The sequence below is a fragment of the Stenella coeruleoalba genome, assembly GCF_951394435.1.
Source record: "Stenella coeruleoalba genome assembly, chromosome: 7".
In the NCBI taxonomy this organism is placed as follows: Eukaryota; Metazoa; Chordata; class Mammalia; order Artiodactyla; family Delphinidae; genus Stenella; species Stenella coeruleoalba.
In genome coordinates, this window is record NC_137153.1 from 118,892,136 (window position 1) to 119,007,359 (window position 115,224).

The 115,224-nt window shown below is 48.9% G+C and overlaps 3 protein-coding genes across 6 annotated transcripts; 2 read left to right on the top strand and 1 right to left on the bottom strand.

Annotated features, from left to right (window-relative positions):
- Nucleotides 1–5,557: 5,557 nt before the first annotated feature.
- Nucleotides 5,558–12,220, top strand: BARHL1 (BarH like homeobox 1; the record flags this gene model as incomplete). The annotated part of the gene is made up of 3 exons (XM_079926978.1): nucleotides 5,558–6,023; nucleotides 9,926–10,148; nucleotides 11,726–12,220. 3 exons carry the CDS (start codon nucleotides 5,558–5,560, stop codon nucleotides 12,018–12,020), a joined length of 984 nt encoding a protein of 327 aa, XP_079783104.1. The 3' UTR covers nucleotides 12,021–12,220.
- A 3,551-nt stretch (nucleotides 12,221–15,771) lies between these two features.
- DDX31 (DEAD-box helicase 31) lies at nucleotides 15,772–89,781 on the bottom strand. Of its 3 annotated transcripts, XM_079927725.1 has the most exons (20): nucleotides 89,216–89,779; nucleotides 84,048–84,304; nucleotides 83,865–83,940; nucleotides 82,811–82,854; nucleotides 81,436–81,506; nucleotides 80,453–80,517; nucleotides 74,618–74,662; nucleotides 73,240–73,281; nucleotides 72,375–72,439; nucleotides 70,702–70,821; nucleotides 70,479–70,585; nucleotides 68,746–68,978; nucleotides 67,828–68,004; nucleotides 64,032–64,091; nucleotides 52,873–52,923; nucleotides 51,195–51,334; nucleotides 46,137–46,218; nucleotides 39,067–39,178; nucleotides 33,413–33,581; nucleotides 15,772–17,515 (listed from the first exon to the last, which is right to left on the bottom strand). In XM_079927725.1, exons 1-20 carry the CDS (start codon nucleotides 89,324–89,326, stop codon nucleotides 17,329–17,331), a joined length of 2,214 nt encoding a protein of 737 aa, XP_079783851.1. In that variant the 5' UTR covers nucleotides 89,327–89,779; the 3' UTR covers nucleotides 15,772–17,328. The 3 variants fall into 3 exon arrangements, 2 of the variants coding, with proteins under 2 accessions (XP_079783851.1, XP_079783852.1); XR_013829204.1 differs by lacking the exon at nucleotides 46,137–46,218 and having other exon boundaries at nucleotides 17,382–17,515; nucleotides 89,216–89,780; XM_079927726.1 differs by lacking the exons at nucleotides 15,772–17,515; nucleotides 33,413–33,581; nucleotides 39,067–39,178; nucleotides 46,137–46,218 and adding an exon at nucleotides 49,926–50,962 and having other exon boundaries at nucleotides 89,216–89,781.
- Nucleotides 89,782–89,932: 151 nt separating this feature from the next.
- Nucleotides 89,933–114,555, top strand: GTF3C4 (general transcription factor IIIC subunit 4). 2 transcript variants are annotated; one of them, XM_079927722.1, is made up of 5 exons: nucleotides 89,933–90,390; nucleotides 98,056–99,882; nucleotides 103,193–103,323; nucleotides 106,643–106,731; nucleotides 108,510–114,555. In XM_079927722.1, the coding sequence occupies exons 1-5, from the start codon at nucleotides 90,049–90,051 to the stop codon at nucleotides 108,572–108,574; spliced, it is 2,454 nt and encodes an 817-aa protein (XP_079783848.1). In that variant the 5' UTR covers nucleotides 89,933–90,048; the 3' UTR covers nucleotides 108,575–114,555. The 2 variants fall into 2 exon arrangements, with proteins under 2 accessions (XP_079783848.1, XP_079783849.1); XM_079927723.1 differs by having other exon boundaries at nucleotides 109,282–114,555.
- Nucleotides 114,556–115,224: the final 669 nt, after the last annotated feature.

Sequence of the window (115,224 nt, forward strand, 5' to 3'; positions counted from 1 at the left end):
CATCCAAGCTCCCCAACTAGCAATGGTTTAGAACCGCAGATCTGGGGGTCTAGAGCAAGCACACATGCATGACAGCAAGCAGACCAGAAGCTCAGGCGCCAATGTGGGCCTGCGTGACAGTCACACAGGTCTGTGTTTCCAATCAAAAACATTCTCTGGCATTTATCCTTCTTGACCAAAACAGTCTTTCCGCTGCATTTCTTTTTACTTGGGAAACCCTTTGATGCTTGAAATCATTAAAAGAAAAAAAAAAAAACCACGAGGTTGGCTTTTTAGACAGGCTCCTAGAACTGAATGAGGGCAAACATAAACTTGAATTCACAAATGGGAACTAATCCCGGAAGGGGAATTTAGGTTGGTGGGCGTTGCTGCACTCTGTGAGATCCACGCATGCAGGTCCATCCTGTCATACCCCCCGTGACATCACAGCCTCTAGCCCAGGGAACACTGTGCAGGACAGACTGCCTGTTTACAGGGGAGGAAGGAAGGGAGGGAGGGAGCGAGGGAAGAATAGAGGAAAAGAAAGAATATCTTCTCTTTCTGGTTTCAGGAGCTCCATGGGGTTTTGAGCTAAACCAACAAAAATGACTGAGAACAGCATGACCTTGAAACCCACAAACTGTCCAAATCCTTGTCTGGCCCATCTGTTTGCATTAGCACCCAAGCTTGGCCCGCAACAGCCGAATCCCTTGTCCCCTCCATGTCACAAACCGGTTTTGTAGGAAGGCCCAGAGCAAAGCACAGGGCGGGGTGGGGGGATGGGGACCTGACTTCCTCAGTGGGGGCCCTAACCTGCCACAGGGAGAGCTCTGCCTGTTGTTCTCCATAGTCGTGATTTGAGATGCATAACTGGTATTCTCCAGGACCCCGGCCACGTGCAGAGTCCTCCCAGTGACCATGTGAAGTGGGCGACATCACCCCCATCTTACAGCCGAAGAACACGTGGCCCAGGAAGCGTCTGCTCAAGGTCACAGAGCAGGGCTGGGACTGTGGTGAGGCAGACAAGGCCCTGGCCTAAGGTACAAACCTTCTGACCTTCCCCCAAACTCAGGAACCAAGACAAACAATATTTTAATGTAATATTTTAACATCAAAATTGAAAAATCCGTGATGGAGCAAACAGCAACAGGTGCAATAGGGACTTGCATGCCTCACCTCACCTGCCTCACCTTAGCCCCAGCCCTGGATTCTAGGGCCAGGAGTCGACTTCAAGCCTAGCGGATTCTGGAGTCCATACCCTTGGCCACCCCACCCCACCGGCGTTACACTGCCCCGGTCCCAGCTGCTCAGAACCGTGATGACAGCACTCACGCTACAATCCTCCAGGAGCAGAGAAGAAGACCTCAGGACCATTCTCGAAAAGCTTTGAGCACATCTGCTCATGTGGCTCTGCCTGCTAAGCCAGGGAGCAAAACCGGCCCAAAGAAGGCCTTTCCCACGCTCGGGGCAGTGGGGTAAGAAAGTCGCTAAGAACCACCTATCAGCCATTGGCCCAGGCACTGACCCAAAGTCAAACCCAAGCCGAGAAGCCCAGGTAGAGCATGAAGGACGTGGATTCTATAGGCAGAGGCCACATCACAGCCGGCATGGGCCTCTCCTATCCTTGCCTCTCACTACAAACCTCTGATGTTAATGTCTTTGGACCAAAGGGAAAGCTGAGGTCCAGGCAAGAGAGATGAGCTGCCCAGAGTGGAAGCGGGGCCAGAGCCCAGGCCTTCTGAGGGTCAGTCCGTGCAGCCGCTTCCCTGCCCTGGAGAAGAGCGAAGCTTCCTCCTTCGTTGCCGTCGCTCTGTGAATGCTTGGCTTGAGCCCTTCTAGGGCTCTGGGTTCATTGAGAGACTGAAGATTTAAAAGGAATTTCAAAGGACTGGATGGGCAGGGGCTGGCGTCGGAAGCTAGAGAACCCAAGAGAAGTGGGAAGCTGGGGAGGAGGTGTTTGAGCCAACAGGGGTCTGGGTGCTGGTGTCCTGGGAGCCCGGTCCTGGACGTGACCTCATCTCACTCATTCCCTTTCCCTCCCCTGAGTCCTCCAAGCCTCTTCTCTCCCTGGGGGGAGGGGGGTGGGCAAGACCCCTAAGGTAGAGGGCTGGGCTCAGTGGGGACAGAGGGGGAGAGAGGTCTGTCTCCTGCCTTGTCAGTGGAGTTCTCAGAGGTTGAGTAACTTGCCATGGGTCACACCCTGCTTTGTTGAAACTTCTACCCCTCCAGGACCAACCAGACTCCTTTCTCAAAGGGAGGGGTGGGTCACCCACCCAGGATCCCTGGACGCTTAGTAAAAGGCCAATTCCTGGGCACCCTCCCAGCTAAACAAGAGCCCAGGTGAGTACACACACGGACCTCTCAGGCTGTGGACAGGCTGAGGGGCAAGAACCACCCCTGTGATGGAGAAAAGAGAAGGAGGAGGAACAATAGTGGAGTTGGAAACCCCCAAACAGGAATAAAACAATGTTAGCGAGAGAGGTCTGGATCTGAATCCACATGGAATGAGTGGCACAGCGTGGTTTATATCACAGTAGACTATGATAATTCGATACTAATGATAGCACACTAACAACCTGTTAAATATTCTCGGGCTCTAAGAGGCGCCGAGAAGCCGGCTAGGGCTGCAGGAGGTTGGGGTTCTTGCCTTTTTTTTTTTTTTCCACCGTAGAGGGTTCCCTCCCCAGCCCTTACTCGTCCCCACGCCGCTCCCCGCTCCAGCTCTGATACCCGCGCACTGCCCTGCGCCGCCAGAGGCCTTGTTTTCGCTGGGCCCGGGATCCAAACCCCCGCCTAAGACCCCGAGGCCAGAAAAAGTCCGTGCTTCGACAGATGCAAGTCCGCCCAGGGCCGGGGCGGGCGGCTCGGACCGCCGGCGGGCAGAGCAGGACGAGACCTGCTTGCGGCTTAGCCGATTCCGCGGATCCTGGCCCCGGGGCGTCAGGCTCTCTAACAGGCCCAGGATGACAGGCCCGTTGACCCAAGTTGGGGCCTTGGGGTCTGGGGGAGATGAGGTTCTTCCTGAGATGCGGGCGCAGGCCGGGAGCAGGGGTGGGGTGAGAGAGTGGAGAGGGGAGCGGAGTCTCCAGAGGCGACCAGAGCAGAAACGGGGCCCAAGTTGAGGGCTGGCCGGGAAGGGCGAGGGCAGCCCAGGTCCTCGTGATTTACGCTCCCCTCCCCCATCAGCCAAACGAAAATGAACGGACCGGCCGGCTCGGCCCCGCCACGGGAGGCGCCCACTGACTCGGCCGCCGGGCCAGGACGGGGGCCCCTCGGCGCCCGCCCTCCCGCTTCCCCGACAGCTTGCAGCCGAGCCGGGCCCGCCGTCCCCGGGGAGCCGCCCGTCCTCGGCCCCAGCCCGGCGAGGCCGCTTCCAATCTGCCGGCAGGCTCAGGGGGAGAGGGCGGGGAGCCGGGCCGGAGGCCACCGCCGACCTCGCCCGAGGGAGAAGTTTGCGCTCCTCCCGGCTGTCCGGGGCTTCCCCGGGCCGGGGCTCGGGTTTGGGGGATTCGGGCGCCTCACTGTTCCGCTGAGATCTCAGAGCTGAGCCAGACGCGGGGCCGGGGTATTTTCTGGGGGCCCGTGGGGAGGGCGCCCCGAGCGCGCGGGCCGCCTGGAGAGGCCTGGGCTCCGGGCGCTGGGCGAGCGAAGGGCGCCTTGGGCCCATGGGGCCCGGCTGCAGGTGCGCGGGCTCGGCTCCCTGCGCCCTTTGACTGCAGACAAGGGTCGCCATCCCTGGGGTAGTGTCGAGAGGATCCAGGCCCCGGACGTGCTTCAGATCTGCCCGCCGCCCTGCGCCCCGGCACCGGAGGCCGAACCCTGAAAGGCACAGAACTAGAGCATCGTGGAGGAGTCGGGGAGGGTGCGGGGAGAGTTATTCACAGTGAAAAGACCGTGTTTCCAGCGCTGCTTTGAAAATAAATCCTCGGGCGAGCTCCGGCTCCGTGCGAAATGAGAAGCCGTTTGCAGATGTCTACACTCGCGCTCAGAAGCTCTCGCGTGTTCCTGTTCAGAGGTACAAAAACACCCGAACCCGGGACACGCGCCACAGGAGAGGCTATCGGCTGGGTTGGGGTCCGTTGCGCTGTCTCTCTCGGGCCACGGGGATTTCTCAGGGTCCCCCTAACGTCCCAGACACGACATGCCCACGTTTTCCACCCTCGCCCCACAGCGAAGCCATCGTTCTGGCTCCTTCTAGGTGCAGACACCGAGCTTTCCCCACCCCTGCCAGGTCCGCGGGGTCCAAAGAGGTCAGAGAGAGGGCTGCAAATTTTCCTGCACGAAAGACATGTAGACCCCGACGGAAACGCCCTAAAACAACATAACAAATTAAACTATCTTCTCCACACACACAGGTCTTTTTCTGCTGGATTTAGTCCCTTTCTGTTGCTGAAGGAAGAGAAAACGGCGGGGTGGAGGGGTGGGTGGAGGTAGAAAAGGGATCTTTGACAGCCTGGAGGACGAATGATTTGAATAACTGTAGGAAAGTGTAGGGGAAAACTTAAAAAAAACCTCACATTCCAACCCAACGGTAGCGGCAGCCGGGCTCTGGACCCCTCCCCGCCAGCCTGTCCCCCCCTTGAGCTAATCACCCTCATTAGGAGCCTCATCACCGACCTAATGAAAGCAAACCGTGTGGAAATCGCCGGTAAACAGTTGGGTCCGTGCTGTAATTAATTCAGTGTCTCTTTTAATCAAACCGAAAGGAATCGGGCAGCGGCTTGTGGAGCCGTGACATCACCCCCAAAATCGGCCGGAGCCAATCAGCGTCATCACTCCGGGGACACGTGGGCGAGTCCCCTTTAAAAAAAAAAAAACAACGAAAAAAAAGAAACGAAAAAAAAAAAAACCCTAGCCCCAAAGTAAAAGTGACACAAGTTCATTTTTTAAAGGAAGGGGGGGAGGCGAAGGCGCGCGCGGAGGACGGGCTGCGAGCTGCAACAGCGGAGCCGGGAGGTGCTGTCCACGGTGCTGACGGGCCCCAGGAGCGGTGCGAGCGCGGAGAGAGGACCTCCCCGGCCAGGTGGGGAGCGTCATGCGCCGAGGGCCGCCGTCGCCGCTATCCGCGGTGCTGACGCCGCCAGGTGCGCTCCGTTCCCCCGGCTGGTAGCGCGGCTCGGGCCCGCTGCTATCCGCGGTGCTGACCCCGCTGCCCTCGGCCACCGCTCGCCTGGAGGAAGCGTGCAGTTTGGATTTTTTAAAAGCCCTTCTTTATTTAGATTCCAACGTCCTCGCATCTCTTCTGTGCCAAAGGGGAGCTCAGGCCGTCCGTCTCCCCCTTTGCTCTCCCCAACTTGGCGCACCCTCCCTCCCATTTCTCCCTGACACTCCCACCACCCCCCTCGGCTCGGCGGCTCCGCGCGATGCTGCAGAAGACGCGCTGAGCCCTTTTGGATCTAATGCGCAGAGGAGGTTGGCCCAGAGCTCCCGGGCTCCCCCAAGGCTGAACTCCATCCAAGGTGCCCGCAGGCTCCCTGCCCGCCTTCCCCATGCCAGCCCGCAGCTAGGGGCAGGGGCAGCGGCGGCTGGGGTTGGGGGGGGTGGGGAGCTTTTGGGGAGGACAGGTCGCAGCTTGGCTATGGAAGGCTCCAATGGCTTTGGGATCGACTCCATTCTCTCCCACCGAGCGGGCAGCCCCGCCCTTCCCAAGGGGGACCCCTTGCTCGGGGACTGCCGCTCGCCCCTGGAGCTGAGTCCGCGCTCGGAGAGCAGCAGCGACTGCTCTTCACCAGCCTCGCCAGGAAGGGACTGTTTGGAGACGGGCGCCCCACGGCCTGGCGGGGCTTCGGGCCCAGGTTTGGACTCCCACCTGCAGCCTGGGCAGCTCTCAGCCCCAGCCCAGTCTCGCACCGTGACCTCCTCCTTTCTGATCAGGGACATCCTTGCTGACTGCAAACCACTCGCGGCCTGTGCACCCTACTCTAGCAGCGGGCAGCCAGCCGCTCCTGAGCCTGGGGGCCGTCTTGCGGCCAAGGCTGGGGAGGACTTTAGAGAAAAGCTGGACAGAAGTAGCAGCAACGCCTCATCGGACTCTGAGTATAAAGGTAAGAAAACGGGAGTTGAAAACTTGCGGGGGGGAGATGCTGTATTTCTGAACACTGGTACCAAAACAGGAGTGCACACACGTGGGGACATACACATATGCACTCGGAGCTGCCCCCAGGGCCCAGGCTCAGCAGTCGGTCTTGTCTGAGCCTTTCAGTCGGCCCTGTGGTTATGCTTTTGAGCAACAAAGAGTCCAGCGGAGAGAGTGAGGAGAGGGACGCTGTGCGCCCCAGGAGAGATTCCCCAAAACGCACAAACTTTCCAAACTTCGGTGGACTCCCCAACCCACTGGTGGGCAGAAGCAAGTTCCTATCAGGCCAGTGGCTCTCTGGGAAAAGACCTTGCAGAAGCAACGGAAGACCCAAAGGGTTCTGCTTGAACCCCCTTTTATAAGGGTGAAAACCTAGCAGGAAATTTCAGCTGGAGCCCTGAGAACAGTCAGAATTTTCCACCCTTTAATTTGAATTTCCAGAGGGGGAGGGGAATTGAGCTTTCCCTCCCGTTGGCCCCGGTGTGATCTGGGCCCGGGAATCATGCAAAAGAAACGCTCCCTTCAAAGTAGACAGAGCAGCCAGGCGGCTTACGAGCACGGAGCGGGTTCAGAGGTCTCTTTGAGAGGGGAGGTCTCTGCACCCACCCAACTGTTCTCGCTGGATTTGATTTTAAGTGCATTAAGCAATCAACTTCAGGTTCTGTGTGTGGGACCCAGAGATTGCCCGGCGCCCAGCCTATCCTGGGGTTGCTTCCCCTGTACTTGCCTTTTCACCTCCATGAATCTTTCCATTGTTGTTGTTTCCTTTCCATCCCGTCTTAACCAGGGAGCTGAGATCAGGATTAAGATGAAAGGGGAAAGGAAGAAGGAAGAAAGGAAAAAAGGAAGAGAAGAAGGAGAGAAAGAATTCCCTAATTTTGTTTCTCGCCCCCGCCCACTGCCTTCACTTTAGGTCTTTGGTAAGGCCAGAGGCGGAAAGTTCTTTCTTAGGAAGAAGTCAGTCGGGAGGCAGGAAGGGAAGGAGTGTCAGGACTTCAAGGGAGAGACCCTGTGTCCCCACCCAGCAGAAGATGGGGGGCTGACAGAGGCTGTTCAGAGCTCTTTCAGCCTTATAATTAATTCCCAGAACCCTTTCCATGAGATAAAACTTCCCTATAAAGGCTACTTCTTTATTGTCTTGGGGGCCCTACACCTCCTGGTCTATACTCGCATTAAGTCTTCACAAAAATTTCGGAAGGTTCATTTAACACTCTCTTCCCAACTGAGAATTCGTTTGTGGACATGCCCTGACCTCAGATCGAAACCCATTTGGGGCCCCACTCCACATCTCACTCCCTCCGCTTCCCCACAAAACTGGTGGAACCTCCACCAGCCTCACTGGGCCAGTCACGCCTAGAAGACGGGCAGCTTGGGCTAGAGCACCCAGGACCCCAGGACGGAGGTCCAGACGCATGTGGTCCAGCGACCCTTGCTCCCCCCGATCACGGCCTGTTTAGAGAGGCAAAGGAAACTTGCCCCGGAGAAAGACAGGTGCGGTGCGGGGTGGGCAGGAGGGGTAAGCAAGGGAGGCAATGTAAATATATATGTATAACATCATATCTTATTCTTTATACTTCTCAGCCACAACACTCCAGTTTTATGTCTAGAGTAACAGGCGAGACCTCCCCCCGCCCAAAGCCCTGCATGCTTGTGTCTGGTGCCGGTGCTGTGAAAGGGTTTGGCTCTTGTCTCCTTTTATTTTCTTGTCCGTAGGTGGGATTTTGCGGAGAGGTTTCGTTTAAGATAATTGGAATATCAATTTTCTTCTCTTGTGCCTGATGATATCTGATCAGGGAGGTGATGAGGGCCAGCTGTCCACATATGGCTTAAGTAGGTTTGGCGCTGAGGACAGAGGAAGGTCTCCCCTACCCCTAGGCACCGCTGCCTTTGCACCACCAAAGCCGCGGGGTGAAGAGGGAGCAGAATACCCACCACCGAGACAGTGTCTGGAGCATTTCTCAAAGGTGGAAGCGACTTTTTCAGGACCCACGTTAGGAAATCTTGCCGAGAGACAGACACATGGGGTGGGCATCTAAGCGATTCCCCTGTCCACCTAACAAGCTAAGAGTCGTTTCCTCCAAAGAGGGCACGGAGGGAAGGTCAGTCCCATCCCGAGTTTCTGGTATCAAAGCTTCCTCGGCATAACGTTTAAAGAAGCTGGGCTTTGAAGTAAGGCGGTCTGGTGCGCGCGCAGCCTTCCAGCCAGAGCTGATATCCGTGGAGAAATGAAACCGGCGCTTTGCTCCCAGCAGGGTCAGTGGGCCTCGAACTCTGAGGCATTGAGATCTGGGCTGAGCCTGTTTCGGAGGCTGAGGCTGGACAGCGGCGAGTGCATATCTGAAGGCTCCAGCCTGTGCCGGAGAGGGATTAGAGAAAAAGCCCAAACTCAACCCTCACCCCACCCCCGACCTGGGAGCTCAGCGCTGAGAAATGGGGGATTTTCCAAAATAGTCAGTCCAGACGATCAGGTCAAAAAGTAAGGTTTCCACAGTATCAAGTTTGAGGTTTGGATAATTGTTTCCTTGAACTTGTTTAAACTTTACCTGCCTAGCATAATAGACAGAACTCACGTCCCCCCCACCCCATCCCAACACATCCCCAGCTCCTGAGGCAGCCGTGCCCCAACGTGGCCCGAGCCTAGGAGGGCAGGGAGAGGCCTGCGCACTGGCCTGGACGAGGCAGGAGGCAGGCAGGGGCCCCCGTTTCTCACCCGCCTGGGTGCACCCGGCGCCCGGCGCCCTCCTGGCCTCCAACCGCTGCCCTTCCGGTTGAAAAGTCTGACTCCCTAGTGGCTCAATTAACCGGATTATTGTTTCCTACAGAGAGAAATCAACTCACATTCAGCTGAACCCTGTCACTGCAAACGCCATGCTCAATGAAACTCAGCATAGAGGAAAATATAGAGAGGAAAAGAGGAAGGGAAGCCCCAAACCCCACTGCCAATTTTGGGGAGGTGGTCTCTGGTCATATCATTGCTTTAGGGGGAGAAGGAGGGAGGTCAGTGAGCTTGTTTGATCAAGTGTGCATTTGCAGTGCTGTCAACCCCAAAGGAAAGTGTTGGGGAAGAAAGAAACCACATTGTTCGGTCCCATCCTTGCGACTCAGGAGCAAGGATCCTGCTGGGGTGTCCTGACCGACGCGGGGTGGGGGGAAACACAAGACAGCCACAGTAGGCATCGTATTGACAAGGAAACACAGACCTCCGCGACGTGAGCATCCGAGGGGCAAACGGGTGGCTTATTTTTCCAAGCGCTTCGTGCTTCCAGATCTGGGCGCCCCGGCGATTCGCCTTCCGTGCTGTGCGCTGTTTGTAGTTTAAGAAACGGGGGGGACCATCTCTATAGATTCACACCCGTGCAGGGGCCAGGCGAGATGTGGGTGCAATTATTTGTTCTTCAGGACCACGGTCCGCTCCAGGGTGAACGGGTTTTTGTCCCTCCACGAGGGTTTTTCTCCCCCAGACTCCAGCCCTCAGCTTCCTCCCTTCCTGGCCTGGATGCAGCCAGGGGATCGGGGCACAGTCCTGCACCCCTGAGCACGCATCCGCACAGCCCACCGGTTTGGAACCCCTGGGTCCCCTCCCCTCCTCTCCCCTCCCCTGTCAGGTCCACTTGGTGGATCCCGTTAATCCCTTCAGGGAGCGCCGGCGCAACGCGGGAGCGGGGTTGAGTTCTCTCTCGGCTTTGGGTTACTTCTCCCCGGAGGTGTCAGTCTTCCTCTGTCTGGTGGCTGGGAGGTCCCAGCTCTGAGCTGCTCTGCCGCGGCTCCATGGGACCGGGAGCCACATTTACACGACCGACTGTGACGGGCCGCAGGCTGGGGCGGCAAGGCGGCGAGGCCGGGCCCTGACGCGCGGCTGTGTCTCCACAGTGAAGGAGGAGGGCGACCGGGAGATCTCCAGCTCGAGGGACAGTCCCCCGGTGCGCCTGAAAAAGCCACGCAAGGCACGCACGGCCTTCACCGACCATCAGCTGGCGCAGCTGGAGCGCAGCTTTGAGAGGCAGAAGTACCTGAGCGTGCAGGACCGCATGGAGCTCGCAGCCTCGCTCAACCTCACCGACACGCAGGTCAAGACCTGGTACCAGAACCGCAGGTGAGGCCCGGCTGCGCGCGACAGGGTGGAAAGGGCCCCCTCCGCTCTCCTCCCTGCCCCTCCAGGGGACCCACCAGTACATGATCTGATGTGCCGAGGGAGGGCCCCTGAGCTTTCCCCGTTCTGTAAAACTAGGGAAACTGAGGACTCAGAGAGCGGAGGCCTTGCCCGAAGTCCACGGTGAGGGAGAGAGACAGGACTAGAGTCGATCAGGTGGACAGACAGACATGTGGGCCACTGGAGGTCCAAGCCTCCCCACCCTAGCCACGTCCTACCACCCCCATCCAGCCCGGGCAGCTGCTGGGGGGCAGGGCGTGGCTCTGAGCTCTCCCGGAGGGATTCTTCTGGCCTCCTCAGCCTTTCTAGCCCCGAAATGCAAGGAGGGAAGGGGCCCAGCCCTAGCTTCTTGGGGACTGGGGAGCCGGGAAACTGGTGTTGGGCACGGGTCTTGAACCTGGTATTTCCTAATCTCCCTCCCCAACACAGTCACAGGATGAAGAGATACACAAACAGGTACAAAACACACACATACAGCCACACACTCAACCCACAGTCACACACTCACATCGACGCGACTCAGTAATACAAACACACATACACCACAGTCACCCACACACGCTTAGCGGAGGCCGGAACGGTGCTTTCCATAAACAAGCCTCAGAACACGCTGCCCCATTAATAATAAATACCTGATTACTGCTCCGGGCATCAATAATTAAGGCCCGTTACAGTAATTACACAATTATGATGATGTGAATAATTCAGGCAGGGAAACGGGGCTGGTGTGGCTGAGTCCGACTCAGTGGGACCGCCTCGCCGGCCAGGTGCGCCCAGGAGTCCGGCCGCAGCCCTGGCAGCCAGTGTGGCCTCGGCTTTCTTGCCTTCTCCCACCCCCAGCCGACCCTCTGCTGGTAGCCTCCCGGCTTCGGCACCAGACAGACTGCAGGGCTCGCCCGAAGCCTCGGATCTGCGTGCGGACTGCCGCGGACGCGGCCGCGCGGCGGAGAGAGCGCGCGCACATCCTCTCCTGTCGCCGTCTCTGGCCCGCGGGCTTCCGCAGAGGCGCCGCCAACTGGGGTACCGCGGCTGTGCTGGCCTCCGCCGGGCCGGCTGTGCCGCTGGGAGGATCAACTGAGTCCCCTCCAACGGCTAGCGAACCGATCCCCGCGCCCCCGCCTTCCTGTCCAAGGCGATCTCGCCTTCCTCAGGCCTCCCCAGGAGCATCCACACCCCCGCTCCAAGCGCCCAGACTGCGATGCCCTGAGCAGAGTGTGGAGAGGTCAGACCCCGGGCTTAGAACCCAGGGTCTCCTCTTCCTAGGCTATCTTGAAAACTGGCCCGCGCCTCAGTTTTCTTATCAGTAAGTGGGGTTAACAGCCATGGAAGGCCGGTGGGAGATTAAAGGAGCCGATGCATGTAACCCGCTATAGACGGTGCCTGGCGGCCCGTTATTTATTAACCAATTATAGTGTGACCCCTTTGGTGTCCCTGCAGGCGCTCTGGGGCACTCGTGAGGGGCAGGGGTCTCCCGGCGCCACAGTTCTGACCCCGCCTTACGCGTTTACTTCGGTCCCTAGGACTAAATGGAAGCGACAGACGGCCGTCGGGTTGGAGCTGCTGGCGGAGGCAGGCAATTACTCAGCGCTCCAGCGGATGTTCCCGTCGCCTTATTTCTACCCGCAGAGTCTGGTTTCCAACCTGGATCCCGGCGCCGCGCTGTATCTGTACCGCGGGCCCAGCGCGCCGCCGCCCGCCCTGCAGAGACCTCTGGTGCCCCGCATCCTCATCCACGGACTCCAGGGCGCCAGCGAGCCGCCCCCGCCGCTGCCCCCGCTGGCCGGCGTCCTCCCGCGGGCCGCGCAGCCTCGGTGAAGCGCCCGCCCGCCGGCCCGCGGAGCACCCGGGCCCGGCTCCGGGGCTCCGCGCTGGCCCCTTCCGCCTGCCTCTGGGAGGGCGCGGGGTTTCAACGCCCCTTCCCAGGGGCCCTGGGTCCGGCCCTCCCTGGCGTCCAGCCCAGTGTCCCCAGAAGGGCCAAATGCCAAGTCTTCTGCGTCCCGGACCCCGGGACTGAGTCTCCCTAGCCATCTTCGGTGTCCTCACTCCCGGCCACTCCATCAGGGAGCCACTTCCACCGCCGGGGGTACACACATCCCCACGCCCCGCCCCCGTCACTCCCCACCCGCGCCCCCTTGCCCCTCCCCGGTGCAGGTGGGCGACCCCCATGCTGCCCTTTCCCACTCCCCCTCCACGCTCCGGCGGTACCCCAAGCCCTCTCCCCGCAGCCCTGACACGCGGAGGGGAAGGGGAGTGTGGAGCCTCCCCCCGCCCCTCCCCCCAGCTCCAGGGCCAACGGCAGAGCTGTACATACCGTGTGCAAAGTGTATATGAAGTTATTTATTCGTGACCCATGAGCCCGTGACTGTGTCCGTGAATCAGTGAGTTTGTGGCCTGTGCCCACCCTCCTCCCAGGAGGGGCAGGAAGGGGTCAGGGGACTTGCCCACCTACCCCGACCTCCAGTCCCCATCTCCGGCCTCCGTCCGGGGGGCAGCCAGGCCCCTCGGGTTCTCTCTCTTTTTTAAATGTCGAAATAAACTTCTTACAAATGACCAGGCGCCTGTCCGCGCTCCGTCGGTGGGTCCGCGCTCGGCCCTTCTTCCCCATCCCTCCTTGAGATTCATTGTCCCCTTCTGGGACTCGGGCTCCTTCCACCCTCAGTAAGGAAGTATTTTCGTCTCCCTCTCTTCCTTGGTGCTGTGGTCGTGGGCAGGGGTCTCCCCTCCTCCCTGGCCTCAGTCTTCCCATCTCTACGGTGAGGTGAGCACGCCGCTCCCCACCTGCCCCTGCCTCTCCATCTGGTTGCTGGACGCTCAGCCGCTCCCGGGGGCCGGGGTGGGGGTCAGCGCCCGGGCTGGCTGGGCTGCGGGCCGGGCTGCGGTGCCCTCGCTGAGCCGGCTCATCTGGCCGCGACAAGGGCGCCGGCAGCTGGTGACCGGGCCGCCGGCCGCGGGGGCGACAGATGGGCTCCGAGGCTACTCCCCGCCCCCCCAACCCCGGCCGCCCCGCGCCCCGGCCGCTCGCGCTCGCCGACGCGGCTCTCGGCCCCCCGCACCGGGTAGGACCCGACGAGCCTTCGCTGGGAACCTGACGCCGCACCGGGTAACCCCCGACTCTCGCATCTTCTCGCTCCCCCCTTCATGCGGGGACTGTGCTGGGGATGCGACCCAGAGGGAAGCCAGGTCCCAGCGTCTGCCGCCGGGCCCCAGCCTGCGACTCCAAGGGTCTCAGGAGAGGGCTTTAAGTTCTGAGCCAGACTCCAGACCTCCGGTTCACGTTCAAAGGGCCAAGGTCACCTCCACAGGCAGTTCTCTCTGGGGAGGTGGGCTCAGGTGCTCCCCCGCCCACACACCACCTGCAGCTCAGACTCCCAGGATCCGCCCAGGGCTGGGAAGTTTGAGGGCCGGCACGCCGAGCTCTCCCCAGTTTTGCGGCAGGATTGCTCTCAGAGAGGACGGCCTGGCCAGGAGGGGTGGGGTTCTGCTTAAACGCTGACCGTCCCGTCCCCCCAGCCCCACCCCCCCACCGCCGGACCCTGCTACTGTTTCCTCCCCACCGCCCAACACCCTCACACCACCGCTTTTCTTTCCCGGGATGGTGAGGGTATTATTCTAATTTTGCAAAATGCACAGCAGCTAATTAAGTCAAGGAGCGCCTTGGCTTTCAAGTTCTTTAGCATGTGAATGGGGGTCGGCAAATCCCCAGCTCTGGCTGGGGTGGGGGGTGACGGGGGACCGTCCCCAACTCAGGGTTGATGAAGTGGGAGAGGAGTCTCTCACAGCCTCCTGCAAACAAAACCCCCCATGCAACAAACCCTGCCCAAATCCTACATGGATTGACTTAAACCCAGGGGATAAGTGCTTTAAATTAATCTCATTGAATAAGAATGAGACCAAACAAAACTCTTTAAAATCATATTAAAAATCTATCAAAGGACAACTTGCACTGGTGTGCTTTTCATTTTGTGTAAGTGAGGGACATATACTGGAGCAACCAGCCTTACATTTACACAGCGGCCGTGTAAATCACAGACACATTCCCAACTATGTAATTGTCCTTGTACCGCCGAGGTGATTTCATATCTTACATTAATGAAGAACAAGACTTCCCTACAAGTTTATAATTACAGTATTTTAAATTGTCCTGCACTTCCCATCTGTGATAATAACTTTACAGCCTCTGCAGTGAGGTGGGCTTCGGCTTTCATCCATCTAGAAGGCTCAATCGGTTTCCCGGTTCCCAACCCTGGGGCTGGGTGAACTCTCATTTAAAATAAGGGGGAAAAAAAGGAAGAATGAATTGCGTGAGACCCCCAGCAGGCAAGACAATAGGAGAGGCACTGAGAGGGGGTGTCTCTACTCCTGCACTGACACCTCCCCCCAACTTATAAACGTAGACTCCGCGGGGGCAGGGGCAACAAAGTGGAGAAGTTGAGAGTCCCCAACCAGTCTCGCTGCAAGGCTTCTGGGCATTTTCGAGAAGTCGAGCTGATTTTAGGGGTGCCCAGCCGCCAGCACGCTGAAAGGCTTTGCTCCGAACTTTTTCTCTGTGGAGCAGATTAAGAGATAAGGCGTCACGGTCATGCAGGCATTTAACGAGACCAGTGGAGCGCCCTTCGCAAGCAGGGCAACTTCTCCAGTGGAAAGAAAGCCTTACATTTCTGTCTCCTGGAAGCGATGGTTGGATTTTAACGGCTTCCGTTGACTTTACGTTGAGGGGCTCAAGTGCTCAACACCAAGGGCGCTAGCCGTTTGGATCCAGCTGCCTTAAGGGGCTCTCATTTACTCCCCTTTCTTCCCTAAATCTCTCCTCCCCTCACCATAGGGGGAAAAAAAAATCAAAGGAATCCACTGGGCTTTGTCAAAATGTCCTTTGCTGAGGTTCGGTTGTCTCTGCTTCTCTGAGTGGAAAATGCCGTTTGCATTGCATCAGCGCTGCCTTAATCACTCACCAAGGGCTCTTTGCCCTTCAGTGCGTGAGAATGGGGGGCCCCCTCTGAAGATGTGCAGCGCTAAGGGTTGCAAACAGGAAGATGTCTAGGATTCGAAAACAAAGCATTTTACAAGCCCATGAGGGAAAAAAGCTTTAGGCTGCAACATTCCATGAAATGTCCAGATTCTCTGACTTTTAAACATGGGGATCAGGCTTATGACACAGAGAAAGAGGTAAGTTTGGGAAATTAGAAAAAGAGGCACGATTGGAGATACACACAAAATTAGAATAGGTACAGTGGAATTAGGCTAAAAGCTTTGCCTAACTGATGCCCGAAATGTATAATCTGTCACGAGCCATAATAAGACAGAGATTTATTTTAAGGTTATTTAAATTTAGATAATATTAACCCTAAATCTGCTAAATCCATGTTTCTTTATTAACTGGGGGTAATACACTGATTCTACTTAGAAACAGGCCCACACAGCACCTATGGCAAGAAACGCTCACCTAAGTGTCAGCAAAGTAAGAGTGAGTTTCCACCTCAGAACTACAGTCACTTACATGCTTTGCACAGTTCTGGCACTTCTCCCCGCCCCCCCGCCGGCCCCCGCCCCAGGAGTGCAGACTCCCGCTTTAATGGAATGAATACTATGGGGGGGGAAAAATTAAAGAGTAGGGTTCCTCTTTGATCATCCTAGATCACTGGCATTAATCCTGTTTCTCACACAGCTGGGTTTTGTTTATAAAGTTTGATCCCTCCTTTTCTCATCCAAATCACGTGGACCATTACACACGGAAATAAAAGAAAGGTGGAGATTTGCCCAAAGTCAGGAGGACTTGTGCTGCAGGTTGACTTATTTATTATCATTGTTACAGATTTCACCAACCGTTCCTTTTAATTCCTATGTGACAGCCAGGTCTGCGAGGTCACATTTTCCCTCCCGCAGGGGACCGGGGCTTACTAGGCTCACAGTCACCCTTACGACGAGTCCCTGCAGGTGTGGTACCAGCCGAGGCTCACCTCACGCCCGAGGGATGGATGCAGGGACGCCGACCCGCTCCCCGAGATCCCCACAGACAGCCCACCTTGGAACTCTCGTGGTCCCCCCTTGGCCCCTGAGGTCATGTGATCTGCAGGGGCTACAGAAGTGGGGCCTCGACACCCATGCCAGTAACTTCAGGGTGCGGGGGTGGGCTGAGGACGGGAGGAAAAGTGGAGAGGACACTGCCCAGTGCACAGAGAGGTGCCGAGGCTTTCCCCCCTCTCCTTCGGACCCCTCTGGAGTTACCCGTGTCCAAATCTTACATTTATTGGGAAATCGATACGCCCCGGGGGTCCTCTTTCAAACCTCCCAGGAAACACAATGGGGGAGGGGCAGCTGTGGCCTGGGCCACAATACAGACCCCAGGACCTTTATGGAAGACAAGAGGGGATTCGATGGGAGAAAAAGCTCAGGACACTGGTGCCCTTTGACTTCAAAGGCAAATAATAAAAAGGCAACAGTAAATCAATTAGTCCTGAGAAAGTACAATTTCCCTGGACAAGGAGGAGAGAGCATTGCATGTGAAAGGGACGTGGTGCTTAGAGCCCCTGCGCACGGGAAATGTGACCCCTGGAGGCGTTGGGGACCCACGCCAAATGCTCCTTTGGTCCTTTTTAATAAAGCATCTGTACATCAAGAAGATGATCTGATAAATAGGTTTTTTCCTCTTCTTTTAGCGATTCAATCCAGCTTTTAAAATCCCATTTTACAAAATTCAGGCCAATATATGCGTTGAGAGGGCAGCTTGAAGTGAACCGTGAAACTTCTTCAGAACGTCATTGCAAGGCGGGATCAAACCCCTTCCCGGCTGCAGCGAAGGGTGTTAGTCTTCTACATGAAGTCGTGGTGGCACCATGCGGTCTACGGGCACTGATGGAATAAATCCGAGAGAGGCCTACAAGGCAGGTTAGGGGCTGATCCATCCCGTGCTGACCCCCGCCCCCCTGACCCCTCAGGCTGCAGCGTGTCTCGGCACAGCACCGGGTCACCGGGTCTGCGGGGGGCGGGCGGCACCCTTCATCCTCACAAGGCTCCTCCGAGGAGAACGGGACCCGCCTCCGGGATCCACCGAGGCCCAGTCCCGTGGGGGCAGAGCTTAAAACTACTTCCTGGGAAGTCTCGCTGTCCCTCCGCAAGGCTTTCGGCTTTAGTTTGTTCCCACGGCCAAGGCTGGGCGCTGGTTTCGGACGGCGCTGCGAGGCCGGCTGCCGGGCCCTGCGCGTTTGTTTTGCTCTCTGACCTTGGTGACGCTGGTCTCCATCCCGCTGGAGTATTCCGAACGCAAGATTTCAGCAAGGCGCTGTTTACTCTGGGTCTTCCTGTGCAGGTCAGGCCTGAAGAGGGGAAAGGAAACTTTATTACTTTTTTCTTTTCCATTTGGAAGGAGGCTGCTGGCAGCTGGTTCCAAGACTGCAGAGCTGACATTTCTGTATTAACAGAAGTACAATCCCTCCAATGGCGCTTGTTTTGATAGTCTATGCACCAGAAGATTAGATACGGCGCTGACAGATTCTCATAACGGCGGCAAAATATCATGGCATTTTTAAAAGTGAGGCTTTGCTCTGTGTTGTTTTCATGGGGAAAAAAAAAAGCGAAAACACACTCACACTCTGATGGCAAATGAGGTGTATGATACAGCGGTTTGCCAAAAGAAGGGGAAAAACCCGCCTTGAAACTCAGCAGTCAGTGCCCGCTAGCAGCTCCTGGGAACGTCCCCCTCGGCTCCCACCTCCCCGTGCAGTTCAAAGCAACTGGCCTCCTCCTGGGGACCGGGCTTGGCGGCCAAACAGTGAGGGCTGGGGTGTCCGCCACAGACACCTCTTCACCCACCGAAGAGACTCTTGTAAATTATTTCTGACCCCCAAAACCCCAAACCCAGGTGTGCTTAGGCAGACCGGTCAGTGTCCGCACCGGGAATGGACGGCAGCGGCCCCAGGAATGGGAGGGAGGTCCTCACCTGCCCCAACCCGCAGGGAAAATGCCCAAGACTGAAAATCAATGTCAGATGGTGAATCCTGCTAACTGTTTTCAAAAGACAGCAGCCTCATCATTAATTTGATTAGAAAAGCAGAGGGGGAAACTTGTAGAAGTTTAGTCGTACACAGAAAAAATGATTATGAAAACTGAAGAGTAAAATAATGTTTCTTAAGACAGGATCCTAACCAAAACAACAGAGTCGTTACCAGAGAATCCATCTTGCTCTGCCTGCAATTCCTTCAACACTGACGTGGCAGTGTCTCGGGTTCTTACAAAAGCCAGATGTTACCCTCTGCTACTTATATTTACAGCATTTCCCTTTGCTGTAAAAATCAGAAGATAAATCAGACTAAAAATAAACATAACAGAACTCCTTTAAAGCCCAGGACTTAACAACAGGACTAATACCGTGCTAGTAAACTGATTAAGAAAGGGACACCATTGTAACTAGGTTAAAGCAACCGTATCTCTTTACACTCCCGCTGCAGAAGGCAGGGTGCGAGCAACGGTGGGGCTAGATCCGTGTCAGTCACACAACAGTTTCTACCGTGACAAACGGGGAGAAATGCAAAGCCAGCCTGTGTTGGGAAAAAGGTTTGAGGCAAGGGGACAACAGGACCCCGTATTTAAGGGCTAGGCAACTGTGGTAACAAGAGTACGTGCAAGGGCAGGGACGGGACTTGGTGAAAGGATGAGAAATACACAGGGAAGGACTCTCTGGGCTCTACGTTACCACATCTGATCTTCACTCCGAGAGGCAGGTATGGCTACCATCTCATTTTACAGACAAGGAAACCAAGACTGGAGGAGGGTAAGTAACCTCCCCAAGACCATCCAGCTCCTAGGAGCAGAAGCCCAGATGCAAACACAGGGCCGATGGACTCAAAGCCTGAGCTCCTCCCACTAGGCAGCCGGTCCCGGATGGAACAATTGGGCAGGACAGGAAGGTCCAGCGGGGTCGAGGGTGACAAATGACCACGATCTGACGTGGAGGAGGCCTTCGTGGTCTCACTGAAACGTTTCAGTAGGACGATGCGGGCAGAGGCCAGATGACAGAGGGAGGAGTGAGGGGAGAGCTGAAGGGTGAAGGAGGTGCCTGGGCTGGAACCCGGCTCTGTCGCTCATTAGCTGAATGACGTGGTGAACGGGTGACACAGGCTTCTTCATCTGAAAAATGGGGATGATACTTGGAACGAAGTTCATAGGATGCGTAAAAATTAAAGAGAGTAAGACATACGGAGTGCTGGCTGGTGGCTGGCATGTGGGTTGCAGACAATCAGCGTTAAAAACGGAGCAGCTGAAGCCCAGAGATGCCAAGCGAACCTCCGCCTCCCTGTCCCCCGCCCCAGGCCACGCAGGAGCCAGGACTGGCCCTGGGGCCTGACGGTGGGGCTGGGGCTCTGGTGACCGCGTCACCCTTCTGTGCACAGCAGCGGTTCTAACCCCCCAGACCCTGCCCGTGTGGACTGTGTGCCCTGGTGTCCGGGGGAGGTCCGTCCACATGTTGGGCCTCACGCGTGGCTGGGAAGCGGCAAGAGACGGGCCTGCAGCGGAACGCGCTAAACTCGTTCCAAACGGAAGGCTGTCAGTTCCCGTGCTTGCGGTTTATTTTTAGCCAGGTGACACGACAGCCGGAGCGAACAGGCTGTGACGGGAAGGAACGCTTTCTCTCCCCCCTCGTTTGAAGACAGGTGCTCACATCGTGTATAATTTTACATGTAACAACCTGAGTTTCAAAATATGCAAACTTTCAGTCAAAACAGCCTAAGCCCTAGCACTTCAACGGCGGCTCCGGCCACCGCTGACGCAAGGTAAGTAACCAGAGTCTCAACTGGGGGACTGAGCACTAGCTGCCGGCAGCGCAAGCGGACTGGGGATGCGTCCCGCTTCCAGCCGAAGGCGCTGGGCAGCGCGCCTGGGCTCAGACCACTGGGCCTCCAGACCCAGCACCAAGGACCCCACCGAGGCGTGCGACACACCGGTGTGTGTACACACACCCACGCCGCTCTCGTCTGCCTCTGAGCCACGTGAGATCTGTCCCTTCCCAGGCAAACTCAGCCGGCCCTGGGGCTGTGGAAGGTCACCCCTGGTGGGTGTGTCATGCCACCGATCAGGAATGTCTGTCAAGGGGCTTTGAGTCCACACCGACTGAGGCAGAGGATGCTGTTAGAAAGCGGGGCTTGGAGACGGTCCTGCTTGCCTTGAGGTTATGACCTCAACATTTCCTATAGCTACTTTATGATTTAATTCTAGTCAATGGACTTCCAACTTGGGACCCAAACTCAAACTCTGAGTGGTGGTCCAGACAGCAAACAGGGGTTCCGGCCTTCCAGACTCAGACCTGTTCCTCGGGAGGAAGAACCTTGGGGTCAACCCTGCAGGGGTTTCCCCTGCTGTCAGCTGCCACCCCAACGGGACCCACCTTTCCCTTGGCCAGCTCGCTGCCTGCTTTTCCTCTGTTCTGAGGCCCAGTGCCGAAAAGGCAAAGTACAGATGGGAAGATGAAACGTTCTAAACCCAAGCCCACGATGGGCTTCTCCTGCCAAGCTGCAGTTCTCCCAGAAACTTGCCAACGTTCTTGCCCTCCCTGCCCTCCCAACGCCCAAACCCCTCTCAAATGGGCGTCCTGCGCGTCCACCGGAGTAATCCTGTAGTTACCAGGCAACAGATCAGTTTATCTAACCACAGGGAACTCCCTTGCAGTGAAGGCTGGATAACCCCCCCTTGGTTACCAGGCTGGATTACCCAGCAGGACAGGCAGATGCCACTTTCACTGCCAATGAGGTGAAATCACAGCCTAATTAGGAAATCAATACGCCCGCTAGGACGGCCACTGGAGAAGAGCGATCTCAGGACCTTCTCCCAGCTTTATCAATAAATTCACAGACGATCGTCCTATAGGTAAAAAGCCATTCTAACACAGGCTTCTGCTGATGGCATCCTTTTGCAGGACAGAATTTTTCATTTTATCATTAGGTAAACTGCATTTTTATGTACTGTCAAGTCTCTCGATAATTTCTTTTATGTTTTACGGCTTCAGGACCATGCTCAGAAAAGTCTTCCTCACCGGAGCCTTTTTAAAATATTCAAGGATATCTTCGTTTAGCCTCTGCTACTGCTTTAATTCTATCTAGATTTTGTTCTGGCTTATGGTAGGATGTGGCGAATTTAACTATTTCTTCCCAAGAGTTATCCAGTTATCCGAGACAGTCACTGAACAAGCAATCTCTTCCTCCAAGGTCTGGAAATGTACCTCTAGTACATTCCTCCCGACTTTTAGAACACTTCCTGCAGGCCACATTTAAAGAGTAGATGATGATGGTGATGACGACAGCGGTGGCCCACGTTAGCGGGGTCCACCACACACATTAACATATAAGCGAGTAACACTGACAGGGGTTAACGGAGTTACACATAAAGCACGTCAAAGCACAGCCACTGACGCTGGCTCTGTGACTTTAACAATAACTGTATCCTTAGCACGTGCATGACACCTGCTTACGTCAGGTGCTGCTGTAAGCACTTGAGAGGCATCTAACTCATTCACTTCAACACTCCTGCGAAGGAGGCACCACAGGCACGGCAGCTGAGGTGCAGGGAGGTCAAACAGCACGTCCAGGGAGGAGGTGGGATCGGGGCCCAGAACTTTCCGACTCCACGATGTACACACTTAACCGCTGTGCTGTAAGTTTTTACCACAAGGAGCAAGTTCCCCACACGAAGTATTTCCAGTACAGAAGCAACATTCACATTATAGCAGATCTCGAAGACTTTTGGAACCCCTGATAAAGTGCATCGTAAGAGTAACAGCTGGATGACAAGTGAAAAAAGCAGTTTTAAAAAATCATGATTTGCTCAATCTCATTACAGACATAAAAAGATCCTACGTGTACACCTGCAGAGAAAGTAGGAGCCACAAAAAACGTGAATTGGGATTAACTTGGATTGTGGGCTTTTATCAGATGAGTTTTAAGCTCTTCTCTATTTCCCGAATTTTTACAATAAACACATTATTATTTTTGTAATCAGGAAAAGCAGTATACTCATTTTAGGGGAAAAAAAAATCAAGTGGTACAATTTTACCCTGGGCTGAAATATCAAAGTATTTTAATTTTTACTTATCAAAAACCTCTTTGCCTCTGGCTTTCAGTTCGTTTTTGTGAGGGATTTTTCTCTTGTGGTATAATTAAAACAGACAAGACAGAAGACCAGTAAAGCATATTTCTTTCTCTAATCTGAAAAATTCTGCTTGTAAGCAAATGACCCAGGGCCACACTGAGGCCCCAAGGACCCTGCAGCAGGAGCAAGCCCTCAGACTGGAAGAAAAGCCTGGGTTCTGAGTGATTGTGGAAGGAGACAGCGAAGGCTTCCGAGGCTTGAGGCTGACTCCAAGTTTCTACCCTCCTGCCTCGCCCTTACGGATGAAGCAAAGGCACAGAATCTGAGGGGGTTCAGGGGGCTCTCAGATGACAGTGAGAGTGACCAACAACTCCAGGGAGAAGGTGACAAGCAGTCCCCCTGAGGCAACAAGGTAGTTCAGGGGCAGAACCCGCCAGTGTGGGACGATAATTTAGCCTACTGAAGGGGAACAAGCTATCAGACCTTTTACGGCCATCGAAGGAAAAGGAAGTGCATCAGGGCTCCTTAACCTCTGGATTCTGTTTGGGCAGAGATGCACGCCGATGGGCTGCCCGTTTTAGGGATGCCTTCTTTGCGATTTCTTAGGACCATACCGACTCTAGCGTTTGTAAAACTCCCAGGGCCCCAGAAGACACTCCACTCCAGGGGAGCCCTGCTGAGGCAGTGGATATCATTCCAGAAAATTCCTGAGTGGCTCTGTGTACGCAGAGACGGAGAAAAAGTGGGTCTCTGCCTCACACCTAACAACGAGACCCAGTGAAGAGCTGGTGGCAGGCGGATGCCAGGCCGTGCAGGTCACAGGCGATCAGTATGTAGATGCCATGACCAACCTGCTGCCCGGAAAGGTGCCCACAACGGGAAGGGGGACAGAGACAAGGCTTAGAGATGGCCGAGGTCTGAAAGCGATGCCCTGAGTCAGGATCCCCGAAGTGCCTGTCCAAGTGCCAGAGACCTTTATGGAAGTTCTGTCAGGAGCCAGGCCTGGACGTCACACAGCAGGTGGCGGTGTTGGGGAAGAGGTGCGGCAGCAGGACCCTGACGGCGCTGGTTGGAATCCCAGCCCGGCCCTCATCTAGCTGACGACCCTGCAGTCAGTAGCTTCCCCTAAGCTGAGATTCCTCACACGTCAGAAAGGGCCTCCACGTGGATGCAAGGGGTAGCGCGAAGGTAAAACGAAGGGTGCTTTATAGAATCTAATTCTCTGTGAAAACGTTAAGATGGAGAAATACAGGGTGCACATGGCAACAGTTCCGTGTTTCTGTAACTGCCGTGACTGTGTCCTGCAAACACGGAGACTGATAAGCTTGGGCAGAATCCCAGCTCCAAACCCTCTGGGCTTGCCCTGCTTGACACCATTATCGATGACTCCAATGACATTATGAGGCGTATTTATCACCTCTGCAGATGAGACGGAGCCTGCAGGGACAGCTAGCACGCTGGACGGCAGAGCACCCCAACAGGCCAGAGGGATGGGCTCGGCTAAAAGGTGACCCTGAATTGGGGGCCCACGCTCTTGCGCCAGAGAAGGCGGGTGGTCTGGCTCGTCACATGTGCACACAGGCAGGGGCTCAGCTGCCTGAGCCACAGGCTGACCCGAAGCCGAGGGTGGGAGAAGCCGCACAGCGTCGAGCCAGGAGGCCAGGGTGCGAGTCTTGGCCCCGCCCCGGGAGAGGGACAGCACGTGAGGACATGGGAGGACCAGAGGAGGAAACCCACGGCTCTGACTGGAGCCCAGCCGCGGCTGAGCCCCACGTGGGTGGCAGCGGTGGTCTCTGCTGTCACCACTGGCTGCAGTGATAGACGTGACTGCCCTGCTCTCTGGGTCGGCCGGGCTCTACTGCACGTTTGGGCAGTTGGAGGAGCCAGATTCTGACAAGAACCTGGGCGGAGAGAAAAGCTGCCCAGACGACGGGCTGGGACGTGGGGCGGCTGGAGGCGCTGGGGCGGAGCTGGCCCTCGGAGGGGAGGACCCCGGCACCATCCTGCAGACGCTGTGGGACCTATTTTCTGAGCTTGGCCGAGGCGCTACTTCTCTCAGTGCCAGGCTGCTTACTCTCGAAAGGATTAAACGAACTAATGAATCAAAGCCCGTATCAGAGCGCCTGTCCTGAAGGCACCGGGAACACGCTGACGATAATTATCATTAACAATCCGGAAAGAGGAAAGGCAGAGGAGATGGGCAGCTGTCATCAGACACCAGACGCCTCGTCACGTGGACCCGGGGCTGCTTTGTCAATAGCAACACCTTGTATCCTTAGCTTTGTAAGTCACGCACATTCAGCATTTGAATCCGGAGACCAAAGGTGGAAAGTGAAAGTGGTCAATCTGGGCTCATTTCAGGAGCTCTAACTAGTGAGCTCTAACTCACTCCACCCTGGAGGTGGCGAGTCCCCCCTACCCCGCTGCTGGGAGCCCTGAAGCGGAGGTCTTACAACCAAGGAGTAATGTGACCGAAGGCACAAGGTTCCGGTGGGCAGGAGCGTTCGGGGAAGAGTCTATAAAACTTCCACTTTTTTTCTTTTTCTTTTTGGCCACACCGCGAGGCTTGTGGGATCTTAGTTCCCCGATCAGGGATTGAACCTGGAGCCTCGGCAGTGACAGCCAAGTCCTAACCGCTGGACCGCCAGGGAATTCCCGTGAAGCTTTCACTTTTTATTCACAGACTCAGAGAGAAGCGGGCAGGGGCAGAGGAATCAGCATTTACTGGACAACGACTCTAAGCCCCGGCCAGTGCCGCGTGTCCATCATCCCTCCCCACGCCCCACACGACCTGACAGGCCCCGCGGCAACGCGAAGCTGCTGCTGAGCGCCTGACTCCAAGCCCGGGCCTCTCCCACTGCACCCTCTGCCTCTAGACTCAGAAGGAAACTAGAGAAAAAGCCGGATCCACATCTTGCCCACAGTTGTCTGTTCTCAGAGGTCTGCCCCATGAGCAGAAAGGTGCTCGCACCCACTGCAGGGTTTGCCATTCTGACGGCTTCAAATCAAACCCTTCCATATGTGCACCAGAACGTCTTCTGCTTTAAGTCCATTTCTCCCATTACACAAAGAATTATCTGTTCACGGGCAAAAAACACCCTTAACAGAATTCATCTACTTGTTCCTTAGCCTAACACTAATCACAGAAACCAGAAGCTTCCAAACGGGTGCATGCAAGGGAGGAGACGAGTGCCAGGAATGTGGGCTCCCAAGTCTCTCAGACTCAGTGCCACATGACCGGGCATGTCCACCTTCTCACCAGTTACTGGGAACTCGGCCGTGGTCGAAGGGACCTGGTGAGGCTCAACGAGACAACGCGTGTGGATTCAGCACGGCCAGGGGCACACGTACTCCCTCAAGAGACATGCTGGCAGACAGCCAGATGCCGTCACTCCGGGATGTCGGCGCTCTCAAACCACACCCCTCTTCTGGACTACTTATTGGTTAAGATGTCACTCCACGTGTCAGCCTGCTGCTGGAACGTCAGGACCAGAATGGAGAGAACATCTGGAAAAGACCTGAGGTCATTCCCTATGGGTCCTAACCAGACGGAAAGGCTCTGTGGCATAAGAGCAAGGAGTATGTGGAGGGGCTGGGATGTGAAGGAGCCCAAGGAACGTGGGGACAGGTGAGAGGAGGGGAGTCGTCGGCCTGAACTAAGCTGCGTGTAGCAAGCGGAGAGCTGGGGGACCGTCGTGCTCCTTCCTTCCTGATTTCTCGAATAGTCTGAACTAGAAGAGCCTGGAGCAAGGACAAGGCGTTGCAGAGTCGGGTCTCCCGCTGCGCGAGGCCTCGTGGGTCTGGCATCTGCCAACGCGTGCTGGGCCGGGCATATCTTCAGACTCCAGGGCCGGGAAGGCTCCAACGGGAATGTGCCGTCTCCAGCATCCTCCCGGGAGAGGCTGGCTGGGTTCCTGTTCTTTGTTGTCAGCCCTGACTGCCTGCCTGAAAGCACACGCCCCGTGGCTCCCGCTGTCTGCAGGTGACCCAGGTGTGGAGGCAGCGCAGGGTCACTGTGAAACCCTCCTGATTGCCTCATTAGCCGGGGGTGGGCACGGACCGGTGGCGGGGGTGTTTCACGAGGAGGCTGCTAATTGCACGGTGTCAGGCAGAACAAACAGTGGTAGAAGCAAGGACCAGATGTGAAGAGCCGCGTGTGCAGCGCTGGCGCCTGGCGGCGGGCAGGGAGCAACGTGGAGCTGCGCCGGGGGTGCTGAGGGCGGAGGGCCGGCCCTCCGAGGAACCCTGCCCACGCAGCTCAACCCAGGGCTGTGTGTGCATGCAATGGGGGGACCTCAGTAATCACATCACCCCCAAGTGACCCCTCTGTGCCGGTGTTCTTCACCCAGAGAGACCCAGCCACCGTCCACAGCACTCGTCCTGCCCCTTGTCCCAGTCTGGACACTTCTTGTCGGTACAGATGTCCCAGAGAGGCAAGCCAGCGTGGGCTTCGAGGTCACCCACCTCATCACCCTTGACACAGAGGCCGGCAGAATACGGTCTCGGCTACAGTCCATACAGCTCACCCAGGCTCTAGGTGAAAATTCTCTCCCTTAACCCGAGCTCACCTTTAAAGCACGGGCCCTCCTGTGTTTTCATACGGCTCCCTAGCAGCCTGCGAGAGGAGATTCTGCTCCCCTGCCCCACGGGACACGCACACCTGTCCTCACAGTCACTGCCGGTGGTCCTAGCTGTTTCCCTCTGGTCTTCAGGCTGAGGTCGAGTGAACTGACCCTCTGTGGGCATCTGCCCTGGCCCTACGCAGGCTGGTGGAGACCCCGATCCCGAACCCACTCATCTCCACGTTCTGTGGGTTCCTCCACTGTGACGTCGGGGAAACAGGGCCCGAGGCTCAGTCCTTCTCGGGGACTATTTCATGCCAAGAGGAAAGTGACCCCATGCTTGTTCTCTCAGGACAGACTACGGAGTGGCCGGGGCGCTGTGAAAGGCAGGATTTGCTGTTTGCTGGGCTAACTAAACAATTAAGAGGCATTTACCTGGTTCCTGTCAGAACAACCCCTCTTTTCTCTTTCCCTTTATGCTCTTCCTCTCAGAATTACAGAAGACTTTCAGGTTCCGTTCATCGATTCAAAACTACTTCCTGAGCACCTATCGCGTGCCAGGTAGGTGCTGGGGATGTGATGAGGAAAACCAGACAGGGTTTCTACCCTGAGCTACACGGAGGGGAGAGACAGGAACCACACAGACAAACATCACAGACAGGTGTAGGGCTACTGTGATGGCGGTGAGGGGTGGGGTGGGGGGTGGAATGGGGGCATGCGGTGTCCACCCAGGCAGGTGTGCCAGAGGAGACTTCCTCGAAGAAGGGACGGAGGCCCAAAGATGAAGAGGGGTGAGGAGAGGCCCAGGCCCGCAGCATGCCGGGCAAAGGCCCCGGGAGAGAACGAGAAAGGAGGGGTGCCAGCTGAGGCCGTGGGGAGAGGGAAGAGGGGGTGTGTCCTAATTATTAGAGTTAGGAGACATCACCGAAAGGCTGGAAGAAGCGGGGGCACGACGGGCAAGGGGAGCACCGGTCAGCGGGACCGGAAGGGCCGCAGGAGACCCGGCAGTGGGCTGTACTACAATGAAGTTGAGGGGATCCATGGGGACGGGGCGGGGAGGCTGAAGGGGGAGACCAGGAGGCCGGAGGGATCAGGGCAGGGATGAGCAGTGCAGGACGCCGCTCCAAGATCGGGTGCGGAGAGGAACCCCCATGTTTCCAAACGGGGCTTTGTCCAGCCTCTGACCTCACGTCTGGCCACTCTGTCTTCCTACAGAACGATGACTGGCTCAAGGAAACGGAGAGAATTTTCACGGTGGGCAAGATTCCAGGTTTGCCTTCAGCTAATTAAGTGATATTAGGGAGGCTGTAAAGGCCACATAACAATTGGCAGGCAAGATGCTTAATGATGAGAATACTGCTTTGCAGGGAGACGCAGCTGCAGCATCTTCACGCTCGTCTTGGAGGGGAACAGCCCTGCGTTCTCAAGGTGGTTCCTGATAAGAAAACTTCGAGGTGCTGAAAGGTTGACAGTTAATGACAGGTTCACTCTCTCTGCTCCAGGGATGCTTCTAAGTGTGATGAAGGCCGGCGGGAAGAGCCAGTGCTCCTGTCTTGGTCACCACCTCCGCAAGTGCTCCCGTGTTCATGTCCCAGACACTGTGTCGATGCTTTGTACTCGCCACCTGGTTGGTCCCCAGACAACACTGTGAGGCTCCGCGCCACTATCTGAGAGGTGAGGGGACTGAGGAACAGAAACGGTAAGTGACCCAGCCCAGATGCCGTGTGGGTAAAACCCAGGCTCTTGTCAATTACTGCATGACACTCCCACAGTCAGCATTTAAGAAACAAGTGGAGGGGCAGGGAGATGGCTGATGCGGGTATGAACTTCTCAAACTAGAGTCTATTCAACACAGTAACCCTCACAAGTTATTTAATAATTACTGAAAAAGTGAGAGTGACAATCACAGAGAGGGACAGAGCAAAGGCCTTCAAAGATGAAAAACGGGAGAAAACTATAATTTGAAAAGATACAGGCACCCCTATGTTCACAGCAGCACTGTTCACATTAGCCAAGACATGGAAGCAACCTAAGTGTCCATCGACAGAGGAATGGATAAAGAAGACGCGGTATATATGTAAACAATGGAATACTACTCAGCCATAAAAAATGAAATAATGTCATTTGCAGTCACATGGATGGATCTAGAGATGATCATACTAAGTAAGTCAGACAAAGACTAATATCACATAACACCACTTATCACTTATAGGTGGAATCTAAAAAAATGATACAAATGACCTTATTTACAAAACAGAAATAGACTCATAGACATAGAAAACAAACTTACGGTTACCAAAGGGGATGGGGGGGTGGGTGGGAGATAAATTAAGAGTTTGGGATTAACATATATACACTACTATACAACAGGTAAACAGCAAGGTCCTACTGCAGAGCACAGGGAACTATACTCAGTATCTTTTAACAACCTATGATGGAAAAGAATCTGAAAAATATATAAATATATATGCATAACTGAGTCACTTTGCTGTACACCTGAAACTAACACAACATTGTAAATTAACTATACTTCAATGAAAAAAGAGAAACACAAATTTAAAAAAAAAAGGTGAAAAATGACCCTGAAGTGGAGGTCCACAAAATCTCTGATTTGAACTTCAATGATAAAGCATTTCACAGATGAGAAAAGTCTGGCAAGAATGACCTCCCTAAGGATGTTTCCTTATTTTAACAAGTACACTAAATGTAGAGCTTTGGAAGTAGCAGAGGTGAAGGACATGCTCTGCCCTGCTGGGTATGGTGGCTAGGATGTGAGGCCCGGCCCCCAGGGGACCAGCTCCGTCCCCTTCCACTACGGATCCCAGCCTGCTGAGCCCTGACCAAGCACACCCAGATCCAGTAAGTACTAAGGGATCAGACAGCCCTACTTTTTGATCAGATGAGAACTACCAGGTAACACTTAGCTGGGCTGGTTTGAGAAAATTTATACAAAGAAATCTACGCACTAAGAAGAACTTCAGAAAGACCCAGACGGTAGAAGTCAGTGGTGAGACCAGCCTTAGGGAGCTGCAAACTAAACAGTCTGGGGGAAGTGAACTTGCAATTACAGCATATAATGCAAATGAGATGGGGTGGTTCAAACCCAACAGACTCGCCCCTTCACGTTGCCACCGTAACACTGAGACTTCAAGGCTCATTACTTTCTATATCCTTGAACCACTGACCACAGAGTGTCAAACGGATGAGGAAGTTGTCTGCTCACTGGTCCTGGACAGGTTCTACTCACATGTGTGACTGCCTAGACAGACAGACAGACACCCTGGCAAACAACACAGCTCTGCCCTCCCAGAGCAGACAGCGCCGGGTCTCAGCGACTCCTGGGAAGATGGAAATTTTGGAAGGTATGTTACCTTTGCTGCTCAGGGACTGCTGAATCTACCTAGCTGCAAAAGAAGAACTGCATCTCACGGGAGGAAAATGCTGTGTTCGTGACGGATGTTGCTAAGGGGCCATTCAAAATTCTCCCAACAGCACCGACTCCCTGTGCACGTGGATATGGAGGTGTCTGGGGTGGCGGGCTGTTCTGACAGGCTTGTGTGTCAGTGTCAGAAGAGTGCTCGTGACTCTGTGCTTCTGTGCGCAGGGCGAAGACACTTGCTGTTCCCCTTCAGAACTGAGGACTCAAAAAGGAGACAGAGAGAGACCTGCTGATTAAGGCCTTATTTGGGGACATTAACTCTTTTTTTCCTTTTTCTGAAAAGTGGTCCAGTGAAGGAATAAAGGCATATAGACGAGATAAAAGTTCCCTCTGTCACTGCACAGAAATGCCCAGTAGTCTCCAAGCCTAACCTGCCCTGGCCTCATCCGCTAACACCCGGGTGAACTCCTTGCTTGGGGATGGCAGGCGAGACAGGATTTTGCTTACGGTCTCATCAATTTGGTTTGCAGATATCAGAGGTTTGCACATAACGTAACTATTCTAGCAGTGAACACCATAAATGGAATATGCAGAATAATTCGGAGAAATTAGTGCTATCATTTTACCCACCCACACAAAACCCAAGGAACCCCTTCTCTTCCTTGACAGATGGATTTCAGAAGAGACGCCTCATCTCAGGACAATCATTGTGGCCACAGCGTAACTCTCCACACTTGTGTGGGGTTTAATGGACTTTTCTTTCCTGTTCCTTAAAAAGCGGCGACTGGCACTGGCTCGAGCCCCGACTGAGGTGCAGAGAATCTGTCAAGTTTCTCTGCCGCTTCCCCGACCACAGTGATACGGTCCATGTGCAGATTAGCTGCAAAGCCATTCTTCCTCAGGAGTGACAAGATCTCCCCCAGTAAAGAAGGTACTTACTGTATCCTTGAGTGCCCGTCTGCATTAACAAGGCAGGGGTGGGGCGGGAGGGTGTAAGGAGTGTGGGGAGAAATGCCTTCAAAAGAAGGGCATAACAACGGAAAAAGTCGCTGTAACAGAGTGGTGACATGGCAAGAACAGACAGCGGCACTGTCACGGGCGGGGTAATCGTGTGACACACTGCTGTCACTCACCACCCGGCTCCCCGCCGCGCCAGCCAGACATCAAAGGCTGCCCCATACCATCTTACATGCTCTTTATCGGCTAATCAGCCCATTCTTCCCTAAATAAAGCCCGGCTAAATCCCCTGCTCACAGGGGTATCGTAGCCCTGGTGCCCATCTGCCAGCGCGGGTCAGCTGAAGCGGGAGGCGGCGGCTTGCTCTCTCCCTGGCGGCTTCGCAAGGTAAGGACAATGCTGGCTCTGAGTCCCCCGCTACTCCCAGCGCCTCGAGCCTCCCACTCTGCCTTCCCTGGGCGAGGGCTGGGCACACCCAGTCTGAAGAGCTGCTATTAACGCTTGCAAAGGTAGATCAGCTGCTGACAGTAAAATACTGGGGTCACATTTACTCGCAGAAAGAGGAATAAACAAAATACGTGTTTCTTACCAGTGATCACGTGGCAGATGGATTCCCACCTCCTTCACGTGTCGGCGTTTTAGAGACGGTGGGACAGGATGGCCAGGCTTCCAGACCACTAGGAGGTCATTCCAGACCTGACTGCGAGCCTCATAGTTTTGTCACATACTTAAAACCAGTTACTATGTACAGACGTCAGCTACCCCAAACCCAAAGGAAGGAACCTAACTCTGGTGCACGGCAGTCCCAAATCTGGAGTGGAGCTGAGGCACCTTCTCCCTCAGGGAGGACCTGGCTCGAGCAGAGGGGTCTCTGGCCGCAGCCCTGCCCAGGACAGGTAGAGTGTGGCAGCAGGCAACGCTCTGCACCTCAAAACGTCCTGGAAGAAACCAGAGCCGGACGTGTCTCAGTCTTGTCCGGGCATCGGAGAAGAGCGTGCGGGGAAATGCCTGCCTCACAGAATTACTGGAGTGTTGTCCTATGTGAGGGGGATTACTATAAGAAAAAAGACGAAGCATCTTAAAAATTCCAAAATGGGGGCTTCCCTGGTGACGCAGTGGTCGAGAGTCCGCCTGTCGATGCAGGGGACACGGGTTTGTGCCCAGGTCCGGGAAGATCCCACGTGCCGCGGAGCGGCTGGGCCCGTGAGCCATGGCCACTGAGCCTGCGCTCCGCAACGGGAGAGGCCGCAACAGTGAGAGGCCCGCGTACAGCAAAAACAAAACAAAACAAAACAAAACAACAATGATCTGCCCCAAACTCCCCATACAAGCAGCTCCTGGCATCTAAGAAACTCTAGCTCCCGCGAAGGGCTGGGCTGGTACTAGAAGAACACCGTGTGTGGTGTTTTTTGGCTGCACCACCATGTGGTTTGCAGGATCTTAGCTCCCTGACCAGGGACTGAACCCAGGGCCATGGCAGTGAAAGGGCCGAGTCCTAACCACTGGACTGCCAGGAAATTCCCATGAATACCCTGTCTTTGAGGAGAGAAAGAAGACCTTTTACAACTGCATTTCGTTGAGAGAAATCATCTCAGGACCTCTTGAAATAGTGAAGATGGACTCGGAGCCCAGTGCCCAACCTGCAGGGCAACACTTCTCACTCCGACTCTGGACCGTTCCTAACGTGTTCTTTTTTTGGGGGGGGGGGGAGCAGGGGGCGGAGGGAGAAGAGTCCACTGCACTTGCCCTACACGTGCTCAGTGCTGGAGGTGCACGCCAGCACCAAGCAGAGCGGCACACGGCGCTGGGAGCCCCAGGCCCGGCCCCCAAGCCCAGCCAGCCTGCAGGAGCCCTGCGGCCGCAGCAGAGTTTCATGGAACTCACCACCGTCTTCCTTCAAGTCCCCAGAGCTTTCCAGGGTGGACCACAGCACACCTGGAGCTCTGAGTGTGAAAAGCCCCAGAGTTACTCTATCCGTGGGCAGTCTTGCTGTTCCAATAATCCCCACTACTCTGGACCCAACAGGAGTTGGGTCAGGACCCAGCATCGAATTTCTGCAAGTGCCTTAAACGCATTCAGATTAGGTATTTTTCCAGCTGTTCCAAGCACTCATCATACTGAGAGAAGGGCAGATACTGGCGATAATTTACCACAAAAATGCAAGTTGGCACACAGCAGCCCCCCATACCATCTCATGGCTGCCAATCTGAACAGAGGACAAATTCAGCCCACCTTACCTTTTCAGGTTTGCTTTCTTCTTCTTTGTGGCCAAGGCACTGAGATTTTTAGGGGCATCTCTTAGCCCAAAGCTCTTAGCCACATGCCCGAGGTGGAGTGATCGGATGTGGAAGATGTGCTTCAGCTCCCGGGGGTAGGTCGCGTAGGCCCGGATGAAGGACTGCAGGGCTGAAAGACAGTGAGCGGGCGAGAGGCGGTCAGGACGGGTCTCAGCTGCCCCGGCCTAAGGGCTGCCCTGCGCAGCTCACCCTGCCGGGCCACGATGCACACACAACCAGGATAGCACGACAAACATCAACAACCTAAAGCTGTACTTGTGTATTTTTCTTAATTTCTAAAAATAAGTAAGTCTACCAGCCACAATGAGTAAACCCAATAAAATTTCACATTTTACTGCGTAGCCTGTAATAAACCTAGAGGGGAGGGTCCTGTTTTCTTCTTCATTATAGTCTTGGGGCCTAGCACAGTACCTGACACACAGCAGGTTTCTGTTGTATAAATGAATGAATGAGAGAATGAGTGAAGAAACTAAGACAGGATCAATGTATACCATTTTCTTATGAAAAATGAAATCATCAGACCTTTATATTGGGAACATTTTTCCCTAATTGAATTATTATTTTCTCAAGTAGTTAATACATGCAAATGTCACAACATTTAAAAGGCTCACAAGGCTTTATTACGATTGTCCCTATGTTTATTATTACTATACATTATCGCTACTGTAAACACTGTCTCCGCCCGGAGGGCCACCTCTAGCTGCCCATCTGGAGGAATCACTGACACCAGTTCTCCATATACTCATGGGATTTTAAAACCGAATTCGTGCGAACGCATCCAGAATCGATCGATACGGGGTTTCTTACCCTTTCAAAGAATGTGTAAAAAAAGGAAACAAAAACAGAATTGTAAAGAGAAAGAAAATTACTGAATTTCTAAAATAGCCCACAGACCAGTTCATCTGTTGAGGACTGTCAGCGGTTTAGAGCTGTTCATCAGACAGTCTATCGTGAAAGTTTCAGTCCTATTTTAAAGTTAAGAAAGAGGCCCCTGTTCTCAACCTGGCACTGGTCAGAGGCAGTTCCCAGGAGGGTGGCACTCTGGCTACCCCTTAATTGGGCACTCCTTTTTTAAAAAATTTATTTTTATATTTATTTATTTAATTAATTTTTGGGCCACGCCACGCGGCATGTGGGATCTTAGTTCACGAGCAGGGATCGAACCCGCACGCCTGCACTGGAAGCGCAGAGTCTTAACCACTGGACCGCCAGGGAAGTCCCCGGGCACCCCTTTGAGGAATCATTTTCCTATACCTTGTTCCCCTTAAATGTCTCTGGATAACAGTGACGGTCCAGTGTCTGCCCTGTTCTCACTCCAACAGGACGGGGGGGACTCTTGGGACTGCTCCCCACCCCCACTGACTTTATTTCCCCCGGAGCCCCGCCCCGCCCTGCTTCTGATGGAAGCGGGCACTAAACACCAGCGTCTCTCGCCCTCGCTTGTTGAGCCACTGGACTGGCAAGTTTGCCCACAGCTTAAACGTAATATCCCAGCAGCACCTGGAGACTGGCGTTTATGAACAGTAATAAAAAGTGTCATTTTAGCAGATCAGCTCCTGGAAGGATCCTGGGAACCCATCAAAGCTCTATTTACCGAGCAAAGTGAACTCCTTTTCCCAATCGATGAGAAATAATAACCAAGGCAACCCCACTGTACCCCTCGCTTAAATCTGTGCTTACTCCCCTTTTTAATAACTGGGGGCGAGGTTTTTCAAGGAAAATCTTTAACATTTCAAATGGCCCGTGCTGTTTGGAGAGTTCTGACACATATTCAAGTCCTCAGAGGCAAAAGCTCTACAACTATCATGACCCTGGAGACGCCAGCCTCTTCTCCACCTCCCTCTCTTTCCCAACCCCCGACGTTTACTCTAGACAGAAAGAGCAGACTGGAACCACGCCACGCCAAAGCAGAGTCTGCCCCTCTAAAGCCTCGTTTGCCCCGACGCTGGCCCAGGCCTCCTCACGCACCTCACTCTTGTGCTTGAGCAGACTGGCGGATCAGAGGATTCCTCTTCTCTGCACCAATCCTGAGAGCTGAGGCTGGAGAGCCTCTGTCCTGGGAGAGCTAGGTGCTCAACGAACAGCTTTACGGGGATAGTGAGTTTGCCAAGAAATGGCAGAAGGGTTCTCTCCCTCGACAACTGGTCAGGCAGCATCTCTCACTGCCTGTTTGCACTAAGCCTCCTCGTCCTCAAGGCTCCTGTCTCGCTGGGGACAGCGACAGTTGGTCGTCCTCACATACATGCACACACTCCGAGGTTTGGCTAATTCAGAGAAGCAGGAACCTCAGATGGAGTGCAGCTGTCTGCAGGACCTTCCAAGGGGCAGGAAGTGGCCCTGCTGGCAGCACCGGGAACGTGTGGAAGGAAGACGGCTGTGGGCCCGAGGCGAGCGGGAAGGCGAGAAGTCCTGAAAGGAGACGTTTATTTGGGAAGACGGATGATGCTCTAGCCAATCAGAGCAGGCAGTGGCACGCCACCAAGTCCCATTTCAGAGCCAGAGGATGACAGAATTAGGGGAAATCGATTTCAAAATACCTTCCAAGGACATTTCGTCCTTTTGAGCAATAAAACCAAATGTACTCTCGGACATCTGATCAGGAACAGCGGCATCGTGCAGATGAGGCTTTGGGTCAAGGAGGCAGAAAGGAGCAGAACTGCAGCCTGGAAGGTGCAGCTCATCCTCGCCCCTCCCGACCCCACCCCCGCCTGAGAAGAGCACGCGTCTGTACAGAGAAGGCGCGTTGCACGTTCCTACCCGGCACATCAACAGTGACGACCACCCAAAGAAAGGGCGAAAGGAGGCTGCTTGCTTGCCCCTCTAATTCTCCTAAAGACAAAGCATTTGGCCAAGGAGCCAACCTCCCTCCGATCACACTGAGGGGAGAGGGATGATTTCAGTAGTTTGCATTTTCTTGACCTCGAGAAGCATCCCTTCAGAGCCAGGCACAACCCCTACACGTGCAGCCCTTGCTCTTCAGGGAAGAGCAGCTCGAACCGCAGGGGAAGTGGCGCTGTGCAGGTAAAGGACTCCGCTTTCTGAAATTTTCGTTCAGGACCCTGGAGTTCAAACTTAGGTTACCACAATTTTCACCACCTGAAGCTCTAGCTACAAGATGCAAGACATGAGGGGAGAAAGGGGTAACTGCTTCTGGAAACTGACCACGATAAAGTTCAGGTCATTAGCAACGACTGGGTCAGAAAATGCAAAAGGAAAACAAATGCATACTTGGCCCAGTTTCCAACTAGGTTTCTGCCGTGAAGGCAAAACCCAGCTGCTTTGTTAATTATTCATGAGGTGGGTTCTGAAATGGCATAAAAGGGAAGCAAGTCAGTAGTGGGGAATTTGCATATGCAGATTGAAATGCAAAAGACAGTATCAGCTCCTGGGGTGTGGCAGTTATGTGTATATTTCCCCCAAACCTCCAGAACTCAATCCTAAGTAAGAGGAGAGAGAAGAATAGGGGAGAACCTAATGTCTGCTGTGGGGTGACCGAGATCTTCTATGGGCAGTTTCCTTAAAAGACGATACATTTATTTCCTCCTTGGTACATAAACATTGGGGACTGGCCCCACTCCAACATCCTTTAAAAAGAAGGCAAGTAACTCTGCTTCTTGGTATAAAGTTCAATGGTAACGATAACGAGAGAAAACACAAAACCGCATTCTCTAAGGACTACTGACTGTAAGTTTTACTCTGAGGACCCAGTCACACTGAAATCGTTGCAGGCTCGCTAGAATACCCAGATGACCTCTGACACTGACGTCATAACGATGGTGTTCTTCCCCTTCACTGCAACTCTGCTATTAACCCTGAAATCCTGCTGCAAACACTTGATTGTGCATCGTACAGAAAGCTGACGTTGCCTAACTTTCCACAAATGACCAAACTCTAAAGTTCCACTGAGATAAACGTTCTATTCCTCCTGACAGAATGTTCCAGTACATCTTTAAAGGCAGGTTCTCAGGAGGAGCCTTAGGAGTTGCTGAATTCACTTTAGGGAAACGCTAGGACAGGGTATTAGCAGAAACCAGACGGGAATACGCACTGATTTTTATCAGCAGTTATGGGGCAACTACTGGGACGTCATCTCTCATCTCGGGTGGTTCTGATTAAGGACTGCCTAACTAAGGACTGCCTTTATGATGTGCTAAGGTACGTAACAGGCACTTGCAAATACTTGCTAACTTAGTTCCGTCATCTATTTCCAGATGACCGTAACCACCCGGTAGCCAGTCTCCCAGCCTTCACCCGTGCCCGCAGTTTGTTCTCACTCAGCAGCAAGTGACCTTTTCAGACCTGTCAGACCACATCTCTGCCCCAAGCCCTCCAATGGTTCCCCTTCCACTCGCGGTAACCGGGTCCCCTGGATGGCCTCCACGCCCTTCCTCTGCCACCCCTCCCCTCCTTCCAGCCACACTGCTGTCCAGGAGTTCCCGTGCACTCTGACCCCCACGCCCCAACCTGCCTGGACGCCCTCTGTCAGAGCCACGGGGCGGCCCCTCGTGAGGTTTCTGCTCAAGCATCGACCCTCAGGACAGGACTCACTCTGCCCTCACCCCTTCATCTCCCTCACTTGCTCTGTTCTCTCCATCGTTCTCATCACCTTTCCCTAGACTATCTAATTTATATGGAATTTACTAATTGTGTTTATTACGTTCATCTTCTGCTCCCCCACTAGAATGTTCTAAAGGTGACAGTTTTTGTCTGTTCTGACCCCTGGTGTACCCCAAGCACCTGGAACGGCGCCCAATTCAATAAATATTTGTTAAAGGAAAGCTGTTTCGTGTTTTTTTTTAAAGATTCAATTCATAAAAAGAAGAAAGGATTCTATAGTATTTATCTATTGGTAAGCCAGCCTGGCATTCTTCTCAAAATAGTAGGTAACTATCGAAAAGAACTCTGGATCCCCCAACGTGGGGGTAAGTCACTAGCCAAGACACACACGTTCCAGCATGAAGGACACGCAGCTGTTCTAAGCTCCCTTCTCCCGTGCTCTGTTCCGCACTCAAAGGGAACTGCTGAGTCCACCCTTAATGCTTGGTGATCCCAGGGGCCAACTTATCCTATAAAGGCACTGAATATTAAATTAGTACCTAACTCTTTTGTAAATTTCCCAGGAACTGGGTTCATGGCCTACGGTCCTTCCTCAGCACTGTTCTTCTCATTTTCCTTTGTACTTTCAAATAGGAACTGCTTTGGTCTAATGATTCCAGCCCTTGCCTTCATCTCTAATTTCCATCTCTACAACTATTCCTGCTGACGTGTCATATCTCTTCTATCTGGTTTTCTAAGAAAGAGAAAAACGGATCCCGGAGATCCAAGTTGCTAGGTCAAAGCTCTAGTCCTGACGTAAGCCAAGATAAAGCCTCATTTGTGCAAAACACGGGGAAGGATGAAATTAACATTTAATATCACTCTAAAGCCTTCCGTGCCTGCTTCCTAACCCTGCAGAATCAGGGAGATTGAAGGCTTCTGCTGGTGAGCAAAGACGCCTGGTTGGCCTCTCAACCTGTCTGGGGGGCGTGCGGGTGGAGGTGGGGACGATGCCCTGCAGGGTTATCCATCCACAATCACCTAAGAAATCGACCAACCTTTCTTGGCCCCGGAGACCGTCCTCTCGCTGGAGTGCACGTAATCTTCAAACACCGTCTGCAAGACCGTGGCTCGCTCTCGGATTTCCTGGGGGCCAACGGAGCGGCGTTTCTGGGAGGGTGACGGAAGGATTAAAGGAGAGACAGTCAGAGTCAGGAATAATGAAGCAGTTTATAACAGATTTAATAACAGTAAAATCACACAGTAACCACAGAGGGGCCAACAAGGGTAATCCTTTCAATATTACTAGGGAAAAAAAGGGAGCGATGAAGACGCTAAAGTCAAGTGAAGATGAGGGTGGGTGGCTTGGTGAGGGAGCAGACCACGTCTCTTCTTTATTTACTTATTTACTTTCCTTCCTGGCCTCTTATGACTCATGTTCAAAATCAAAGTCTACTGGAGACACTTTGGAATTTTCCAAGTCCAATTCCGGCCTTTACAACATCACTGGACACAAGCAGTTTTTAAAGGCGTCTTGTATGGCCCGCTTAGGCCTTCAGTCTCCTCCCCTGCCTTATACTCATTGGTGGAAGCCTGCCCGTTCCTGTCTAAGAGCATCCCACAGTCACCTGACCACAGGTGAGTCTGTCCTTGAATCGTAGAGCATATGCTTCCTCTTTGCTAGGAGGTTCAGACTCTGAGTGTTTCAGATTCACTCTTTCAGCCCAGACCTCTGTGCTGAGTTCCCAGGAACCCACTGAGGAGTGGGCTGCTCCAGCAAACCACACTCAAGACGATGGCACGGATCGTTGCAGCCAACAGTCCCTCTGTAAGAACTCACATCTGTCTGCATCAAAGACCTTACAGATGGAAAATATTAGGAAAATAGAAACTTCTTTTCTTTTCAGCCTTTAGCAACCCCAGAGAAAAGATTTCCTTTCTTTATATCCCCCTAAAGACAAGTGGCTTTTGTTTCCTGCATCTTAACACGAATGTTTTCTGTTGAACGCGAAACCAAGATCCGAAAGAACCCGATCTGGCTAGCGTGGCTCCCCAGAGATGTTGATTCTTTGGATGGTGGCAATTAAGCTCTACCCACACTCACCCCCCAGTGTGGGTCTCACCAGCGTGAGACCCGGCTCATGCTGCTTTTAACTCCTGTAGAGGACAGGGTGCGAGCCCCTGGGTCTGGCTGACCGACCCTAACCCCGTCACCCGGGTCTTTTTCACATTTAAAGCTGCCGCAGAAAGAATAAAGGGAGGAGAAGGAAAAGTCTCCCTCTTCCGAGAGACATTCGTCTCTGTGTTAATAGAGACTTCACAACCTGAAAATGTTTTCAGTTTAGTCAAATCATTCCTGCTACCTGTTTGGTTGATGACAGTCTATCTGATTTCACGGTACATGGTCCCCCTAAGGGTTTTATCCACTCAAATGTCAAGAGAAAAAGTCACTCGGGAGCTGTGTTACGAAAGTGGACATTTGCTGTTGTCATTAACAAGGTTTTTTTTTTTTTACCCTCTTGACTGATGTGAAATGCAAACTCTTTTTTTTGCTGCCCTCTTTTCGTTAAGCCGCCTCAGCAGCGAAACTGTCACCTTCCTTGCTTTTTTTTTTTTTTTTTTTAATATGAATGTGAAATTAGCAAGGATGCCCTTTCCCCTGGCGGACAGAATCCTCTGTTATTAAAAAGTAAAGCACTTTAATAATGAAAACTTTTTCCTCTTTTTCCTGTGTTTTAACTGTTTAAAATTAATGAGAAGGGCAGAATGGTTGTCAAAGCGATATTGAAAGCCGGGCAGCCAGGACCGAATAAGCACAAAAATCCCTCTAGAGTGTTAAATAAACAGAGCTGCAGCCCTCTCGAATCCCTCTGTTGGTTATTGTATACATTCTGTAACAGCTCTCAGAATAGATCTGAGAGCCAGGGAGGCAGAGAGGTTTCAGAATTCCAATAAAGGCCTCAAATTAAAGACAGCCTGGTGCGAATTCCAGGAGAAAATTAAAGAGACCTCAAGCTTAAGTGACAGGTGACTTGCTTCTGTGTCACAACCGTCAGGGGATTTAGTGATAATATGGCAATATATTACAAAGGGCTTTTCTTATTTCCCCCTTTAGGTTTCAAAATGAGGTATCTTTTCTTCCCAACCCCCAAAAAAAAAAAAAATTACATATACACATACATATAATGTGAGTGCGTATACTAGTCAAATATGTAGAAAAATCGCGATAAAACTAGGTTCACATGTTTGAAATGATGAGGTCACTTTAGTAGAATATAAGAAAAAGTTAATGGCAGAAAACATAATATACTTAGGAGAAAGAAGGTCTTACCCCGTCACTTCCAGAAATACTTTATTTTAAAATTGCCCCTCTTGAGAATGAGTAGTTTTCAGCTGTCTTCTTGGGAGGACAGTCTGAATTTAAACTGAAGACACAGGGAGCAGAGTCATGCAGTGCTGGCTCAGCCCCAGACAGGTGAATGCTCCCATAAGGAGAGGGGGTCAGAGCCCGGAGGGCACACCCCGCAGCACCGGGGCGGGGCGGCGGGGGGGCTCTCCCGCCCTCAAAGACGCAGGCTTAGTCCTGCTTCATGAAGCAACTTGCAACTAGCAGACTGTGGGTCGTCTAGAAAAATAACATCTCCAAAGGTCTAGACGCACTCAATACCCTTTTTCTGTAAAGACCCCACTGATCTCGGAGAGAAGAGGCAACCCACAAAAACCAGGCTAGGGGCTTGTGATCTCATCTGAGTCTCTCACACGCCAGTGAGCTTTTCGTTAGGATGAGTTTGCAGGCGTATTTCACAGGACAAAAAAACTTTTAGGAAAAACTCGTTTGGGTTTGTGTTTATGCTGTGAAGATGAAAACTCATGCCTATCAAGAGGCAACAGATGAGTCTAACAGCTGGGCTGGGTTATTTTTGTTGTACAGTTTTAGGGGGCAGCAGTTGGGCGGGGCGGCGGGGGGTGGTTATTTGAAGCATGTGTCTTGAAATCGCCAACTTCTAAGGCATTTTTAAACTAAATGGAAGGATTTTGTTTTAATCATTGTATTGCCAAGCTGAGTTTTACCCCCACGGTCCCTAGAACCTTCTGAGCGCTTCCCAGTCAAGTTGAAAGATCAAATTTATTCTCTTTGTAGGTGGCTGAACATTCGCGCACCCAGACGTAGCTATATATATTTTATATACCTAAATATGAAATATACATTTTACAGATGCTTCACTCGCTTGCGTTCTGTTCGCAGAAGCCCCAAAATGTACATGCCAACGGACATTGACAATGGCCTTCAACCAAGCTGGGTGAAGACGGGCATTATGATGAGGCGTCTGGCTCGGTGTGTAGAAGGCCCAGCTACTGAGCCCACATTCATCTGTCCGGCACCGGCCTGTGTGCCAGAGAGAACTGCCCACATTGAGGATACCAATTAAGACGTACTGTATTTAAAACAGAATTAAGGGACTTCTCTGGTGGCGCAGTGATTAAGAACCCGCCTGCCAATGCAGGGGACACGGGTTCGAGCCCTGGTCCGGGAAGATCCCACATGCCGCAGAGCAACTAAGCCCGTGCGCCACAGCTACTGAGCCTGTGCTCTAGAGCCCACGAGCCACAACTACTGAGCCCACGTGTCACAACTACTGAAGCCCGCACGCCTAGAACCTGCGCTCCGCAACAAGAGAAGCCACCACAATGAGAAGCCCGTGCACCGCAACGAAGAGTAGCCCCTGCTCACCGCAACTAGAGAAAGCCCGTCTGTAGCAACAAAGACCCAACGCAGCCAAAACTAAAAAAAAAAAAAAAACAGAATTAAGGGCTTCCGTGGTGGCACAGTGGTTAAGAGTCCGCCTGCCAATGCAGAGGACACAGGTTCGAGCCCTGGTCCAGGTATATCCCACATGCCGCGGAGTAACTAAGCCCGTGTGCCACAACTACTGGGCCTGCACTCTAGAGCCCACAAGCCACAACTAATGAGCCCATGTGCCACAACTACTGAAGCCTGCGCACCTAGAGCCCGTGCTCCACAAAAAGAGAAGCCACCGCAATGAGAAGCCTGCATACTGCAACGAAGAGTAGCCCCACTTGTCGCAACTAGAGAAAGCCCGTGTGCAGCAACAAAGACCCAACGCAGCCAAAAATAAATAAATTTTTAAAAAAAGAAAAAAAAAGCTGTAAAAAAAAACCCCAGAATTAAAAGTTGTACCAGCATTTACTTTATTCTCTTTACTGTTCACGTGAGGCACGCACGTAATATACTCTTGCAGGCTGTTTATCTATGAGATAATTAGTAATGAAGTCAATTTAGTTTCGTTTTTCTTTGTCCTCTGACTTAAAGGTAAATTTGGTCAAACAAGTGGTGTTTGTGGATGTGTCATCTAGAACCTGGCATGATTACTTGAGTTTTCTAAGTTAACCAGTTATTTTGGTGTCAGTGAAAGCCCAACCTTGATTAGCACATTTTCTTTTTAAAACCAAAGACCAGCAGACCTTAAAAATACCAAAACATCCTGTCCATCTGAGCAGCGATTCAGGGTTGCGGTGAACTCACACGGCCCCGAGTGTGCAGAGCATGCTGGGCCTCGTTCTAGTTAAACCTCACAGCAACCCTCCAGGATGGGTACTCGTGCTGTCCTCATTCTACAGATGGGGAAACTGAGGCTGGGGAGGAGGAGACAGTCTGCTCAAGGCTGCAGAACGACTGGCTATAAAGCAAGGACTCGAACCCAAGTCTGTCCGACTCTGGGCCCCAGCTCTCACCCACAATCTTATGAAGGCTCCGCAAGCCCCAGCCAGTCTTCAAGGCTGGCCTCAGGCCACAGAAAAGGCTTAAGGAGAGGAACTGGGGCTGCCAGGCCACAGAAGGGCAGATGTTAACAGAATGGCCGTGGCTTGTTCCCCGAAAGAGCAGAGGGAACGTCCTCTTGCTCTGGGGGAGCGTCCTGCCGGAGGGGCCCTGCACCCGTCCACAGCTTCCCCAGAGATGCACAGGGGCACACGACCATCGGTGCCCGGGAGGGAACTGGGCTGTGTTCAGGGGGTAAATTCTGACATCAAAGCCGGTCCTGGAAACAGTGTAAGGCTAGATTATTCAAACCTTTACCATCTCATTTTGTAATTCTGTGGCTTGCTCTTATTTCTGGAGAGCAGGCAGATGCCAATTTTCCACTTAGTGTGAAACAGCAAAAAAAAGGCGCTGGGCTTCATGTCAATGAGTCTGGACTTTAATTCCACATCTGCTACTAACTGATGTAACAAAATAATAATAATAATAGTAATAATAATGAATATCCTTTGGTACCTGTGTTGGGACTTTCAGGTTATTTCCTACTCAGCCCTCCAATCTCCTTCTGAGAACACTAATATTATCTCAGTTGTACACATAAAGAAATGTACTCATGAACCTTAGGAAGGTCCGGTACTGGCCCAAAGCCACACAGCTGGTGAGATGAGGAACTGGGCCCTAAGGCCATGCTCCTGCCCACTCTGCTGCTGCATGCCGCCTCAGACAGCTCCCCAAGTACCCCTGCTTATCCCACGTAGCTGTCCCGGGGCTATAATTAAATAGCTGTGGGAACATTTGAAAAAAAAACCCCAAAAACCCCAGAAAACAACTGCTCCCACCCCACCTTTCCACCCGCCCCCCCTGCCAACTAGAATTTGCAGTAGTTTCCAAAGAACAGAGAAGTGTACCAAGACCAATGAGTGTCTCATTTCTGGTCAGCTCCCTTGACAACAGACTATCGATAATATGGGATGGTCCAAAGCCTCGTGTGCCCTGGTTGTTCTATAAAGAAATATCACTTAAAATAACGTGTTGATCAATTGAGTCCTTAATCACCTTCTTGCTCACGGGGATCTTTGCTGTGGTACCATTTACTGACCAAATTTCACCTTTATGAAAATGGCTAACGTTACCCAACTTAACAAGCACTTTAGTTCCCATTTGCCGGCTTAACTAATACTAACAGAGGCTTATTGGCACATGGTGAAGCACAGGTGCTTTGACGTTAGATGCCTGCTTTCACACCAGGAGAATCAACGATTATTGTGCCCTCGTGAATGTTCCTTCAGCTCTCTAAGCCTCGGTTTCCTCATCTATAAAGTGGGACAGTAACACCTGCCTCATAGGGCTGCTGAGAGGATGGAACGGGACCAAGCGTGTGAAGAGCTTAGCCCAGTCCCGTCTGGAACACACGCTGCGGAGACGGACACTTGGTTATTTCCTCCCCTTTGCTTAGCTGCATTTCCGGAGGTACTCTCTGGAACAGAACTTAAGTCGGGGTCAGCCAGATGGAGTCCCTGCCTCAGGGAGAATATTGATCCACATAAAGACACGTCCTAATGCACAGAAGAAACTCTTAAACTCGGTCTATTTGGCTCTGACTTTCCAGTCTATCCTCAGGCATCAGAAAAGAAAAATATCCAAATAATTAAAATTTCATGGACGAAATTACGCCCAGCAACATCATTACACACACATTGACAAGTACATGTGATACAATGAGTAACGCGGTAGAGTGGGGGCGGAGGCGGGGCAGTGATTCCGCGCAGGGGGGAAGTCTCGGAAAAGGAGCAGGAAAGGATCCCGGGCTGTCTGCAACTGCTCAGGATCTCCATGTGGAACTGCGCGGATAATAAAAATTTTTCTTCTTAATGATCTCAACGTCACTCTTCCTCTGTGTATAGCAAACGTTAAAAAATGGATGGCCTAAGTGTGTCCGAATGGAGATTCCGAGCTATTTATTTTTTCCATGCTTTCCTGGGTGGACGGGTCTAGCCAGGTGTCCTTGTTGACGATCTGGAGGGGAACCACCAGGGCTGAGTGTGTAACGCTGCCTCCAGACTCATTCTGGCCTGGGATGAGACCTCCTTTCTGGGGAGCTCGCTGCCGCCTGGCAGACGCGCAGGATGGACGGGAGCCCATTAACTGGATGAGCCCAGCAAACATGTCCAGGAGCAAAGACAGAAAAAACACCATCAAGATGAGGCCTCACCTAATGTTCATGGTCCTTAAAATACACGTTTTACTTGACAGAGGCAGTAACTGCCCCATACTCAGAATCACTGCTTCCCCAAATCAGGAAATGCGTCACGTCTGTTAGCAGCAAGCGCGATACATAATAAAACTCACCTGGCTTCCCCATCGTCTCCCTTTAAAACAATCATCCCGTGTCAGGACAGACAAAATATCTTCCATCTTTATCTCAGAAACACTGTAAAAGGAAGGGCACATCGAGGTAAACCTTCGGTTCTTTCAAAAACATTTGGAATCTTGATGCATAAAACTGGCCTCTCATCAGGCTAATTCGATATAAAGGAGAAGCAACACTTGGTCAGGGAAAGGGAATGTTTTCCCAAACCTTTAGGAATTTGGAAGGAAGGGGCCCTCTATGATATTAAAGGGACAGACAGGGTAATATTCCCAACAATTTCCTTCCTGCCTGATACATTTACATTTATTTAGAATTTATACATTTATTTATACATTTATTTAGAATTTCCTCTATAGGGATCATGTCATTATTTCTTAGTAAATCTGGAACACTAAATAAATAGGCCTGCTCATAGACAGATGACCGTGCCTTGAGAAGACGAACTAAAGAAACATTTCCGACAGTCCCTTTAGTTTCATACTTAAAGGAAGGAGGTGGCTGAAGACCCTGAACTGTGGGGCTTAACCAAACACCTGAGTGAAGGTAAACAGGCGGCCAACGCCCATCGCCCATCTTGGCACCAGAACTCTCTCCTAATCTACACTGAGGGATCTTTGCTGCTCCAGTCTCTTAATTATTCAGGGGTGAGGACCAAATGATCTAGAGTCACATGCGAACGGCCGAAACCAGAACTCAGGCTTCCCTTGTGAACAGAAGCCGTCACTAGCCAGAATAAGACACTCCAAGCTGCCTGGCAGGGGAGTCTGGACAGCCCACCGTCCCCCACGGCTCTGGAAGGCCCCAGCCTTCGCCCCAGGAAGGGCACGCGGCAGAGTCCTGTGTTAGAGGCGAGGAGGGAAACACACTCCCCAGGGAGAGAGGAAGGGGGAAGGAGGAGCTCTGGGGGAGAAAAACAGATCATCAAAAGATAAATGATTTTCTTGTATGTTGTTGGGTTTTGTTTTTTTTTTTCCTAAATGTAACAGCAAATTAAAACATGAATGGCAGCCTCTTCTGTGGGAGAAGACAAAGGTGACTTTCCCCCAAAGGTGACCCTGACAAAGCTACGAATGAACATGTCATGTCTGTGACATGATCTGCCTGAGCTGTGTCACTGCTTCCCCGTACACCCCCAGCCCCCAGCCCTCACCGTTCTTTCTTCGCTGCCAGCTCACAGCCACGTGGATTCAGAAAATATTTTTACAGAGTCGACCAGAGAATGCAGAGTACATACCAAGAGTGTAGGAGTTGGGCGGGGGGGGGGGGGACGTTCGCGGCTTCCTGGAAAATCTGTTTTTCATATGGGAGAGAAATGTTACGGCTACTGAATTTGCATCTCATTTATGCCTGGAAAGCTGAAGGAAGGTAAGAATCAGAGCCCAGCCCTGCCTTCTCCTTTTTCTAGCTGACCTGCCTCCATTCATCCCTTCTTTTCTTGAGGAAAAAAAAAAAAAGAAGAAATACAAAAGTAAAAGCGACGTAAGAACGTGGGGTCAGATCCTGAAGTGGGGAGAAAGAAAACAGGTATAATGGCATTTGCAGCCAGGGACACAAAGAACTAAATATGCCACAGAAAGGCACAGTTTCCTCAAATGTTGACCTTCAGCCAGGGCAGGCTCGTAGGCTGTATGTGTCCGTATGACAATGTTGGGGGACCATCTACCCTAAGTGAACAGGAGATGGGACTGAACTGGAGTGATTTACAGGTGAAAAGGGCCTTTTCCTCCGAGTCTAAGAAATCGCTGCTTCCGAGGAACAGAGCACATCTACTCTCTTATGCATGGTTCTATCAACACACCTGAACCATCCCACCTCACTATGAAGAGAGACAGCTAAAGAGAGTCAAGGAACTAACTTACGCCTGCTCTAAGAAATAACACATTTCGAGGAAGCATTTACATTTTAATAAACCAATGATGACTTTCATTAGAAACACGTTTAAAGGAGAAGTGGGAAAAAGTGAAGAAGCCGGCAAACACCAAGAAGTCGGAAGGCTGCAGAGACAAAGTTCTGGGCATTCAGACAGAGGCGAAGCGGCCCGGGGCACCTGTCTCTAGCCCTGCTCAATGAAACTGTCAGGGCGAGCTCCACGCGCTGGGGGTTTGGGGGCGGGCGGCGATTTCCTGCGACGGCCCTTGCTGCTGAGAGCCTCCGCCTGCCTTCCTGATCTTCTCTGTAATTCATCAGCCGTCCCAGCAGCCCGCCGCCGGGCTCTCAGGTTCTTAGGCACCAAACAGGCACACACGTCTTCCTCCTGTTTTCGATATTTAGACGTGTATCTTTTGTATTCCAAGAATCTTCAAGTCTGCCTCTTTCCATGGCATGCTTTTTAATTAGTTCTTATTAGATTTAGTTTTTGTTATTAAGTCAAAGAAACAGTTTCTATATAGATCCCCAACATACAGCCCTTCCTCCAACAGAAATCAGCACGTGTAACGCACAGCAGTATCGCAGCGACAGATCTGATCATCACTCGGGTTGACTACGTCTCGCCGGTGAAGCAGCCAGTGGTTCAGGACCAGGCACTTCAATAGGTGAATTTTCAGGGCAGAAACCAGTGAGGCTGGACTCCTACAGAACTCTCTGCCCCTTAACTGAATGTTCTTACACCCCCTGTAAGGACATTCTTACAGCACGTAAGACCCAAATCTCTTCCTTGCGGTATTTCCCAGTCTTCATCCTTCTGAACTTCCTCCCCAAGTCTCTGGCATCACTGAGTTCTCTCCTGACTGTGAACCTTATGCTGAATTTCCCATGAATGCTGCGGGCTCTTTTTCCAGAAAAGATCATCAAAAGGGAGGACTGTTTTTTTTTTAATAAATAAATAAATTTGTTTATTTTTGGCTGCACTGGGTCTTCGCTGCTGCACACAGGCTTTCTCTAGTTGCGGTGCGCGGGCTTCTCGCTGCGGTGGCTTCTCTTGTTGCGGAGCAAAGGCTCTAGGCGCACGGGCTCAGTAGTTGCGGCGCACGGGCTCAGTCGTTGTGGCTCGCGGGCTCTAGAGCGCAGGCTCAGTAGTTGTGATACATGGGCTTAGTTGCTCCGCAGCATGTGGGATCTTCCCGGCCCAGGGCTCAAACCTGTGTCCCCTGCATTGGCAGGCGGATTCTTAACCACTATGCCACCAGGGAAGTCCCAAGGGCTGTCCTTTTTATACCTTTAAAATATACCCAGCTCACCAATGATTCATGTTGGTGCTAATTATTATTTTCCCTTTTTCAATTTCAGGCTTACATTTGAACCTTCCATAGCAATCAACTGGAAGGCATTTATTCGAGAACAATGATGAGAGGGAGAGAGGCGGAGGCATCTATGCTGACAACTCTGTGCTCACCATCACCCTTTGACTGCGGAACTGTCTGCACCCGTTTCTCCAAGGAGATCACATCACAGTGAACGAGCACAGGAGGCCAACCAGAGAGAGCTGTTGACGGGGAGGAATGGGAGAACGTGACCTTGTGGGTCCAGAACGGAAGGAGGAGGGAGCCATGGAGGCAGAGAGAGGCTGCCGAGGTGCAGTGAGTCCCTCCTCTTGTGGGACAACACACCTCTGAGAATACCTTCCACACATACACGAATCGCCGGGACAGAGGGAAAAAGCTACGGCGCTGGGACAGGTTTTCATTTCGACCCCCCTGTATTTCTGGAGTGTAACTGCCTGATCGGGAGCCGCCTAGACTCGGAAAGGGCCGCGGTGAGAAGTCTGACGCGGCCTCCGGCCCCCGGGGACTCAGAGTCCAGCTGGAGACGGAGCTCCTGGTGCAGCGCTGGCTGATCTGCACGAGGTTTTCTCTCACAAGTAAGAGATGCACGTCTTCCCGAAACAAACAAAAACCACTCCTTCAGCTGACAAGCTGTATCAAGATGAGGGAATTACGTAAGAGGAAAACCCACGCCATCTGCATTTTTGCCCTCCTGAATTCATCGGGGGCGGGTCCTCGCCTCCCCCGACACTGAGGGGTGTGAAGCACATTTTCTGAGAAAGCTTCCTTCCACGAACGGTCACACCAGCAACCTCGGAAGAGTGTTGAGAGTGGTGAAGTCTGACTGGGGACAGGGGAAGTCACCGAGTGGCTTCTGAGCAGCCGGGCCGCTCCTGTGCCCGGCGTGTGCCGTGCCACCACCTTGGGCACCACACAGCTCTTCCTGTGCCCCCAAAAACATTCTCTGCGTCGCTGTGCTTTCTCTGAGCAGAGGAAATTCGTGAAAGTAGATCAGTGTGAGAAACCGCATGCCTTTAGAAGCCCACTTTCAGAGCCTGTTCCTTTAGATTTTATGGAAAACACGACTAAACAAACTCATTGCTGCGGCCCAGGTGGATGCCCTCTGCTTTCATCACAATCACGCCTGGCCAGCTCGAGCCACTGTCCTCTGTCTGTCTTTGCTTTCTTTGTCTTTCCTCGGGGAGATCGGGGTTCGATGGAAGCCCCTGGCGAAGGTTCCATGCTGCTGAGCCCTGTGGAGTCCCCGACCCAGGGCTGGAACTGGGGGCTTGACGCTGGGGGGCGTGAGAAGCTGCCATCTGACTGGGTGCACACGAGACAGCAGCTGGACAGCCCTGGCCACAAACACGTGGTACGTAATTCACCCGCCCCTCATGGTTTCTTCCCTCGTTTTCCTTTCCTGGGGGAGGGGGAGTTGTGTAAAGAATCAAAAGCATTATATTTTTCCAACTTTAAAGGTCCTAAGCGTTAATTAATTACAAGAAACAAACATGGTGACTAAGAGAGGTCTTTGAGAAGCTGGCTGGGCGGGTGGTGCACACTGACTTCGCAGCAGGAGCAACGCCAACACAGACCTCTACCTGAAAGAGAGAGCGCAACAGATCGTTCTACGCCTTGGAATGGCAACGCAATGAAAACTGTCATGTGCTGATGGCGTTAAGGGTTTCAGTCTTTGCCACTGGCTATTCTGGGACTCACTTAGGGATCACAAGGGTTAATGGCTCCTCGTCAGCTTACAAGGCCCATCCACTGTAAGAGGCGACAGAAAATTAATTAGGTGAGATCAGCCGAAACCCCGTGTTTCTGACTCACTTGATTTTGTGAGAAGCCAACGAGTTGACATATTCTGCCTCCGAAGGAGCCAAAATGAGCAGGCTGCTCCCATGGCAGCCAATCCGGGCGGTTCTCCCAATCCGGTGGATGTATTCAGCAGGTGAAGACGGAGCGTTGTACTAAAAAGGGTAACAAAAATGAAGGCATTCGCAGATCAAGGGACTGCCATTAATTGGAAGTGCAATACCCCTCACCTGCCTCCAGGTATCCCAAGAATTAAATCCTGGTGCTATGGTTACCCTACCACAATCACAAGGAGAAGTCACTCAACCCTGAAACTCCTGGCTTCATTGGAAATAACAAGGCTCCGACACGCCAACAGGAACAGTGGCCAAGTTTCAGATAAACGAGACGTCTTCTCGTCCCAGTATCTCCTATCTAATTTCACTTCTCCACAGGTCTCTTCATTTTCCTATTTGCATCTTTTCACTGAGGTGACTGGGCAAGGTGAGAATGCAGGCAGGTGGGCGCAAACTCGCGCAGGATGGCCGCACGACCTTGGCCTGCTTCCTCAGTAGGCAGGGCAGTGGGGCTGAGGCCACGAAAGACGCTGCACAGGGTACAGAGACTCAGGTCTCCACCGCCTCGCTGCAGGCCACCCAGTCCCAACGGAGCAGAGCTGCAGGCCAGTCGAGAGGCACGTTCCCCTTCCTGCAGGGAAACGCCTCCGCTCCCACGGACAGCGTTCCTGACCCGGCAAAGGGCCAACGCTCTAACTCAGCAGAACCGATGCTCTCTGTGGCAATAACGTCATCGTCGTCAACACCAATTGTCCCTGTACTCATTCTGCCCTTTTCTTCTTTGCTGCTACTACATGCATCAAAGACCAGAGGGCCGAGAATATGATGGGAGGCCAGGCATATTAAACTAATCAATACCCACAATTATAAGAAGGCTCTCAATGATCAATTATATGTGCCTGGCCTCCTGCACATTAAAATCATCCTCGCCTTCCTATTTCAAATCTGCTCCATGGACAGCAGGAAAGAAGACACAATGCCTCTAGTCGCAAAGTCATCATGTGCCGTGAGCAGAGATTCCTAGCTAGTGACAGGCATGCAATTCCACTAAAATGTGAATAAACCGTGACTCACGTAAACAGGGCCCTGTCCCCTGGCCCCCGTACAGAAGGGCTTAAAAATACCACTCTGCAGACTAAGGAAAAGAAAAAACAAAACTAAAGCCACTAGACTAGCGCTAACACCTCTACCCTCTGGCAAAGCATCTAAGGCTAGAGGTATGTGTAAGATGCTGTCAGGGCCTTAATTGCCCCCTGCAGGTCAATGTGCATGGACACAGCTCTCAGGACAGCTGAGCCATCGCCTTCTGGACACGATGAGGCCTCCCAGGGGCCCAGGTAATTTCTGTTATTTTCAGCTTGCTGAAAACTCTGTGTGTGACACACATTAGTCTGTGAGCAGGGGAGCCTGCCCCTCCCTCCCACGGCTGTACAGTCTGCAGGCTGTGCTGCAGTGGTCAGGTGGGCTGGGTTAAGGAAAGATGCCAGGAGAATTGTGCAGATCGGGCTGGTTGCTGCCTGCTGACCAGGGCAACACCCAAGAGGGTGATAATAATTATTCTACTTAAAGCCAACGCACCTACTCATGATCACACATTCTGGCCTCAAGCTCGCACCTTAACAACTTAAATACATTACCTGGACAATCCACGTGACTTGAGGGAGATCTAAGCCCCGAGCCGCAACATCCTTCAAAACAGAAAAGAATATGGCTTAGGACAGAGTTTCTCAACCTTTTTGGGGTCATGGATCCATTAGATGATCTAATGCAAACTCTGAGGGCTCACCCCCCAGGAATGTGCACACCTTCAGGAACCCACTGACGTCCACCTGTGGGTAAAATTCCAATTTAGAGGAGAGTTCTATAGAACCCGCAGGCGAGGCGGCCACAGCCCACTTCGCTAGAAGAACATCATCTGCATGTAGGCCCGAGAACTATGTCATTATCAGACAGTCATCAACCAGACAGACAAAAAGTATAAAAGCAATGGAGATTTTTTTTCTCTTCTTTTCCGCTGGTCGCCAGCTCAAGAGCAAAGACTCTGCTCTCTGGTTTCTGGCCATTCTGGCAGAGAGACTAGAAAATGGGAATCTTCCAGGCTTTGGCAATAAAGGTACACCTGGCATTCACCTCCAAGCACAAGTCACACCAAGAGTAGCCCCAGCCAACAGGTACTGAGCGCTCACTACACACCAGAGAGGGTGGAGAGCATTTTACCTGCGTTATCTTGACTCATTGTCAAAATAACACCTCAGGGGCTTCCCTGGTGGCGCAGTGGTTGAGAGTCCGCCTGCTGATACAGGGGACGCGGGTTCGTGCCCCGGTCCGGGAAGATCCCACATGCCGTGGAGCGGCTGGGCCCGTGAGCCATGGCCATTGAGCCTGCGTGTCCGAAGCCTGTGCTCCGCAACGAGAGAGGCCACAACAGTGAGAGGCCCGCGTACCGCAAAAAATAAATAAATAAAAATAACGCCTCAGACAACTATTACTCCCATTTGATAGAGAGGAAACCAAGATTCAGAGAGATTAAGTAACTTGTCCAGGGACACATGTAGTGGGATAACTGAGAACATGGAAAGGAGACGTGACCCATGAGCCCCCCCCCCCCCAAGCAAACTGGGGGCTGGCGAATAAGCCAGAACTACAAACAGTCCTGATTGCTTTGAGCCCCGCCCACCCCTGGCAAACCGGGGGCCTGCGAAGAAGCATTGAGTGCTTTGGACACTGATCCATGAGGTGTCCTCAGTATAATCAGAGTGGTGGGAACGCAAGGAGATTTCCTTGTGCCAGTTCAGTATAATCAGAATAATGGTGGGAACTCTGTGCTGCTTTTGCGCTCAAGGACGAAGCACGGCAGGTGCTCACGAAAGCCAAGTCTTGCTTGTATAATTAATAAAAACATAGGTCGCTGCTTTGGCACTTCTGAAATGTTAAGAAGACAAGTCTTAAAGTGTAAACCTAGATAATGCTTTAATAGAAGCTCCCACAGCAGGACAGACGGCGCTGTTGTGCCCGAGCGAGCGGCAGCCCTCTACTGCGGCGCTTCGGCACAATGCATCTCGTGTGACGAGCTTCCTTTCGGCCCTGTCCTAAGAAACTACAACAGACACACAGCTAAGAAGCAGAGCTAGCCCTGAAATCCAGGTCTGCTTTACTTTTCCAAGACCATATTACAGTATACGGTTCCACTATCAAAAAAGATGCTGTGTCCCTCGTATGCTGCTGGTGGGAATGCAAAATAATACAACCCTCTATGGTGGGGAATTTGGTAAATATCCAGCAAAATTACACACGCACTTGCCCTTTGACCCTGAGCAATCTCCCAGCAATCCATCCCTGGCAAAAATTTAAAATCATCTGTGCACAAGGCTATTCATTTATTTATTCATTTATATTTTTAAACATCTTTATTGGGGTATAATTGCTTTACAATGGTGTGTTAGTTTCTGTTTTATAACAAAGTGGATCAGTTATACATATACATATGTTCCCATATCTCTTCCTTCTTGCGTCTCCCTCCCTCCCACCCTCCCTATCCCACTCATCTAGGTGGTCACAAACCACCGAGTTCAGCACTATTTATAATTGCAGGTCTGTTAGTAACCCCAATGTCTAGCAGGAGACGGGTTGAATAAAACACGGCAATACCTACCCCATAGAACGGCGTTTTACACAGCTACAAAAGGAACGGAGGTTCCTATGTACTGATGTGGAGAATATCTAGGCTATGTCTTGAGTGTGAATAGTATGCGTTTGTGTAAGAAATGGGGGAAATGCAAATGTATCTGCTCATATTTGAAAAAGAAATAATGGAGGGAAAAACCCCAAAGCTTATAAAAAATAGTGACCTACATGGGAAGGAAGAGAATGGGGGGAGGGGATGAGGATGGAAGCTGGACTTCCTTTAATGGGCCCTTATAATTCTGACCCTGAGACCACGTTTCAACATAATTAAAAATTAAAAAGTAAGGGCTTCCCTGGTGGCGCAGTGGTTGAGAGTCCGCCTGCCCATGCAGGGGACACAGGTTCATGCCCCGGTGCGGCTGGGCCCGTGAGCCATGGCCGCTGGGCCTGCGCGTCGGAGCCTGTGCTCCGCAACGGGAGAGGCCACAGCAGTGAGAGGCCCGCATACCGCAAAAAAAAAAAAAAAAAAAAAAAAAAAAAAAAGTAAGATAACCAGCTGTCATGCAGTAGGAAAGACAGAATATCACCTCTGACATATTCTTGCCAAAACAAAAACAAAACCCTAGCAATGGAATCTAACAAGTGCCCAGACCTACTGCAGGGCGACAGGGACAAGGTAAACAGCACCACAGGGACGCAATGTGGAGCGTCCTGAAGGACAAATGGTCTTTCTTCCACCAAAAAATCCAGGAAGAAAGAGAGGGTAACAAAAACAGAAGACATTAAGTAGACAGAGGGATTAATGGATAAATGCACAGATGGATCGATAAGCAGAGAACCAACACCTGGAAGGAGGTTCACCAAAACTGTCAACTGTGGTTATCTGGAGGTAGGGGGATTTGGGGCAATTTTTACTTTTCTCTTCGCAGTTTCCCGCATTGCTTGCTTTGTTTTTCTTTTGACGACGAATGCACATTATTCCCCCCTCCCCACAACCCTGCATTTTTATTTAGAAAAATTTAAACCTACAGAAAAGCTGGAAGAATAGTACAGTGAGCACTTGTCAGTCCTTCATCTTGATTCACCAATTGCTAAACACTGGCACAGCTGCTTTTTTCCTCTCTGTACACGTTTTTCTCAACCATCTGAAAGGAACTTGCAAGTATCATGACATTTTGCCCCTAAATACTTCAGCACATGTCTTCTAAGTAAAAGGACATTCTTCTACATAAATCACAATACCATTACCACACCTAAAAACTTCACACGAAATAAGTTTATTTTATAACAATCAGTCCACGTTCAAATTTCACCACTTGTACCTAAGACAATTTTTATAGCTGTGTTCCTTTCTTAACCCAGGACTGAAGCCTAGATCATTGCATTCTATTTTTATTATAGCCCTCTAGACTTCCTTAACGTAGAACTGCATCCCCACCCTTAACATTTACTTCTTTTTATTTATTTTTTGGATAACAATCTTTTGAAGAGTCCAGGTGTCTTGAGGAACATCCCAGAATCTGGACTTTTCTGTCTCCTCATAGTAAGATTCAGGGGGAGCGTTCTGGCAGAACGACATCAGGGTGGGGTGTACCGCCCAGCACGTGACCTCAGGATACAGGCAGGGTGTCTGTCCTGTGCTGGGGACGCTGTGCTCGGTCACTGGAGCAGGTGGCATCCACCATCTCACTCCCTTGTGACGCTACCTTTCTCCTTTGCGATGAGTGAGTAACCTCAGGAGGGAAACTTTGAGACTGTTTCCCAGAACATTTTGCCCAGTGGTCTTAGTACCATTCGATGCTACTTGTCTGTATCAGTTGTTACTCTGATGTCTACAAAATGATGGCTTTCTAAGCCTATCGTTCCTTCCATTTCTATAACTGGCATTCTTCTGTAAAGGACGGCTCTTCCTCCTCTCTCCTCGCTTTTCAGTATCACTAAGAATTTATAGGTATATAAGGTTTTTAAAAAATAATAACCCTGGGCTTCCCTGGTGGCACAGTGGTTGACAGTCTGCCTGCCAATGCAGGGGACACGGGTTCGTGCCCCGGTCCAGGAAGATCCCGCATGCCGCAGAGCGGCTGGAACCATGAGCCACGGCCGCTGAGCCTGCGCGTCCAGAGCCTGTGCTCCGCAACGGGAGAGGCCACAGCAGTGAGAGGCCCATGTACCACACACAAAAATTAAATTAAAAAAAATAATAACAATCCTATGAAAAGTTCTGTAAGAAGCACATTAAAACAATCGCACCCTTATCCTCCAGGGTCAGAGGAAGGATTCAAGGAAGACACTGTCCCACCATCATCTAAGTCACCCAGAAGACCACTGCAGGCAGGTCAGGGCTGGTCTGCCTTCGCTCTGATTAAATCCCACCTGGGATTTGTGGGTCTCCTTTGAACGGTGGCCAGAGGCTGCATTTATAAACGTTAAGTAGACATTTCATGTATTAGAAGTGTGTCAACCACCCAGGAAGTATTTTCTGACAGCTCCCAGGTGCCCTGAAAGCTGAAGGCGGACGTTCCAGAGCCGATGCCTTTGAGAACACAATTTAGAGCGTTCTCTGCACTAACCACAGTCACTGTCTTTAGAAAAACTGACGGGTTCTTAAATCTGCGAAGCTCTTGTTAAGAAATGACTTACTTCATTTAAGTGCTCTGCACTGGGAGAGGTACACAGTGGGCTGTCTGAGCTTTACAGATAAGCTTTGTAAAAAATTTAATGCTCGTCAGTTTAGTAAATCCAACTAAGAAACACAGATGAATCTCAAAACTAGCATACGGTGTTAGGAAAGCCACTCAGGGCACAAACACGCCGAGGCAGTGAGTTAGGAGGCGCGGCGGCCCCCGCCACCAGGACTGCTCACGGTTCTTTCCTACCCGGGCCGGGCAATCGGCTCAGGACACCAGGCTGACGACCTTCCCACCGCCCACTACTTCTGCTGTTGGGGTGGGGGCACCTCACAGCCAGCCACTGCTCGGACCTCACCAGCCATTTCCTTAAGCACTTCTTTCCAGTCTCAGCCGAGGTTACTCTGAGAGTGGATCAATCTTGCCGGCGCAGGAACAGGGAGAACCGGACTCTAGGACCACTTTAGCAGCCACCAATCCGGGCAAGTCACCTCTGCTTTTTCTGAGCCTCAGTTTACCCACCTATAAAATGGCTACAGTCTACTTATCTCCCGAGGTTGCTGTGAAGATCCAATGAGACAGTGGATGTGCAAAGTGTCTTGAGAATCGTCAGTCTGAGAGTTCCAGTTCGTGATGAAGTAAGAGCTCGACGGAGGCAATGAGGTGGGGATTTAAAGCCTCTCGGCTCTCTTCCCCCCTCACACCCCATCCACCCGACCCGGGCGGAGGACCACAGAGGAAGGGGACATGGCTCCATCTTCCCGGATGCTGTCAGCCAGCAGCACCAGAGCCACAGGAAACTGACCTGCACAAGACTCAGGAAAGCCTTCGGTTCTCCGCCCACCCTTAGAACTTAGATCCAACCCAACTGTATTCCTTTAACCTAATTAGGGCGAAAGAATCGCTAAAGTCAATTCTGAAAGACACTCACCAGTCAGGCCTTCAAGTCTGTGGGCCTGACAATTGGCCGCCTCCATGGGACCAAGGGGTACAGATGGAAGGCAGCTTGCTCAGGTGCCAGCCTGTCAGTTGGATTAAAATGACTCATTTATTTACCCGAGAACCTCACAAAGTGCTTTTACTAACAGGGAGAGGGGGCCTGCGGCTCTCCGAGCAAGGGACGCAGCAAATTCGCCTCTGCTGCCTTCCCGTCCTGCCAAAGTCATTACTGTGGCGTGTGGAAAGCCATCAGCGGGGCACAGGCCCCCGTCGTCCGGGTGACAGATTGGGCTGCGTAATCAGAGGGGGAAGGAGACAGCGCAGAAGCTGTCAGAGGCGCGAGATCTTGGCTGGAGCCGCCAAAAAGCTGGCAGCATGAGTTAGCGTAACTGAGTCAATAGCCAACCATCTCCAAATGGTCTTGCCATTAACACGAATGAAATACGGGCGGAAAAGGTAAACTTCGCCTGAAAAGCATACCCCAGAGGAAACCGAGAAAGTCTCCATTTCTTCAGGGGTGCTGAAGGGACATTCTCAGGATGCTTACAGCCCCCCTCCTTTGTCTCCTGGCCGCCTGGCACAGCGAAATTTCCCAGGAGGAGAGGAAATTAAGAACCGCACAGACCTAACGGTGTGTTTCGAGCAAAAAACAAAAAAGAGAGAGAGAGAAAAGGTGGAGGAGAGCAGCACAGGTGCTTTAGGTATCTTCTGAAAAAGGAGGCAGGTGTGGACAAGCACAAAGCCTTCCGAGGGATACTCAGCCAGCAGATGCAGGTGGAGCCGGAAGCGCCTCTCCTTGCTGGGAAAAGGCCAAGGCACTGGGTACATACATCCAGGGACAACCAGGGAGGGCCACGCATCAGCCCTAAAACTAGAGGGAGCCTGGAAACACCACATTCCAGTCACTCGGTGGGGCTTCTCCTTCCCAGCCCCTCAACTCAGCAGTGGTATCGAAAACACCTCTGGCTTAGGGTGAGTGCTTCTCTATAAGCCGGAGGAGATCCTCTGCTTCTCTGGATTTCTTAACTCCACGGAGGAAAGTGGGCTTTGAACTTCCAAATGACTCCTTCCTGCTAATACTTGCTCCCTCCTTAACTTGGGTTCTTCTTAGATCCGGTTTTCTAGAGGACACAAACTTACATTTCAAATATGTAAGGACTTCTCTTTCCCAGACTGGTCTCTCCTCCCTGACCATCTTCTCACCTCTGCCCAGACTCTGGACTCATCGCGGTCACACGTGTACTGAGAACCCACATTATACAGCCATGTACCAGGTCCCGCAAGATTGCATGAAGTTAAGAAGATCCTTGCTTTTAGGATGTTTAAGATGAAAGGAAACACAGACACACACACACACACACACACACACACACACACACACACACACAGAGACACACCTTTAACTTTCTTCACAATAGAAAAGATATAAGGGAGGAAAATGGGGTCGAGGGAGGGATTTTCTAGAAGTAAAGGAAACAGCAGAACTGTGAGCCTTTGTGTGGTTACACCACAATTCCCAACTTCTCACACAAGACAGTCAGTCTTCTGGCCTCATTAAAATGATCTCGGGATGATAAATCAAAATGGCAAAAGATACAGTACGAAGGGGGAAGTCCCCACGCTACCATTCACACGTGCTTCCCCTTTATCCAAAGAAGCGAGTCCGCCATCCGCCTTGTCCTGCTGTGGCCCCGCTGCTCATTAACACCCAGGATGCTCCCGGAGAGCTTTCAGAGCCCGGCAAGTAACAGGCTGCTGAAAAGGACGCAGTGACAACATCTCCCCAACCCAGGCCCCACCTATCACAGCCAAAGCATCTCAGACACCCCAAGTTTCCGCCTATAGCAAACGAACACGGCAGAAGGAGAAGGAAGACTGGGCAGGAAAGAAGAACTTCTCCCCACTGGGGACTCGGGGCTTGTACCCTGGCTTAGAAATGGGGAGGCGTGAGCTCCCACCCAGCTCTTTTCCAGTCGTTTCCTAAAGCGGAATAAGGAAGAGATGAGGCTGGCTGAGGCTCCGCATGCTGGACGTGGCCTGGGCGAGCACGAGAACACACACCAAGGGGCTTACAGAAATCAGATCATGGCAAGTGAGAGCCTGCTTTCCACACGGCACGCGGGCCTGGCAGGGGGCAGAGGTGCCAAGCCAATGGTGCTCCTCATCTAGCTGACATCACCTGCCTGCAGGCAGCAGCCAACAGGACAGGGAAAATCATCATGTGCTTTTGACCCCACCGAGAATCACATTTCAGAAAATCGTCTTTTCTTCCGGAGAGCTACTAAAAAAAACCCCAAAACAAAACAAAAAACTGAACTTCAAATACCTGGAGTTTTCTTTGAGACTTAGAGCTCACCTGTGTCTGTAAAAAACAGGGCAGCATTTGCACACTAGGAGACTCAATAATTTCCCACCGGGGACAAATCCAGCATCTTAAGGGTCAAAGATAAAGCATTTTGTTCTGGTCCTAATTCCAACAGGTTCCTACTGCCTTCTTTTTTTTTTTTTTTTTGCGGTACGCAGGCCTCTCACTGTTGCGGCCCCTCCCGTTGCGGAGCACAGGCTCCGGACGCACAGGCTCAGCGACCATGGCACACGGGCCCAGCCGCTCCGCGGCACGTGGGATCTTCCCGGACCGGGGCACGAACCCTTGTCCCCTGCGTCGGCAGGCGGACTCCCAACCACTGCGCCACCAGGGAAGCCCTATTATTATTATTTTTTAAAATTTATTTTGGCTGCATCAGGTCTTAGTTGCAGCACACGGGCTCTTCGTTGTGGTGGGTAGGCTTCTCTCTAGTTGTGGCGTGAGGATCTTCTCTTCTCTAGTTGTGCTGCGCGGGCTCCAGGGCACGTGGGCTCTGCAGTTTGCAGCACGCGGGCTGTCGTCCAGGCGCACGAGCTCAGTAGTTGCGGTGCGCGGGCTTAGCTTCCCCGCGGCGTGTGGGATCTTAGTTCCCTGACCAGGGATCGAACCCGCGTGCCCTGCATTGCAAGGTGGATTCTTTACTACCGGACCACCAGGGAATTCCTATTTATTTTTTATTTTTTTATTTCTTATGGAAGCATAGTTGATTTACAGTGTTGTGTTAGTTTCTGGTGTACAGCAAAGTGACTCAGTTTATATATGTATATATATACACATGTGTATCTATACATACACACGTTTTTTTAAAAATTTACTTATTTATTTTTGGCTGTGTTGGGTCTTTGTTGCTGCTTGCGGGCTTTCTCTAGTTGCGGCGAACGGGGGCTACTCCTTGTTGCGGTGCGCGGGCTTCTCATTGCGGTGGCTTCTCTTGTTGCGGAGCATGGGCTCTAGGCATGCGGGCTTCAGTAGTTGTGGCTCGCGGGCTCTACAGTGCAGGCTCAGTAGTTGTGGTGCACGGGATTAGCTGCTCCACGGCATGTGGGATCTTCCTGGACAAGGGCTCGAACCCATGTCCCCTGCATTGGCAGGCAGACTCTTTTTTTTTTCTTTTTTTTTGGCAGGCAGATTCTTAACCACTGCGCCACCAGGGAAGCCCCATATTCTTTTTCATATTCTTTTCCATTTTGGTTTATTATAGGAACCTGAATATAGTTCCTTGTGCTATACGGTAGGACCTTGTTGTTTACCTATTTTATATACAGTAGTTTGTATCTGCCAATCCCAAACTCCTAATTTATCCCTCCCCCATTCCCTTTCCCCTTTGGTCACCGTTAAGTTTGTTTTACGTGTGTGAGTCTGTTTCTGTTTTGTAAACAAGCTCACTGTATCACGTTTTAGGTTCCACATATAGGTGATGTCCTGTATTTGTCTTTCTCTGTGTGGCTCACTTCACTCAGTACGATCATTTCTAGGCCCATCCGTGTCACTGCAAAGGGCATTACTTCGTTCTCTGTTGTGGCTGAGCAGTATCCCCAACGAGCGAGCATAGTAATCTCAGCCTCAGTCTTTAGGAAAAGGCACGTATCAGTGATTCTCAGCATGGAGGTTCTTGAGCCCCAGCTGCCCACCCACTTAACCCACAAACACCGGGCGCCTGCCGCTCTGTGCCGGACGCTGGGATGGGAAACACAGTCCCTGTCCTCGCGAGCTTGCGGTCTGGCGGGAAGACACCTAGACCAGTTGTGAGGAGCATCATAAAGAAATGCAGGGCCCACTGGGAGTGCCTCGTGGGGAAGAACTGGGGCTTCTGTTTCCTGAAAAACTGCCACTGAAGCTGCGGCCCACGAAGGAGTTAGTTTAAGTCAGCGTGGTGTGTCCCAGGCCGAGGGAGCTCATGTACCAGGGCCCCAAGGCCAGAAAAAGTAAGAATGACACATTCAATTGAAAGAGGGCCCTTTTGGGCTGAAGGACAGGCAGCAAGAGGGAAAGTGGAGACAGAGGAAACAGGAAGGGGTCAGGCCCCAGAAGTGTCAACAGACAGAGGATTTTTGACAAAGTTCTTTATCAAGTAGATTACTTGGACTCATCTTCGCTTTAGACCAGGCAAGTGAAGACAGTTTTAGAGCAAACACAAGCATCTGACTTGATGGGCTTCATAAAGAGAAGGGCTACTTGGTCAGACTCAGATCTCCTTCTGAGGCAAGCATTCCAGGAGCAACTGCTCTCAGATCTGAAGGACCAGAGCCGGCGGAACCACTGTTTGCCACACACACGTGAGAATCCGCAGGTCACCGGGCAGGCCGTCTTGTAGATGATCGTGCATATATACACACACGAGAAACAAAGCTGCACTCGCTCACAAACTCTCAATTTAGAGAGAAAACAATCTCCATCACCTTTAAAACTAAATACAGAACAGAAGCTCCTTAAAAAGTAATTGTATTAAACGAGGCCTAGACAGGCATTCAAGTAGCTGAACGTCGTTGCTTCTGCCCTTGTTCACAGGATTATGACTAACTTGATGGTGCAATTTCATTACTGTATATATAGGGATTTCTCAAATAACCAGTTGGGGATTAAGTTACATCTTCCAAGATGGCACAAACAGGGAAGGCATTTTAATCTTGGGAGCCAGCAGCAACTTTGGTGAAGTGAGTCCCCAGAGAAGCAGGGACGTTGAAGGTGTGAGTTTTCAATCTCAAAAGATCACAAGAGACGTGCACGACAAAGGTCACCGCGGTGCTGGAGGAGGTGGCTACCCACGACTGCAAAGACTGAGGCCGAGTGAGCGGCCCTGAAAACTGCAGGGCAGATGACAGCTCTGGGCACCAGCACATAGACTCTGTCCAAGCGCATCTACTTTCCTTTAAGAGAAGGTGAGCAGAGGCAAGCAGAGTGATTTTGCTGTGAAAAGACTTTCTCAGCTCTAATTACTCCCGATAGCTGTAATTTACAAGTTCTTGGTGGAGAGAAATCGCCAAGATTCACACGTTTTCAGACAAACAGCTGCCACTATTAGTGAGCAAATCGCCAAGTCTTCCGCGCGGTGGCAGCCCGCTATCTGCGGCAGTAAGGTGGCAAACCAGGAGTGCAAAGAGACCAGCCACACCAAGAGGCCCCCGGAATTCCTGTTCCCTGTGGGGCCGGTGACCCCAAGGCAAATCGTCAGGAGAAGAAAGCCTGCCACCACCATCACAACAATTGTCAACCTTCCCACGGAGCGCAGAATGGTACATACCGTGCAGAGCAGAACCCCTGTTTTGGAATGTGAGAATTCTTGAAATACTGCTGTTCTTTCCTGCAAAAACAAGGAAAAATAGGGCCTTTGTAACTCTGAGATCGAGTCCAGCAAGGTAGGCTTAGATTCTCATAACCCTCCCAATTTTCTACTGCTATAACTATTTTTAGGCACAGAGAGAGAGGTTTTGCCAAGGAAGAGGAAGAAGTGGATTCTTCACATCTTCCAATAAGACCCTATACCTACACGACCAGGCTTCTTGGACTGCGGCAGAGTAACAAGCTTTGAGGGCAGCACGTTTCATTAAGACAATGCGGGGGTCGGGCGGGGGGAGGCGGCCACGCCCTCCAGAAACGGCCAACACCCAGAGCAAGGAGGGCCAAAGGCCACACGTTCCTGCACTCAGGGTTCCCAACTCAGAATTTACTCTAACACCTTTCTACAGGTGGTCTAGAGGCTGAACAACAACCAACCTTTCCTATGGGGCAATTTTCTTAAAAACTGATTTTTAAAAAGATTTTCAAATTATGAAAGCCATATATTTTAACCGTAGAAAAATAATACTTCAAGTCAAAGGAAGGAAATTAAATCATCCTACCACTCAAAACAAACCACCACCGCTGGCAACACCTTGAAGCTTCCTGAGTCCCTTTCTAGGTGAAACATAACCAAATATGTGGCTTAAAAACTGGCATCATGGTTCTTACACTCCTAACATGCTCTTATCATATATCAACTGAATGTGGACATCTTTTCATGCCAATAAACAGCCCCAAACCGCCTCGTCTCCCGTGACTACACCGTATTCAGCTGAATGGGAGCCCCGCCTCCATGTGACCAGCGCCCCACTCCTGACACAGCTGAGGTTGTCTGCACTGCTTACCATCACAGACAACGCTGTGATAAACAGGTCTGTAGGTAAGTCACTGTGCTCATGCTTAACTATTCCCTTGGGGAAAACCCCTAAAGGCAGACTTGCTGGACCAAAAGGCCTTGGGCATGAACTTGCAGGGGCCACACTGGGGGAGTGTTTAAGTCACAGTGTTGCCAGCAGTTAAGACTTGGCCATGTCCATCTGTCAGCAACAATAACAAAAAGGAAATATACCCAAATCGCTGAAGAGTTGGAAAAAAGAAGGAAGTGAAGTCTCTCTTTCCGCTCTGACACCAAGGTATACCTCATTCTGGTCTTTCGCGGGTACACATTCCATCACGTGACTGGACCCCAGGCTGCACCTCACTGAGCGCAGTGGACATGACAACCGGCACGTAGGGCGTGTACCAGGTACCAGACGCTGGCCCGCACTTTACACGTCTGAACGTATCCGATCCTCAAAGCAACCCAGTGAGCAGGTACTGTCACCACCCTCACTTCCAGAGGAAGAAACCGAGGCACAGAGAGGTTAAGTAACTTGCCCAAGGCACGTGCATACACTGTTAATACAGGACTGAACTGAGATCTGAACCCAGGGAACTCATGGCTGCACTGTAGAGTCAAAGTCAGAAAAAAATCAGGAAAGTTCATAAAAGCCTGTGAAACTAACCTTAAAGTCCAGACACACTGTACTCAGATCTGGGGTAAGGAACACAACTACCAAGTCCTGAGCGTCCATCACAGCTGTCATGCAGCAACTTCTTCAAACAGCAGCTCCTCTCTGATGCTCTTATACTCGGTTAGGGTCACGTCGGTCACTTCGGGAGACCACACTAAGGTCAGGTGGGGCAGGGGGCAGGGTAACAAGCCAGGAGGACGTGATGGGGACGGTTTCAGCTTAGTCCCCTGGGACAAGACACTGCACCAATATTTAGAAAACGAAATACAGAGATCCTCCCTGCCACCTTCTACCCATCTCACAGGGAGGGTGTGAAGGCTAAACACTTAATAAACAAGACAAATAAACTACTAACAATTATTAAACGATGAAAAAACTACACTTTTCCTGAAAGAGAAATAACAGCAATAATGGCACCTGACGTTTACCCAGAGCTCACTCTGCCCCAGGCCACGCACTAAGTACTCGATCTGCATTAGCTCAGTGAGTCATCACAACAACTCCAAGAAGGACGTACTACTGTTCTCTCCACCTCAGAAGCATGGACACTGAGGCACAGAGAGGTTAAATGCTTTCCTGAGGTCACACAGCCAGCGAATGGCAGAGTGAGCACCAGAGCACAAGCAGTCTGCCCCCAGAGCACACGGCTGTAGACACCCTACCCAGACACCACCCTGTTACAATGAGAGACGCACGGTCTGAAATAACCTAACTGCAGAATCTTCTGTTGACACATTCAAACCCCTAGATCCTTCTGAGTCCACATCCAGTTCCTTCATCATCCTCACACCCACCCCACATGATGGCTCTGCAGAAAACAGACCTAGAATATTGATAAAATCAGTTAAAAAAAAAAAAACCAACCCATAAATGGCATTACATTATGAAATCAACAAACTTGATTGAATTGGGGATCCTGAAGGTAAAACTTAAGAGTTTACAGAACTAAAGCTGGAATATTCAGGAAATTCTGTATAGTCTTGTGTTAAATAAGAAGCTGTGGGCTTCCCTGGTGGCGCAGTGGTTAAAAATCCACCTCCCAATGCAGGGCACACAGGTTCAAGACCTGGTCCGGGAAGATCCCACATGCTGCAGAGCAACTAAGCCCATGCACCACAACTACTGAGCCTGCGCTCTAGAGCCCGCGAGCCACAACTACTGAAGCCCGCACGCCTTAGAGCCCATGCTCCGCAACGAGAGATGCCACCGCAATGAGAAGCCCGCGCACCGCAAGGAAGAGTAGCCCCCGCTCGCTGCAACTAGAGAAAGCCCGCGCACAGCAACGAAGACCCAACACAGCCAAAAATAAATAAATAAAATAAACTTATATTAAAAAAAAGAAGCTGTGTCCTTGAGTAACCTTGAGCAACTTCACTTTTCTAAACCTCCATTTCCTTAATTATTAAAACAAAAAAAAGCAAAAATGAAAAGAGGGGCTGGACTTGATGACCTTTAATGTCTCCTTTAGCTCTAAAAATGTCCTGATTTTTAAAAGGTGGTTCTAGTCAAACCTTATTCCAATTTCTGGCTTTCTTTCAAGCTTTCTAATTTTCTAAGCTGCCTGGTAACCTCTGCTCTAGGACAAGATGCCTCCCGTTTCCAAGCCCTGCTTGTCCTTCCTGCCACAATTCCAGAGAGCTCATCTCATTCTACACCCCGCTCGACTCCCTCCATGGATGGCCTGCCTACCAGTAGCGGAATGAGAGTGAACGTAGCTAAGTACCTAAGATGAGGAAAGTGTTCCACTCTTCTTCCTGATCAAAAATATTCGCCAGCGCTGAGCCCCTGCAGCCCCTCTGGAAGCCAGCGCCTCTCCCAACCCAAGCGTTCCGAGTGAAAGCGCTGCATCTTGTTGACAATGACAGCAGTCACGCTCAGCAGTACCATATGGGAGCCACAATTTAGCTCCATTAATGCTCTTAATTTGAAGACATCAAGCCCTAATTACACACTGGGTACTAAAAAGGCAAAAGCCTTCCCTCGTGCCAGCTACTTAGTGGTACTCTGTTGCCTTAACAGCTGGTTGGGGTACAGTCAGGCCAAGTTGGGCCCGCGAGCTCTCTCGGGTGGAAGAGACCAGCTCCCGGAGCAAAGCAAACGGGAACAATAGGCTCCCCCTCGCCCCAGCGACACAGCTGCGTCACCCGCTTTGGCCTCTGGCGGGTCGCCCACTTTAGCCACGTTTTTCCCTGGCCCAGCGGGGTCCCTAGGGAAGCCAGGGCCAACCCGGGAGGACAGGCTCACCTCCTGCTCCAGGTCGCCGTGCAGCCGCAGGAATTTTAACCGCGTGGAGGCACATGGCAACGCACCTGGGGCCAGGGCCCCTGAGCCGCTCAGCAGGGTCTGGAGGAAGAGGTTGTAGTGGAAGTCCACCAGCTCGCAACTCGAGAAAAAGATGATCAACTTCTGGTCTCTCTCAAACTACATCGATACAAAGGGGGAAAAACCACCACGTGTTTTTAAGATCAGGTGACACTTGAAATGAATCTCTTTCTAAAACACACGGGCAGGCTAGCCCCGATCTGGAAACAGAGGCGACAGATGGCTTTGAATTATTTTTAAAAATCACACAGATCCTCCACACTACAAAGAATGTAGGACAGGAAAATGACATAGCTGCAACCTCGAACAGGCCTCTTGCATCTGAGAAAAACAATTACGCTTCAGAGCGAAGCTGCCCTTAGCTGTGTCCCTCTCCCTCACTCGGTCCCGCCATGTACGGCACTCCCGGGCGGGGACTCTGCACACACAGTCTGGAAGCTGCACCCTCAAGCCCTTCCACCTACTACCTCCCCACATACCAGAGAAAGTTATCACGTGAATCTAGTAAATATACAAACACGATGATTCTTTCAAAATCACGAGCACAGGCTACCGTACTGCCTCACACCCATCGTGTGCCACCTGCGACACTGCCGGTATCAGTCCCAGGAAAGGTATCTGAGGCAGATCGTAAGTTGAACATAATGGCCATCAGTGACCTCGGACTCTTCACCGCAATCCTAGAACCACTGACTGAGAAGGTCTCTGCTAAGGTCTGCGCTTGCGCCACAGCTCAGTTTGGAAACTTGTGTGTGTGTCTCAGCTCACTGCCTCAATGCCCGACATGAACAAAACTGTGGTCTTTCCCCGGATCAGGCTGGACCCAGTCCCCAGACCTACCTTGCATTTCTGCAGGATGAAGCCCGCTAGGGAGACAAGCCTCAGTTTGCTGGGAACCACTGTCACGTACTGCTCGAGACTCGCTGGTACGGCAAAGCTGTCCAGCTCATCGCTAGCTTGTGGAGAAGCTTCAGGAATGGCTTTGCTCTTTGGGTTCGACTGGTCATGGCTTTCATCCAGGACAGAAATACTGACTGGGTCATGTAAACTGATATCAGCTAGCCACGTTACACCTTGGAGAAAACGTGAAAAGGACAAAACAACTGACAGGCACACGCTGTAGAACTGGTCATACCCGCACAGCCCCCACACCACACATCCAGGCCTATTGAGAAGCTCCTGATGGGTGTGTCCCCAAATGCCAGCACTGATTGGCCCTGCTGTCAGTCCAGCGGGGACCCACCTATTTCTTCCCAGGGCCCAAAAACCCATCCACACCACCGGAGTTTCTAAACTCTGACCCGTGGAAGACCACTGAAACAGATGTCTGCCCACCACCCCCCAGAAAGGGTTCTGTGGTCAAGTAAGTCATGAAAACCCTGATAAAAAGCTTTCCCGGGATTCTTTCCCAGGGTTTCCCAGGTTTACAGGCCTTCTCAGGACCTTTATTGTATAAATGTGCACATGAATCTCCAAGAGGGGGAGGAAACGAGTGGCATTTCCCCAACTTTTTGAGCGCAGAATCCCCTTTCCATGGATTATCTCTTTCTTTTTTTAATATTTATTTACTTTATTTTTGGCCGCGTCGGGTCTTAGCTGCAGCACACGGGCTCTCTAGTTGTGGCGCGCAGGCTCCGTAGCTGTGGCGCTTGGGCTCCAGAGCATGTGGGCTCTGTAGTTTGCGGGCACGCAGAGGCTCTCTAGTTGAGGCACCTGGGCTCAGTAGTTGAGGCATGCGGGCTTAGCTTCCCCGCAGCATGTGGGATCTTGGTTCCCCGACCAGGGATCAAACCCGCGTCCCGTGCATTGCAAGGAGGATTCCTAACCACTGGACCACCAGGGAAGTCCCATGGGTTCTCTCTTAAAGTCACTGTTAGTTAGGATACTCTCTGAGAACCGCTGGTGAGTCACATGGATGGCACCTGGTACGTGTGCACCAGAGCAGCTAGTAAACCGAGTCAAGTGAGAGCTGAATTGTCGCTCAGGCAGGGATTCACGTGCAGGGGGTCCTGGTGGAGAGTGATACAACTTTTCCAAGCCTAGGTGTTCCCATCAACAAAAGAGAGCTAAGAAATTCCATCTTAACGATGATGGAAAGACAGAAATGAGCTTACAGAATATATTTTTAGGATAGATTTCTCTTTAGGAGAAAGGCAGGGTGATCATACCAAAAAATGAGCTGGGATAGGTTACCACCTTCAGGACAACAGCCCTGCTCTCAGCGGGTAGCAATCGCGATCACCACCTCACGAGACCACCAGGTGGGTGGCAGGCAGCGTCCTCCCCTCCCTCCACACCCTGATGGGAGCACAGCAGCCTCCCCTTCCTGTGAGGGCTCTGGGCCTGGGACCTGCCCCTTCTCCCTTTCCCCACGTGCTGGGGACCAGGGAGTCAGGATGATGGGAGAGGGAGGCCGGGAGCACAGGACACATGGTTTGAAGAGCAGTCCTCTCGGACACCTTCCTCCTCGCCCGCTCCCCACCGAGGCTAAGAATCACTTCTGGGAAACAACACAGCTCGCATCTAGGCCCTTCCTCTCCATTGAGAAGAAACAGCACTTCTTCTCAACTCACCTTCCGTGAGTGTTGCCGACAGCAAGACGTTCTGTCGTTCCTGGCACTCGGCATTTAAAGCGTTGAGTATCACTGTGATGTCCTTTTCAAAACCCAAATCCAGGATTCTGTGGTTTCAAGGGAGGAGTTTTAATCTACGTGAATAAAGGGAACACTAAGGGGCTCCAGAAGTTTCGGCAAAGACCACGGAAACAGCCCTTTCCTGCTTCCTGGAAGGGCTCACCTGTCTGCTTCATCCAAAATCAGCCACTGGATCTGACGGAAGTGAATGTTCTTGGTGGATTTAATATGATCCACGAGGCGCCCGGGAGTTGCGATGAGGATATTTATTCCTTTCCGGAGTCTGTTTATAAAAGACATAAAAGAAAGTCAGTCAGATGGAGCCACAGCAACAGAAAACCCAGGGGAAAGGCTGCGGAGGAGACGGACTCACGGGCAGCGCCAACACGCCACAGCCTGAAATTATGACAAACGTAACGGCAAGTGGATACAAAGATGTATTTAAGTTCTAATTTTTCTCTGAAGTTTCTCTGTCTTACAAAACGTAACTGTTAAGATCTGAAATCCTATTAAAATTGTCTCAGAGGAATCTTTACTATATAACCCAATGCCCTTTATCTGATCCATAGATGCTTCCTAGAATATTCCAGATAGATGGTCACCTAATCTGTTCTTGAAGGCATCTGTGCCGGGGAACCTCCCAACTGAATGCATTATCCCATGCCAACGTGCTTTAATGGTTAGAATGCTTTTTTCTTATATTGGATCCTTGTTGTAACTTCCATGCGATAGGCCCAGCCTTGCCCCATGGACCAGGTGGAATAAATCTAACTTCTTACTCCACAACCATCCTTCATCCCATTAGTCCATAGTAATAAAAGCCTACAACTTTTACCTGAGTACATTTTCCAGCTGCCCTTGTAATTAAGTGGGCACGTGCCTATGTTACCGCAATAAGATAAATGGATAAAGGGAGCATGCAAATCCCACCAGTACCTTTAAAAAGAGGAGGTGTGATTATCTTTGTTCCTACTGGCAGGAAATCAGATATAATGGCTGGAGCTCCACCCACTATCTAACACTATGAGGAAAGCCTGAAAATGGAAGCTTCACTTAGTGGCACAAAAACCCAGAATGAGCCGGGGTCCCCACGCTGGCGCATGCACCATGCCAGCCCCGACGGCTACCGTCACGCTTCTTGAATGTGAAAGAAAAAGAAAAAACTTCCATATTGTTTGCGCCACTGCTGTTGTTAGTTACAGCGGAATCTTACCCTAACCCATACCCGAAGGTTTCAAGTCGAATATTTGCTCCTCAGTTACAGACTACACACATAGTTGAGCATAACTACTAAGCGTTAAGCTATAATCAAATAAAAACGTTTTTAAAAGAATGCACAAAATTTGGAATTTACTTCTTGCAACAATTTTCTACTGACACCCATTACCAATTCTAACACAGAATTAGGAATCAATGCATTTGGGTGTAGGAAGCAAGATGCAAAGCATTATGTAGGTTTATAACCTTGTTTCTGTAAAATCAAACAACAAAAATCCCAAACTCCCAATATCCACAAAAGGGAGTCAAGGGGGATGTATCCTTAACAAGGGGGGACCGTGGGTCTCGGGGGCCGGGGCGGGGTTGAGATTTGGGAAGGTAACGAGCTGTTACTGACCACATCAAAAGGGAGTCCCTGGTAGTTTCACCAAATATTTTTACAAATAGCACCGTTTAGAGGGACCGCTCCCTGGGGACTCAATCTGTCCCCACACACTGGGACTAGGAACCCTCATCCGAGACAGGGCTCTCCCCAGGCTGAGAAGGGCCAGAGTCTTACTGAAGAGGAAGACAGAATAGACTTTAACAGGAATTAACAATAAACAAACCTCGTCCTACCTGGCTTTTTCTGATTTTCTCTTCTCTCCTCCCATTAACACTCCGGGCACAATCCAGGTAAATGGCTACAGAAAGACATCAGACCAAAATCAATGCAAAGCCCCATTTACTGCAGAGGCTGATTCCAAATTCCCTTTCCTGAAGGAAGTCGTGAGGGAGGACTCGGCTTTTCATTGCAGGAGGTATTCCTGTGCAGACGCAATTCCTAGGCCTTGCCAGGCCCATGGATATTAGCGGTAACTTAAATCATACCTATGCGACTAGCTTCCGACACTGTGAGAGAGAAATGTGGGCTTTTAAGTGATTCAAGTAGCCTCTCTGCCTTTCCCTGTACAGCCCGAATTGAAAACACAATTCAGTAAGTCTATTGCCTTTTTTTTTTCCTTTTTGGTTAAGATCAAACCCAAGTACAACGCTTCCTTACTCCCACTCGTGATAAAAGAAAGGAGAGATCAATTCTCAATCTAATTCGGTGGGCTGGCAGCCTTTGGCTTGGAAGCTTTCTCTCTCTTCTTTCTTAAACAAACCCTACTTGCAGCTTGTTAAGTTGCTTGCACTGGATCACCTTAAGGTTGTACCTGTGAGTCTCTGTAGGTGGCTTGCTAGTGACTATGATGAACAGATTACAGGACCCGAAGTACCAGTGAACACTAATAATCTCACTAAGCTAGAAACTGGTGATTCGTAAGGTTCAGATCAATAAAAACCTACAAACTGTATCTGGGGTGAGCAGAGACATCCAGGGAATACAAGGAAAACTGCAGTAATTCCTAGCTCTTTGAAAATAAAGAAAAGACCGTTATCCTTCTCTTTCCTCAAAAAGTCAGGAAAAAAAAGGCAAAACTGAACGCATGGCTTGCCTTACCTTAAGCAGTTTCTGGACGGTATCAAAGCTTTGTAGGGCCAGCTGTAAATGTTAAAAAGTTAGAGTTAATGAGTGAGGTCCCTTCTTACCTTTTTACTTATTTTTAAAAACTTAGTGTAAAGTGATAAGGATCCAACCCTGGACCTCAAGTTAGGATTTAAAAAAAAAAAGCCCTATACACAGAATCTACTTGGGAAATACACCTTGTTCTTAGACTGATTCTGAAAACTGTCAGTCTGGAGAACGTGGCTAGAGACATCACATCTATTTCTTGGACATACACAAACATAGTGTTCTGTGCTCCCTCTGCTGGCTCAAATTCCCAGAGTACCACACAGAAAAGCACAGTCTATGGTACACAAAGATGGAAGAAAATGAAACAGAGTCAACCTGTTTGGAAAGAGAGAGAATGTAGTATGTGTGAAGGGGTAAACCATACAGTGACGCGACAGGCTAGCCTTGGGAACGTTACTTTACAGGTGACGTGACTATATCCTAAGGCTGTGCTGGGGCAGAGCAGTAGCTAAAGACAGAGATGGTCATTTCTCAAGTTTATTAAAGGGGGAAAAAAAGAAAAAAACCAACAAGCCCAGTGGAAACCAGAGAAAGAGAAAATTAATGTACTGAATAGTTTATAACCATTAACAACCATCAACAGCGCCTCGACATAATCCCATTATCCAAGGGTATATATATACAGTTTCCACACGTTTTGTATTCAGGAAGCATCCCAGAGAAGGAGCGAGTTTGCTGCTGTAAAAATTTAAATAGCTCTGTGCCTGCTCCTTCAATGGATGGAGCTGAGACAGGATGCTGCAGGCTGTACAGAAACCTGCATTGTCATGATCGATTCTCTGCAAGGAAGTGATTAGCATCTGATATAGGAAACAGATACCCTAATCTGAAATTGCCTCTGAAGGCAAATAAAATAAATCGGATAGAAGAGATTTCCACCAAGAAAGAAGAAAAACATCAAGAAGCTTAACTTTCAGAAACAGGTAAAATTTTTGGTACCGTAGCTTCTTAAAAAACTAAAAGTTCATTTGTAGGGTCAACTGCTTTTATTTTTTAATTAAGTTGTAAAAGAAAAAATCAACATACCAAAATGTGATTATTTTAATTCCTTTTATAAGGACAGAAATTTATAGTGTCATTAGTTTTTAGATAACAGAGAAACACTTTTCCAAAACCAAAAAAACTTCCGGTTTTCAAAGAGTACTTGAATTTTTCTTCTTGTCAGGAACCAGAAGGATGGTTCCTGGGCAAAGGAAAGGGTGCCGTGATTTATGCAGCAGGGAGAAAAATGGTAAAACCACTTTTAAATTCAACGATATCACTGAAAGTACTTGCTTAGCACTCCGAAAGTGGGACTGCTTACCTCTCTTGTTGGCACTAGTATCAGAGCATAGGGGCCGTCACCACGCTGTTGACACAGAAGGAAAGAAATGCCATTAGTTGAATGAATGCAGGTCACAGAGGTCCAGAAGGGGAGATTAAGAGTGGCCACTTGTAAACATCAGGAGCAGTTCATTAAAGAGATAAGCCTGCCCACTACCCTCATGATTACACGACATTAATCTATAAGTTCTGGCCCACGCAATCAGAAAAGACAAAGAAATATACATGAATCTGGAAAGTAGGAAGTAAAGTTACCATTATTAGCAGATGATATTTTATCCTAAAAAAAAAAAACAAAGAAAACAAAAACAACTTAAGAAATTGGGACTTGAGGACTTCCCTGGTGGTGCGGTGGTTAAGAATCCGCCTGCCAATGCAGGGGACACGGGTTTGATCCCTGGTCCAGGAAGATCCCCCATGCCGCGGAACAACTAAGCCCATGTGCCACAACTACTGAGCCTGCGCTCTAGAGCCCGTGAGCGACAACTACTGAGCCCGCGTGCCTAGAGCCCGTGCTCCACAACAAGAGAAGCCACCACAGTGAGAAGCCCGCGCACCGCGACTAAGAGTAGCCCCCACTCGCCACAACTAGAGAAAGTCTGCGCGTAGCAACAAAGACCCAACGCAAACAAAAATAAATTAATTAAATAAATTAAAAAAAAAAGAAATCACTTGAAAATCTACTACAAAAAAGACAAGTCAACTAGCTGAATACAAAATTAATACAGAAAAATCAACAGCCTTCCAACACAGAAAGTTAGATGGAATCACACTTAGAATAGCAAAAATACAAAAAAGGTTAAAAAAAATAAGCTTCACAAAAAATGTACAAAATCTATACAATAAAAAATTTTAATTACCTCTAAGGCACATAAAATAAAATTTGAATAAATGGAACAATGTATCCTATTCCTGGATAAGAAGACTTAATATTATAAATAAGCTAATTACCCCTAAATCAATCCATAAATGTTATGTAATTCTAATAAAAATGCCATGAACATGCATATTTATGCATATATAAAGTATCTAAAACATGCCACAAGTATACATACGTATGCATATAAAAAATAATATATATAACCAGACAAGCTGATTTCAAAGTTCATATGGAAAAACAAATGTGCAAGAATAATCAAGATATTTCTGAACAACATCAGATGATAAGACAATTTAAATCTACAGTAGTTTTAAAAAATTGATGCTAGCACATAGAGATTACAATAACAAATACAGCCTAGAATAGAATCAAACACATATAGAAAGTCAGGAAATATGATGAGGCAATTTATATCAGCAGTGAAAAGATGGGTAATTCAAATGTCCTTTTAGAAAAAAAATTAAGTTAGAAAAATAAAGTTGGCATTAAGTTGGCCTTTTTACAGATTACATAAAACTCAGAAACTATAAAATGACAACGTGGGGAAAAAAATATGCCACACATAAGAGAAAGGGCCAATTTCTTAGTTTATAAAGAAAGTTTGTAATTCAATTAAAAATAAAAATAAAGAAGACCAACAACTCAAATAGAAAAATGGAGAGGGATATAACAGCTAATTTATGGAAATAAGAATTCAAAATATGGCTTTTAAATGTACGAAAAGATGTTCAACTTTACTCCTAAGAGAAATTCAAATCAAAACTATGATACAATATTTTTCCCCTGTCAAATGAGCAAAAATAAACAGCCGACAGGGTTGATAGAGGCACACAGGAACTCTTATACACTGTCGGTGGGAATCCAAATTGGTGTAATTCCTTTAAAGATCAATTTTGGTATTATCTACCAAATAAAAATGCAAATTCCACCTATAGGAATTTCTCAAAAAGAGAGACTCACACGTGTGTATAAAGAAGTTGTTTAATTGCTTTGTTTGTAGCAAAATGTTGAACACAATGTGAATTCCACCAACGAGGGAATGACAATAATTTATGGAACATACTTACAGTGGAAGACTACGCAGCCATTAAAAAAACAAGGCGGGTCAACACGGTATTGATAAGAAACCATCCCCAAAACATACTAAGTGAACAAAAGCAAGGCACAGACAATCATGCACAGCAAGCAACCATTTGTATCAAACAAACAAAAACTTCAACGAAAGGGGGAGGGGAACTATGTATAGTCAGATCTGCTTTATATGCACAGAATATCCTTGGAAGGATTAAACAAGAGACTGGTGATAAGGACCATCCCATCCTGAGAGAAGAACTGTGCCACTCAGGGCAAGGGGCAGTAGAACGACTTACTTGTCACTGTATATTTTTTGGTGCTCTTCAAATTTTTTTAACATGTACATTATACCTACAAGTAACAGTAACAATAATAAAAGAAAACAAAGTAATCTGACAAGGGCCAGGAAGTCAGCGGTGCCTTGCATCTCCCAAGTGCTCACAGACACTTAGGGAATGAATCGAATACGTTAGTGTAAAAGCTAAGCACAGATTTAGCAGCAAACTAAATTACAAGTATGGTTTTCATATTTTGCATAGGAAGCGTTTACCTACAAGGAGAAAAGGATTTGGAATTCCAACTACAGCCGTCTGTACTCAACATCGACTTTGCGAGACTGCGCTGAAGCCGGGCGAGGAACAGTAAACATGTTAGTACAACGGTATCAACACAGCAGCGTTAGAGATTCTGACATTTCAAAAGGTGTTACTACACAGAGAAGAAAGACCGATCAATTCCTCGCAGGGCAGAAGTGAGTGAGGAAGGATGGATGGGATGTTAAAAAAAATCAGAGCCCAAAGAGCTGAAAGTGTGAAAACACAGAAAAGCAGTCCATTTTCATTCCGTCATCTGAAGTAACTGAAGACTCCGCTGGTGCCTTGAATTTGCTGCTCCCTCCAGATAGGTTTTTTTTACAGGTCAAATCTGTTTACAATGAACTCCAAGGGCCTGTACTGAGCATCACTTGAAATAAGTGAATTAAATTTGGGCTTGTTAAATCGTCTCTACAGAATATTCCAATCTTTAATAGAACAAGCTGTTATTGATATTAAAAAATACTTGAGTAAATAAGAACAACGACATGGTTGGTTAATGCTCTGAATCTAAGCAATTCAGGACACTGCCCTTCAAACCAGCCACACGTCCCTGTTGCTGACAATGACGGTGGAGACTTAGGGAGCAGGTATTATCACCACCAGGCGCTTGGAAGCAGGTCTCAACTCTCCCCGTGCGCTGACTCCCTGAATCCTCCTGGCAACCCCAGGACACAGGCACCGCCGTGATCCCCCACGAGGCACACTAGGATGAGGTGATGTGCTAACGTCACACTCAGACCCAGGATCTGAGCAGAGCCCCCGCCATGCTGTCCACCTGAGGAATGTAATCGCGTGTCTCCTGTCCTCCGTTCACGGATCCAGCAAAGGAGACAGCTGGGCCAGAACTGTAGGACCCACGCCAGATCAAATACACGCCCAAACTCTGCAACTTTCCAGGAAGAAAAGACCCTCTACTAGAAGGTCTCCTGGAGTCTCTAAACGGAAGAGACCTTACCACACTGGTCTAATGATTCACATTTCTTCTCTAACCTACACCGGGTACGATGCTGAGGCCCTTGTAGGAACCACCGCACTGCCAAGTGCCCAATGGAAGAAAACATCAGTCACCTGCAGGAAACAGAATTCCCACTCCCCTGTCTCAGAGAAAACCGGCATTCGTGTGAAAAGTATCTTTCTCATCTCTGTGTGTGTACACATGTATATGTGTACATGTATGTAGAATTATTAGTTATGAAATTGCACTCATATCACACATACTGTTTTATAGCGGGCCTTTTTAACATGGCAAGAATGCCTGTCAAGCTCACAAACAGAAACTGAAGGAAACAGCACTTTGAATAACTATATAAGGTTCTACCACTTGGGTGACTGTGGAGGATTTATTGATTTAAAAATCATTTAAATAAAGTTTAAATAACATTTAAACGTATTCATTCTGAAATAATTTCGGGCTTACAAAAAATTGCACAAATAGTTCAAAGAACTCCCTTACAGCCTTCTCCCAGCTTCCTTATACGATACTGATTCTCAAAAGCACAGGACAATGATCAAACAGGAAAGTAACATTGATTCACCACTATCAGTTAATTTATAGCCTTATTCAAAGTTCATTAACTGACCTATCACCGTGCTTTTTCCAGACTAAGACCCGATTCAGGACCACGCAGCATTTAGCTGGCATGACTCCTTCGTCTCTCTTACTCTGGGGTAGCTCTCCAGTATTTCTTTGTCTTTTGTGACCTTAGTACTGTTGAAGAGCACTGGCCAGTCACTCTGTAGGATGTCCTTTGACTTGGCCTTGTCTGATGTTTATGATTAAATTAGAGTTGTGCATTTCTGGCAAGAAAACCAGAGAAATACTGTTTCATCCTTCACGCACCTATCAGGAGACACATTAGGCCAACACATCCCGGCACTGGTGAGGCCCCGTCCAACCACCTGGTTAAGGTGGCACCAGCCAGGCTTCCCCACTGTAAAGTTACCATTTTTTTCCTGTATCTTCTGGATGCATACTTTGCGACTGTGTAAATACCCCATTTTCATCACACTTTAATGCACTCATTTTAGCATCTCTGATGATTCCTGTGTCATTTGCCAAATGATGATGTCCTACAAGGACTCACTGGAATTCTAGCATAAGGAAGGGCTTTCCCTCGTCCCACCTATTTATTCAATAATTCATTTATATCAGCTTGGACTCAATAGGTATTTGTTTTAGACTGTGGGCTGTAATCCAACACCATCATTATTTATTTTGTCATTCAAATAACAGGCAGGCTCAACATACATCTAATTCTGCATGTCGCAACTGAGGAAAAAGTAACCAACTCGCTCATCATGTTTGTGAACCCATCTCTCTTCCTATTTCTGATCTCACTGTTTCCTCTCAACTGAGAATAACCAGGGTGTATTTGTGAGATGCTGGGCTGGGTTTGGAGATGACAACTATGCCTACGGAACATGGCAGTCACACGGCCTCCTAGGGGACCATTCCAAGGAACCCAGTTCTGGCCCCTCTGGCCCAGGCGCTAAGTGTGTTTCGCAACTAAAGACAGGTCCTAGGAAATAGTAAATACAAGGCGGCCCAATCGTCACACCCGCTAATTGGGTACTTATTTTCACTTCTACTATTCATGACAAACCACTGTTTTCAATACAATGTTCACCTTTCTCAGTCAGAAGAGCTTGGCCTCTGGAGCCAAAGAGAATGGAGGTGGAAACCCGGCTCCACAATCACTCCCCGCACAGCCTTAGGAAGTTATTTAACTTCCTCAAGCCTCCTTTTTTTTTTCTTTTTTTTTTAAATCGAGGTAATAATAGTAGTACCTTCCAACTCAGTGGGACTGGGGTAGTTAGAGAGTCAAGAAGACAACACAAGCAAAGCATTCGGCACGATGTCTGACACAGGGGGAGCATCTTACAAACATTCCCTGTTAGAACTACTAGGATGATTGTTACATTTGTTTATATTTATTGTATTCCACTCTGAGCACGGTCTTCAGATGCAACATGCTTATGTAATAAATGAACTAAAAAGAGGCAGGAAACCAAAGCTAAGTGAAAAGGTTCTTTTGGTCCCAATATTACTGCTTTGGTTCAGTTTGATGGCTTCTTATGCACTGTGAACAAGAACAGGAAAACATACTTTCTTTTCTATTTTTTTCTTTTTTTCGGCCACAGCACGTGGCTTGCAGGATCTTAGTTCCCCGACCGGGGATTGAACCCAGGCCCTCGGCAGTGAAAGCGCCAAGTCCTAACCACTGGACTGCCAGGGAACTCCCAGAAAAACACACTTTCTACTCACCTGTATTTTGGATTTCATTGCTTGAAGAGACTGGACCACAGGGATGCAATAGGCAAGAGTTTTACCTTTTAAAAAAGAACAAGAGCAATCAATCAAAATCACAGAGCCTATAGATGCCAGAGACGGTAAACGAACCGGCTCCGCTACCTTTGGGCCGTCCTGAAGTCTGGGGACAGGAAAAGTGCACTCACATCCGGGTGGAAACGGAAGTCACCTGTCTGTCACAACTCCTAGCTCTGCTTTGTAAATTCAGTACTTCTAACAAACCTGCACCTTCAGCCCCTTTAATGTCTAACAAGGGAGACAATGAGACATTTCCGAGGTCACACAGAAGCTCAACTCAATGACTGTCCCTAGAAACTAGAAAACTCCCTCTCTGGGGTCACCTCAACCTCTCAAAGAGGCGTCCGTGCTGCTTTCGTGGTGAGAAGCCAGCCAGTCTGAAACCCCAGAGCCGGCCTCTAAACATCAAGGAGAAACCAAGGACGGCAAAAACCTTGGGCTTCCACCACCCGAAACGCGGCTGAGCTGGGGGAGCAGAGAACAGCTGACCCGCCACTAAGAGCACAGGAGGGTCAGAAGAGCAAGTCCAGACTGTTCTGGAAGGCGCCAGAACGATGTTCCGTGTTCTAGCAAAACAACTGGCATCCGATCAGCATGTGCTCACAGCAAGGCTGCTTTAATACCAGAAGGAAATAGTCATCACCCACTGGAGTGAAGACAGGCAGCTCTGGCCATAGATGGTGGGACCAGGCAGAGCCCTGAGGTGGGCTCTGAGAAATGATAGCAGACTTGACTCCTTCCTGATCCTTCCTGATCATGGGCCCCACTGATCATCCCCTTCCTTTCAGGGCTCTAATCAGAAGCAAGCGTGGCCGCCCCTCCCCCAAACCACACAAAGCAGCCGCCACCCCGACAGACACCTCACTACACAACCCACCACACGACCGTGGAGGAAGGGCAGAAATCAAATGACAACTGACCTGAGCCAGTCTGGGATCTCACGAGAGCATCTCTGCCTTCCAGCAACACAGGGATACTTTGCTTCTGAACGCTTGGGCCGCCCAAAAGAAAGAGCACATGATTATCTATAAAGTACCACCTGCGCATGTTTACACGCAGAGATGCACAAAATGTGATGACCCCAGGCTCTATCACCTGCCGCCTCAGAGGTTACCTACACAGTCATGGGAAGGGCTGAGAAACCTCTGATGGTTAGAAGAATAAAACCTCAGTTAGATTTTTGGAACTTTTGGGGCTGCAAATGGTGAGGCAAGCCGGAGACTGGCCGTTCTATTAGACTACTTAAAAAGAAAGATGGGACAGGCGTGATGGCAAGCTGGAGCTACCACAAAAGCACACCACACACTCCCCTGCCTTCTGAACCACGGAATATGAAACAATAAAACACTATGGAAAGATTCCCGGGCAGAAGAGTGCAAGGAAGCTTGTGAGCCACACAGACAGCCAGGAACTGCCATCTGTTCTCTAGAAAACCAAATATGACTGCTACGGACACGGTAAGATGTGTGTCCACGTGTGTACTCAAAAACAAACAACTAAAACAGCAAAGTCCTACTGTACAGCACAGGGAACTATATTCGATATCCCATGATAAACCACAATGGAAAAGAGTATGAAAAAGAATATATATGTGTAACTGAATCACTTTGCTGTGCAGTAGAAATGAACACAACATGGTAAATCAACTATACTTCAATAAAATAAAATAAAAAATCCAAAAGGGTATGGAAATCACTTACATTTGGTTGCTAAGACTGAACAAAAAAATAATAAAGGGGGTCCTTATTTTATTCTTTGATACTCTTATTAATGTTTACTTCTAAGTGAAAGGTGACTTATTGGAATGTGCAGAAGCACACACACTCAGAGAGAGGGGTCATCTCTGCCCCCACCTGTCACCCCTCCACCTCTGTTTTCCAGGAGTTGTCACTAACATTTAAAAACTTTTTTCAGCATCCCATTATATCCAGCTAAGTATTTACTCCTATCTTGTAGCTGACTCTAATTCTTACTACTAAGAAATGACAAGATAAATTCTGTATTCTAGACAAGTTATTTTCAGGAAGCACAGACAACAGTGGGATCTTATGCAGACCATCTTCTGGACCAGAGATCTCTTACAGTTTAGAGCTGAGGGCAGAAGGGGACGGAGACCCAGTCTCTCCATCTCCCAGGTGGGGAAGCTGAACGGCTACCCAGCCCTCGAGGGTCAATAACCTGGCCTGTTCTCTAATGCCAAGACACGAGTTTGCTGTCCTTCACAGACAATTCAGATTTCATCTGTTTATACCCACTTAAACCCTGAGAAAATCAAGACTGACCCAGAGCTCTTACCTGGTCATACTAGACATTTTTAAGACCGTGTTTATTGTGGAAATCTAAGAGAAAAGACAAAAAACAAAACAAAACTTTTCTTTAACAAATTTTTTGGTACAAATATATTTAATGCAAATAAGGATGCAAAAAAGGGGAAAACACTGGGGTAAAAATGGATGACCACGATCAAATCAAGTTCCTCTAAGCCAGTGGTTCTCAACTGGGGGTGGTTTTGAGCACTGCCTCCCCCGGACCTCCCAATGTCTGAAGAAATCGTTGGTTGTTACAGCTGCAGGTGGGGATGCTACTGGCATTAAGTGAGTAGAGGCACAGGATGCTGCCATACGTCCTGCAACGCACGGGGCAGCCCCCGCGACAGAGTCCCCATCCCCAGACGTGCACGGCACCAAGGCTGGGAAACGCCACTCCAACCTGTAGGTGAGAAAGCAAGTATAGGTAATCCACCCGAAAGAAGGAGTAGGTAAGCCGTGACCATATGAGCTAAGGAAATCCAGACTCCCTAAAAGTGAATGTATGTTTCTCACCTTACTCATAAATAAGGCTGGAACACTCATTCATGGTTTTTTTGTTGGTTTTTTTTTTTTTTTTGAGTGTCCATTCGTTTGTAGCAAATGCATGTTTAAAGAGCCCCTTCTTCCTTCAATTATTTATAACGCCCTTAACAGCAAGATGCCGGTTCAGTTCCCTCTCCTAGGGTCCCTGTGACATCAGCCACCCAGAATAGCCCTGATGTCGTTATCTATCCAGTAATTATGAGGTGGATTTCAAGTTCGATGTGTAGAGTCTCAGTCCTAAAGTGAATGAGGTGAGGAAAGTCTTTAGAGTTCTTTAAAAAAAGAGGGCGAGTGGGGTGCGGACAGTGAACAGACTCCTAAGTTCGTGTGAATGGTCCTAGAAGAGCATCTTAGCAATCTGAGTCCATCCAGGTAACTTGACACAAAAATAACCATTCTTTGATTTTTTTTCTTCCTAGAACTGTCATTTCACAGACATTCTGAATGAACAGACCGAAAAAAATCGACACACCAATAAAACATGGAGGGATACTTACTAGATGTGGGTGGAGGTCCAGGGCTTGAAAAGCATCTGAAGTGAACACTTTTTCTTGCACCTGCTTTACTACAGGTCTGCAAATGACGAACAAGACGCGGGCGTCAGTTCCAAGAAACAAAGAAGAAGGGCAGAAGACACTTAATTCCTTTTATTCTCGAAGGGTGTCTACACGTGGACATACCTGTGGAGTTCTGGAATCTCAGGGTTGTTTTTAAACAGGGATGAAGTCTTAATGCCCGGTTTCCATTCCGGGTTTCCATCCCTCGCACCAGCTGAAGACCTCTTGGGAGAAAACGGTTTCTGTGCCGTCCCCTTAAAAGTCCTTGGAGTTTCTTTAGCGGCAGTTTTCTTGGCCGGGGGAAATGAAGCTTCACTCCTCCGTTTCGCTGGGGGAGTCTCACTGGACGCTTGGTATTTTCTTTTGGTGGCTGCCGCTTGCTATATCGTTCCCCAAAGGAAAGAGCGACAAGAGATGCGTTAGTCCATGAAAACAGACCTCAGAGTGAAGCCTGACTGCCCACAGAATTGCATCTCTCCCTGCAGAGATCATTACGCCCCATATGTCAAGCAACAGTTCAGGGTCTGCAATCAGATTCTTTGACTCAACCCTTTTTTTTCCCCCAAAAAGGGAAAAAAAAAAAAACCCAGAAACCTCAGCTGATCCATCTACTAGACCTCACCAATCATCTTAACCTTCAACTCCACCAAGATAATCAAGAAGGGAGAAACATTTTTCAGGCTGAATCTTAACAAACGGAGTCTGTTTGCAGGGAGGAGAGGACCCACCTTGCGAAGCGTGCAAGCTATGTCAATCCAAATCTCCAGGAATCCACGTACACGACAAGAACGAGAAAGAGGGGAAATGGACCTTTTCTCTTGCCACCAACAAAGCCCATCGGTGACTACATAAGCTGCAGCCCAGCCCATGCCCAGGAAGCGGAAACCTTCATTACCGCTCTACCCCAGAGCGACTGGACCGCTGTCGTTCTCTGCCCTCACGCTGCTCCCCCACATTCAGATGGCTTGCAGACGATTCCTGCTCCCAGTTCCCATTGCAAATGAGAATTCAGCTCCATCCGTCACCTCTATCACAATTACTTCCAACTCTCCTCGCCTTTCCACTCCCTGTCTGATCGCCAAGTACAGGCTACAACATGAGACATTTTCTTGCCTGTTGCTTCTCATTTCCATAACATGAATGTTGTTAAATGTACGATGTCCAAACTTCCCCTAGGAGAAGTTCATCCAATTCCTCTATTTTCCTTGGCCTTCTCTTCCACTTTACATTACACATGAATATAAAAACATCCTGTGAGTAGCTAGGATTGTTATTCTGGAGTTCTGGTTTCTCTTGGAATATGTTATTTTCCTCTTGGCTTGAAATCATGACTTCTGTGTACACATCAGCTTGCTTTAGCCATGACTGTCAGCTTTTTTTTTTTTTTTTTTTTTTTTTTTTGCGGTACGTGGGCCTCTCACTGTTGCGGCCTCTCCCATTGCAGAGCACAGGCTCCGGACGCGCAGGCTCAGCGGCCATGGCTCACGGGCCCAGCCACTCCGCGGCATGTGGGATCCTCCCAGACCGGGGCACGAACCCGTGTCCCCTGCATCGGCAGGCGGACTCTCAACCGCTGCGCCACCAGGGAAGCCCGACTGTCAGCTTTTGACTAACCTAGCAATAACAATAGTTCTTTGTTCCTGGCAACCTAAGGGCTCCTATAGCTAAGTAATTCGATACATACAACTTCAAATATTTAGTATTAATATTTAGTATTAATGAAGTAGGTACTGACCCGCTTCATTTTACAAATTTTACAAATTTATTTTTACGAAGTCCCAAATTTTCAGACTAAAAAGAGTTGAAGTCAACTTTCAGGTCGGAATGAAATGTGCAGATCTTACGTGGTTTACAGACCCACAGGCTCTTGGAGCACAAAAAGGCCCAAAGGCCTCTCCCCCCAACGCATGTGTGGATTTCCCATCACCAGACCCCCTGACAGGTGGCCCTGCAACTCCTGCCTGCACCTCCTCCTACTGTCCTCCATCCCATGAGGCAGCCCATTCTGTCCCCAACCAAGTTCTAGGGGCTGGGAAGCTGTTTCTGACATTCAGGCAAGACCTGTCTTCTAGAAGATCCCTCTACTAGTTTGCAGTTTGCTTTCTGCGGCAACTCTTGTATGTAACATTCCTTCATTCATCACAGCACTCCTCGCTTTCCTCCTTCTTTGGACTAAATATCCCCAACAGGACACAAACTTTAGATCCCTTACCATCCCGGTCACTCTTTATTCCCATGTCAACTTCTCTCTAAAGGCAAGTGTTCCGAATTAAGCACAGTATCAGGCAGGCTTTCCATTGCTCGGCTAAACCTGAAAACGTGTAATGAGAGCTACAAAGCCCTTTAGAATCTAACCTTGGCCCATCTCACCAGTCTCAGCTTTACCCTCTGCTGTCCTGGACTTCCTTAAATTCCTAGAATGTACCAAGCTCCTTCTCTCCTCAGGGCCTTTGCACATGTTACTCCTACACCCATGTCCCCAGCCCTCCCCTCACACTCATCCTTCAGATCTAGGGCTACCTGCTGCGTCCTCAGAAGAGCCTTTCCTGACCTCCTCTCTCCACCTGTCAAACCAGGGTGCCTGCTCTTGGCTCTCCTGGCACCCTTATTCTCCTTTGCAGCACTCGGTAAAATAATAAATATAGCACATAATTCACTGTGTGATGTCTGTCTTCCCCATTAGATTGGAAGAAATGGACAAGCCTGTCCCAGGCTTGCACTGAATCCCCTGCACAGGACCACGTCTGGCACAAAGTAAGTGCTCAATAAATAATTGTAAGATTAATGAATAACACGTGGTGGAATTATCCTTTTCCGTGATCTGGATCTATTCTATTTGTTAGTTCCCCCGCACCCCACCAGCATCCACAACACATTCATTTAAAAAACTGGCCACCGTCAAGTAGCTTGGTTCTGAAGATACAAAGGTTAGACAAGCCCTTGAAGAAGTCACAGACTAGCGGGAGAGACAAAAGTGGAAAATCGCAAATCTAAACCTGTATTTGTACTACAGAAGAGGTACAAAGGGTTATTTGGGCACAAAACATGAAGAAAGACTACCATGGCCCACAGCGAGGCGAAGGGAGGCAAAGGTACAGGAATGCTTCATGAGGTGGCATTTGAGCAGAGAAGAGCAGGGACACATCTGGATCTTCTAAAGATAAGCAAGTGCCTGAGTCTGCTCCCCCACCTGCATAATGAGGGGATTATGGCAGGTGACCTCTAGGGCCCATCCCGCCCTACCAGTCTACATGCCACGTCTTTGATATTAATAAACATATTCAGTAGTTACTATACAACAGGGAGTATGCTAAATACTTACATGAATGATGTCATCTATCCATAGGGTACTGGCATCATCCCATTTTCAGATGAGAACACAGAGAAAGAGAAGTGCGGTAATCTGCCACAGGATCACTGAGGGATGAAGGCTTTGCCCAGACACTAGTTCCACGCCCTGGCTTCCTAACAACAATGCTACAACACCATCTAGTAAATGTATCCTGTTTGGTTAGAAAATGTATCCTGTTTGGTTAGAAAACATCAGGTATAGTTTGATCCCAATTTTGTTCTGCTTGTTTTCCAGAAGGATATATACCACAATGTTACCCAGAGTTATCTCTGAGTATGACAATCATGGGTGGGGTTTGTTTTTTTTTTTAATCTACTTTCCAAATTTCCTACAATAAATGTGTATTTTTTTCTCTTATTTTTTAGAAAAAACATTCTGCATAGCATTAGATAGAGAATAATTTAAGCTGTCAAGGTCTTTCCAAGTCCAGTATATGAGCTACTCAACCCAAATTCAGGCTACTAGCAAATCTGATCAGCATATACATAATCCTCATTCAAGACATAAACAAAAATGTAGGTGCAGACAAGGCCACTGCAGACAGTTATCATCACCTGATGAATATCCTTTTGACACAGTGGTTCAAGCAATCATAAAACCAGATAGCTGACATTTATTTATTCAACTCACTCCACAAAGTGTTACTAAGTGCTTTCTATGTGTTAGTTACTAGGCATGTACATGCCACAAGCACCCTACTGACCTCCTGATGTAGCAATTCTATTACCCAACATGGAGTCAATATGACTTTTTTTAAAAATAATTGACATGTATTAAGTGCTCCTATGGGCCAGAAAACGTACGGAGTCTTTATGTATATTATTTCATTTAATCTTCATAGTAGCCTTATATGAAGTAGAAATTATTGTTCTCATTTTATGGATACGAAAAGTGAGGATCAGAGAGGTGAAGTAATTTCTTCAAGGTCACAGCTAGCATGTTGCAAGGTCAAATCCCAGGTCTGTCCCACTCCAAATTCCACGTTCCCAATTGGCTCGCTGGTACTGATACTTCCCCGCCCCCTCGGCATAGATGCAGCTACAACATCACCCAGCTGAGAAGTCCTTACAAGTCTCTAAATCCTGAAGTTGATTATCACTAAAAAAATCCAGACAATAGCCCAGACAGTGGGTATGAGCTGATGTGAGCTTATATGAACTCAAGGAGTTTCAGCGTCACCACATTGGTTGAAAGGAACTGAACTGAACTTCGGCAATTTTTCAATGGCATTAAGTGATGCTTGTTCGAGAACCGCCCCCCCCCCCCCACTTTCCTTGGCACCAAACTGTAACCTTCCTGGTCATTAAGGCAACATGATTTCCCAACAGATTTCTGCCCTGCAGCCCTCCTCTTTCCTAGGAGCTAAGTCAACCATCTTAAACTAATTTTCAGCTCTGGCTTGGGTTAAATTTAAGGCATCTTTTTCTTTCTCACCTAATGAGGGGATTATATTGATGAGTTGTATTTTCTTTCCCCCCTTCACTGCACGTGGATGAAAATACACCCGTTTTGAAAACTCTTAAAAGAAATTTCTAGTCTCCAGTCCTCATTCCCGAAACAAACGACCCTTAGAGTCGAGGAAAGGGCGGCTTAAAAAAGTTCAGAGATGCTCTTGGTAAGTGAAAAGCTGGGCCTCTCGCGCGAGCGTCAGTTCCTAACTTCTCCGAGTGACAGTCTCAGATCCCTGCCTCCAACTAGCAGCCCGCGCCAGCCTCCCGCCCGTCTACAGCCGCTCCGCTCCCTCCAAGAACGTCTCCGCAGAATGGTGTCCCGGTCTCAGACACGTGTTGCTCAGCGACTCCTCCAGGAGCTGCCCGATATCTGACTTTCCCCTCTTAACTCCCCAAGTAATTCGAACCCCGACCGAGAGGCAAGGCGGTAGGTGCCGGCGCGCCGCGGCCCCGGGTGCGAACGAATCCGAAACCGGGTCAGAACTCACCCGCCTCGACTGGGCTGGGCGGGGTCTGGAGGACGTCGTGGGGACTGCGGCCCGGGACTCGGGAACATGGGGAGTTCCCCATGTTCCGTCGGCTCCGTCGGCTGCTGCCATGCCGGCAGAAAAGCGAGCCGAGACCTCGCGAACCAGCACCGCCACTCCGCTCCGACCCACGTGAGACGTGCGCGAGGACCCCGCGTAGCTGCCCCGCCGGGTCCTGCGCCCGCGCGCCTTCCGGGTCCCGAAGAGCCCGCGAACACACGGCCCCGCGCCTCTAGAGATCGAAGCCGCGGCCCCGGGGCCCCAGGGCGAGGCGGCGGCCCCGTTTGGCGTCCCTAGTGGCTTGGCCTATGGCAGGGGGTGTCAAATCACACTCAACCCCACAGTTCATGCCGTACAGTTCTTTGAATTCCTTTGAGAAACAAGAGCCGTGCCCCATCGAACCAATGTTTCCTTCCTTTGCCGCCCGGTTACTGTTCCCTCAGCACCTTAGTTGCCCCGGGAGGTCCCTAAAAGGGCTTGGGGATTGGCCACGCCGCGGCGGGGGCTGAGGAGGGGGTGGTCCCTGCCCCTCTCCCCCGCGCTGTCCAGCCCGGGCGCTTCCGTCCGGCCAGCAGAGGAGTAGCTTTTTTTTACAGGCAGCGCCTTGGCCACCTGGCAGGGCTGGGTCGCCTAGCAACGGCGGGGTCCTTCCTGGCTCGGCGGCGCTTCGGGCCTGAGGGGAGAAAACCGCAGCTAAGGACGTTGGGGGCAGGCGGCCGCGTTGCGGGAGGCGGTAACGGGACGGTGACGCGCGGTTGGTGCGCCCGGGGTCCGGCTTCTGCATCCGAGGAGAGATGAATACGGCCAAGGCCCGGGTGGGGCCCGCGGCCGACCGGCCTGCGCCACCCGAGGAGAAGGAGGGCGAGGCGGGCGGGAAGGAGCCGGGGGCGGACGCGGCCCCCGGGCCCAGCGCCGCGTTCCGCCTCCTAGTGACTCGGCGAGAACCGGCGGTGAGGCTGCAGTATGCGGTGAGCGGCCTGGAGCCGCTGGCGTGGTCCGAGGACCACCGCGTGTCGGTGTCCACGGCCCGCAGCATCGCTGTGCTGGAGCTCATCTGCGACGTGCACAACCCGGGCCAGGACCTGGTTATCCACCGCACCTCGGTGTCTGCGCCTCTCAACAGCTGCTTCCTCAAAGTAAGTCATCCCCGGGCCGCAGCCCTGGGTCTCTGCCTGCTCCCCTCCCGCGCCCGCGTCACGGGTCCCTGGGGAATCCCGGCCCACGCCTAGTCCGGGGATTCCCCTCCTCGCCTCCAGCGCTTAGGGTCACGGTAGCTTAAAAAGAAACAAAAAACCGCCCAGACGTTTACGCCCGATTCCCCGGGTCACCCATCCATTCCACACACACACACACACACACACACACACACACACACACACACAGTAGCTTAAAAAACAAACAAAAAACCGTCCAGACGTTTACGCCCGATATCCCGGGTCACCCATCCACTCCCCCCCCACACACACACACGGTAGCTTAAAAAACAAACAAAAAACCGTCCAGACGTTTAGCCCGATTTCCCGGGTCACCCATCCACTCCCGACACACGCACACACCGCACACATCTCGGCCGGCTGCCGGCACACACACACACACACACACACACACACACACCGCACACATCTCGGGAGGTCCCTCTCGGAGCCACGTTTTCCCTTCGCCCCAGCGTCTGGCCGGCTGCCAGCGCCGATTTCTTTCCTCGGCGCTTTCTGAGGCTCCAGCCCCTGTTGACCCAACCCAGACCTGCCTCCGCCGTTGCTCCTGTTGTCTGGCGCTTGCTCCCCGAGGCCTTTGGCTGGCTTTGTTTACTGTGCTGTGCCCTCCACTTGCGCCTCTTTTGCTTTGGAGGAGAAAAATTGGTTCTTTCCATTGTCTTTACTGTTTCAGTGACTTTATTATGAGTGGTCTTTGCTTCTCATTTTGCGCAGATGGATAAATACTGGATGTCGGGGTTAGTACTCCAGTTTTTCTTCAATAACTAAGAGGCTTTGGGATGTAGAACGAAAAATAGAGCTTCTGGAAAATAAGTGCAGTTCTTAAACTTAAAGCCCGAGATCTCCGTGTAAATTTAGTGCTTTCGGTTTCGTATTAACTAAGTTTGCCTTCAGAACTTTAGGGCTCCTGAAGTTTTATTGTTCTGTCATCACCATTTGCAAGTTGTTGGGTTTTTTTTTAAGTAGTAAGTCGTATTGTTCATTTAGTGGTTTAAAAGTATCGCCTGCCGTTGCAGGGGACACGGGTTCGTGCCCCGGTCTGGGAAGATCCCACATGCCGCGGAGTGGCTGGGCCCGTGAGCCATGGCCGCTGGGCCTGCGCGTCCGGAGCCTGTGCTCCGCAACAGGAGAGGCCACAACAGTGAGAGGCCCGCGTACCGCAAACAAAACAAAACAAAACAAAAGTATTAAAGCTTTTGCTGTTTCTTTTATAGATCTGTATGCATATATGTGACAGTTAAAGTGTATATTCATTCTTTCAACACATTTTTGAATACCACTGTGTATCAGCTAGGCACCAATCTAGGTTCTGGAAGTAAAGCATTATACAAAACAAAGTCCCTGTCCTCATGGAGCTTACCTTCTTTTTGCAAGTCGTGAACAAATAACAGTGTAATAATAGGTAGTGATAAACGTTGTAAGGATATGTATCTATATAAAGAGAACGTATTTTTGTGAACTTGAAGTTTTTTTAAAACAACTCTTACTCTGCACAGCCATTTAAAATAGGAATCACTAACTGGGTAGGGTACAGGGAACCCACACCACTTTTTAGGATACTTAATCCAAGTTTGAAACTGATAAGTTGATGTTGAGTTGGATCATTGGTAAACCTGTATGACTAAGCCTTCTAAGATGTTGGACAAGATGTGAACAAATTGATTCAAGTATAACCAATCAGGTGGATAGATGTTCTTAATGCTACTGAACTGAGAAACACTCAAGGAGGGAGGCAGAACAAAGGGGTTTTAAAAGGTGTATCCTCTGCTGAAAAGGAACTTACGGTTGCTCAGGATGTTCACATGCACATCAGCTAGAGAAAATCTTAAGTGTGTGTCTCAGTATGGTAGAGATTTAATACTTTAGCAGAGAGAATTTAAAGAAAGGAAGGAATAGTGAAGCGAGATGCTCTTATCAGGGAAGGTTATTTGGTGGTGAATCTGCAGCAGACCTAAAATAAGGTAGGGTTTGGGTTGTAAGAAGTCCTCCGGAGGAAAGGGTCATCCAGATGGCAGCAGTGAGGTGCCCCTCTCGCACACATACATGCAAATCATGAGCGTAACATGCTGCTGTTTGTGTAAATAATGATGGGTCAGCAGTTGAGTTCAAGTAGCTTTCCTAGAGAGTCAGAGGAAGTAAAGTGAGGCCAGTTTGGGAACTTTGAAGGTCAGTCTGAGATGGTTGACTTCAATCTAGGAAGGCCTAAAGTGCTGTTACAATATCATGGACGTGGACTGACCTGGTGTGGTTCAGGAATATGAATCTGGCTGGCCTAGAGGCAAGTAGATGATTGTTGGCGTCAGTATAAAACAGGGGTTAAGAGATTGCAATTTGGCACCAGATAGCAAGATAGGCCTATCTATAAAAGGAGAGTAATAAAACCTACCTTGGGCTTCCCTGGTGGCGCAGTGGTTGAGAGTCTGCCTGCCGATGCAGGGGACGCGGGTTCGTGCCCCGGTCTGGGAAGATCCCACATTGCTGCGGAGCGGCTGGGCCCGTGAGCCATGGCCGCTGAGCCTGCGCGTCCGGAGCCTGTGCTCCGCAACGGGAGAGGCCACAGCAGTGAGAGGCCCGCGTACCGCAAAAATAAATAAATAAATAAATAAATAAAACCTACCTTGTTTAGAATTCTCGGAAGATTCAGTTAAATATATATTTATATACGTACATACAGGTACATACGTACACGTGTGTAATTACTTAGCACAGTTCCTGGCACACTGTAAATGCTCAATTTAAAAAATAGTCATACAAGTATAAAGGAAGGAGCTTGGGTTAATGCTATGACTGTGGATATGAAGTTATTTATAGTACTGTATTCTGATAAAAATTTGACTCTGTAGTTGGTTCCACACCTGAGAAATGAGTAATAGGAAATCTTTATATATCCTTCTGGTAATTGATTGCTTTCCTGAAATTAATTAGTGGCATCTTCCCCTTCTGCACTGTTCTTCGGTATGCACATCACAGAAACCACCAATCAGCAGGCTTACTAGCCTAGCACTGCCTGGTGAATGAATGCTGAGTTGTCCTGCAATTCTAAAAGAGGCTTCTGTGGGATAAAGCTGGAGTAACGGTAGGAATGTAAAGAAGTCTCTATGTGTACTTTGACTGCGCTACCCGTTGACAGTCCCTGTGGATTTAAATCTACTTGGTGCTGTCCAGCTCGCTGTAACATGAAAGATGGACATTCTGCAACCTAGATTTCAGTATGTAGCACTGCTAGAAGGTAGATACTAACCCTCTTTGAAGCTTTTGTCTGATCATTATTTAGATTATGAATTTTTTCAGGAAAATATGCAGTTAAATAATAGTTGACATATTATCTGCAATTTGCAAGTTACTGTCCTGGGCACTGAGGTTACGTGATATAAAGGTGAATGATATAAATCTGAAAAGCAATAAAATAGTGACTTAAGAATAAGTTGCGGACTTCCCTGGTGGCGCAGTGGTTAAGAATCCGCCTGCCAGTGCAGGGGACATGGGTTCAAGCCCTGGTCTGGGAAGATCCCACATGCCGTGGAGCATCTGAGCCCATGCACCACAACTGCTGAGCCTGCGCTCTACAGCCCGCGAGCCACAACTACTGAGCCCATGTGCCACAACTACTGAAGCCTGTGTGCCTAGAGCCTGTGCTCCGCAACAAGAGAAGCCACCGCAATGACAAGCCCACGCACCACAACGAAGACCCAACGCGGCCAAAAATTAATTAATTAATTTAAAAAAAAGAGTGAGTTGCAGTTTCTTTTCCCATTGGACTGCTGATTTAATGAATCATCTAGTTGTACACAGTTCCAAATTCTAATAATATATGCATAACTAATTTGTATCAGTTGTTAAGAACGTTAGTAACGTTAACTCCATCTACTACATTAAGTAAAATAACTATTTCCTGTCTTTGGAATTATATTCCTGCCCTCAAGAAGTTTGCTATCTAGTAGCTTCAAATGAGTTTTTATTTGTTAGGTGCTTACAAAGTACATAGCTATTAGTTGTAATAGTGGCCAACTAGGAACAGGATATAGCCAAATGATTGGCTGGGGGTCAGCCTCTGGGAGCTGGACTCTTAACTGGTATGCTTCTAGGGCATCTGAGTACTTGTTTTGATTTGTTAACTAGTTTGTGATATGGAGAGTTGAGGGGAGGTCCAGTAGGCTAATTCAGACTACCTAACATATTAGAAATTACTGCACAAAAAACCCTAAGGACTTTCCCTACTGGCTGACATCCACGCTGCTCTCCGTTCCGTCAAGGATTCTTCCTGCAGTGAGTAGGACCAAGCTTGAGCTTCCTTTATTTCATTCTGCTGCTGTTTGGGGCTACGCATTCTGTAAGTTTACTTTCAGTTCTATAGTAGATTTTATTGTAATAGTAAATTATCCTAGTCTGAGGATTATTGCTTAGTTTACAGTATTATGGGATTTGGTGAACAATTTTATATCTACCCTTCATTTGGTGGACAACTTAATGCCTATCTACCCTGCATTTTACATACTTTTATTAGGTCTCATTAACATTTACTTAATCCTCAGAGAGTATTAATAATTGTCATCATAGGTAACATTTATTGAGTATTTATTAGTATGTGCTTTACATACATTGACTTAATTAACCTTCCAAACTCTATGAGAACATGTATTATTATATTCTTTATAGATGAGGAATTAAAGCCAGAAGGTTTAAACAGTTTGCTCAGGGTTACAGAGCTAGTGTATGATAGAGCCAGGATTTGAATCCAGGCAGTGTGGCATCACAGGAAAGATTTTCACTCAAATTTTATATACCCATCCAAAGCTCTGGGCTTTGATTAGCATTGTTTTATTAACAGGTTAGCCAGTGACACCTGTATTTAATTGGAATTTCCAGTCTGTATTTCTCCAGCATGTCTGTAGCTGTATCCAAGAGACTACACTAAAATCAAGATACACTGCCCAAGACACAATTTCCAGAGATGACAGCCCCCCAAAAGGCTCTGTTGTTTAAAAAAAAAAAAAGTTTGGACGTATGGACACCAAGGGGGGAAGGGTGGGGGTGGGATGAACTGGGAAGATAGGGACTGACACATATACACTAATATGTATAAAATAGGTAACTAAAGAGAACCTTCTGTAGAGCGCAAGGAACTCTACTCGATGCTCTGTGGTGACCTAAATGGGAAGGAAATCCAAAAAAGAGGGGATACGTGTGTACGTATAGCTGATTCACTTTGCCGTACAGCAGAAACTAACAACACTGTAAAGCAACTATACCCCAGTTTTTAAAAAATGGTAAAAAAATAATAAGTAAATAAGTAAATAAAAAATAAAAATAAAAGTTTGGATAACTGGTTAAATAAGTCTCTTCAGTAGCTCCCTGGCTGTAACTCTTGACGGGGGAATAATATATAATATATAGCATTTTCAAAACTTACTTGGTTATAGACCTCTTTTTCAAGGGGCAATTTAGGGGAGTGATGTTCTGTTTTACACACAACTAACTTTAGGAAGAGTTAGTCTTCTAATTCATTTGTTGGACTTTATACCTACCTTTCATTTTATATGTTTATGTATTATGCAGTTTAGCAGTTAACTATTCGTTGCATTATGGTTTTCTGACACATCTCTGGTTGTCCAAGCTTTATCAAGGAATGTAATGGTTCTGAGTTCATCTTCCAAGGTCTTTCTATATTCTGGAGTGTAATTGCTCTGGGCTTGGGGACTTAAACTCATTTAAAGTGAGTTTCGTTATATCCATGTATATTTAGGCTTGAATTCCTTTTTAATCATGTTTAATCTACCCTTTCCAGTTTGAAGATCAGCCTCTATGTAAAAGAAGATTGACACTAAAAAGGAATCGAAAGATTCTGCTTTCTCTGTTACCCATTTCTCTAAAGACAGTGGTTCACATCCTTTTCTTCTTCCTACTTCTGACATAACAGAAACCATATTGTATTTTATTTTTATTTATTTATTTATTTATTTTTGGCTGCGTTGGGTCTTCGTCGCTGCACGCGGGCTTTCTCTAGTTGTGTGGAGCGGGGACTACTCTTTGTTGCGATGTGTGGCCTTCTCATTGCGGTGGCTTCTCCTGTTGCGGAGCACGGGCTCCAGGCGCGCAGGCCTCAGTAGTTGTGGCACATGGGCTCCCGAGCGCAGGCTCAGTAGTTGTGGCTCATGGGCCCAGTTACTCCACGGCATGTGGGATCCTCCCAGACCAGGCCTCGAACCCATGTTCCCTGCATTAGCAGGCAGATTCTTAACCACTCTGCCACCAGGGAAGCCCCCAGAAACCATACTTTAATTGACCTGTGTTCTTTTGGGGCTTTAGCCTTTCCAGCTATTTTCTTATAGCTCTGGACCACTTTCTTTTTGTCATTTATCTCCTCTATCTTTAATGTCCCTTTAAAATCTTTCTAAAGAGCTCACCATTGTACACCTAGACATTAAATAAATAGCACTGCTCATGTATGTTACAGACTTGGAGGAGGGAGAGATGAATGAAAGCTAGAATGATCTCAGAAGGCCTCATAGAGTTTGACCTGGTAGGAGGGATGGGATTCAAATAGGAGGAACGAGAGCATTCTACACAAGGGAGCCAGGGAAGGCAGAGTGGGAGTGTTCAGGGAACGGCAAATAGTCTAACGGCAGTGGACATTATTCTATACAAACAGTGGACAGGCACTTCCCTGGTGGCGCAGTGGTTAAGAATCCGCCTGCCAATGAAGGGGACACGAGTTCGAGCCCTGGTTTGGGAAGATCCCACATGCCACGGAGCAACTAAGCCCGTGTGCTACAACTACTGAGCCTGCGCTCTAGAGCCCGCAAGCCACAACTACTGAGCCCACGTGCCACAGCTACGGAAGCCCATGCGCCTGGAGCCCGTGCTCCGCAACAAGAGAAGCCACCACAGTGAGAAGCCTGTGCACCGCAACGAAGAGTAGCCCCCGCTCACCGCAACTAGAGAAAGCCTGCACAGAGCAACGAAGACCCAACGCAGCCAAAAATAAATTAATAAAAATAAATTAATTAATTAAAACAAGAAAAGAAAGAAACAGTGGACAGAACTGTTGGAGTTGGCTCTCAGCGTAATTTGTAAATGAAATTTCAGATAGAAAACTTAAGAGCTGACATTTGTGTTACAAAAATATTGTTAAAAATCCAGACATCTAATTGTATCAAAGATGTATATAGGTAGATATTTTTTCATGACTTTCTCCTTTATTGTTTTGTGACTAGTTCAGCAGAATGCTTAGCTGACTCTTTAGAATCAAGTACATCTTTGTCATTGCTACTGCATATGTCAATTCTGAGAACCATGTGGGAACGAGGCTATGAATAATGACAGCACTTATTCTGACCCTTAAAAAAAAATTGCCATTACCTGAGTGAATGCTCACTTAGGTTTAGACACGGACTTGATCTTTCAAATGCATGTCATGCCAAAATTAACAGAACTGATATCAAATTACTGTTTTACATATTTATAATATGTAAACGTGTAACTGATTTATGTATTTATGTGAATCAGTTGATTCACCCTAATCAATGTAAATATAGTCCTCTTAGAGTGAAATATTTATCTGATAGTTTTTATATCTCTTATTTTCAGGTTGGCTCAAAAACGGAAGTTGCTGAGTGTAAGGAGAAATTTGCCGCCTCTGAAGACCCCACAGTCAGTCAGACTTTCATGTTGGACAGGGTGTTCAACCCTGAGGGGAAGGCTTTGCCACCACTGAGAGGATTCAAGTACACTAGCTGGTCCCCCATGGGCTGCGATGCTAATGGCAGGTGCCTCCTGGCAGCACTGACCATGGACAATCGCCTGACCATCCAGGCTAACCTCAACAGACTGCAGTGGGTCCAGCTGGTCGACCTGACGGAGATTTATGGAGAACGTCTTTATGAGACCAGTTACAGGTTCTCTAAAAGTGAGGCCCCGGAAGGGAATCTCAGGGATTTTGCTGAGTTTCAGAGAAGACACAGCATGCAGACACCAGTGAGGATGGAGTGGTCAGGCATCTGTACCACTCAGCAGGTCAAGCATAACAACGAGTGCCGCGACGTGGGCAGCGTGCTCCTGGCCGTCCTCTTTGAAAACGGCAACATTGCTGTGTGGCAGTTTCAGCTACCGTTTGTAGGAAAGGAATCCATCTCTTCATGCAACACAATTGAGTCAGGAATCAACTCTCCTAGTGTTTTGTTTTGGTGGGAATATGAGCACAATAATCGGAAAATGAGCGGCCTTATCGTGGGGAGTGCTTTTGGACCTGTAAAAATTCTTCCTGTCAATCTCAAAGCAGTGAAAGGCTATTTCACGTTAAGGCAGCCTGTCGTCTTGTGGAAAGAAATGGACCAGTTGCCAGTACACAGCATCAAGTGTGTACCGCTGTATCACCCTTACCAGAAGTGTAGTTGTAGCTTAGTGGTGGCCGCAAGAGGACCCTATGTGTTTTGGTGTCTTCTTCTGATCTCCAAAGCAGGTCTGAATGTTCACAATTCTCACGTCACAGGCCTGCACTCACTGCCGATTGTCTCCATGACTGCAGACAAGCAGAATGGGACGGTGTATACTTGTTCCAGTGATGGGAAGGTGAGGCAGCTGGTTCCCATTTTCACAGATGTTGCATTGAAGTTTGAACACCATTTGATTAAACTCTCGGATGTGTTTGGCTCAGTGAGGACACACGGGATAGCTGTGAGCCCCTGTGGTGCGTACCTGGCCGTCATTACCACTGAGGGCATGGTCAACGGCCTCCATCCCGTTAACAAAAACTACCAGGTTCAGTTCGTTACTCTCAAAGCCTTTGAAGAGGCAGCTGCTAAGCTTCTGCAATCTTCAATTCAAAATCTCTTTAAGCAGGTAGATTTAATAGACCTAGTACGTTGGAAGATTTTAAAAGATAAACGTATCCCTCAGTTTTTACAAGAAGCTTTGGAAAAAAAGATTGAAAGCAGTGGGGCCACCTATTATTGGCGTTTCAAACTCTTCCTCCTGAGGATTTTATACCAGTCAATGCAGAAAACCGCTTCAGAAGCCTTATGCAGACCCATCCTTGAGGACTCAAAAATCTTACTAGTTGACTCACCTGGGACGGGCAATGCTGAGGGCGAGCAGCAGGAAGAAGGCGCTGCCTCCGAACAGACGAATAAGCAAGGCCTTCAAGAGAGGAGCAAAGGAGGTGATCCAGAGGGCCCCACAGATGACTCAGTCACTCAGCCTGGAGACACTGGAGGCCGAGAGCCAATGGAAGAGAAACTCCTTGAAATCCAAGGGAAAATTGAAGCTGTGGAAATGCACTTGACCCGGGAGCACATGAAGCGAGTCTTAGGCGAAGTATACCTGCACACCTGGATCACAGAAAACACTAGCATCCCCACCCGGGGACTCTGTAACTTTTTAATGTCTGATGAAGAGTATGATGACAGAACCGCACGGGTAGGTGTTTATTAACAAAAACACTGAATCTGAAAAGTCTGCTTTCTTTGTGAGAAAGAAATGACCTAAACTTAGTTCGTAAAGCTCCACTTTGCTTTGACATTTTTTAGGTAATTGATTGGCATGAGGTGCAGGAGAATAAATAAGAAACAGATTAATGCAGAGGACATAGTCATATCACACAAACAATATTTCAGTTCTTACTCTCGCTGTGGCCTTGATTGGTACGCAAGGTTTGGGAGATTTCCAGGCTGTGGATGAGCTCCAGAAGCAGACCACGTTGTGATGGGGCAGACCCAGCAGGGGAAGTGTGGCACACCCTCCTTTCCCTTCCTGTTTGCAGAAGGTTTGGGAAGTGGGAGGACTGTGGCCGGGACTGTTTCCATTTGATAGTACTTGAGGGGGTCTTCTGATTTAGTCTAGAAGGGCATAGGAGCTAAACAAATAATTACTTATACATTGTTGTTTTGTTACAAAAACTGGGTATAATCTTTATTTTGATGGTAGAACAATCTTACAGTATTATCCAAAATGTATTTCACAGAATTCAAGTTCCTTGACAGAACAGTAGGGTTCCAAGCTTGGGGAAATACTGCATACTCTATACTCCTCTTAAAGGTTCCCAGTGTACATCATCCTTCTAAGGGTTCTGGGAATTCCTATAGGAAAGAAATCATTTAACTTTGTGTAGCTCAGTGTTGTATAGACTTATTAATCAGGAATCCTGAGCTAACAGCTTTTAAAATCCTGAAGAATTGTGTTTTAAGGAACATACTGCATACTAAAATATTCAGGACCACAGATGTCTGTGGTTCTTTTTACTCTGAAGCTTGATGTTTATTCTCACTGCCTGAAATCTTATCTAAAATATTAATTGCAGGTAATAAATTCAGATATCTTCCATGCCTAATGTCAAACCATTCGTGAATCACTTGTTGCATTTTCTTGTTGGAAAGGGGTGTGTGTGTGTGTGTGTGTGTGTGTGTGTGTGTGTGTGTGCGCGTGTACCCGTACACCCCTAAAATTATTTCTTAAGGATGTTTGCAACAATCTGATGTTGACTGAAAAAAAATACACAACCTAAAAGTTCAGTTACATTTTATTTGGCAGACAAAACTGAGGACTTAAGCCTGGGACACAGCATCTCAGATAGCTCTGAGGGACTGCTCCCAAGGGGCAAGGGGGTGGAGCCAGGATCTATTGGAGTTGTTGCAACAAAGACCAGGGTAGTTGGAGCATTAAAGATTACTGTTAAGTAAGGAAAACCAGATATCTGAAGTTAAGAAATTTAGCACTTTTCTATGTATGGGAAGATGCAAAGTCTGGGCTCACTGAAATCATTCCTTTGATGTGCACCTCAGCTACGTGGGGCCAGTATCCTGTGCTTCTCATCTCGAGTCGCCTTGGTGCCCCATCAGGGGTGGCTGTAGCGGCTGCCTGCTAGGTGCCGGGGCAGGGTGGCAGGGTCGGGGTCGGGGGGCATCCTGCCTCCATCATGAGTTCCCTCAGGGCTCACCGACGGGCAGCTGTAATGTGATGGCTCGATGGCAGCAACATCCTTTGTTTACTGGTACGGCAGGCACTACTTTCATTCACACCCGAGTAGTTAAGATGTACTGTTCATGTAACTGACTTTTCATCTTTGAAAGTCAACTTTTAAGAATTGTTTCATTGTGGTCTAAATTGTGTGGAAGAGTTTTCTGGTATCACTGGTTCATAGGACCTAGCAGGGATATTATAAGTGTAAAATATTAACAAAAACATTTTAGGAAATTTGTAATGGAAGCTGGTTGGCAATGATTCAGAATAATTGTCCAGATGCTGCATGAACATGGAAAGCTACATTTAGCATAGTTACTTGGTTCCAGCAGAGCCAATTTAAAGAAGGGAAGATTATACTCTGCCCATCTACAGCAACTGAGTTTTGATTGAACACGATACGTTTCATGTTTTAAAATCCTACTGCGTAAAACAAATGTTTTTTGTTTTGGAGTTTACTAGTTAAAGGCTAAGGAGAGTACTTAACTTGTAACTTGGAATTTATAACTTTCTTTATCCCCTGCTTTGAAGGTTGCTCGTGAAATCTGACAGTAAACCGTTGGACAGTTTTCTTAATAAATGCACATATTTTGAAAGATAGGGAATAAACTTTGTTTTCAACAACTAAAAAATAAAGTAAAATCCTACTTTTACTTTATTCATAAAGTGTTCATAAAAATGAATCTTTTCAAACCTAGTACATTGGTTGTCCCTGCTATAAGGGACCATAAATAAGAATTTTCAAGGCCAAAAAGGCCAGAAGTTAATGGGCTTTAAATTTGTAAATTATATGTAGAGTAGGTAAGACACCCTTTTGAGCTATTCAGATACCCTTCAGAACTTCAGTGAACTAATTTTAGTGAATCACAGACTAAGAAGTTCTTACACAAGAGCTTAAGTGTCAATGGATTAAAACTTTGAAGGACATTATCTGCTAGTAAGACAAGGTAGTTCTTAAGGATTGGTGTATCCCATGCCTCCCAGTAATATAGCTGGTAAAGGTGTTTTTCCAACAAAATAATGAAGTAGATCAGTGTTTTGCAGACTTTCATTTTTGGAGTGATGCAACTCCAATAAAGCAGAGAAACAAGCAAAGCTGAAGTAGGGCCAAGGCCTAGAGCCCGCCCCGTCCATCTCTCCCACTCCCACGGTGGGTCCCGCCATGCCTCTGCTGTGGGGTCGGTTGGTCTCCAGTTGCAGGCTGACTGGATTGGTCATGGGTCTTTGGGCCATCAGAAGGGGAATTATTATTTTTTAATCTTGATTATCTTTTTACTTTGTAAGCTTTTCTTAAAGAATAGACTTTTTTTTAACATCTTTATTGGGGCATAATTGCTTTAAGAATAGACATTTCTATAGTTCTACAGAGTTAGTGTTTCACATGATATTTTGCCTATAGAGATTATGTTTTTCTTAAAGTCAAAACATTGTAAGTATAGCTGAATACTTTGTCTTCTAACAGAACTCTGAAGTCCTTGTTTCAGAAGCAATTAAAGGCAAGTAATAAGATTTGCATTTTCAGAACAGTTTTCCCTTTAGTGGGTAAAGTTCACTCTGTCGTCACAGGGTGCCTGAATGAATTTATTTTGTTGTACTCAGCCAGTTGACACGAGTTGAAGGTCCAGCCTTTTTACTTTTCAGAGAGTGCTGGGCCTACGTGGAGATGCAGAGCTCCTGCTGTGTGTCAGATGCCGTGTAGGTTTCCATTTCTCCTCTGTGTTAGGAAGCCCTGCGCTCACCACAAAACATGCTGACTGCTTTGTCTCACTAGGTGCTGATCGGACACATCTCAAAGAAGATGAACAAGCAGACTTTCCCTGAGCACTGTAGTTTGTGTAAAGAGATTTTGCCATTCACAGATCGCAAACAGGCAGTCTGTTCCAATGGCCACATTTGGCTCCGGTAAGCTGCTTTTGCTCATTTTCCAGTTTTGTGTCACACAAACCACTGTAAAGTGTTTATCCAAAGTGTATGTTGCCCATGCCATTAGGTTGGAGAAAAGCTGCTACTATAAAACCTGGTGTGGGCTTTTTACCATCCGTTTGACTCAAGCAAGACACCCTTTAATGATGGGTTACTTTCTGCGTCTTGTATATAGGGGTTTATTTATTTTGGTAATATTATTTTGCTCTGAAGTAGCATTAAATTTTTAAAAATCAGTATGACAAAAGCAATACCTGCTGAAGTTAATAGAATATAAAGTGCTTCTGTACTCTGTTTGGTTTATCTCTAACAAAAGATAGAGGTCTTCCTCCGTCTCACTCTAAGAGGGAACCTTGGCACGTCTTCATCTTATGGCCCCACGGGCTGCACGTGCCGCAGTTGGTCACTCCCTCTTCCTCCTCCTTAAAGCGCTTTGTTATCACCTGGCCCTCTGGACACAGTATCTCCTTGATGTCCGTCTTTGGACCTGTCTTTCTTCTGTCACCACTCTCCCTGGACTGTCGCCTATCATCTGTACGCTGGTGACTTAAACATATTGCTTTAGTCTGAATCATTCCCCTTCAGTCTAGACTTCATATCTAAGCACCTGCTCAGTTGCTCTGTTTGGACGTTTTAAAGGCATTTCAAATTTGAATCCAGCCTTTTCTTGCTACCTCCACCTCTACATCCCTGGTCCACGACACCATCAGCTCTTGCCCAGATTATTATAGTTATCTCCCAGCCCATCTTCTGTGTCTTTCCTTGCCCCCTCCAGGCTGTTCTAAGTAGAGCTGAGGTTGTGATCCTATCATGACCTCATCAGCTCATGTCACCCCCTCTGCTCGAAACTCTCTAGTGGCTGCCCATTTCTGATGAGTAAAAGCTAAAATCCATTCAGTGGTCATGACTCCATAGCCTGGCCCCCATCAAGGGGGCCATTTTCTCCGGCTTGCTGACTTCACTCGAGGTGCACTGGCCTCCTTGTTCCTCAGGTACACGCGGCACCCCTCCCACCCTGGATGTCTTCACTGGCTGTCCTCTCTGCCCGGGGTGCTCTTCCAGCAGGTGTCCACAGGGCTTCCTTCCCGGCCACACTGCCTAAAATCGTGACACCTGATGACATCCCTCTCCCGTCTCAGTATGTAGTCTTCCTTCATCCCTCTTCCTTGCTTTATTTTCCTCCTTAGCAGTTATCACCACTATATATATATATATATATATATATATATTTTTTTTTTTTTTTTGCGGTACGCGGGCCTCTCACTGTTGTGGCCTCTCCCGTTGTGGAGCACAGGCTCTGGACGTGCAGGCTCAGCAGCCATGACTCACAGGCCTAGCCACTCCACGGCATGTGGGATCTTCCCGGACCGGGGCACGAACCCGTGTCCCCTGCATCAGCAGGCGGACTCTCAACCACTGCGCCACCAGGGAAGCCCTATATATATTTTTTTTAATGAGGAACCTTCTCTTTCTTTTTTATAAATCTATTTTATTTATTTTTGGCTGCGTTGGGTCTTCGTTGGTGCACATGGACTTTCTCTAGTTGCGGCGAGCGGGGGCTACTCTTGGTTGCGTGACGCCGGCTTCTTATTGCGGTGGCTTCTCTTGTTGCGGAGCACGGGCTCTAGGTGCGTGGGCTTCAGTAGTTGTGGCACGTGGGCTCAGTAGTTGTGGCTCGTGGGCTCTAGAGCGCAGGCTCAGTAGTTGTGGTGCACAGGCTTAGTTGCTCCGCAGCATGTGGGATCTTCCTGGGCCAGGGCTCGAACCCGTGTCCCCTGCATTGGTGGGCAGATTCTTAACCACTGCACCACTGGGGAAGTCCCACTTAATATATTTTTACTTTATGTTTTTCTCCTTTCTCTGGAATAGAAAGTTCATGAAGACAGGCAATTTGGTTGTTTTGTTCATGGCTATTTCTAGAACAATGCCTGGTGTGTGGTAGGCACTCAGTAGGTTTTTAAAGTTTATTTCCAGTAGAAACAGGATTGTGCGTTCACTACCTTAACAACTTGCGTGTTCTCTTAGCAAGATGTTGTGGGCGTTTTCCACATCAGTACATAGACCCATTCCTAACAGCTGTAGAGTTCTCCACTGTATGGATGCTCCAGCACTCCCTCTTACTGACGGATGTCTGGATTTCCCGGCCGTTGCTGTGTCCCTAGACTTCCGATCTGACTGTTCCGCCTTATGTTTGCGGAGAAGAGGAAGCCAGCTTGTAATAGTAGTGGCCTTGTAACAGTAGCCACTTGCGCCTGTTGGCGCTGCCAGCGTGCCAGGCACGACTCTGAGCAGTACACGCATCCTGAGCCACACGAGGGGCGCCGCCACTGTTCCCATTTTTACAGATGAGGAAACTGGGGACTGGGGAAGTCCGAATTTGTGCAGAGGCAACAGGCGGCTAGCGGCAGAGCTGAGAACTTGGCCTATACATTGTTGTCTCTCAGATGGCTTCTTCCACAAAAATTATTTTCATTTTTGCTGATTGAAGTTAGTGCCAGAATACCTGGGTGTAATTTCTCCCGGTGAGGATGGGTGCTTGCTCCCACTCGGGTATAATCTTTCTTCCTGTACACCCAAGTCTTTACTCAAGGTAAACCTACTTGGAATTCCTTCCCCCAGCCCTCCCTTCCTCTTTGTATTTTTTACTGCTTAGTTGCTCATCCTAAGCACTGTTATCCTGCAGAAAACCTTCCACGCAGAGCCCAAGTGCTCTCTCTGATATCCACTGCTGCCCACCTTCCCTTATTTGCCTGGTCCTGGTAGATGCTCAGTGAATGGTCATTGGATGGAACTGAACCTCTGAGCTTTTGTTCATGGCCCTTCTTTTTTTGCACCATTAATTTTGTCTTCTATATCTTTCAGGTTTTCCCCACTGTGCTGGGGAAGACAGTGCTTATACCTAATCTTAAAAATCACTAACAAGAATAGTTTCCAGTATAATACATAATTGATTTTTTTAACATGAAAAATTCACAGTGTAATCAGGTGTAAGCGGACTACATTCTTTCTCAGTGCTGCAAACATGGCAAAAAAAAAAAAGAAGCTGCAGTGACTGTCTGGATTAGAAGCTTTGTATCTCTTGGTTTAGCCTGACAGACATTTCCCCTTTACTAAGTGTGGGGTGGGGTAGGTCTGGCCTGTGCAGAGGGATACATTGTTGCCATGCATTTGTGAACTGTTTTTGCCCTTTACTTAGTTAACTTGTGGTTTTAGAATAACTGTATGTGGTGAGTTACCTTCAATACTATGCTGCTTTCCACCGTTAGTAGAACTGATGGTACAATCTGTCTGCTTTCAGGTGCTTTTTAACCTACCAGTCCTGCCAGAGTCTGATATACAGAAGGTGTTTGCTCCATGACAGCATTGCCCGCCATCCAGCCCCAGAAGGTGAATGCTTTCCCAGCTTGTGGGAGGGTGAGGTTGAGCACCCCCAGGTCCTCCCTCCTGCTTAGTCTTGCGCCATCAGGGATGGTGAGCAGGCTCCTCGTGCTCTGTACACTATTATCACGAACCACAGCTAATTAAAAAATGGTCACTGGAACATTGTTCACGTTGACATACCTGTTGCATTTTAGTATGGGAGTAAGTAGGGCTGCAGTTTACTGTTCTGTCACCGCAAGCAAATTATTTATTCAAAAAAGCTTGTTTTAGATGGCTTGTATAGACTATATAGTGTTTGAAGGAAAACTCTGCAACTGGTAACGTATACAAAGACAGCATTGCTGAAGCAGGGACATGCACTTGCAGTCATCCTTCTAGTAGCCATGGTGGGATTCTTTTTCGGGTTGGTCAGTATTCTCTTTCCTGATAGCCCTGGTGACAAAGCCCACACTTATGACATAACTAGTTGGAAATAAGATCGTAGATGTGTGTCAGGAATTAGCGATGTAAACAGCCCCGTGAATGTCAGTTTATGACCTGAGGTTCATTAACATCACACTAACCAAATGAGCTAACTAGACACCATTATACACCTGTGTACACTTTGGGGGTAATTTATGGTCTCAAGTAAAACAGAATGTTCTGTGTAAAACTACACCCTTATTGATTTTTGCTCTAACCTGGCTGAAGCTCTCTAATTCTGAGAAGTTGGTGTGTGGGCAGCTTGTGTTCTGTATTAACTCTTTGTTATGGAAAATGCAATCATAAAAGTAGAGAAAAAGTATAAGAAACTGATGTACCCATCATTCAGCTTCCGAAATTGCCAGCCTACGACCTTTCATGTTTCATCTGTAGTCCTCCCCCCTCCTCCCCCTCCTCCCCCCTCCTCCCCCTCCTCCCCCTCCTCCCCCCTTCTCCCCCCTCTTCCCTCTCTTTTTTTTTTGGTGCACAGGCCTCTCACTGCTATGGCCTCTCCCGTTGTGGAGCACAGGCTCCGGACGCGCAGGCTCAGCGGCCATGGCTCACGGGCCCAGCCGCTCCGTGGCATGTGGGATCTTCCCGGACCGGGGCATGAACCCGTGTCCCCTGCATCGGCAGGCGGACTCTCAACCGCTGCGCCACCAGGGAAGCCCCCCCTCCTCTTATTGGATTATTTTGAAGCAAATGTTGGGGACTTTTAAACACTCATTGCAATTGAGAATTGGTATACTATTTAGACAGGAAATCAGGAAAAGATGGAAACAAATAAAAAACACACACCTGCCAGGTGACGTTGTGTTGAGCCGCATACAGCTCTTGGGAAGAATGTGAATCGCTGAGATCTGGAGAGTACTAACCGGTAGAGCACAGTATTTCACAGACCAGGGAAGTTTTTAAAAGGAGGAGAAAGTGTTGACACAGTGTTGCCATGTTTTTATTTTTCCAAGTAATGTATTTTTTAAAGTTACTGTTACTGTAATTTTATAAGAGTATTTTAACATTATCCACGTATGAAGGATATACTCTGAGAACAAAGTATAGTCCTTTCTTTAAACAGAATGAATTTAGCTTTATGAGACACTCATTCATTGCCCTTATTTTCCTATTTCATCACACACTCAGCTTTGGGGACCACAGAATTAGTCCAGCCTCGTCTAGAACGTTGTAGTGAGGGGCTCTGTGCAGGGACACAAGAGCTGGGACCAGAGTGCCCATCCCTTAATACTGTGGTCCATCCAGGGCTCATCCCATTTGATTGCCTTTTCTGAAGTTTACGCTCAATACTGCTTGTCTTACTTTTGTAGATCCTGACTGGATTAAGAGGTTACTGCAAAGCCCCTGCCCTTTCTGTGATTCTCCTGTCTTCTGAATGTCCAGGATGGGAAGATGGAAAGGGCATGTACTCTGCTGTGGAAAGTGCCGTCCAGCCCCAAGAGCTAGGACGCGCAAGAGGAGAGGCACCCTTCATGACTGTACATAGGGCGTGGGGACTCACTGCTGAAGTGTGTTCTCTGTCTCCAGGGACTAAAGGATGTCTTTAAAGTGACTGAGTGCAGAGATTTTAAGTCCTTTTGAGATGAACATTATCCCCCAACTCCTTGCCAATGAGGAACTTATTTTTCAAGTGTCTTGACTGAAGCAGTTTGAACAAAACGCATGCCCTGTCATTTCTCAGAACAGAATGGTCCCTTCTAGGGAGTATGGATAAGGGCCTTGCTGGGCCAAGTTAGGCTTTCTAATCCTGGCCTTGGTCTGGAACTGTCTTGTGGCTCCAGGGAGCTGTAGTTACCTGGTATGTGGTATGCAGTGTCCCAACAGATATTAAAGTGTCTGAAACAACCTGTGGGCCTGATATTTTGTTCTCAACAAACAGCTGCAGATCTGCATCCTGCCAGTTGTTTTTCATGCATATTGAAAACATTTTCTTAAAACTATATATTTTAAAGAGGTTGAAGCCAAGACTAAAGTTGGTTTTAATGTGTCAAAAGATCAGGTGACTCTTGTAAGTTAATAATTGTGACTTATTTTTAATGATCTTTCCCATGTCATCAGTTTCCTGCTCTGACTCCTTCACAGGTATAAGGATGTCAAGTATTCCTGTTCACCTGCATCACAACCCTCTTCAGACTTACCTGTGACAACTTGGTGAGATATTTGTACACAGAGGAAAAGTAATATTTTCTCCTTTTTTATTAAAACATTTAATATTTTTAATGTTGATATTTCCAGACGTATCATTTATATCCCGAGTCTGTCTAGAGACGTCCAGAAAGAGACAGGCAGCTCAGAAGTGTGGACCCTTGAGCTCTGGTGCTATCGTGTGTGTAGCTCAGTCAACCAGAGGCTGGGAATTCCTTCCCTCTGCAAAGGTCCTCGATATTTATAATACAGGTATTTTCCTGTGGACTGTTAAGAAGAGATGTTAGACATTAATTGGTCTTAAAACCTACAATTAACAATAGACATTCTAGAACTACAGTGTCCTTGGATTTTTAAAATAAGTATCCTAGGGACTGGTGCTAATTAACAGGACTGTAATGCACTCGCCTTGAAATGGTGCATATTTCTGGGAAGTTGGAGGGGAAATACAAAATGTGAAATTTAAGTGATATTAAACCTTTATTCTAACACTTATTCTTGCTTTTATTTTTGTATCCTTAGTGAAAGACATTTTGTCCTCACTGAGAAACGCTCGCTGTTTGGAGAGCGTGTAACAGCAACACCGCTCCTGCCTGTAGGCTCTCTCCCCCTAGTGTCTTCCCTGCTCTGTCCGTAGCTATTGGAGACAAGAGCCCTTAAGAGGCACTTCCAGACAGTCTGCTTTGAAATGTCTTTTGTTTCCCTTTCAAATTTTTGTTTTTGTCTCCTGTGTTTAATTCTGTATTTCTGCTGCTGTTTAGTTCTGCTGGATCATTTGCTTATCTTTCTCATTTTGGTGGTAATTTCAAGAGGAGTGTTTATCCAGACTTTAGGGTCCAGCATGTTCAAATGATTGTCAAGGAAGAGAACCAGGCAACATTAAAATCAGGAAGAACACAGCTCAGGAAGCTGTATAGTTGCGGTCGTTTGTGCCTAGAGCTGTTTCACTTTACAGTAAATATGACAGTAAAAATTGAGATCCTGTCAGGGAATTCTTGCAGTTTCTATACTCAGAGCACGTGCTGAGTTTCACTTATACTCAGAGCACGTGCTGAGTTTCACTTATTTTTTTTTTCTTAATCAGAGTTAGTAGTTGATTTGTTCTTGCTGGGGAATTTTGTGCTGCTGCCATTTAAAACGTACGTTAGGTTTTTATTTAAAGCAGTTATGCATTTGGGGGGGGAAATTTGACTCTTACGAATAAACTAAAAAGGGTCACCTGAGTTATTTTGTATGTCTGGGTAGCAGTAAACATGGCAACTCTTTTACTAGAACGTGGCTTCTCTCTGGGGGGGCTCTGCCCAATGGCATTCTTAAGGCTGAAATCCAGCCAGCACCTGCCTCAAATTTCTGCACACCGAGTTGGGAGCCCTCCGCCCCCTCTCCCCACCCCTCCCTTCTGTGGAGGTTAATCCATTGACCTGTGAGAACGAGAGGAGATTTTCAGTTAATGGCAGCATCACACAGTGCGCTTCTGAATGTCCTAAGGGTCAGCATACTTGGTGACAGAGTGGTGAGCAGCGAAGCCCCGGAAGAGCGTGAGGGACGCCGGGAAACTGTCTCCTGGTTTACACTTAGCATATGCCCTCTGTGCCTTCCTAGAACTCACCTGATCTGTGTAGTGGATTCCAAGTTAATTTCAGCTGTCACCGCTCCATGGCGTGGATGAGACGGCCATGATGCCGCTGCTTTGCATGAAGGTGCAGGAGCAAAGGTCCTGTGCAATTAGACCTTCTAAGCCATGACAGTATTGCATTTTGGGAGTCTGATGTCCACACCTGTGTCACACTTTCTCTGTTGAGGGTTATTTGTTCCTGTTATTCTAGATAAGAAATTGAGAGTTCGTTAGGCCTGATACTCATTCTGAAATCCTGTGTCCACTACCCAGACTTCAAGCCATCTCTGCCTACTATTGTATCTGCCCAAACTACCAGTTATTTTTCAATGTCAGGAGTTATTAGAACCACTGGCGAAGCTCATGGTCGAGGGTGACATTTTTCTGCTTCTCCCTCTAGGAAGTTTTTGAGAATGTTAATGTTGGGGCGTGTGGGCTAGACCTATCAGCGGCCTTCACCAGTTAGGTTAAAAGAATGTCAGAGGGTAATAATTGAATATTAAAATATATTCTGTTGTAACTGTAATGGTGTCAGATTATATGCAGAAAAAATCAAGGCTCATTGGTCTTGTCTGGAGGAACACAGAGCTGCTTTTTCAGAGCACCGGCTCTCCTGGCAGCACTGAGCTGTGTCGGGGTTTGGTGAATTGCCGCGGCTCCTGGAATGAAAGCAGGAATTACTGTCACTGTACGATTTCCACGGGTCCATCCATCCTCTCTGCTCCTGACCTCCCTCTCCCTCCCTTCCAGGAGAGGTCCTCTCCATTTCCGTCCCTTTAGTTCTCTCAGCTTTAGGACACCTTCTGAGCTACCAGATTTGAAAGAAAAATAGGTTTGTGATAAAATTTCTAAAAACTAAATCACATAGCAGGTCTCCCTTCCTAGAAGAAACTATTAAACAGTAGTTTTTCTTTCTAAGAGTAATAGTGTTAGTTGTTAACAACTTGATAAACTCTATCTGGTTTTCTTCAAAACTCTGAATTATAATTTCCCTGTTGGAAATTTCCCACACCTTCAGGCTGGACTTTGGGCAGAGTGGGCTGGATTTCAGCTCCCTGCCACCACCCGCTCTGCTCCCCAAGCCAGTTATTCCTGACAAGCAAAAAAAAATTCTGGCTATATTCAAAGTCAGCAGGCCTAAACTTCTTTAAGGGAAAGATAGGTTCTGCCCTTTTTTCTTTTTAGAGATGGGACAGCACAAACAGCAAATAGCTGGACCAATAACAGCATCTCTTTACGGCTAGCCCTGCGTGGACTGTTGGGGTCTGCAGGCTTCCATGGTTGAGTGTGAACAAACACATCCCTGTGCTCTCACGCTGCTACCTGTGTGGGTGGGGCTCAGCAGCTCTGTTGACAGCAGAGCGGCTCGGGCATCTAGCCTCTCCCCTCACCATCGTCGGATTGTAAAAATGCCTCTATAGCAGATCTAACTGAAGTGAAGTGGTTGCACTTTAGCTGTTAGTGGAAGTAGCAGCCGGCAGTTTCCAGCAGAGTTTTAGACCATGTCTCAAGTCTCATAGGTATTAAGCTTTGAACTGCTCTTTTTTGATGCTAAAAGAAGTTTTTGGAGCTAGGATCTTCATGTGATAACCTGGTATCTGCAGTTCAAGCTGACGTTAGAGCGCGTGAGATTTGACTGTCCTTATACTGAATTAAGTCAGCTTTGCAGTTGCTTCTAATGATCACTCTCACCACAGCATCGCCATCCTGGTGTACAGCACCAGGGATTTTCAGAAGATGCAGAGTTGTTTCCCTGGCACAGATACACATCAGTATCAGGACTGGCTGGCTGGCCTGAGTCTGGTAAATAGGGTGCAGCCTCCTATCTGCCTGTATGGTTTGTTTTAAGATGGCTGTTTCTGAAAACTTGCTGTAGAAATCAGTAAATTTAACAGGGGAGAGACTTTATAGAAAGAAGTCCTGTAAAGAAGTTAATCTTTTTGTTATATAATATGTGTGCCCCCAACCTCTTAATCAGATTAGCTGATTCCGCTTTTATCTTGCATTTTAACTTATAACTATACTCCGGGGGGGAGACTTAATATACGATATGAGGTCCTGGACGGTGCGTTTATTTACCACAGTGTTATATGGTTAACCAACGTGGTGTTCATTCATTCATTCATTCATCCATCCATCCCAGGCTTGGGAGGAGTTGCAAAGGGGGAATGATGATACTTTCATACTGATGTGATAAAGCAAAGGTGCAGGCTGTCTAGCTGAAATATTGTAAATGGGTTGGTGGACTTGAATTTCAGAACTCTAAATCTTATAGTTATTTCTAAGGTAAAAACTTGCTTACCTCACTATTATGAAGTCCTGTTAGTTTCATAGAAAGATCCTGTGAAATGGTCTCCTTGGATGGTGTAAGAGGTGGTGGCTTTGAAGCATTTCATGTGTTATCAGTTTGACTCTTGGCTGACAGACTGGTGAGGTCTAGGGTGTTTTGTTTTGTTTTTGGTATTAATGCAAAAATGAATTATGTCTTTTTCAAGACTGACTCAGATTTGTACTTCAGTGTATGAAAAGAAAGTGAACATCAAACTTGTGTACACAGAAATAAGACTGTATAGAAAAATAAGTCTGTGTTGTGTAGAGTAGTATATATTTTGTTTATCCAATGCCTGCGCTATCTTTGTGCTTGGCTTCAAATTATGTGTTTGTTTACATATGACATTTTTTGAAATAAAAAGAAAAGGCAACTAAAAACTTACGGTTATGGAAAGGAGATGGTTTTTTAATGCTTACCATCTGATTAGGTGGTGTGTTTTAAACTTTTAGTGTGTAAATAAAAAACTTTAAGAATAATAGCACATTTTGCTTGGAATACCCCCATCCAGAAGAATTGGCTGCTTCCCTGCATTCTACGTATGTACATAGTGTTCATTATTAGATTGTAAGCTCCTCAAGGGCAGGGACTGTCTGTCTCATCTTGGTAGTTCCTGCAGCACCAAGTGTCAAGTGCCTTGCACAGAGTAGGTGCTGGTGATACAGAGAATGAGTGAGTAACTTCCTGCCACCTGTAAGACGAAGCATGGTTCACTTTTTCCAGTGTGTTCAAAACTGCGAAGAACTGATGACCGGAAGAGGGCAGAATTCTTTCTTGGGTTTGAACTGGGTCTCCTGGGCTGAAGCAGACCATGCTGTATCCTTTGCACTAGTTATCTTCTTTCCCTGAAGATACACTGGTGTCCTGAGCTTTTATCTGATAGTAGGGCAGAGGTTTCTGGGAAAAGTTTGAAGTGGGAAAGATTATAGAGAAAATGAAATGGAAATTATGGAGGGTGTTTGTCAAATGCAGTCCTGTGGGGCAATCTTATTTTAGTTATTACTAAAGAAAAGGGTAGCAAATTCTCTTTCTTTACCAGTTAGCTGGTTGGCCAATTTTCCAGTTAATGAAATCGTTGGTTTTTTAGCTTTTTCCCATTTTGGATACCCCGCAATTGCTCTTAGGATTCTGGTACTTAGAGTCTATTAAAGTTGCTGTGAACATCCAGTGCTGTACATAATGGCGGTTTTGTAAATGTGAACTAACCTCAGTTATGTTGTGTTTTGTATGCAGAGCCACTAGTATTGTTATCTTGGCCACTTTTTTATTCAAAATAAATAAATAATCAAATTACTTGTATATCGTGTGCGTGTTTTCACCTGGTTTGTAGCAAAGCTGAGAAACCTCTTCTCTCCTGACCAGCACCAGCAAAGGTAAGTAATGCGCAGGCACAAGCAGAGAAGGGAAGGAATCGTACAAGAAATGGCCGTTAGCAAGGGTCTCGAAAGCAATCCAGCATGCCTTCGGTGGTTTATTCCAGAACAAGTCTGAGGAACGGAAGGGGAAACAGAACAGCTTCAGAAGGCTATTAGACCACATATAGTTAACAATTCAGTTAAATAGTATCTGGTGAGTACTTAAATGAAGTGCTCGTTGCCGGATTTCAGCAACAATAAACCTGTGATTCAGACAAATCCTCCTGCTGAGAGCAACCAGAAAAGCTAGACAAACACCAAACAGGATAAAGAAAATGAATAACATGCCTCAACATACAGTAATAAAACTACTGAAAAATCAAGGAGAAAAATCTAAGCAAAGAAAAAAGACAAGTTACTTTAAAAAAACAAAAAGCAGTAATAAGACTTAAAGACGACTTCTCAATGGAAATGGTGAAAATGAGAAGGCAGTGAAAAGGTGCCTTCAGGGGGCCGAGAGAATAATTTCCAACCTCAGATTTTGAGCTTGGCAAAAAAAGTCCTTTAAGAATGAAAGACAT

Coding starts and splice junctions, on each gene's coding strand:
- GTF3C4 (XM_079927722.1), top strand. CDS start 90,049: ATGAATACGGCCAAGGCCCGGGTGGGGCCCGCGGCCGACCGGCCTGCG. Junction 103,324..106,642: donor AATGGCCACATTTGGCTCCG/GTAAGCTGCTTT, acceptor GTCTGCTTTCAG/GTGCTTTTTAACCTACCAGT. Junction 106,732..108,509: donor CCGCCATCCAGCCCCAGAAG/GTGAATGCTTTC, acceptor TTACTTTTGTAG/ATCCTGACTGGATTAAGAGG.
- DDX31 (XM_079927725.1), bottom strand. CDS start 89,326: ATGGCAGCAGCCGACGGAGCCGACGGAACATGGGGAACTCCCCATGTT. Junction 64,092..67,827: donor ACGGCGACCTGGAGCAGGAG/GTGAGCCTGTCC, acceptor TTGTTTTTGCAG/GAAAGAACAGCAGTATTTCA. Junction 51,335..52,872: donor AAGTCACGTGGATTGTCCAG/GTAATGTATTTA, acceptor TACCCTTTTTAG/TACAACGCTCCGTCTTCACC.